Below are 106,103 nucleotides of genomic sequence, written 5' to 3'. Positions count from 1 at the left end.
TTCCTCCCCTCCTATAACTTAATCCCTAACTCACTCACACATTCACTTACTTCCAGGGCGCGCTTTCGGCATAGAGATGGCTGGTGAGTAAATATCTCGACACAATGACTCAAATCATTTAGATGTACGAATGATTCCAGTCACTTAAAGTTTGGTGTGTGGAGACAGCCACCTCGCTAGTCTCTCACAGCCACATTGTGATTGGACGGCGGCACTTCGGGGTGACACCTCTCTGGGAAGGAGCAGTGAATGATGCTGCTGCAGACTGAGACATTATTATTATTATTATTATTATTATTATTATTTATTTATATGGCACCACAAGTGTTCCACAGCTTCTTACAAAGTACATAAACAAATTGTTGACAAGCGACTTACAGAACAATACAATACAGGACAAGGACATGGATAATATATATTGCTACATTAGCAACCATAACACCCAGACAAGAAACAGAGCATAAGCAACCAAGTGTTAGATGCCCTAGTGGTGAGTAAGATGCAGATGAAACTAAAGTAGAGAGAAGCACAAGAGGGCAGAGGGCCCTGCTCGTAAGAGCTTACATTCTTAAAGAATGTACTTTAGAGCCGACCCACTTGCAGAGGTCTAAGTCCAGGGCCGGCTCCAGGAGGAGTCAAGCTCCTATTCCTGTGCAAGAATGGGACGGCACCCGTTATGTGAGGGGTGGGTGCGGTGCAATGCCTGCTGCCATGCAGGTGTACGTCTGTTACTTACCTTGCGTCGCACCCTCTCACCTTCAGGCCGTGTGTTGAACAGACGGTCCTGGAACCTCCAAATAGAACACGGACACGATGACCTAGGAGGAAGGAGACGAGGTGAGTACCATCCTTCCTCACGTCGACCGACGGGCCCTACCGAACCGGGGGATAAATTCAGGTTTTAAGTGAAGATCATCATTGGCACTTTTGGACTCAGATCCCGAATTTTCACCTATCGGTACTCACGCACCAGGTGAAGATCCGTCCTTGCACCGGGTTGCAAGGTTCACCGTCCGCCCAGAAGGAAGGAGAGATAGATAGTGACAAACAAACAGGAAGAGACAGTACACACAGAAATTTCTCACCGTGTCCACTCTTGCTCTTCGTCCGCTCACTCGCCTACAGGTCCCTGTAAGGAGATACACAACACAGCCGTGCAGGGCCTAAACCTATGTCAAGCAACTACACATACTAAAATGGCATCACCCTCAACCTACAGTGTGTGTAGTGCGACAGATATAACAACAACTAAACTTTTGCCCTGCACGGAACACCAAACAGACTAAATACACAAGATCAAAACACAGTGCTGTCCCTTTAAATGTCTGCTACCTATCCAGAGCTGGCCAGCTCCTCTTCTCGGTGACTGGGGAAACCACTACCTCATGGGTGGAAGCCGTACAGCTCTCCACCACTGCTCACACCTCTAATCATCTATGCGGGGGCTACCTAATTGGCTCAGGGCCCTGGACCTAACGCCCAGGGTCTTACCAGCGGCTCAGGGCTTATGCCTGCCTACTGCAGGGTACTCAAGGGACTTGGGCCTACTGCCCAGAGTCCCGCTCTATTTTGCAGCTCAGGCCTAGTGGCCTGCCTAACGGTGGGCTCTGGTAGTGGCCTGAACCTAATGCCCAGACCACTTTTTATGGGGGCTCAGGCCTATTTGCCTGCCTATCTGTGGGCTCTGGTAGTGGTCTGAGCCTAATGCCCAGACCACTTTATATGGTGGGTGGCTCGGGCAGTTGCCCGCCTACTTTATTATATAGTGACCTGGGCCTAGTACCCAGGCCACTTACACCTACTAATGGGGCAATCCTTTCATGGGGCCTAATGCCCGCTACTGTCCCCCGGGCCTTGTGCCCGACTAATTGCCCACGGGCCTAGTGCCCGACAATACTCCACGGGCCTAGCGCCCGACAATCCTGGCGGTCTAGGGAGGGGGGTATATGGTGGGCCTCACGGAGGGCCTACCTGCTACGTTGGAAGAGGCTGCGGGGGGAGCTTCGTGACGCTCTTTTACTTTCCTCCCCCACAGTCCTCTCTGGTCCTCTGCCGCATTCTTCGGTCGCTGGCCCGTCCTGGCCAGAGGCGCCGCCTCTTCTTCCTTTCTTCCAGCCGGCACCACCTGTCTTCTTCTTCTTTGTTGACAGCGGCGTCTTCTGGCCTCTTCCGCGGCTGCCGCCCCTGTTGCCGCGCCGATCTTCCGCTCTTCGGGAGGTCTTCTCTCCTCCCTCTCCGCCGCCGAACTGAACTTTCCCGCTCGGCGCCGTCTAATACAAGACGGCGCGAGTGGGTGGGGCTATGACGCGGCGAGCCGCGATTGGCTCGTCGCGTCCGCCTCTGATTGGCTGCTGGCCCGCGAGCCAGGTTTGGCTCGCGGCCAGAGCCAAATGCCCGCAGTGCCCAACGCCTGACCGGCGCTGGGAGCAGGTACTCTCTCCCAGCGCCGGCTACCCGCCGCTTCTTGGCTGCCGGGCGCCAAGCTCCGCTGAGCTTGCGCCCGGAGCGAAGCTTCTCCCGGCGCCACTTTACCGCCGGCACTGGTGAAAGGGACCAGGCGGTCCCTTCACCAGGTGCCCGCGGTGTCTGCACCGACGCTAGGGACGTTACTGTCCCAGCGCCGGCAACGGATGTGTCCCGCAGAGGACACATCCCTCCTGCCTGCCCCTGCACCTCGGCTGATGCTGGGATCAAACACGTGATCCCAGCACAGCCTTCCACAGTTACTCTTCTCGCTTGGCAAAGCTGTGCGCCATCGATAAAGGGGCATGGCCTACTTTCCATAGGCAATGCATCAAAGATGATGTTAATTGGAGGAATACCTGTATGGCACGCCTCCCGTTTCATGTCAGGCTGGGGACAAGCCCAGTTTTCTATCAGCAGCTGGGCTGCCCCAGCTGTCTACCAGCACTGAATGGATGCCACACGCATGCCCTTAAAATTATAATACGCAGAACTGTAATCTCAGCACGGGAGTGGCTCAGGGGGCCCTATGTAAGCCCTCAGATAAACAGCACAGTAATAGTTGCTGCACCACCTATCCTTTCAAAGTGTTTTGGGACCGTTTGTCCCTTTCACGGTGGTGATGAGAACTGGATTCACTTTAAATAGCCGCGCAGCCAGTCCCTTCCGCTACCGGTTTGAAGAGATCCAAAAGTTGCGGTGTGGGAAGAGACTGTAGTCTAGCGTATTCCCTGATGTGTCATATGCTCTGTCATGTACACCTAATGGTGGTCCTTCTGATCTGAAGTGAGTTGTAGTCTTTCCTTCTTTATATCTTTTCCGAACGTGGCCGGAAGTGATGTCTTCGGGCGGGCCGAATGCAGGGAAACTTTGTCTCTGAATATATTGTTCCTAGGCTTGCGATTTTGTTGTGGAAATGAAGGTAAACACCAGCACAATTTTTAATTTAGCATCACTGTACTACAAACAAAAAATCCAATGTTATTTACCAATACTTACCCCTCCAGCGAGGACCCACAAAGTCCTCCTCCTCTTCAAGGTCCTCCGTTGGGCTGCTGGCAACCAAACGCTGGTAGCAACAGGGTCTTTTGTAATACGCATGCGCAACACGGGGACCCAGCAGTGGCTGGAAGGCTTTGCTGAAGCCAGAAGGGCCGTGACTGGTGCCCATTGCCGTCTATTGGGACTTCAGTGCTCTCACCATCTTTGATTACCGCTGTTTGTTAAATGCTGAAAAGAAGTCATACCCCTAGCGAGCGCTAAAGGAAATATACTATGTTGATAAATGGGGGCCTGAAAGTGTCTTTATTGTAGTTGCCAGAATACTGTTTATGATGGAGGATATTCTCTCATTAGGAAAAGTGATACAAGTCTCAGACTTTTGCTATACTGAATATATATTGGCCAGGCTGAGAACTTAGGTAACGGACTACAAGTCTCAGACTTTTGCTATACTGAATATACTGAATATATATTGGCCAGGCTGAGAACTTAGGTAACGGACTACAAGTCTCAGACTTTTGCTATACTGAATATACTGAATATATATTGGCCAGGCTGAGAACTTAGGTAACGGACTACAAGTCTCAGACTTTTGCTATACTGAATATATTGAATTTATATTGGCCAGGCTGAGAACTTAGGCAACGGACTACACGTCTCAGACTCTTGCTGATAAGCAATGTTATTTAGCATAACACTGCATAGTATATTAGTTTGATGTTTTTAGTTTCATTGTTAGTTAGCTCATTGAGCCTGTTATTAGCCTAGTGGTATGTGCTGTGTGTTTGTTTAACTCAATTTATTGCTAGCTATATTAGTGGGAGGGTGCTGGGCTTGTAAGCCATCAGTAATTTAACATGCCAGGTCTCCTACATATTGGTCATTAGTAGGCTGGAATAGAATGGCTGGAATTGCCCCATTCAGAAGTGCATTTTAAGATTAATACTGGCGTTACACCAGCATTGAACCAAAGTGGAACAGAAGGGAAACAACCCATCTACACTACTAAAAACCTAATCTAGATTTGGAGGAAAACCATCAACAAAGGTGATTTTAAAATCTCACTGCTATAAACTCCTGCTGACTGCATAACCTGGACTTTCAACACTGAACTTTGGTTGCTATAAAAACTCTGGCCATCACTTCTTACTATTTGTGCTGTCTCTGTGCTTAACTGATAATCTTACTGAAAACTGTTAATATCAGCTTAACTCTGTAATAATGTATTTTTACATTAGCACTTTGGTCTAGTCTTACATGATCTAGCTACTGCTACTCTCTACTCTAATATTCAAATTCTGCACCCATCTTATCTCCACTTTTTCTAAACTCTATAATTTATTTTTGTTGTGCTGACACTTTACCTCATCCTTACCATGACCATGTTGTCTCCTCCCTTCACTCAGTTTCTAACTAATCTTTTGTTCTGCCCTCTGACTCCACCTCTATCCTTTCCCCCTTCTCTCCTCCACCTCCTCCTATCTCCCCTTCTCTCTCTTCCTTCCTCCCCCTCTTCTCCCATTACTCCATTTTCTTTCTCTTATACCCCCCAAGGATCCTACTACCCCACTGGTAATCTTTCCTCCCTTACTTATCTCCCTGTCACTTTGCCCCACTTTCATTCACGTCTCCTTAACTTCCCTCCCTGCCCACTTCCTACAGGGTTCCCTCCTAGCACAGGAGCACGCATGATCCTTACATTCTATTCATCTCGGTCTCCCAAAGTATTCTCATCTCCACGCTATTGCAACCCTGATAATCTCATTCACATCTCTCCTATCAACTCTGTCACTCTATCCTGTGCCCTCTGGAATGCCAGATCAGTCTGTAACAAACTGGCCCCCACCCATGATCTTTTCATCCCCAACTCCCTGAATCTCCTGGCCATTACTGAAACCTGGATTTTACCCTCTGACACCACTTATCCTGCAGCTCTCTTTTATGGGGGCCTTACCTTCTCCCACACCCCCAGGCCTGGGGGTCGCCATGGTGGTGGTGTTGGGGTCCTTCGATCACCTGGTTACTCATACCAACATATACCATCAGAACCATCCATTACATTCTCCACATTTGAAGTTCATGCTATACGCCTCTTCCAACCAGTACACCTCAGAGTAGCTGTCATCTACCGTCCCCCTGGCCCTCCCTCCAAGTTCCTTGACAACTTTGCTTCCAGGCTCACTCACTTTCTCTCCTCAGACCTTACCTCTATTATCCTCGGTGACTTCAATATTCCTATTGATATCCCCACAGAATCTGCTGCCTCCAAACTACTCACCCTCACTTCCTCATTTGGACTCTCCCAATGGACCTCCTCACCCTCCCATGCGAGTGGGCATTTGCTTGATCTGGTATTCACTCACCGTTGTGATATTTCTGCTTACTCCAATTCCCCATTCCCCCTCTCTGACCATCACCTCCTCTCTTTTAACCTATCCCTCTCTCCTTCCCCTCCACTACCTCCGAAAGCCACCATCACTAAGCGTAACATTGAAGCCATCGACACTGCTTTATTTTCTTCCCTACTTGACTCACTTCTCTCCCCTATCCTCTCTTTCTCCTGCGCTGAACAAGCTGCTTCCCTATACAATGCCTCCCTTACTTCTGCTCTTGACTCTGTTGCTCCGGCGATCACTACTCACCCTCGCAAATCCACACCTCAACCCTGGCATTCCAAATGCACCAGATACCTGCAAAAATGTTCACGAACCGCCGAGCGACAGTGGAGAAGATCACCCTCTCAGGCAGATTTTCTCCATTTCAAATTCATGCTGTCATCCTACAGTGCTGCCCTTTCCCTCTCTAAACAGTCATATTTCAAGAATCTCATCTCCTCCCTGTCCTCAAATCCCCAGCGTCTCTTTTCCACCTTCAACTCCCTCCTCTGCCCACCCCCTCCTCGTCTCCCCTCCTTGCTCTCTGCCACTGACTTTGCTACCTAGTTCACATCTAAAATTGATTCCATACGTCAAGACATCATATCCAACCAGTCCCCCAGCTCTCCACCTCCTCATTTCCCGGATCACCGCTCCCCATCCATTTTACAGACTCTGCCATCCTTCTCCCCTGTGACTGGAGAGGAAGTTAAGGCCCTTATCCAGTCCTCCCCCCCTTCCACCTCTCCCCTCGACCCTATCCCCTCCCACCTCCTCCGCTACCTCTCTCCTTCTGCCTGCTCCCATCTTGCCTATCTCCTTAATCTCTCCCTCTCATCTGGCACTGTTCCTTCTGCATTCAAGCATGCCCGTGTTTCCCCCATTCTTAAAAAATCTAACCTTGATCCTAACATTCTCTCTAACTACCGTCCAATCTCTCTCCTCCCTTTTGCCTCCAAACTCCTTGAGCGTATTGTTTACAACCGCCTCACCACATTTTTTTCCTCCCACTCCCTCATTGACCCTTTTCAGTCTGGCTTCCGTTCTCTCCACTCCACTGAAACTGCCCTCACAAAAGTCAGCAATGACCTCCTTGCTGGCAAATCCAAGGGCCACTACTCACTGCTCATTCTCCTTTATCTCTCTGCTGCTTTTGACACTGTGGAACACCCTCTACTGCTGCATATCCTTCACTCCCTTGGTCTACGTGACACTGCTCTCTCCTGGCTGTCCTCCTACCTCTCTGACCATTCCTTCTCTGTTTCCTCTCATAGCGACTCCTCCCCCCACAGCCTCTTACAGTAGGTGTTCCCCAAGGTTCTGTTCTTGGACCTCTCCTATTCTCTCTCTATACATCTTATCTATGTAAACTCATCAGCTCTTTTGACCTCCATTATCATCTCTATACTGATGATACTCAGATCTACCTTTCCTCACCTGATCTTTCCCCCTCTCTACTGACTTGTATATCCAACTGTCTCTCTGCTATCTCTTCCTGGATGTCCCAGCGATTTCTCAAACTTAATATGTCTAAGACTGAGCTGATAGTCTTCCCACCCTCCCACATAACATCATGTCCCACTATTTCTTTATTAATAGATGGCATTACTATTTCATCTAGCCCCAAAGTGCGTTGTCTTGGAGACATCTTGGACTCTTCCCTCTCCTTCAAACCACACATTCAGAACCTCTCGCAGTCCTGTCGTTTCCATCTCAAGAATATTTCCAAGATCAGCCCCTTTCTCACCCAGGATGCTACCAAAACCCTTGTACATTCACTGGTCATGTCCAGACTGGACTACTGTAACCTTCTCCTAGCTGGCCTCCCCAAATCCCATCTCTCTCCTCTCCAGTCTGTGCTCAATGCTGCTGCTCGGCTCATCTTCCTCTCCAAACGCTCTACATCTGCCTCCACTCTTTTGCAAGCCCTCCACTGGCTCCCATTCCCTTTCAGAAACCAATTCAAGTCTCTTACACTCACTTACAAAGCCCTCACCCATTCCTCTCCCATTTACATCTCTGATTTCATCTCCCTTCACTCTTCTGTCCGCCCTCTTCGTTCACTTAATACACGCCGCCTTTCATGCCAATTGATTATTTCTTCCCACTCCCACCTCCAAGACTTTGCCCATGCTGCTCCTCACCTTTGGAACTCCCTCCCTCTCCCTATCAGACTCTGCACCTCTCTACCATCTTTCAAACAAGCTCTTAAGACCCACTACTTCATTAAAGCCTTCCAGCTCGCATCCTAACTTGCTGCTACATCTTCCTTTCTCCCGGCCCACCCCATTCTGTGTCACTCCTGTTTGTCTTCCCCTCCCTTAAAGAATGTAAGCTCTTTCGAGCAGGGCCCTCTACCCTCTTCTGCTTCTCCCTACTGTAATTTAATTTATCTCTTACTAGCCACTAGGGCAACTAACACTTGGCTGCTTATGCGGGCGTTAATGTCACTAATATAGCAATGTTTATCCATGTCCTGTATTGCATTGTATTGTAAGTCAATGGTTACTTTTTTGTCTATGTACTTTGTAAGGCGCTGCGGAACACTTGTGGCACCATGTAAATAAATGATGATGATAATGATGATGGAGTTAATCCATTTTCTTCTCCTTTGTGTAAATCATATGGGGCATTCTAACTTCTTCTGCATAACAAACAGTGCATTGTGAGTGCCTTCAACATTCTGTGCAGCACAGGTAGATTTCTACTCTCACCTGCTGGTGCTGGGTCCCGCTATTTATTTAAGTTCACCCCACTCTGTTTGTTTCAAGTGCAAATTTTGTGGTCCATGGCTATTTAACCCTTGCAAAACTACAGCTACTTATTCAAATCAATACAATCTGTATTTGTGCCCACATTGCCAGCTTATTTCATGCTTTCCAGCCTATTTCATGCCCAAAACCCTTTTGGCCCTGGCAAAATACAAGTGGGTCACGAGAAAGTGACCTCATGCTAACGGTTGGTAGTGTCAAACTTGGGGCCCAAGGCTATTTAACCCTTGCATCACTACAGCTACAATACTTGTTCAAAATGGTATAATGTGGTTCCTGTGCCCACTTTGCCAGCCTATTACATGCCCAAAGCCTAGCTGTACCAGGCAAAATACAAGTTTGTTGCCCAAGGCTATTTAACCATTGCACAACTACAGCTACTTATTCACATATATAGGTATTGTGCCCACTTTACCACCCTATTTCATGCCTAAAACATTGTTAGGCCAGCCCAATTGCATTAAGGTTATATGTATGTGACCTCGTCACTCCCGCACGACTCCCCTCCCGGGCCGCACGCCGGTGTTTAAATATCCCACCGCACGTCATCCTCTTGTTGATGACACGGCGGGTCCTCATTGGCCCTCCGCGTCGCTTGGTCATGCAGCGCCACACCAAGTGGGCGCGCCCGGTGACGCGGGGTCCGGCTTTGGCCGGCGTCCTTGTGGGAGGCGGGGCGCTCTGCCCTGGACCTCTCACAAGGGTAAGGGGGAGTCAGCACTAGGCACCCCCTCAGGGGACTTAGGTTTAGGCGGTGGGAAAGGGGGGTTAGGTTTAGGCACTTAGAGGGGGGATTAGGGTTAGGCACTAGGGAGAAGGTTAGGGTAAGGCACCGCTAATGAAGGGTTAGGGTTAGGGGGTCGAAATAGGTTAGTATATACTTACCTTTAACGATCGGGATTTCCTCCTCTGCCGAGATGCCGCTGTCGGGATTCCAACTGCCGGGCATGGGTCTGGCGGTAAATCATACCGATTCCCTTTGCCAGCCTATTTCGTACCCAAAGCCTTATTGGGCCAGGCAAAATACAAGTGGGTCACGAGAAAGTGACCTCATGCTATTGGATGGTAGTGTCAAACTTGGAGCCAAAGGCGATTTAACCCTTGCATCACTACAGCTACAATACTTGTTCAAAATGGTATAATGTGGTTCCTGTGCCCACTTTGCCAGCCTATTACATGCCCAAAGCCTAGCTGTACCAGGCAAAATACAAGTTTGTTGCCCAAGGCTATTTAACCATTGCACAACTACAGCTACTTATTCACATATATAGGTATTGTGCCCACTTTACCACCCTATTTCATGCCTAAAACATTGTTAGGCCAGCCCAATTGCATTAAGGTTATATGTATGTGACCTTCCTCTGTGAACTCCAAGTGTCAAATTTTGTTGCCCACGGCTATTTAACCCTCACACAACTACAGCTACTTATTCATGTGTATAATATCTGGTTTCCATGCCCACTTTACCACCCTATTTCATGCCTAAAACCTTATTGGACAAAGCCAATTGCATGAGGGTTATATGTAAGTGACCGCCCTCTGTGGTTTCCAAGTGTCATATTTGTTGCCCAAGGCTATTTAACCCTTGCACAACTATAGCTACTTATTATTTTTATTATTATCATCATTTATTTATATGGCGCCACAAGTGTTCCGTAGCACCTTACAAACTATATAGACAAATAAGTAACCAGTGACTTACATTACAATACAATACATTACAATACAGGATATGGATAATAAACATTGCTATATTAGCGACCTTTACGCCCACATAAGCAGCCAAGTGTCAGTTGCCCTAGTGGGGAGTAAGATAAATTAAATGACAGTAGGGAGAAGCACAAGAGGGTAGAGGGCCCTGCTTGAAAGAGCTTACATTCTTAAAGGGAGGGGTACACAAACAGAAGTGACACAGAATGGGGTAGGCGGGGAGAAAGGAAGATGTAGCAGCAAGTTAGAATGAGAGCTGGAAGGCTTTAATGAAGTAGTGGGTCTTGAGAGCTTGTTTCAAAGATTGTAGAGAGGTGCAGAGTCTGATGGGGAGAGGGAGGGAATTCCAAAGGTGGGAGCAGCACGGGTAAAATCTTGGAGGCGGGAGTGGGAGGAAGTAATCAATTGGCATGAAAGGCGGCGCGTATTAAGTGAACAAAGAGGGCGTACAGAAGAGTGAAGGGAGATGAGATCAGAGATGTAAATGGGAGAGGAAGGGGTGAGCGCTTTGTAAGTGAGTGTGAGAACCCTGAATTGTTTTCTGAAAGGGAATGGGAGCCAGTGGAGGGCTTGCAAAAGAGGGGAGGCAGATGTAGTAGAGCGTTTGGAGAGGAAGATGAGCCGAGCAGCAGCATTGAGCACAGACTGGAGAGGAGAGAGATGGGATTTGGGGAGGCCAGCTAGGAGAAGGTTACAGTAGTCCAATCTGGACATGACCAGTGAATGTATGAGGGTTTTGGTAGCATCCTTGCTGAGAAAGGGGCTGATCTTGGAAATATTCTTGAGATGGAAACGACAGGACTGCGAGAGGTTCTGAATGTGTGGTTTGAAGGAGAGGGAAGAGTCCAAGATGTCTCCAAGACAACGTACTTTGGGACTAGATGAGATAGTTATGCCATCTATTAATAAAGAAATAGTGGGACATGATGTTATGTGGGAGGGTGGGAAGACTATCAGCTCAGTCTTAGACATATTAAGTTTGAGAAATCGCTGGGACATCCAGGAAGAGATAGCAGAGAGACAGTTGGATATACAAGTCAGTAGAGAGGGGGAAAGATCAGGTGAGGAAAGGTAGATCTGAGTATCATCAGCATAGAGATGATAATGGAGGTCAAAAGAGCTGATGAGTTTACCTAGATAAGATGTATAGAGAGAGAATAGGAGAGATCCAAGAACAGAACCTTGGGGAACACCTACTGTAAGAGGCTGTGGCGTGGAGGAGTCGTCGTGAGAGGAAAAAGAGAAGGAACGGTCAGAGAGGTAGGAGGACAGCCAGGAGAGAGCAGTGTCACGTAGACCAAGGGAGTGAAGGATATGCAGCAGTAGAGGGTGGTCCACAGTGTGAAAAGCAGCAGAGAGGTCAAGGAGAATGAGCAGGGAGTAGTGGCCCTTGGATTTGGCAGCAAGGAGGTCGTTGCTGACATCTGTGAAGGCGGTTTCAGTGGAGTGGAGAGAATGGAAGCCAGACTGAAAAGGGTCAAGGAGGGAGTGGGAGGAAAGAAATGTGGTGAGGCTGTTGTAAACAATACGCTCAAGGAGTTTGGAGGCAAAAGGGAGGAGAGAGATTGGTCGGTAGTTAGAGAGAATGTTAGGATCAAGGTTAGGTTTATTTAAGAATGGGGGAGACAAAGGCATGCTTAAATGCAGAAGGAACAGTGCCAGAAGATAGGGAGAGATTAAGGAGGTGGGCAAGATGTTAGCAGGCAGAAGGAGAGAGGTAGCGGAGGAGGGGAGAGGTGGAAGGGGGGGAGGACTGGATAAGGGCCTTAACTTCCTCTCCAGTCACAGGGGAGAAGGATATCAGAGTCGGTTAAATGGATGGAGAGGGGTGATCCAGGAAAGGAGGAGGTGGGGAGCTGGGGGACTGGTCGGATATGATGCCCTGACGTATAGAATCATTTTAGATGTGAAATAGGTAGCAAAGTCAGTGGCAGAGAGCAAGGAGGGGAGACAAGGAGGGGGTGGGCAGAGGAGGGAGTTAAAGGTGGAAAAGAGACACTGGTGATAATAGGACAGGGAGGAGATGAGATTCTTGAAATATGACTGTTTAGAGTGAATATAGTGATTGTGCCCACTTTACCACCATATTTCATACCCAAAAACTTGTTGGGCAAGGTCAATTGCAAGTGGCTCATATGTAAGTGACCACCCTGTGTGGATGTCACGTGTCAAAGCGGTGCCCAAGGCTATTTAACCCTTGTACAACTACAGATACTTATTCAATTATAGAAAATCTGGGACCTTTGCCCACTTTACCACTTATTTCATGCCAAAAACCTTAACCTCAATTTACCACCCTAGTTCATGCCCAAAACCTTGTTGGGCTTGGCCAATTGCAAATGGGTCATATGTAAGTGACCCCACTGTGTGAGTTCCAAGTGTCACATTTGTTGACCAAGGCTACAGTATTTGACCATTGCACAACACAGCTACTTATTCAAATGTGTTAATTGGTGACTGTGCCCACTTTACCACCCTATTTAATCTCCAAAACCTTATTGAGCAAGGCCAATTACAAGTGCGTCACATGTAAGTGACCCCCGTCTGTGGATTCCGAATGTCAAATTTGTTGCTCAAGGCTCTTTAACCCTTGCACAACTACAGCTACTTATTCAACTGTATTAATTGGTGCCTGTGCCAACTTTAATGCCCTATTTCATGTCCAAAATCTTGTTGGGCAAGGCCAATTGCAAGTGGGTCATATGTAAGTGAATCCCCTCTGTGGATTCCAAGTGTAGAATTTGTTGCCTATTGGCTATTTAACCCTTGCAGAACTACAGCTACTTATTCAAATGTATAACATCTGGTGACTGTGCCCACTTTACCACCCAATTTCATGCCCAAAACCTTGTTGGGCAAGGCCAATTGCAAATGGGTCATATGTATATTAACCCCCTATGTGGATTCCACGTGTCAAATTTTTTGCCCAAGGCTCTTTAACCCTTGCATAACTACAGCTACTTATTCAACTGTATTAATTGGTGCCTGTGCCAACTTTAATGCCCTATTTCATGTCCAAAATCTTGTTGGGCAAGGCCAATTGCAAGTGGGTCATATGTAAGTGCCCCCCCTTTGTGGATTTCGAGTGTCAAATTTGTTGCCCAAGGCTCTTTAACCCTTGCATAACTACAGCTACTTATTCAACTGTATTAATTGGTGCCTGTGCCAACTTTAATGCCCTATTTCATGTCCAAAATCTTGTTGGGCAAGGCCAATTGCAAGTGGGTCATATGTAAGTGCCCCCCCTTTGTGGATTTCGAGTGTCAAATTTGTTGGCCAAGGCTATTTAGCCCTTACACAACTACAGCTTCTTATTCAATTAAAGAAAATATGGTCCCTGTACCCACTTTACCACCATATTTCTTGCCCAAAAACTTGTTGGGCAAGGTCAATTGCAAGTGGCTCATATGTAAGTGACCACCCGGTGTGGATGTCATGTGTCAAACCGGTGCCCAAGGCTATTTAACCCTTGCACAACTTCAGCTACTTATTCAAATATATAAATTAGTCATTGTGCCCACTTTATCACCCTATTTCATGCCTAAAACCTTGTTGGGCAAGGCCAATTGCATGAGGGTTAAATGTAAAAGAACTTTCTGTCTGGATTCCAAAGGTCAAATTTGTTGCCCAAGGCTATTTAACCCTCGCACAACTACAGCTACTTATTCAAATGTATTAATTGGTGCCTGTGCCCACTTTACCACCCTATTTAATCTACAAAACCTTATTGGTAAAACCAATTGAAAGTGGGTCATATGTAAGTGAATCCCCTCTGTGGATTCCAAGTGTAAAATTTGTTGCCCAAAGCTATTTAACCCTTGCACAACTACAGCTTCTTATTCAACTGTATTAATTGGTGCCTGTGCCAACTTTAATTCCCTATTTAATGTCCAAAATCTTGTTGGGCAAGGCCAATTGCAAGTGGGTCATATGTAAGTGACCCCCCTCTTTGGATTCCAAGTGTAAAATTTATTGCCCATTGGCTATTTAACCCTTGCACAACTACAGCTACTTATTCAAATTTATAAAATCTGGTGACTGTGCCCACTTTACCACCCTATTTCATGCCCAAAACCTTGTTGGGCAAGGTCAATTGCAAGTGGGTCATATGTAAATGAATGCTCTCTGTGGATTCCAAGTGTAAAATTTGTTGTCCAAGGCTCTTTAACCCTTGCACAACTAAAGCTACTTATTCAAATGTTTAAATTGGTGCCTGTGCCAAATTTAATGCCCTATTTAATGTCCAAAACCTTGTTGGGCAAGGCCAATTGCAAGTGGGTCATATGTAAGTTACCCCCCTTTGTGGATTTCAATTATCAAATTTGTTGCATAAGGCTATTTAACCCTTGCACAACTACAGCTTCTGATTCAACTGTATTAATTGGTGCCTGTGCCAACTTTAATTCCCTATTTAATGTCCAAAATCTTGTTGGGCAAGGCCAATTGCAAGTGGGTCATATGTAAGTGAATCCTCTCTGTGGATACCAAGTGTAAAATGTGGTTCCCAAGGCTATTTAACCCTTGCACAACTACAGCTTCTTATTCAAATGTATTAATTGGTGCCTGTGCCCACTTTACCACCCTATTTAATCTACAAAACCTTATTGGTAAAACCAATTGAAAGTGGGTCATATGTAAGTGAATCCCCTCTGTGGATTCCAAGTGTAGAATTTGTTGCCCATTGGCTATTTAACCCTTGCAGAACTACAGCTACTTATTCAAATGTATAACATCTGGTGACTGTGCCCACTTTACCACCCAATTTCATGCCCAAAACCTTGTTGGGCAAGGCCAATTGCAAATGGGTCATATGTATATTAACCCCCTATGTGGATTCCACGTGTCAAATTTTTTGCCCAAGGCTCTTTAACCCTTGCATAACTACAGCTACTTATTCAACTGTATTAATTGGTGCCTGTGCCAACTTTAATGCCCTATTTCATGTCCAAAATCTTGTTGGGCAAGGCCAATTGCAAGTGGGTCATATGTAAGTGCCCCCCCTTTGTGGATTTCGAGTGTCAAATTTGTTGGCCAAGGCTATTTAGCCCTTGCACAACTACAGCTTCTTATTCAATTAAAGAAAATATGGTCCTTGTACCCACTTTACCACCATATTTCTTGCCCAAAAACTTGTTGGGCAAGGTCAATTGCAAGTGGCTCATATGTAAGTGACCACCCGGTGTGGATGTCATGTGTCAAACCGGTGCCCAAGGCAATTTAACCCTTGCACAACTTCAGCTACTTATTCAAATATATAAATTAGTCATTGTGCCCACTTTATCACCCTATTTCATGCCTAAAACCTTGTTGGGCAAGGCCAATTGCATGAGGGTTAAATGTAAAAGAACTTTCTGTCTGGATTCCAAAGGTCAAATTTGTTGCCCAAGGCTATTTAACCCTCGCACAACTACAGCTACTTATTCAAAAGTATAAATTGGTGTCTGTGCCCACTTTAATACCCTATTTCAAGCCAAAAACTTTGTTGGGGAAAGCCAATTGCATTTGAATTACATGTAATTGACGCCCCTCTTGGGATTTCAAGTGTCAAATTTGTTGCCCAAGGCTATTTAACCCTCTCACAACTACAGCTACTTATTCAAATGAATAAAATATGGTGCTGATGCCCAATTTACCACCTTAGTTCATGCCCAAAACATTTTTGGGCTTGGCCAATTGCAAGTGGGACATATGTAAGTGACTTCCTTGTGTGGATTCCAAGTGTCAAATTTGTTGCACAAGGCTCTTTACCCTTTGCACAACTACAGCTACTTATTCAAATGTATTATTTGGTGTTTGTGCCCAATGTAATGCCCTATTTCATGTCCAAAACCTTGTTGGGCAAGGTCAATATAAATATTGCGTGCCTCCCCTCACCCTCCAAGTCACTAAAATGTGCCTTATGGAATGCACGCTCTGTCTGCAACAAACTAACATCCATCCATGACCTCTTTATTTCAACTAACCTCAACCTTCTGGCGATAACAGAAACATGGCTCACGCAATCAGACACTGTCTCCCCTGCTGCACTTTCTTATGGTAACCTACACTTCTCACACACCTCCAGGCCTGGTAATTGTAAAGGAGGTGGGGTAGGACTATTACTCTCCCAATCTTTTACATACACAGTTCTCCCACAGGTACCTTCACTCACATTTACATCATTTGAAGTACATTGAATCAGGACTTTCACCCCTTTCTCTCTGCGAGTTGCTGTTATCTATCGCCCACCTGGGCCACCTCAACAATTTCTGGAACATTTTTCTGCCTGGCTCCCTCACTTCCTATCCTCTGACATCTCCACCATCATTATGGGTGATTTCAATATCCCCATTGACAGTCCACAATCTCCTCATGCCTCCAAACTACTCTCTCTAACCTCCTCTCTTGGCCTCTCCCAATGGACTGACTCCGCTACTCATAAGGAGGGCCACTGCCTTGATCTTGTATTCACCCGACTATGCTCAGTCTCTGATTTCACTAATGCTCTTCTCCCTCTCTCAGATCACAACCTTATCACCTGCACACTCTCCTCAATTACATCAACCTCAACGTCAGTGAAATCAACCACACCTCCTAAAACCCGCAGAAATATTAATGCTATTAACTTTCATCAACTATCTACCTCTCTACAACAACAACTCTCACCAATTTCTACATTCACTTCTCCAGAGACTGCTGCATCACACTTAAACCAGATTCTAGAAAAAGCCCTTGATGAAGTAGCTCCAGCTACCCATCACACACCACGTAAACTTAGACGTCAACCGTGGCATTCTAACTTTACAAGGCATCTACAAAAACTCTCACGTAAAGTAGAACGTCAGTGGCGAAAGTCTCATACTCCAAGTGACTTCCTCACATATAAGACTATCTACAACTCTTATCGTACTGCTCTGGACACTGCCAAACAATCATATTTCCAATCTCTTATCTCTGCTCAAGCCTCTAACCCCAAGCGACTTTTTAATACATTTAAACTGCTTCTTACCCCTCCCTCACCCAAACCACCTGCTACTATCTGTGCACAAGATTTGGCATCCTATTTTAGGGACAAGATTGATGAGATACGAAATGAAATGGTATGCTCTTCCTCAGCTAGTGACCTGCTCAATTCGCTACCTGTATCCTCTGGCACATTCTCTTCATTTGATCTCACAAATGAAGATGAAGTATCTTCCCTCTTCTCATCCTCCTACTCTATTACCTCTTCTCTAGATCCTATACCCTCACAAATCAGTAAAGCTCTGTCTCCTGTGCTTATCCCAACCCTAACTAAAATCTGTAATCTCTCTCTCTCTACTGGCATCTTTCCATCACTGTTCAAGCATGCAGTGATTACTCCTATTCTGAAAAAACAAAACTCTGACCCCAACACTCTCTCAAATTACCGTCCTATCTCCCAGCTCCCATGCCCCTCCAAGCTACTTGAGAGACTTGTCTACACTCGCCTCACACACTTTCTTAACTCACACAACCTATTGGACCCACTTCAGTCTGGCTTCCGTTCCCAACACTCCACAGAGACAGCACTGACTAAGGTAGTAAATGATCTGGTCACTGCCAAGGCTAAAGGCCATTACTCACTCCTAATTCTTCTAGATCTCTCTGCTGCTTTTGACACTGTTGACCACTCTCTTCTCATACAAACACTACAATCCCTGGGTTTTAAGAACACTGCTCTTTCTTGGTTCTCTTCCTACCTATCTGATCGCTCTTTCACTGTTCGTTTTTCTGACTCTGCCTCCTCTTCGCTACCTCTATCAGTTGGAGTACCTCAAGGCTCTGTGTTAGGGCCTCTATTATTCTCAATCTATACCTCCTCTCTTGGCAAACTAATCAGCTCTTTTGGATTTCAGTACCATCTGTATGCGGATGATACTCAAATCTACCTATCTTCCCCAGATTTATCACCAACTGTACTAGTCCGTGTCACTGAATGTCTTTCTGCAATTTCATCTTGGATGTCATCTCGCCACCTGAAACTTAATATTTCTAAAACAGAATTAATTATATTTCCACCAGCCAACAACAGTTACCAACATGATCTCTCTATCACAGTTGATAAGTCGACAATCCACCCTGCCCCACAAGCTCGCTGCCTTGGTGTCATCCTTGACTCTGAACTGTCCTTTGTTCCCCACATTCAATCTGTCTCTAAATCATGTTACATACATCTAAAAAACATATCCAAAATGCGACCATATCTCACACAAGACACTGCAAAAACTCTAATTCATGCACTTATTATTTCCCGCATTGACTATTGCAATAGTCTCCTTACTGGTCTTCCCAAAAACAGGCTATCGCCATTACAATCAATTATGAATGCAGCTGCAAGGCTTATCTTCCTTGCCAAACGTTCATTGTCTGCTGCCCCGCTCTGTCAGTCCCTCCATTGGTTGCCGGTTTTCTACCGTATTCAATACAAAATACTCTTACTTACACATAAGGCTATTAACCAAACCACACCAACATACATCTCTTCACTCATCTCAAAATATCGCCCTACCCGACCTCTCCGCTCAGCACAAGATCTGCGTCTCTCATCCCCATGCATTACTTGCTCCCAGTCACGGTTACAGGACTTTCTTAGGGCTGCACCCACTCTATGGAATGCCTTACCACGCAAAATACGACTTTCCTCTAGTCTCCAATCCTTCAAGCGATCCCTGAAAACTCACCTCTTCAGGCAAGCTTATCAGATCCCAGAACCGCCCTCACAACCTTCATAGTTACCATATCTAATTACATCCCCTTTTACAGTCCACACATATCCTCACACATTGTCTTTCTCTCACATCCTCATGACATTTGGCCGACATTCCTGTGTGACTGGATCATGCAGCCAACCAAGAAACTGTGCATTTTTTACTGGACCAAGATGCAATATATAGCACCTATCCTTGTGTATCAATGCCTATTTCCCTATTTTATTTCATCCCTCAGGTATGTGATATTTCATCTCTCATCCTGCCTACTGCATATATACTCTGCATAGACCTTCATGCAATCATGTGCAGTTTTTAAATGAATGTGATATTTCATCTCTTGCATAGAATTGTTTTTACATGTATAGTCTATATTGTTCAGTGAAGCATAGTTTATGGTATATATCTGGCCTGGCTTTTGCTCCAACTCAGATCAAGTTATCTCCTTTGATCAGCAGAGCAATTGAGTCAGTTGTAGCCTGTCTTAATCAAGGATACCACTCCTTTATATTCAGTCTAGGGGCAGCTGGGGCTGTTTGCAGCTGGGGTTAAAAGCACCAAGTGTTAAAGGCACAAAGCGTGATTACATAACAGTTAATCAAACAGTTGAACAAACATTGACCAACATCTAAGGTAATTTCAGATTAAGAAACTGATTGCTTTAAAATTTGACTAAAAATAACAAACCTAAAACTCACCATGTACTACACATTTCTTTTTATCAACTCTCTCCTTTGTATTTTCTCTAAGGATATAACATCCCTAACTCTCCCTGCTTCTCCCCTCTCTGGGCACACTGCCGCCCTATTGAGTCACTCACCTCCTCTAAAAACTAATGAGATTTCTTTTCATCAAAAATTGACAATTACAGCCTCATTGTGTCACTATAAAAAACTTTTACACACCTACAACTATATCTACTTCTCCATCCTTCTGCTTTTATTATCTGGTGACATATCACCAAATCCAGGCCCCTCACACATACAGCGGATTACTATGGAATATATATCCTGCAAACCTCACATGTCTCCCATCACCCTCCAAATCAATAAATGTGCCTTATAGAATTCACACTTGATCACAACTTATTATTTTACATCTGAACATCTCTTTACAATAACTGCTTTCACCAATTTCGACATTTACCTGAGACTGCTGGTTCACACGTTAACCACACTCTCTAAATAGCCCCACATGAAGTGGCTTCTGCCACCCGTCAGACTTCACGTAAACTGATATAACAGCCATGGCTCTCCACAAACACCTACAAAAACTGCCTCTTAAAGTAGAATGTCAGTGGCATAAATCTTAATTCAAATGACTTCCACACATACTCTAAAATAGGAATCCAGCCATCTGTCATCCTAACCCTCTGTCCCACGCTCACTGTCTACCACATCTGTGTCACCCCTGTCTGTCTGCCCATCCCCTTTAGAATGTAAGCTCTCACGAGCAGGGCCCTCTATCCTCTTGTGCTTATCCTTTCTTTACTTATACTATCTGCTCTATACTCAAAAGCACCTAACCCGTGACTTTTGCCATCCTGCTTCTGTTGCAGCAGTGTTTATATACCATGTACTTGTCTTGTAGTGTCTTAAACTGTATGACACTGTTTTCTTGTTCTGTTCAACTGTTTATGTACTATGTTTCTGTACTATGTAAGGCGCTGCGGAACCCTTGTGGCGCCATATAAATAAAGGTTAATAATAATAATAATAATAATAATATAGATTGTAAGCTTGCGAGCAGGGCCTTCCTACCTATATATCTGTCTGTTATTACCCAGTTTTGTTCTATCAATGTTGACAATTGTAAAGCGCAACGGAATATGCTGCGGTATATAAGAAACTGTAAATAAATAAATAAATAAATAAATTAGTTGGTCATATGTAAGTGACCCCCTTCTGTGGAATCCAAATGTCAAATTTGTTGCCCAAGACTCTTTAACTCTTGCAACACTACAGCCATTTATTCAAAATGGTAAAATCCGGTGCCTGTGCCCAATTTGCTAGCCTATTTCATGCCTAAAACCTTGTTGGGCCAGGCAAAAAACAAATGGGTCAAGAGAAAGTGACCTCATGCTATTGGTTGGTAGTGTCAAATTTGGTGCCCAAAGCTATTTAACCCTTGCATCACTACAGCTACTTATTAAAAATGGTAAAATATGGTGCCTGTGCCTACTTTGCCAACCTATTTCATGCCCAAAACCTTTTTTTGGCCATGCAAAATAAAAGTGGGTCAAATGTAGTTGACCCCCCTTCTGTTTATTTAAAATTTAATTTTTGTGGTCCAAGGCTATTTAACCCTTGCAAAACTGCAGCTGCACTACATAATCAAATCAATACAATATGTGCCTATGCCCACTTTGCCAGCCTATTCAATGCCCAAAACCTTGTTGGGCCAGGCAAAATACAAGTGTGTCACAAGTAAGTGACCTCCCTCTGTTATAGTTTTACCACCTCTCTCTTGTCATACCTCATTCCCCTGCCTGTTCACCTTTACCTGACTCTACTTCATCCCTCCATTCCTCTCACCCCTCTTATTCACCTGCCTAATTCCGATATCCCCTCTCTTTAACAGCGTTAGTAGTTTTTACTCCCCGTCCCCAGGTACCTACCTCATTTCCTTCATCAATTTTACCTCTCCCTCTTTCCTCCCCTCCTATAACTTAATCCCTAACTCACTCACACATTCACTTACTTCCAGGGCGCGCTTTCGGCATAGAGATGGCTGGTGAGTAAATATCTCGACACAATGACTCAAATCATTTAGATGTACGAATGATTCCAGTCACTTAAAGTTTGGTGTGTGGAGACAGCCACCTCGCTAGTCTCTCACAGCCACATTGTGATTGGACGGCGGCACTTCGGGGTGACACCTCTCTGGGAAGGAGCAGTGAATGATGCTGCTGCAGACTGAGACATTATTATTATTATTATTATTATTATTATTATTATTATTATTATTATTATTATTATTATTATTATTTATTTATATGGCACCACAAGTGTTCCACAGCTTCTTACAAAGTACATAAACAAATTGTTGACAAGCGACTTACAGAACAATACAATACAGGACAAGGACATGGATAATATATATTGCTACATTAGCGACCATAACACCCAGACAAGAAACAGAGCATAAGCAACCAAGTGTTAGATGCCCTAGTGGTGAGTAAGATGCAGATGAAACTAAAGTAGAGAGAAGCACAAGAGGGCAGAGGGCCCTGCTCGTAAGAGCTTACATTCTTAAAGAATGTACTTTAGAGCCGACCCACTTGCAGAGGTCTAAGTCCAGGGCCGGCTCCAGGAGGAGTCAAGCTCCTATTCCTGTGCAAGAATGGGACGGCACCCGTTATGTGAGGGGTGGGTGCGGTGCAATGCCTGCTGCCGTGCAGGTGTACGTCTGTTACTTACCTTGCGTCGCACCCTCTCACCTTCAGGCCGTGTGTTGAACAGACGGTCCTGGAACCTCCAAATAGAACACGGACACGATGACCTAGGAGGAAGGAGACGAGGTGAGTACCATCCTTCCTCACGTCGACCGACGCGCCCTACCGAACCGGGGGATAAATTCAGGTTTTAAGTGAAGATCATCATTGTCACTTTTGGCCTCAGATCCCGAATTTTCACCTATCGGTACTCACGCACCAGGTGAAGATCCGTCCTTGCACCGGGTTGCAAGGTTCACCGTCCGCCCAGAAGGAAGGAGAGATAGATAGTGACAAACAAACAGGGAGAGACAGTACACACAGAAATTTCTCACCGTGTCCACTCTTGCTCTTCGTCCGCTCACTCGCCTACAGGTCCCTGTAAGGAGATACACAACACAGCCGTGCAGGGCCTAAACCTATGTCAAGCAACTACACATACTAAAATGGCATCACCCTCAACCTACAGTGTGTGTAGTGCGACAGATATAACAACAACTAAACTTTTGCCCTGCACGGAACACCAAACAGACTAAATACACAAGATCAAAACACAGTGCTGTCCCTTTAAATGTCTGCTACCTATCCAGAGCTGGCCAGCTCCTCTTCTCGGTGACTGGGGAAACCACTACCTCATGGGTGGAAGCCGTACAGCTCTCCACCACTGCTCACACCTCTAATCATCTATGCGGGGGCTACCTAATTGGCTCAGGGCCCTGGACCTAACGCCCAGGGTCTTACCAGCGGCTCAGGGTTTATGCCTGCCTACTGCAGGGTACTCAAGGGACTTGGGCCTACTGCCCAGAGTCCCGCTCTATTTTGCAGCTCAGGCCTAGTGGCCTGCCTAATGGTGGGCTCTGGTAGTGGCCTGAGCCTAATGCCCAGACCACTTTTTATGGGGCTCAGGCCTATTTGCCTGCCTATCTGTGGGCTCTGGTAGTGGTCTGAGCCTAATGCCCAGACCACTTTATATGGTGGGTGGCTCGGGCAGTTGCCCGCCTACTTTATTATATAGTGACCTGGGCCTAGTACCCAGGCCACTTACACCTACTAATGGGGCAATCCTTTCATGGGGCCTAATGCCCGCTACTGTCCCCCGGGCCTTGTGCCCGACTAATTGCCCACGGGCCTAGTGCCCGACAATACTCCACGGGCCTAGCGCCCGACAATCCTGGCGGTCTAGGGAGGGGGGTATATGGTGGGCCTCACGGAGGGCCTACCTGCTACGTTGGAAGAGGCTGCGGGGGGAGCTTCGTGACGCTCTTTTACTTTCCTCCCCCACAGTCCTCTCCGGTCCTCAGCCGCATTCTTCGGCCGCTGGCCCGTCCTGGCCAGCGGCGCCGCCTCTTCTTCCTTTCTTCCAGCCGGCACCACCTGTCTTCTTCTTCTTTGTTGACAGCGGCGTCTTCTGGCCTCTTCCGCGGCCGCCGCCCCTGTTGCCGCGCCGATCTTCCGCTCTTCGGGAGGTCTTCTCTCCTCCCTCTCTGCCGCCGAACTGAACTTTCCCGCTCGGCGCCGTCTAATACAAGACGGCGCGAGTGGGTGGGGCTATGACGCAGCGAGCCGCGATTGGCTCGTCGCGTCCGCCTCTGATTGGCTGCTGGCCCGCGAGCCAGGTTTGGCTCGCGGCCAGAGCCAAATGCCCGCAGCGCCCAACGCCTGACCGGCGCTGGGAGCAGGTACTCTCTCCCAGCGCCGGCTACCCGCCGCTTCTTGGCTGCCGGGCGCCAAGCTCCGCTGAGCTTGCGCCCGGAGCGAAGCTTCTCCCGGCGCCACTTTACCGCCGGCACTGGTGAAAGGGACCAGGCGGTCCCTTCACCAGGTGCCCGCGGTGTCTGCACCGACGCTAGGGACATTACTGTCCCAGCGCCGGCAACGGATGTGTCCCGCAGAGGACACATCCCTCCTGCCTGCCCCTGCACCTCGGCTGATGCTGGGATCAAACACGTGATCCCAGCACAGCCTTCCACAGTTACTCTTCTCGCTTGGCAAAGCTGTGCACCATCGATAAAGGGGCATGGCCTACTTTCCATAGGCAATGCATCAAAGATGATGTTAATTGGAGGAATACCTGTATGGCACGCCTCCCGTTTCATGTCAGGCTGGGGACAAGCCCAGTTTTCTGTCAGCAGCTGGGCTGCCCCAGCCGTCTACCAGCACTGAATGGATGCCACACGCATGCCCTTAAAATTATAATACGCAGAACTGTAATCTCAGCACGGGAGTGGCTCAGGGGGCCCTATGTAAGCCCTCAGATAAACAGCACAGTAATAGTTGCTGCACCACCTATCCTTTCAAAGTGTTTTGGGACCGTTTGTCCCTTTCACGGTGGTGATGAGAACTGGATTCACTTTAAATAGCCGCGCAGCCAGTCCCTTCCGGTACCGGTTTGAAGAGATCCAAAAGTTGCGGTGTGGGAAGAGACTGTAGCTTAGCGTATTCCCTGATGTGTCATATGCTCTGTCATGTACACCTAATGGTGGTCCCTCTGATCTGAAGTGAGTTGTAGTCTTTCCTTCTTTATATCTTTTCCGAACGTGGCCGGAAGTGATGTCTTCGGGCGGGCCGAATGCAGGGAAACTTTGTCTCTGAATATATTGTTCCTAGGCTTGCGATTTTGTTGTGGAAATGAAGGTAAACATCAGCACAATTTTTAATTTAGCATCACTGTGCTACAAACAAAAAATCCAATGTTATTTACCAATACTTACCCCTCCAGCGAGGACCCACAAAGTCCTCCTCCTCTTCAAGGTCCTCCGTTGGGCTGCTGGCAACCAAACGCTGGTAGCAACAGGGTCTTTTGTAATACGCATGCGCAACACGGGGACCCAGCAGTGGCTGGAAGGCTTTGCTGAAGCCAGAAGGGCCGTGACTGGTGCCCATTGCCGTCTATTGGGACTTCAGTGCTCTCACCATCTTTGATTACCGCTGTTTGTTAAATGCTGAAAAGAAGTCATACCCCTAGCGAGCGCTAAAGGAAATATACTATGTTGATAAATGGGGGCCTGAAAGTGTCTTTATTGTAGTTGCCAGAATACTGTTTATGATGGAGGATATTCTCTCATTAGGAAAAGTGATACAAGTCTCAGACTTTTGCTATACTGAATATATATTGGCCAGGCTGAGAACTTAGGTAACGGACTACAAGTCTCAGACTTTTGCTATACTGAATATACTGAATATATATTGGCCAGGCTGAGAACTTAGGTAACGGACTACAAGTCTCAGACTTTTGCTATACTGAATATACTGAATATATATTGGCCAGGCTGAGAACTTAGGTAACGGACTACAAGTCTCAGACTCTTGCTGATAAGCAATGTTATTTAGCATAACACTGCATAGTATATTAGTTTGATGTTTTTAGTTTCATTGTTAGTTAGCTCATTGAGCCTGTTATTAGCCTAGTGGTATGTGCTGTGTGTTTGTTTAACTCAATTTATTGCTAGCTATATTAGTGGGAGGGTGCTGGGCTTGTAAGCCATCAGTAATTTAACATGCCAGGTCTCCTACATATTGGTCATTAGTAGGCTGGAATAGAATGGCTGGAATTGCCCCATTCAGAAGTGCATTTTAAGATTAATACTGGCGTTACACCAGCATTGAACCAAAGTGGAACAGAAGGGAAACAACCGATCTACACTACTAAAAACCTAATCTAGATTTGGAGGAAAACCATCAACAAAGGTGATTTTAAAATCTCACTGCTATAAACTCCTGCTGACTGCATAACCTGGACTTTCAACACTGAACTCTGGTTGCTATAAAAACTCTGGCCATCACTTCTTACTATTTGTGCTGTCTCTGTGCTTAACTGATAATCTTACTGAAAACTGTTAATATCAGCTTAACTCTGTAATAATGTATTTTTACATTAGCACTTTGGTCTAGTCTTACATGATCTAGCTACTGCTACTCTCTACTCTAATATTCAAATTCTGCACCCATCTTATCTCCACTTTTTCTAAACTCTATAATTTTTTTTTGTTGTGCTGACACTTTACCTCATCCTTACCATGACCATGTTGTCTCCTCCCTTCACTCAGTTTCTAACTAATCTTTTGTTCTGCCCTCTGACTCCACCTCTATCCTTTCCCCCTTCTCTCCTCCACCTCCTCCTATCTCCCCTTCTCTCTCTTCCTTCCTCCCCCTCTTCTCCCATTACTCCATTTTCTTTCTCTTATACCCCCCAAGGATCCTACTACCCCACTGGTAATCTTTCCTCCCTTACTTATCTCCCTGTCACTTTGCCCCACTTTCATTCACGTCTCCTTAACTTCCCTCCCTGCCCACTTCCTACAGGGTCCCCTCCTAGCACAGGAGCACGCATGATCCTTACATTCTATTCATCTCGGTCTCCCAAAGTATTCTCATCTCCACGCTATTGCAACCCTGATAATCTCATTCACATCTCTCCTATCAACTCTGTCACTCTATCCTGTGCCCTCTGGAATGCCAGATCAGTCTATAACAAACTGGCCCCCACCCATGATCTTTTCATCTCCAACTCCCTGAATCTCCTGGCCATTACTGAAACCTGGATTTTACCCTCTGACACCACTTCTCCTGCAGCTCTCTTTTATGGGGGCCTCACCTTCTCCCACACCCCCAGGCCTGGGGGTCGCCATGGTGGTGGTGTTGGGGTCCTTCGATCACCTGGTTACTCATACCAACATATACCATCAGAACCATCCATTACATTCTCCACATTTGAAGTTCATGCTATACGCCTCTTCCAACCAGTACACCTCAGAGTAGCTGTCATCTACCGTCCCCCTGGCCCTCCCTCCAAGTTCCTTGACAACTTTGCTTCCAGGCTCACTCACTTTCTCTCCTCAGACCTTACCTCTATTATCCTCGGTGACTTCAATATTCCTATTGATATCCCCACAGAATCTGCTGCCTCCAAACTACTCACCCTCACTTCCTCATTTGGACTCTCCCAATGGACCTCCTCACCCTCCCATGCGAGTGGGCATTTGCTTGATCTGGTATTCACTCACCGTTGTGATATTTCTGCTTACTCCAATTCCCCATTCCCCCTCTCTGACCATCACCTCCTCTCTTTTAACCTATCCCTCTCTCCTTCCCCTCCACTACCTCCGAAAGCCACCATCACTAAGCGTAACATTGAAGCCATCGACACTGCTTTCTTTTCTTCCCTACTTGACTCACTTCTCTCCCCTATCCTCTCTTTCTCCTGCGCTGAACAAGCTGCTTCCCTATACAATGCCTCCCTTACTTCTGCTCTTGACTCTGTTGCTCCGGCGATCACTACTCACCCTCGCAAATCCACACCTCAACCCTGGCATTCCAAATGCACCAGATACCTGCAAAAATGTTCACGAACCGCCGAGCGACAGTGGAGAAGATCACCCTCTCAGGCAGATTTTCTCCATTTCAAATTCATGCTGTCATCCTACAGTGCTGCCCTTTCCCTCTCTAAACAGTCATATTTCAAGAATCTCATCTCCTCCCTGTCCTCAAATCCCCAGCGTCTCTTTTCCACCTTCAACTCCCTCCTCTGCCCACCCCCTCCTCGTCTCCCCTCCTTGCTCTCTGCCACTGACTTTGCTACCTAGTTCACATCTAAAATTGATTCCATACGTCAAGACATCATATTCAACCAGTCCCCCAGCTCTCCACCTCCTCATTTCCCGGATCACCGCTCCCCATCCATTTTACAGACTCTGCCATCCTTCTCCCCTGTGACTGGAGAGGAAGTTAAGGCCCTTATCCAGTCCTCCCCCCCTTCCACCTCTCCCCTCGACCCTATCCCCTCCCACCTCCTCCGCTACCTCTCTCCTTCTGCCTGCTCCCATCTTGCCTATCTCCTTAATCTCTCCCTCTCATCTGGCACTGTTCCTTCTGCATTCAAGCATGCCCGTGTTTCCCCCATTCTTAAAAAATCTAACCTTGATCCTAACATTCTCTCTAACTACCGTCCAATCTCTCTCCTCCCTTTTGCCTCCAAACTCCTTGAGCGTATTGTTTACAACCGCCTCACCACATTTTTTTCCTCCCACTCCCTCCTTGACCCTTTTCAGTCTGGCTTCCGTTCTCTCCACTCCACTGAAACTGCCCTCACAAAAGTCAGCAATGACCTCCTTGCTGGCAAATCCAAGGGCCACTACTCACTGCTCATTCTCCTTTATCTCTCTGCTGCTTTTGACACTGTGGAACACCCTCTACTGCTGCATATCCTTCACTCCCTTGGTCTACGTGACACTGCTCTCTCCTGGCTGTCCTCCTACCTCTCTGACCATTCCTTCTCTGTTTCCTCTCATAGTGACTCCTCCCCCCACAGCCTCTTACAGTAGGTGTTCCCCAAGGTTCTGTTCTTGGACCTCTCCTATTCTCTCTCTATACATCTTATCTAGGTAAACTCATCAGCTCTTTTGACCTCCATTATCATCTCTATGCTGATGATACTCAGATCTACCTTTCCTCACCTGATCTTTCCCCCTCTCTACTGACTTGTATATCCAACTGTCTCTCTGCTATCTCTTCCTGGATGTCCCAGCGATTTCTCAAACTTAATATGTCTAAGACTGAGCTGATAGTCTTCCCACCCTCCCACATAACACCATGTCCCACTATTTTTTTATTAATAGATGGCATTACTATTTCATCTAGCCCCAAAGTGCGTTGTCTTGGAGACATCTTGGACTCTTCCCTCTCCTTCAAACCACACATTCAGAACCTCTCGCAGTCCTGTCGTTTCCATCTCAAGAATATTTCCAAGATCAGCCCCTTTCTCACCCAGGATGCTACCAAAACCCTTGTACATTCACTGGTCATATCCAGACTGGACTACTGTAACCTTCTCCTAGCTGGCCTCCCCAAATCCCATCTCTCTCCTCTCCAGTCTGTGCTCAATGCTGCTGCTCGGCTCATCTTCCTCTCCAAACGCTCTACATCTGCCTCCACTCTTTTGCAAGCCCTCCACTGGCTCCCATTCCCTTTCAGAACCCAATTCAAGTCTCTTACACTCACTTACAAAGCCCTCACCCGTTCCTCTCCCATTTACATCTCTGATTTCATCTCCCTTCACTCTTCTGTCCGCCCTCTTCGTTCACTTAATACACGCCGCCTTTCATGCCAGTTGATTATTTCTTCCCACTCCCGCCTCCAAGACTTTGCCCATGCTGCTCCTCACCTTTGGAACTCCCTCCCTCTCCCTATCAGACTCTGCACCTCTCTACCATCTTTCAAACAAGCTCTTAAGACCCACTACTTCATTAAAGCCTTCCAGCTCTCATCCTAACTTGCTGCTACATCTTCCTTTCTCCCGGCCCACCCCATTCTGTGTCACTCCTGTTTGTCTTCCCCTCCCTTAAAGAATGTAAGCTCTTTCGAGCAGGGCCCTCTACCCTCTTCTGCTTCTCCCTACTGTAATTTAATTTATCTCTTACTAGCCACTAGGGCAACTAAACACTTGGCTGCTTATGCGGGCGTTAATGTCACTAATATAGCAATGTTTATCCATGTCCTGTATTGCATTGTATTGTAAGTCAATGGTTACTTTTTTGTCTATGTACTTTGTAAGGCGCTGCGGAACACTTGTGGCACCATGTAAATAAATGATGATGATGATGATGATGATGGAGTTAATCCATTTTCTTCTCCTTTGTGTAAATCATATGGGGCATTCTAACTTCTTCTGCATAACAAACAGTGCATTGTGAGTGCCTTCAACATTCTGTGCAGCACAGGTAGATTTCTACTCTCACCTGCTGGTGCTGGGTCCCGCTATTTATTTAAGTTCACCCCACTCTGTTTGTTTCAAGTGCAAATTTTGTGGTCCATGGCTATTTAACCCTTGCAAAACTACAGCTACTTATTCAAATCAATACAATCTGTATTTGTGCCCACATTGCCAGCTTATTTCATGCTTTCCAGCCTATTTCATGCCCAAAACCCTTTTGGCCCTGGCAAAATACAAGTGGGTCACGAGAAAGTGACCTCATGCTAACGGTTGGTAGTGTCAAACTTGGGGCCCAAGGCTATTTAACCCTTGCATCACTACAGCTACAATACTTGTTCAAAATGGTATAATGTGGTTCCTGTGCCCACTTTGCCAGCCTATTACATGCCCAAAGCCTAGCTGTACCAGGCAAAATACAAGTTTGTTGCCCAAGGCTATTTAACCATTGCACAACTACAGCTACTTATTCACATATATAGGTATTGTGCCCACTTTACCACCCTATTTCATGCCTAAAACATTGTTAGGCCAGCCCAATTGCATTAAGGTTATATGTATGTGACCTCGTCACTCCCGCACGACTCCCCTCCCGGGCCGCACGCCGGTGTTTAAATATCCCACCGCACGTCATCCTCTTGTTGATGACACGGCGGGTCCTCATTGGCCCTCCGCGTCGCTTGGTCATGCAGCGCCACACCAAGTGGGCGCGCCCGGTGACGCGGGGTCCGGCTTTGGCCGGCGTCCTTGTGGGAGGCGGGGCGCTCTGCCCTGGACCTCTCACAAGGGTAAGGGGGAGTCAGCACTAGGCACCCCCTCAGGGGACTTAGGTTTAGGCGGTGGGAAAGGGGGGTTAGGTTTAGGCACTTAGAGGGGGGATTAGGGTTAGGCACTAGGGAGAAGGTTAGGGTAAGGCACCGCTAATGAAGGGTTAGGGTTAGGGGGTCGAAATAGGTTAGTATATACTTACCTTTAACGATCGGGATTTCCTCCTCTGCCGAGATGCCGCTGTCGGGATTCCAACTGCCGGGCATGGGTCTGGCGGTAAATCATACCGATTCCCTTTGCCAGCCTATTTCGTACCCAAAGCCTTATTGGGCCAGGCAAAATACAAGTGGGTCACGAGAAAGTGACCTCATGCTATTGGATGGTAGTGTCAAACTTGGAGCCAAAGGCGATTTAACCCTTGCATCACTACAGCTACAATACTTGTTCAAAATGGTATAATGTGGTTCCTGTGCCCACTTTGCCAGCCTATTACATGCCCAAAGCCTAGCTGTACCAGGCAAAATACAAGTTTGTTGCCCAAGGCTATTTAACCATTGCACAACTACAGCTACTTATTCACATATATAGGTATTGTGCCCACTTTACCACCCTATTTCATGCCTAAAACATTGTTAGGCCAGCCCAATTGCATTAAGGTTATATGTATGTGACCTTCCTCTGTGAACTCCAAGTGTCAAATTTTGTTGCCCACGGCTATTTAACCCTCACACAACTACAGCTACTTATTCATGTGTATAATATCTGGTTTCCATGCCCACTTTACCACCCTATTTCATGCCTAAAACCTTATTGGACAAAGCCAATTGCATGAGGGTTATATGTAAGTGACCGCCCTCTGTGGTTTCCAAGTGTCATATTTGTTGCCCAAGGCTATTTAACCCTTGCACAACTATAGCTACTTATTATTTTTATTATTATCATCATTTATTTATATGGCGCCACAAGTGTTCCGTAGCACCTTACAAACTATATAGACAAATAAGTAACCAGTGACTTACATTACAATACAATACATTACAATACAGGATATGGATAATAAACATTGCTATATTAGCGACCTTTACGCCCACATAAGCAGCCAAGTGTCAGTTGCCCTAGTGGGGAGTAAGATAAATTAAATGACAGTAGGGAGAAGCACAAGAGGGTAGAGGGCCCTGCTCGAAAGAGCTTACATTCTTAAAGGGAGGGGTACACAAACAGAAGTGACACAGAATGGGGTAGGCGGGGAGAAAGGAAGATGTAGCAGCAAGTTAGAATGAGAGCTGGAAGGCTTTAATGAAGTAGTGGGTCTTGAGAGCTTGTTTCAAAGATTGTAGAGAGGTGCAGAGTCTGATGGGGAGAGGGAGGGAATTCCAAAGGTGGGAGCAGCACGGGTAAAATCTTGGAGGCGGGAGTGGGAGGAAGAATCAATTGGCATGATAGGCGGCGCGTATTAAGTGAACAAAGAGGGCATACAGAAGAGTGAAGGGAGATGAGATCAGAGATGTAAATGGGAGAGGAAGGGGTGAGCGCTTTGTAAGTGAGTGTGAGAACCCTGAATTGTTTTCTGAAAGGGAATGGGAGCCAGTGGAGGGCTTGCAAAAGAGGGGAGGCAGATGTAGTAGAGCGTTTGGAGAGGAAGATGAGCCGAGCAGCAGCATTGAGCACAGACTGGAGAGGAGAGAGATGGGATTTGGGGAGGCCAGCTAGGAGAAGGTTACAGTAGTCCAATCTGGACATGACCAGTGAATGTACCAGGGTTTTGGTAGCATCCTTGCTGAGAAAGGGGCTGATCTTGGAAATAGTCTTGAGATGGAAACGACAGGACTGCGAGAGGTTCTGAATGTGTGGTTTGAAGGAGAGGGAAGAGTCCAAGATGTCTCCAAGACAACGTACTTTGGGACTAGATGAGATAGTTATGCCATCTATTAATAAAGAAATAGTGGGAAATGATGTTATGTGGGAGGGTGGGAAGACTATCAGCTCAGTCTTAGACATATTAAGTTTGAGAAATCGCTGGGACATCCAGGAAGAGATAGCAGAGAGACAGTTGGATATACAAGTCAGTAGAGAGGGGGAAAGATCAGGTGAGGAAAGGTAGATCTGAGTATCATCAGCATAGAGATGATAATGGAGGTCAAAAGAGCTGATGAGTTTACCTAGATAAGATGTATAGAGAGAGAATAGGAGAGATCCAAGAACAGAACCTTGGGGAACACCTACTGTAAGAGGCTGTGGCGTGGAGGAGTCGTCGTGAGAGGAAAAAGAGAAGGAACGGTCAGAGAGGTAGGAGGACAGCCAGGAGAGAGCAGTGTCACGTAGACCAAGGGAGTGAAGGATATGCAGCAGTAGAGGGTGGTCCACAGTGTGAAAAGCAGCAGAGAGGTCAAGGAGAATGAGCAGGGAGTAGTAGCCCTTGGATTTGGCAGCAAGGAGGTCGTTGCTGACATCTGTGAAGGCGGTTTCAGTGGAGTGGAGAGAACGGAAGCCAGACTGAAAAGGGTCAAGGAGGGAGTGGGAGGAAAGAAATGTGGTGAGGCTGTTGTAAACAATACGCTCAAGGAGTTTGGAGGCAAAAGGGAGGAGAGAGATTGGTCGGTAGTTAGAGAGAATGTTAGGATCAAGGTTAGGTTTATTTAAGAATGGGGGAGACAAGGGCATGCTTAAATGCAGAAGGAACAGTGCCAGAAGATAGGGAGAGATTAAGGAGGTGGGCAAGATGTTAGCAGGCAGAAGGAGAGAGGTAGCGGAGGAGGGGAGAGGTGGAAGGGGGGGAGGACTGGATAAGGGCCTTAACTTCCTCTCCAGTCACAGGGGAGAAGGATGTCAGAGTCGGTTAAATGGATGGAGAGGGGTGATCCAGGAAAGGAGGAGGTGGGGAGCTGGGGGACTGGTCGGATATGATGCCCTGACGTATAGAATCATTTTAGATGTGAAATAGGTAGCAAAGTCAGTGGCAGAGAGCAAGGAGGGGAGACAAGGAGGGGGTGGGCAGAGGAGGGAGTTAAAGGTGGAAAAGAGACACTGGTGATAATAGGACAGGGAGGAGATGAGATTCTTGAAATATGACTGTTTAGAGTGAATATAGTGATTGTGCCCACTTTACCACCCTATTTCATACCCAAAAACTTGTTGGGCAAGGTCAATTGCAAGTGGCTCATATGTAAGTGACCACCCTGTGTGGATGTCACGTGTCAAAGCGGTGCCCAAGGCTATTTAACCCTTGTACAACTACAGATACTTATTCAATTATAGAAAATCTGGGACCTTTGCCCACTTTACCACTTATTTCATGCCAAAAACCTTAACCTCAATTTACCACCCTAGTTCATGCCCAAAACCTTGTTGGGCTTGGCCAATTGCAAATGGGTCATATGTAAGTGACCCCACTGTGTGAGTTCCAAGTGTCACATTTGTTGACCAAGGCTACAGTATTTGACCATTGCACAACACAGCTACTTATTCAAATGTGTTAATTGGTGACTGTGCCCACTTTACCACCCTATTTAATCTCCAAAACCTTATTGAGCAAGGCCAATTGCAAGTGCGTCACATGTAAGTGACCCCCGTCTGTGGATTCCGAATGTCAAATTTGTTGCTCAAGGCTCTTTAACCCTTGCACAACTACAGCTACTTATTCAAAAATAGAAAATCTAGTCCCTGTGCCCACTTTACACCTAATTTCATGCCCAAAAACTTGTTGGGCAAGGCAAATTGCAAGTTGGTCATATGTAAGTGACCCCCCCTCTGTGGATTCCAAGTGTCAAATTTGTTGCTCAAGGCAATTTAACCCTTGCACAACTTCAGCTACTTATTCAAATATATAAATTAGTCAATGTGCCCACTTTACCAACCTATTTCATGCCTAAAACCTTGTTGGGCAAGGCCAATTGCATGAGGGTTAAATGTAAAAGACCTTTCTGTCTGGATTCCAAGGGTCAAATTTGTTGCCCAAGGCTATTTAACCCTCACACAACTACAGCAACTTAGTCAAATTTATAAATTGGTGTCTGTGCCCACTTTAATGCCCTATTTCAAGCCCAAAACTTTGTTGGTGAAAGCCAATTGCATTTTAAATAAATGTAATTGACGCCCCTCTGTGGATTTCAAGTGTCAAATTTGTTTCCCAAGGCTATTTAACCCTCACACAACTACAGCTACTTATTCAAATGAATAAAATATGGTGCTGATGCCCAATTTACCACCCTAGTTCATGCCAAAACCTTGTTGGGCAAGGCCAATTGAAAGTGGGTCATTTGCAAGTGACCTTCCTCTGTGGATTCCAAGTGTCAAATTTGTTGCCCAAGGCTCTTTAAACCTTGCACAACTACTTATATCAATATTTAAATTGGTGCCTGTGCCCACTTTACCACCTAATTGCATGCCCAAAAAGCTTGTTGGGCAAGGCCATATGTAAGTGACCCCACTGTGTGAGTTCCAAGTATCAAATTTGTTGCCCAAGGCTATTTAACCCTTGCACAACTATAGCTACTTAAGCTGGCCGTCCACTATACAATTTTTTGTCAGTTTCTGTCCAATCTGGCTGGTTGGAATAAAAACTTAGTAATGTATGGGAGCAAATGCCAGTCGATCATATGGTTTTAAGCACTAAAACAATCCATCCACGGACAGTAACATCACAGTTGTTTTTAAGAAGATGGTAAGAGAGACAGGAAACTGGTAGAGGTTTGGCTACGGGGGATGAGCTCGCTCTGACCAGAGGGCCTGATTCAGAGCCGGACGCTAATTGCAGCCGCTCGTTCCGAAAAATGGGCTGGCTATTTAAATTAAGTGCTCGCTCTTTGCAGTCTGTTGACGCCTCTATGTCTGAACGAGCGAACGAAACATGCGCTCACTATTTTGGAAAAAACGCCCCCTGGCCGCTGGCATCATACGTCATCTCCGCTATTTATTTGATTAATCAAGTACATCGAAAGGCGTATGAACTGCTCGCAGTGCTTGTGGTTGGATTTTCCTACCGCAATCATGCGAGCAGTTCAGGCTAAAAAACAACCAAGTGACGTGGTCGATGACACTGGCATTAGCTATTTTGCGAGCACACGATTTTCGACCACACTGACTGGTTCGTGCATGCGTACTAAAACCCATACGCATGCGCAGATGTGCGAACATCGCTCGGAGCGAATGAGCGGCCGCTTACGAGCGGCTCTGAATCAGGTCCAGTGTACCTAGGAGATCTGTGTGATTTAGGAACATGGTGCAATTACAACAAAAACTCAGTAAAACAGGAGTCAGACAATACAGCCTAGGTCACTGTATATTAGCCCAGGTCACAGCAATAGTTATAGCCCAATTAGAGAGAAGGTGGGTGGCTCTTAGAAGAGCCTTTGTGTTCATGTGGGAGGTAGAAGGAAAGCAGATCACTTGGCGCTGGTGTACTTAGTGACGGCCTTGGTGCCCTCGGACACGGCGTGCTTGGCCAGCTCTCCCGGCAGTAGCAGGCGTACAGCGGTCTGGATCTCCCGGGAGGTGATGGTGGAGCGCTTGTTGTAATGAGCCAGACGGGAAGCTTCCCCTGCAATGCGCTCAAAGATATCATTCACAAAGGAGTTCATGATGCCCATAGCCTTGGAGGAGATGCCGGTATCTGGGTGCACTTGCTTCAGCACCTTGTACACGTAAATGGCGTAACTCTCCTTCCGGGTCTTCCTACGCTTCTTCCCATCTTTCTTCTGGGTCTTAGTCACCGCTTTTTTTGAGCCTTTCTTGGGCGCTGGCGCAGACTTGGCTGGATCAGGCATTATCGATATGACAGGTTTTCACACACAGAAAAAAAAACATGTAACTTAAATCTCCCAGACCTGCTTCATTTATAGTCAGCTCATGCAAATAAGGCTTTACCCGTGCTGAATGCACTATTGGGTAGACGTGTCATGTGATGTACTCCGCCTCAAAAACCCATTATTCATTTGCCGATTGGTTCGTGCATGAACATGTATTGCATTGGTTGCTTTTTAAGCAGACCAATCACAGAGCAGGTTGTAGGTCCCATCTGAGTGTATATATAACAAGCAGGTCAAGATCGCAAACTTGTTTCAGCCAGATTTATTATATTGTATCTTTGTGAGTCGGACTCAAGAATGTCTGGAAGAGGGAAACAAGGCGGCAAGACCCGGGCTAAGGCAAAGACCCGCTCATCTCGAGCTGGGCTCCAGTTTCCAGTCGGTCGCGTTCACCGTCTGCTGAGGAAGGGAAACTATGCAGAGCGTGTTGGAGCCGGGGCACCGGTGTACCTGGCCGCAGTTCTCGAGTACTTGACGGCTGAGATTCTGGAGCTTGCCGGAAATGCCGCCCGTGACAACAAGAAGACCCGCATTATCCCCCGCCACCTGCAGTTGGCTGTGCGTAATGATGAGGAGCTAAACAAGCTGCTCGGTGGGGTGACTATCGCTCAGGGAGGCGTCCTGCCCAACATCCAGGCTGTACTACTACCCAAGAAGACCGAGAGCCACAAGGCAGCTAAAAGCAAGTAAAGTTGCTTTTAGATACATGTCCCCATAACACAAAGGCTCTTTTCAGAGCCACCCACCCCGTCCCTAAAGAGCTGATTCATGGCTTCAAATATACCAGTGCGAGTAAACGAGCCCGATTTAGCGGTAGAGCCATTGTGCGCCTTCTAGAATTAGAAAACTTGTAATAGTGCAGACACCTAAAGGGGAAGTTTACAGCTCTGTGTATAGAACGTGGGGATGGCTCTGTAAAGGACTGTACAGGGAAACCCAACATTCTGATATAAACATTAAAGGTTTTTAACTTGATTTGCAACGACTACTTGTGACTTGTTAGCCTAGTTCCCTTTGCCAACGCTGGATAGATGAGACTTCAGCCTTTAACGATGGCAGCGACAGGCTGGCAGGAAGGAGCGGGGTACTACAGAGTGTGGCAACTAAATAAGGAGACTGGTCATGTAGCCTCCACCGCGGGGGTAAACGGAGCTGAGATTTTAACAACGTTCTGCCACTTAAATTAATATGTAGTTTATGCTTCAGCTCTTTTAGAAAGATTTGGTGGCTCTGAAAAGAGCCTTTGTGTTTTTTGTGTGTATAGGAGTGCCGAGTACTATCTATGCCCTCTCCCCTCGGATCCTGCGGGCCAGCTGGATGTCTTTGGGCATGATGGTCACCCGCTTGGCGTGGATGGCGCACAGGTTGGTATCCTCGAAGAGCCCGACCAGATAAGCCTCGCTGGCCTCTTGTAGGGCCATGACAGCAGAGCTCTGGAAGCGCAGGTCGGTCTTGAAGTCCTGGGCAATCTCTCTCACCAGACGCTGGAAGGGTAGCTTACGGATCAGCAGCTCAGTGGATTTCTGGTAGCGACGGATCTCTCGGAGGGCAACAGTCCCTGGTCGGTAGCGATGAGGCTTCTTCACACCGCCGGTAGCTGGGGCGCTCTTCCGCGCAGCCTTGGTTGCCAGCTGCTTGCGGGGAGCTTTCCCTCCTGTAGATTTGCGGGCGGTTTGCTTGGTTCTGGCCATCGTGCTATACGCTAGTACTGTTGGAAGTAGAATGAATATGACTAAAATAGCCGGCAACAACTCTATTTATGCGCTGTGATTTAATCAATTTAGAGCGCCCTTGATCCTGATTGGCTGAGAGAAATTCTTGGCGGGCTTTTTCAAAGTTACAACGACTTTGTTTCCTCATCAGTTGATTATGTACAGAATGTAAGATTACACGCCAGCGCGGAAATTACAATAAATGGTGTTTTTCGTTTGTTTTTGTTTCCTTCTATTCCAGCCAGAATAAACAACGAGAAACATACGGACGGTGATACACTACAATTGTGGACTCTGTTCGGGTGTAAAGTCTCTTGAAATAAATGACATAATCACATACAGTACTGAATAGCTGCCCTGAGCGGGAACAGTTTTGTGTTTAAACAATATGATACCTTCAAGCTACACTCCGGGAGATCATAGTATATACTGTAACTGCAGTAAAAGCAGCCTAGCTCAATGTATCAGCAAAATTCACAATATAATTATAACCATTTTACTAATAAAGCATTAGGAATACATTTATATTATGGTAGGTATCAGTTGTCAATTTGTCATATTGTAAATAGCATTTGAACTGAGTATACTCAGAAGTTTTGCATGCAGTGGATACAATACGATACTAATGAGAAACAGTTGCTTTTGTTACAATCCTATGAAACATTAGTGGATACAATCTGTGGCACATTAGTCCACAAGTTAAACTTCATAAATCGGAGAAACTACAGGAAGAAATACAGGGCTACCTCTGGATAATATATAAGGGTTCACAAAATACTGTACTCGGTGGAAATACAATTCAGAACCATTGTACTAAAGCTTTAGTATAGAAAATAAAACCCTTTTTATGGCTATAATAATCCCTGAATTTTTCTATCTGCACATTCAATATTCTTATTTATTATTTTTCGGCTGTTCTATTTCTACTGTCCATGACTCCTGAACATGCAAATACTTAGTTATTACTGAGATATAATTAGTAATAGGGAATAAAATATCATATGATATGAGAAAAAAGGAGACAAGAGAAATGGTTATCCAACATATGATATAACTTAAACATGCGACCAAAGGAAAATACATTCGTTTATATTGTTTCCATTATTTTCCCCATCAAGTTAGTTAGTACCCAGTAGAAGAATACATAGCATAATAATCATCACATCAAATCCAGTTATCAGATCTCCCCCATCCTCCTGTTACTACAACATCTCCCCCCACACTCATCCATTTCTAAGCTCCTATCCTTCCTCTTTGGGGTAACACAGGCTGATCTGTCCCAGATGCTCTGCACCGGCGGAGATGTGTCATTATCATTTGACGTCCATAACTCGAAGCTACAAAGCGCACCCGGTAGTTTGCTTAATGGTTCAGGGTCTATAGAACCTAGCATGGATCTGGGTCACTCAGTCACCACGCATGAGAAGGATGGTTTGCGGCCGGCCACCCACTCTAGGAATTCTGGAGACAGTTTTAGCAGATAATGAGCCAGGAACTCATGTCACTTCTTTGCCTGTTCTGTTGATCTTCCATCCATCAGGTCACAATTGCCTCTGCTAGGTGCCATATACCCAAATCGAGCTATAACCACCTTATTGATAGCTCAGAATCTTACACCAACGACTCTGAGGTGACAGATACATTGTATATGTTAATATGCTCATACAGGTCACTTGATGCAATACTGGGTGAGTAGGGATGTTAGGCCGGATTACAACATTAGTATTTATTTGGACCCGTCATTCGCTGGCTCGCTATCTGCTGTGCAGGGCTGTCTTTCCCTCTTCCTTCTACACTCTCCCATCATTCCGCTTTGTATTTGTCCAGTCTACCGTCTGTTCTTCTTGTCTCCCCATATTGCTCCCATCTCTCCCTTTTCAAATCATAAAGTAATGGGATCAGGCCGCCATCATTCTTTTTACAGACACATTTATCTTATTAAATACACAGAAATGACAAGCAACGTGGATCACTAGAGGAACATTTTGGTAAAATGCCCCCAGCATTCTCCACATCCCGGAGAATCCCAGGCAAGATTAATCTGTAGCTGACTGTGCTATCTGTCCTTATCATGAAGAGCCCACACATCACATTTCTGTCTTTCAATATGTGCCCTGCTCTGTACAGATTGTGCCGCAGAGCACCTTCATTATCTCCAGGGCCAGGAGGAGAGAAAAAAGCCCCGATGGAACATTTTAGCAGCAGAAAAAAGGAGAAATGTGATACATGCCGGGCAGGTGCAGCCTGGTGTGGGTGAGCTGCCAGTGGCTATTCCTGTTTTCCTTCGCAACATCAAAGCCAGCATTGACCATAAAGGGCCAGGAGAGACCATGGAGCACAAGTGTGGTGCAGATAGCCAGCTCGTTTCTCTTCTCATGCCGTATAAATGACTATTTTTCTGCGCTAGGGAAACACAAGTTGACACCAGAATGTCCCTTACACAAAGACATTGAAGGGTTTACACGGCTACATATTCTGCCAATGGGAACACAGAACGCCCCACGCTCAGCAGCCAATCACAGCACAGCCAGATGGGTATATAAGCAAAATCATAGTTGTATTATTGTTATTAGTTGTTATACTCAGAAGTATTCCGTAAAATGGCAGGAACTGCACCAGCCGCCGCCGTCCCTGCTCCATCAGAGGACGCAGCCAAAAAGAAAAGACAGACCAAGAAAGCTGCGGGAGGATCATCCAAGAGCCCAAAGTCTTCTGGTCCCAGTGTCTCAGAGCTGATCGTGAGAGCCGTGGCTGCCTCTAAAGAGCGCAGTGGGGTTTCTCTTTCCGCCTTGAAGAAGGCTCTGGCTGCCGGAGGCTATGATGTGGAGAAGAATAACAGCCGCGTCAAACTGGGCGTGAAAGCTCTGGTGACCAAAGAAATCCTCACCCAGGTGAAAGGCACCGGCGCTTCCGGCTCCTTCAAGCTCAATAAGAAGCAGGTTGAAAGCAAGAAGCCCGCCCAAAAATCTCTGAAGCCCAAGAAGCCTGCGGCAAAGAAAGTGGCCAAATCCCCGAAGAAGCCCAAGAAAGCTCCGAGTGCAGCCAAGAGCCCGAAGAAGGTCAAGAAACCAGCAAAGGCGGCTGCTGCCAAAAGCCCAAAGAAGCCTAAAGGCGTAAAGCCTAAGAAGGCTGCCAAGAGCCCGGCCAAGAAGGCAGCGAAGCCCAAAACTGCCAAGAGTCCGGCTAAGAAAGCAGTGAAGCCCAAAGCTGCCAAGAGTCCTGCAAAGAAGGCAGCTAAGCCCAAGAAAGCTGCGACAAAGAAGTAATGGATTAATCGCCGCATCCTCGCTTCCTTATTATCACACCAAAGGCTCTTTTCAGAGCCACCCACCCTCTCGTGGCAGAGCTGTAGGCAGATGACGGCCTGGAAGGGGCGCCCTGTACAATTGAGTCATTAGATACAGTAAAATAGAAATGAAATCTCCTGGGCTTACTGAGCAGCAGTCACTGCCTTAAGCTTGTGATTTCTGTGTGGTAACGCAGTGTTCTAGAATAGAGCTGATGCTGCAGCAGGACAGCTGGGGAAAGGTATATCGGATGCGCTGGTTTCTACTTTTAGCCGACTACTCGGAGCTAAAGACTAGTGCTGGGAAAAGCAGCAGCGCGCCATCTGCACAACATTCCCTTATACTTTTATCTAATATTATTTACTAATTTCCTCAAGGGAACCTAACACATTTATTAAGTTTCTTATATAGCGCAGCATATTCCGTTGCGCTTTACAATTGTAAACATTAATCTCCACCGAAGTGACGCCCAGCTGCTTAGTGTTATGATCGCTTATGCAGCAATGTCTGTAAACCATGTCCTTGTCTAGCAAGTCACTGGTTTCTTGTTCACTAATTTGTTTATGCACGGTGAAAGGTGATGCGGAACACTTGTGGCGCCATATAAATATGATCATATATAAATGAACAAACTGCAGGTTAGCCGAAAAGCAACAGGATTCTTTATTTGTAGCAAATAAGTTATTCTGTTCATTATAGATCAGGCGTTGACGATGCTGCTTACCGTGGAAAAAAAAATAAATCAAATAAAAGCAGTATGTTCATCCAGCTCATTTCAGGAGTGTTGTAGGTGGCCCTTAAAAGGGCCTTTGTGTTTCTGAAAACGAGATCAGCCAGAGCTAGTTAACCTCCAAAACCATACAGAGTGCGGCCCTGGCGCTTGAGAGCATAGACCACATCCATAGCGGTCACAGTCTTCCTCTTGGCGTGCTCGGTGTAGGTGACGGCGTCCCGGATCACGTTCTCCAGGAACACTTTCAGCACCCCGCGGGTCTCCTCATAAATGAGACCAGAAATGCGCTTCACGCCCCCTCTCCGGGCTAGACGGCGGATAGCAGGCTTGGTGATGCCCTGAATGTTATCCCGCAGCACCTTCCTGTGGCGCTTGGCTCCTCCTTTCCCGAGTCCTTTACCGCCTTTGCCTCTTCCTGACATCTTGAAACCTGTTCAAATCTGTAACAAAAAAGAAACCGTATAAGCAGCACAGCTTCCAGCTGCCCTTTATTAAGTCAATGTGCGGACCTGATGGAAGCCTTACATTTTTGAGAGGAGGAGCGATCTGTATCCCTCCCTTTCTTTTCTAAAGACAGGACTTAGCTCTCTGTGAAACTACTTACTACCATTACAATGCAGTCTCTGAAAATCAGCCGCAGAGTAACTTTAATTGTATCATTTCAGCTGCCTGAGACTGTAATGGATAGTGTTGCAAGTTCTTTTTAACTATGAATACTATTTCAAATTCAGAAACATGTAGCTTTTTCTATTGTCTTTGAAACTCAGCAGCTGTCCCACAATTATCCTACAAATTCCGCTGCCAGTGAAAACAGCACTCAAGATAAAATTATCATTGTAAGTCTATTATAGCAATATAGTGATTTCTAGTCTACAGTACGATGTGGATAATGTGCGGTTATTCTTTTATCCAGATTCTTATCAACAAAGGTTGTGATCACAACCGTCTGTTCTTCTTGTCTCCCCATATTGCTCCCATCTCTCCCTTTTCAAATCATAAAGTAATGGGATCAGGCCGCCATCATTCTTTTTACAGACACATTTATCTTATTAAATACACAGAAATGACAAGCAACGTGGATCACTAGAGGAACATTTTGGTAAAATGCCCCCAGCATTCTCCACATCCCGGAGAATCCCAGGCAAGATTAATCTGTAGCTGACTGTGCTATCTGTCCTTATCATGAAGAGCCCACACATCACATTTCTGTCTTTCAATATGTGCCCTGCTCTGTACAGATTGTGCCGCAGAGCACCTTCATTATCTCCAGGGCCAGAAGGAGAGAAAAAAGCCCCGATGGAACATTTTAGCAGCAGAAAAAAGGAGAAATGTGATACATGCCGGGCATGTGCAGCCTGGTGTGGGTGAGCTGCCAGTGGCTATTCCTGTTTTCCTTCGCAACATCAAAGCCAGCATTGACCATAAAGGGCCAGGAGAGACCATGGAGCACAAGTGTGGTGCAGATAGCCAGCTCGTTTCTCTTCTCATGCCGTATAAATGACTATTTTTCTGCGCTAGGGAAACACAAGTTGACACCAGAATGTCCCTTACACACAGACATTGAAGGGTTTACACGGCTACATATTCTGCCAATGGGAACACAGAACGCCCCACGCTCAGCAGCCAATCACAGCACAGCCAGATGGGTATATAAGCAAAATCATAGTTGTATTATTGTTATTAGTTGTTATACTCAGAAGCATTCCGTAAAATGGCAGAAACTGCACCAGCTGCCGCCGTCCCTGCTCCATCAGAGGACGCAGCCAAAAAGAAAAGACAGACGAAGAAAGCTGCAGGAGGATCATCCAAGAAGAGCCCCAAGTCTTCTGGTCCCAGTGTCTCCGAGCTGATTGTGAGAGCCGTGGCTGCCTCTAAAGAGCGCAGTGGGGTTTCTCTTTCCGCCTTGAAGAAGGCTCTGGCTGCCGGAGGCTATGATGTGGAGAAGAATAACAGCCGCGTCAAACTGGGCGTGAAAGCTTTGGTGACCAAAGGAATCCTCACCCAGGTGAAAGGCACCGGCGCTTCCGGCTCCTTCAAGCTCAATAAGAAGCAGGTTGAAAGCAAGAAGCCCGCCCAGAAATCTCTGAAGCCCAAGAAGCCTGCGGCAAAGAAAGTGGCCAAATCCCCGAAGAAGCCCAAGAAAGCTCCGAGTGCAGCCAAGAGCCCGAAGAAGGTCAAGAAACCAGCAAAGGCGGCTGCTGCCAAAAGCCCACAGAAGCCTAAGAAGGCTGCCAAGAGCCCGGCCAAGAAGGCAGCGAAGCCCAAAACTGCCAAGAGTCCGGCTAAGAAAGCAGTGAAGCCCAAAGCTGCCAAGAGTCCTGCAAAGAAGGCAGCTAAGCCCAAGAAAGCTGCGACAAAGAAGTAATGGATCAATCGCCGCAGCCTCGCTTCCTTATTATCACACCAAAGGCTCTTTTCAGAGCCACCCACCCTCTCGTGGCAGAGCTGTAGGCAGATGACGGTCTGGAAGGGGCGCCCTGTACAATTGAGTCATTAGATACAGTAAAATAGAAATGAAATCTCCTGGGCTTACTGAGCAGCAGTCACTACCTTAAGCTTGTGATTTCTGTGTGGTAACGCAGTGTTCTAGAATAGAGCTGATGCTGCAGCAGGACAGCTGGGGAAAGGTATATCGAATGCGCTGGTTTCTACTTTTAGCCGACTACTCGGAGCTAAAGACTAGTGCTGGGGAAAGCAGCAGCGCGCCATCTGCACAACATTCCCTTATACTTTTATCTAATATTATTTACTACCCTCAAGGGCACCTAACACATTTATTTATTACGTTTCTTATATAGCGCAGCATATTCCGTTGCCCTTTACAATTGTAAACATTAATCTCCACCGAAGTGACGCCCAGCTGCTTAGTGTTATGATCGTTTATGCAGCAATGTCTGTAAACCATGTCCTTGTCTAGGAAGTCACTGGTTTCTTGTTCACTAATTTGTTTATGCACTGTGAAAGGTGATGCGGAACACTTGTGGCGCCATATACATATGATCATATATAAATGAACAAACTGCAGGTTAGCCGAAAAGCAACAGGATTCTTTATTTGTAGCAAATAAGTTATTCTGTTCATTATAGATCATGCGTTGATGATGCTGCTTACCGTGGAAAAAAATAAATCAAACAAAAGCAGTATGTTCATCAAGCTCATTTCAGGAGTGTTGTAGGTGGCCCTTAAAAGGGCCTTTGTGTTTCTGAAAACGAGATCAGCCGGACCTAGTTAACCTCCAAAACCATACAGAGTGCGGCCCTGGCGCTTGAGAGCATAGACCACATCCATAGCGGTCACAGTCTTCCTCTTGGCGTGCTCGGTGTAGGTGACGGCGTCCCGGATCACGTTCTCCAGGAACACTTTCAGCACCCCGCGGGTCTCCTCATAAATGAGACCAGAAATGCGCTTCACGCCCCCTCTCCGGGCTAGACGGCGGATGGCAGGCTTTGTGATGCCCTGGATGTTATCCCGCAGCACCTTCCTGTGGCGCTTGGCTCCTCCTTTCCCGAGTCCTTTACCGCCTTTGCCTCTTCCTGACATCTTGAAACCTGTTCAAATCAGTAACAAAAACGAAACCGTATAAGCAGCACAGCTGCCAGCTGCCCTTTATTAAGACAAAGGGCGGACCTGATTGAAGCCTTCAATTTTTGAGAGGAGGAGCCATCTGTATCCCTCCCTTTCTTTTCTAAAGACAGGACATAGCTCTCTTTGAAACTACTTACTACCATTACATTGCAGTCTCTGAAAATCAGCCGCAGAGTAACATTAATTGTATCATTTCAGCTGCCTGAGACTGTAATGGATAGTGTTGCAAGTTCTTTTTTACTATGAATACTATTTCAAATTCTGAAACATGTAGCTTTTTCTATTGTCTTTCAAACTCAGCAGCTGTCCCACAATTATCCTACAAATTCCGCTGCCAGTGAAAACAGCACTCATGATAAAATTATCATTGTAAGTCTATTATAGCAATATAGTGATTTCTAGTCTACAGCACGATGTGGATAATGTGCGGTTATTCTTTTATCCAGATTCTTATCAACAAAGGTTGTGATCACATATTTGTGCTCGTTTAAATAGCACTTGTAATTTTTATCACACATAGCGATAGCTCTAATCTACATTAAATGTAATTAATCTTGGTGGGTATGTGTATGAAAACATTTGCTGTTATGTACCTAATTTAGGTTTCTTTCTCCAAGCCTGACCCACTCTTCCATGTAATTAGTGCTTTATATTATAGTCATTTCCAATAGACGGTCATTCACTGTCTCACAGGTAGCATGTATCAATATCATGCACAATTTTGCCGGTACCTCACTAGTTACTATGCAGCTTTACTCCAAAATGATTAGTAAATTAATGTTATCAGTATAGATCTGGTATTATATTGTTGGAGTCAGACCTATGGTGCTTGTATTATACCATCTCTCTATTTTATCTCACAGACACGATGCCACTGACGTGTCCTGTGAGTTGTTCGGATGTTGCCTGCATCCAAGTGTGCTACAAGCGAAGCACAGGATCACCTTATATAATCACTGTAATAGATATATCTAAGGCCGGCTGTCTTTCTGTACTCCCTACGTTAACAATCATGGAAAATGCAGATCAGGGCGTACTTTATTATCTAAATAAGGGATGGTTTTTATTCTGGATACATTTTAGCTCTTCAAAAATAGTTTCCCCTGAAAGAAACTATTTTTTTTGCAACCAGCAGAGTGCAAAGAAAACTATGCATGTAAGAGATTCAGGCTATACAGCCTCGGTTTCTGCGATTCAGCCAAGTATATAAGTAGGGTCACAGCACAAACCATGATAGTTACAGCCCGTTAAGAGAGGAGGTGGGTGGCTCTTAGAAGAGCCTGTGTTCATGTGGGAGGGAGAAGGAAAGCAGATCACTTGGCGCTGGTGTACTTGGTGACGGCCTTGGTGCCCTCGGACACGGCGTGTTTAGCCAGCTCTCCCGGCAGCAGCAGGCGTACAGCGGTCTGGATCTCCCGGGAGGTGATGGTGGAGCGCTTGTTGTAATGAGCCAGGCGGGAAGCTTCCCCTGCAATGCGCTCAAAGATATCATTCACAAAGGAGTTCATGATGCCCATAGCCTTGGAGGAGATGCCGGTATCTGGGTGCACCTGCTTCAGCACTTTGTACACGTAAATGGCGTAACTCTCCTTCCTGGTCTTCCTACGTTTCTTCCCATCTTTCTTCTGGGTCTTAGTCACCGCTTTCTTTGAGCCATTCTTGGGCGCTGGCGCAGACTTCGCAGGCTCAGGCATTTCGAAGCAACAGACAAAATCTCTTTCGACAATGTAGAAAATGTGTTGCTGACACGGCCCAGATCTGCTCCATTTATAGTCAGTCCATGCAAATGAGGCTTTAGCCCTTCAGGATGTACTATTGGGTAGACGGTTTTGTTTTTTTTCAAATGTCGAACGGCAACATAACTCCACCCTCTAAATGCTGATTGGTTTGTGCATGACCCTAAACTGCATTGGACATTGTGTAAAGGGGACCAATCACAGAGCAAGCACTGGATTTCCTGTTTGGAATATAAGGAGTATGGCTGGCTTATAATTCATTTAGATTTTATTTGCGCTTGTAAATCGATCATGTCTGGAAGAGGGAAACAGGGCGGCAAGACCCGGGCTAAGGCAAAGACTCGTTCTTCTCGGGCCGGTCTCCAGTTTCCTGTTGGCCGCGTTCACCGGCTGTTGAGGAAGGGAAACTATGCACAGCGTGTGGGAGCCGGGGCACCAGTCTACCTGGCCGCAGTACTCGAATACCTGACGGCTGAGATACTGGAGCTTGCAGGCAACGCTGCCCGCGACAACAAGAAGACCCGCATTATCCCCCGCCACCTCCAGCTCGCCGTACGCAATGATGAGGAGCTAAACAAACTACTCGGTGGAGTGACCATCGCTCAGGGAGGGGTCCTGCCCAACATCCAGGCCGTGCTACTGCCTAAGAAGACGGAGAGTCACAAGTCGGCCAAGAGCAAGTAATGTAATCCTGGCAACTTCCACTACAAAACCGATGTCTCTGTAATAGAACAAAGGCTCTTTTAAGAGCCACCCACGTCTTCCTACGAGAGCCTAGAACACGGCCATTGTTTCTTATTGTAGTGACGCCTGGCTGCTCAGCAGCGCTTTGTTTTACCCCATCCCCAACGTTCCATCCAGATTGGGGATAGCAGCTGTGCAGAGGAGGCTCTGCTCTATACACACGTCCATTAAAGACTACTGCTGCTAAAACGCTCCCTCATGTATAGAAGCTCTGATCTGTTATGGCACAAGTCTAGTAATAGTCCTTTTTTCTTTACCATCACCTCTTCTCACAAAAGACCTTTATCTACTGTATCTTATATCTGGTAGGCTGATTTATATACATGCTCATAGTGTAAGTGCATACGGATTTCAATTTAATAAAGTTGCTAGTGTAAAATGAATTGCGCTCGGTTTCCCTTTTTTTTTTTTCCATGAACGTGAGAAGATTAATTTAACATGATGGAATTGTGGTGTAACCACTGAAAGGAAATAAAATATTGACGGGCTTTCTGGCAAGTTAAAATCAAGTAAATACAATACCATTAGGGTTGTTGCTGACCTCACAATTGAGATTATTTAAAGACAACCTCACATTTCCAAATAGTTTGTACAGAAGGGGTCTGGAATCTGGCGCACCTATCATTTTTATGATCCACAGTGTAGTATATAATATTTGTTTTCTTTGACTATCAAAATATCGCGGAGAGTGAGTCCAAAGGGAAAAACAATCCCTGTGCTGTGGAACTTTCAAGCTCTAATGTAATATATCCTCCATCATGGGGGGTTGTTTTCATGCAAGTGACTGCGGGTTTTGTTGGTGCACCGCATTTTATTTTCCCCCCATAAAGAGGCTCCTGTCGCCATCCAAAACAGCGACAGGCTGCCAGGAAGGAGAGGGGGAAGACAGTTAATGCGCTTTGAGCTCCGACTTTTAATGGGAGTTTTGTACTTTCTTACCCACCTAGTTGGAGAGCGGAGTTGAGGATTACCTAGTATCCTGTTGCTCAAACTAATATGTAGTTTATGCTTCAGCTCGCTTAGAAAGATGTGGTGGCTCTGAAAAGAGCCTTTGTGGTTTTTTTGTGTGTATAGGAGTGCCGAGTACCACCTATGCCCTCTCCCCTCGGATCCTGCGGGCCAGCTGGATGTCTTTGGGCATGATGGTCACCCTCTTGGCGTGGATGGCGCACAGGTTGGTGTCCTCGAAGAGCCCGACCAGATAAGCCTCGCTGGCCTCTTGTAGGGCCATGACAGCAGAGCTCTGGAAGCGCAGGTCGGTCTTGAAATCCTGGGCGATCTCTCTCACCAGTCGCTGGAAGGGCAGCTTACGGATCAGCAGCTCAGTGGATTTCTGGTAGCGACGGATCTCTCGGAGAGCAACAGTCCCGGGTCGGTAGCGGTGAGGCTTCTTCACGCCGCCGGTAGCTGGGGCGCTCTTCCGGGCAGCCTTGGTTGCCAGCTGCTTACGGGGAGCTTTCCCTCCTGTAGATTTGCGGGCGGTCTGCTTTGTCCTGGCCATTATTCCTCCAAAGTGACTAAATACACAGACAGTGACACAACAGCGTTTAGCAAACCTATATATAAAGAGTGCTTCACGCTGATTGGATAGAAGTAGTCCTGCCCTCTCCACCGATTGGCTTTAAAAAATAAAAATAAAACCGCTTTTTCAAAAATCCCGCCGTTTAAACGTCCAGCCTACTTTTCCAGATTCTGGAAGTGAATGCAGGAAGGGTTGCTGAGTTTTTGCTCACCATTGTACAAACTACACATCCCAGCCTAAAGGTGTTCTGTTAGGGCATGTTACATCTGTGGCAGCCTGGCATGTGAAGGTCACCATCAGTTATAATGCCATAAATTGCCTATTCCTAGTACAAGCGAGTGAACGTTTCTTCTTGGTATCAAGCAGAAGTGATAAAAAAAATAAATCCCCCTTAAAAACTCCACTTCTTGGAAAAAATGCTGATGACACTTACCCTAGGTAGATATATTTAAATGTATATTGAAATTGATACATAAGGAGTCCCATACATTTCAATTACCCTCATTACAGTCGGCAATAGTAATGTGATTGGGAGGCGGACTGCAATAGTATGTATTCCCGGAATACATACTGTAGTCTGTAGCAGTCAGCTTTACATTATCAGAGGTGCAAGACCTATTGGAGCACTGTAAGAAGTTATAGCCGGCAGCTAACTCAGGTCGCCCCATCACCCATAGTCTAGGTCCCGGACCTAACCCCACGCACCAACCAGAGGCGACTCTCGCACAGCGTTTACAGGGCTATATTCCAGCCTACCTACCACTCTCCTCAAATACGCTGGACATAAGGAAATCTTTTCACATCCAGACAAATATCATAATAGATTATTTTGGGGTGTCTCTGGGAATGAACATGCATTTGTAATGACCATTAGAATAATATGTTGTTCTTCCCCCCGGGGCTTTAGCAAAACTTTTCAGAGACTTCCTCCGCAGGGTAACTTTAGCCACCAGATATTTTCGGGGGTGGCTGGGGCAATAGCCATCTCCGAGAAGCAGTTACCCAATCTATTATCAGCCTCATCAAATGCCACCCCACCGTGGGAACCGGATGAATGGGCTGTATAGCCCTGTCTCACTCTTGTATTTTTCCAGCAGGAGTCCGAGTCACCGCTCTAGGAACGTGTCTGTGTGGGTAAGAAAGCCTAAACAGTCTTCTACCAAACCAGGAGCAGCGTTAGTTTGGCTTCTGATTGTCGCTAGACGACTGAAAACAATCTGGCTATTTTAATAATTGTCAGATAGACTGACTGACTCATTTACTAATATGTCTTCAAAACACTCAATATCTCTATTCCTTTGTGCAGTGTGTTGTAATTCCAGTGTGGTTTAGTGGTTCTATCTTCTGATACATATGATACTGTTACAATAAAGGCTAAGGCTTCCATAGCCCATATTGTAACTGTATAAAGCACGTTCATTGCTACATTTACATTCAGTTGCAAACATGACATACCACCAATGTTATTCACATTTACTGCTCTAGAAGATAAAACTCTGTCTTAAACCAGTGTAATGCTCTGACATTTGACAAATTACTTTTAAAGGAGGGTAATGTCTGAAAATGGATCTTAATGCTGATTTAAATGTATGCAATGTGTAATTCTTTACACAAAATAGAGCAGGAGCCCTTCCCAGGCAGAAAGGGGTTTGTCAATACTTTTCTTTTAAAAGGGATTTCCTACAGTTAACGTTTAAAGAAGCACTGACCATTGCGGTTGTTTCTTTATAAACAGTGTAATTATCAGTCTAGAACTAGTCAGCCACATACACTGATTTGTGCCATCATAGAAACAGAGGCCGTAATAATCTAACATAGGGACACCCATAGGACAATGCTTTAATGTACTCACTCGATACATTTACAAGACCGACAGAGAGTGACTACGTGCAGATTTCACCTATAAGCTGTCGTTTCCCCATAATTTACTAGTAACGATCTAAATATAAACCAGCAAACAGGCTTATATTAGGACTCTGTATAAGGTCTGGCGTCAGCCAGGACAAGATACATATAATAGTACAAGGGAATAATTATAGCGCTCTCATAGAAGAAATAGGCGGCCCTGAAAAGGGCCTTTGTGTGGGTGATAGTATTCAATGTACATCAGTGTTCAGCCCCCGAATCCATAGAGAGTGCGGCCCTGGCGTTTCAGAGCGTACACCACATTCATAGCGGTGACTGTTTTCCTCTTGGCGTGTTCGGTGTAGGTGACGGCGTCCCGGATAACGTTCTCCAGGAAGACCTTCAGCACCCCGCGGGTCTCCTCATAAATGAGACCAGAAATGCGCTTCACGCCTCCTCTCCGGGCGAGACGGCGAATGGCAGGCTTGGTGATGCCCTGGATGTTATCCCGCAGCACTTTCCTGTGGCGCTTGGCTCCTCCTTTTCCGAGCCCCTTTCAGCCTTTGCCTCTGCCTCTGCCAGACATGTTGCTTTTTAATCACTTGTATTGTATCACTCGCTGTAAAGAGAACAATACTGTTACAATTACAGCAAAGTCCTCCTCTTATACAGTGCGAGCGGACCAAATGGGAAACCTCTGGTCTATGAGGGAGGAGTCCTCCAAGGCGTCACATCCTGCTGCTTGTGACGCTCCTAATATAGGGACAATATCAGTTTCGGGATTCCTACCAATGCAGTTATTGATATTTTACTTTATACAAGAACTCATCCTCCATTCAGACTGAACTGAGACGGTGTATGTGTCTAATGAGTTATGTGTCTCTATTAGATGGTGATTATGACATTACTGTTCCTATGCACTGGCGTGTTCTGCCCCTTCCCAAACTGTCTCTCCCGCCCTCTCTCATTTTGAAATCTCACTTTTCTGGGTCTTTTGTAGTCTTACCTGTGATCTCCTGCAGTCTCCGCTGGAGACACTAACCTAAATATTGAAACTTCTCATCCCACTTTAGCTGCCCCATACTCATCCTTCTTACCCACCTCTTTCCCCTCACCACTCTCATTATCTGCCTATATTGCTATTCTCCTGCCTCTACACCAGCAGTTATATTTTTACCACCTCTCTCTTTTCATACGTCATTCCCTGCCTGTTCACCTTTACCTGACTCTACTTCATCCCTCCATTCCTCTCACCCCTCATTGAATGATGCTGCTCAGGGCTGCTGCTGCAGACTGATGGTGCATACACACGGTCAGATGTATCAGATGAAGGATTTGAGCAACGATTTGAACGATTTCTGACTGCATTAAAATAAATGGAATCGTCCAAATCTGACTGCAAACACATCAGATTCAGATATCGTTATCTGACAAGCGGGAACGCGCATCGTTCATCGTTGAAGGCTCATGTCAGATTTTCTGTCAGATTTGAATGATTTTTAAAATCGTTATCGTTCAGATCTGACAGGAAATTTGACCGTGTGTATGCACCATGAGACTTTAGAGCCGACCCACTCGCATAGGTCTGAGTCCAGGGCCCTATGCAAGAAAGGGACCGTGCCTGTTACTCTGCTCGCTTGGCAAAGCTGCGCGCCATCGATAAAGGGGCATGGCCTCGTAGGCAACGATTCCTAGATGACGTTACTTGGGGGCATGCCTGTATGGCACGCCTCCCATTTCATGTCAGGCTGGGGACAAGCCCAGTTTTCTGTCAGCAGCTGGGCTGCCCCAGCCATCTACCAGCACTGAATGGATGCCACATGCATGCCCTTAAAATTATAATATGCGGAACTGTAATCTCAGCACGGGAGTGGCTACGGGGGCCCTATGTAAGCCCTCAGAGAAACAGCACAGTAGTAGTTGCTCTATCACCTATCCTTTCAATGCGTTTTGGGACCATTTCTCCCTTTCTCGGTGGTAATGAGAAATTAATTCACTTTAAATAGCCGTGCAGCCAGTCCCTTCCGGTACCGGTTTGAAGATATCCGGTGGGGGAAGAGACTGTAGCTTAGCGTATTCCCTGATGTGTCATACGCTCTGTCATGTACACCTGATGGTGGTCCCTTGGATCTGACATGAGTTGGAGTCTTTTCCTTCTGTATATCTTTTCCGAACGTGGCCGGAAGTGACGTCCTCGGGCGGCCCGGATGCAGGGAAACTTTGTCTCTGAATATATTGTTCCTAGGCTTGCGATTTTGTTGTGGAAACTGAGGCCCCCATTTATCAATGAAGGTAAACACCAGCACAATTTTTAATTTAGGAACACTGTGATACAAACAAAAAAATTCACTGTTATTTACCAATACTTACCCCTCCAGCGAGGACCCGCGAAGTCCTCCTCCTCTGCGATGTCCTCCGCTGGGCTGCTGGCAACCTCACGCTGGTAGCGACAGGGTGACTCAGCAGTGGCTGGAAGGCTTTGCTGAAGCCAGAAGGGCCGCGACTGGTGCCCATTGACGTCAATTGGGACTTCAGTGTTCTCGCCATCTTTGATTACCGCTGTTTGTTAAATGCAGAAAAGAAGTCATAACCCCTAGCGAGCGCTAAAGGAAATATACTATGTTGATAAATGGGGGCCTGAAAGTGTCTTTATTGTAGTTGCCAGAATACTGTTTATGATGGAGGATATTCTCTCATTAGGAAAAGTGATAGAGTTAATCCATTTTCTTCTCCTTTGTGTAAATCATATGGGGCATTCTAACTTCTTCTGCATAAAAAACAGTGCATTGTGAGTGTCTTCAACATTCTGTGCAGCACAGGTAGATTTCTACTCTCACCTGCTGGTGCTGGGTCCCGCTATTTATGTAAGTGCTCCGTTGGTTGCAAGTGTCAAATTTGTGGCCCAAGGGTATTTAACCCATGTAAATCTACAGCTACTTGTTCAAATTAATACAGTCTGTACCTGTGCCCACTTTACCAGCCTATTTCATGCCTGAAACCTTGTTAGGCCAGGCAAAATACTCGAGAGTCACGAGTAAGTGACCTCCTGCTGTTGGTTGGAATTGTCAAATTTGTGGCCCAAGGCTATTTAACCCTTGCAACACTACAGCTACTTATTAAAAAAGATATAATTTGGTGCCTTATGTCCACTTTGCCAGCCTATTTCCTGCCCAAAACCCTTTTGGGCCAAGCAAAATACAAGTGGATCATATGTAAGTGACCCCACTCTGTTTGTTTCAAGTGTCATTTTTGATGTCCAAGGCTATTTAACCCTTGAAACACTACAGCTACTTATTCAAAATGGTATAATTTGGTGCCTCTGCTCACTTTACAAGCCTATTACATGCTCAAAATCTTATTGGGCAAGGCAAAATACAAGAACGTCAGTGGCGAAAGTCTCATACTCCAACTGACTTGCTCACATATAAGACTATCTACAACTCTTATCGTACTGCTCTGGATACTGCCAAACAAACATATTTCCAATCTCTTATCTCTGCTCAAGCCTCTAACCCCAAGCGACTTTTTAATACATTTAAACTGCTTCTTACCCCTCCCTCACCCAAACCACCTGCTACTATCTGTGCACAAAATTTGGCTTCCTATTTTAGGGACAAGATTGATGAGATCCGAAGTGAAATGGTATGCTCTTCCTCATCTAGTGACCTGCTCAATTCCCTACCTGAATCCTATGGCACATTCTCTTCATTTGATCTCACAAATGAAGATGAAGTATCAACACTCGTCTTATCCTCCTACTCTATTACCTCTTCTCTAGATCCTATACTCTCACAAATCAGTAAAGCTCTGTCTCCTGTGCTTATCCCAACCCTATCTAAAATCTGTAATCTCTCTCTCTACTGGCAACTTTCCATCACTGTTCAAGCATGCAATGATTACTCCTATTCTGAAAAAACAAAACTCTGAATCCAACACTCTCTCAAATTACTGTCCTATCTCCCAGCTCCCATGCCCCTCCAAGCTACTTGAGAGACTTGTCTACACCAGCTTCACACACTTTCTTAACTCACACAACTTATTGGTCCCACTTCAGTCCAGCTTCCATTCCCAACACTCCACAGAGACAGCACTGACTAAGGTAGTAAATGATCTGGTCACTGCCAAGGCTAAAGGCCATTACTCACTCCTAATTCTTCTAGATCTCTCTGCTGCTTTTGACACTGTTGACCACTCTCTTCTCATACAAACAATACAATCCCTAGGTCTTAAGGGCACAGCTCTGTCTTGGTTCTCTTCCTACCTATCTGATCGCTCTTTTACTGTTCATTTGCTGATTCTGCCTCCTCTTCGCTACCTCTATCAGTTGGAGTACTGCAAGGCTATGTCTTAGGGCCTCTGTTATTCTCAATCTATACCACTAATCAGCTCTTTTGGATTTCAGTACCATCTGTATGCGGAGGATACTCAAATCTACCTATCTTACCCAGATTTATCACCATCTGTACTCGTCCGTGTAACTGAATGTCTTTCTGCCATTTCATCTTGGATGTCATCTCGCCACCTGAAACGTAATATTTCTAAAACAGAATTAATTATATTTCCACCAGCCAATAACAGTTACCAACCAGATCTCTCTATCACTGTTGATAACTCGACAATCCACCCTGCCCCACAAGCATGCTGCCTAGGTGTCATACTTGACTCTGAACTGTCCTTTGTTCCCCACATTCAATCTGTCTCAAAATCATGTTACATACATCTAAAAGACATATCCAAAATTCGACCATATCTCATACAAAACGCTGCAAAAACTCTAATCCATGCACTTATTATTTCCCGCATTGACTATTGCAATGGCCTTCTTACTGGTCTTCCCAAAAACAGGCTATCGCCATTACAATCAATTATGAATGCAGCAGCATGGCTTATCTTCCTTGCCAAACGTTCATCGTTTGCTGCCCTGCTCTGTCAGTCCCTCCATTGGTTGCCGGTTTTCTACTGTATTCAAAACAAAATAATCTTACTTACACATAAAGCTATTAACCAAACCACACCAACATACATTTCTTCACTCATCTAAAAATATCTCCCTACCCGACCTCTCCGCTCAGCACAAGATGTGCTCTCTCATCCCCACGCATTACTTGCTCCCACTCACTCACGGTTACAGGACTTTCTTCAGGCTGCACCCACTCTATGGAATGCCATACCATGCACAATACGACTTTCCTCTAGTCTCCAATCCTTCAAGCGATCCCTGAAAACTCACCTCTTCAGGCAAGCTTATCAAATCCCAGAACCGCCCACATGACCTTCATAGCTTCCATATCTAATTACATCCCCTTTCGCAGTCCACACAAAACCTCACACATCCTCTTTCTCTCACATCCTCATGACATTTGGCCGACATTCCGGTGTGAATGGATCATGCAGCCCACCAAGAAACTGTGCATTCTGGCTGGACCAAAATGCAATATATAGCACCTATCCTTGTGTATCAATGCCTATTTCCCTATAGATTGTAAGCTTGCGAGCAGGGCCTTCCTACCTTTATATTGGTCTGTTATTACCCAGTTTTGTTCTATTAATGTTTGCAATTGTAAAGCACAACGGAATATGCTGCTCTATATAAGAAACTGTTAATAAATAAAATAAAATAATGTAAGTGACCCCCCTTTTGTAGGTTGCAAAGTTCAAATTTGTGGCCCAAGGCTATTCAACCCTTGCAAAACTATAGCTACTTTTTCAAATCAAAATAATCTCTACCTGTGCCCAAATTAAGCAGCCTGCTGTATTTCATGCACAAACCTTTTTTGGGCCAGGCAAAATACAAGTGGTTTATGTGTTACTGACCTCCTCTGTTGGTTTTAAGTGTCAAATTAGTGTCCCAATGCTATTTAACCCTTGCATCACTACAAATACTTATTCAAAATAGTATAATGGGGTACCTGTGCCCACTTTGCAAGCCTTTTTCATGCCCAAAACCTAGTTGTATCGGGTAAAATACAAGTGGATCACGAGTAAGTCACCTCCTACTGTTGGTTGGAAGTGTCAAATTAGTGACCCAAGGTTTTTTAACCCTTGCAACACTACAGCCATTTATCCAAAATGGAAAATTATGGTGCCTGTGCCCACTTTGCCAGCCTATTTCATGCCTAAAACCTTGTTGGGCCAGGCAAAATACAATTGAGTCATGTGTAAGTGACCCCCTCTGTTGGTTTCAAGTGTCAAATTAGTGGCCCAAGGCTATTGAACCCTTGCAAAACTACAGCTACACTACATAATCAAATCAATACAATCTGTGCCCACTTTGCCAGCCTATTCAATGTCCAAAACCTTGTTGGGCCAGTCAAAATACAAGTGTGTCACAAGTAAGTGACCTCCCTCTGTTGGTTGCAAAGGTCAAAATTGTGGCCCAAGTCTGTTTAACCCTTGCAAAACTACAGTTACTTATTGAAATCAATACATTCTGTACCTGTGCCTAAATTTGGCAGCCTATTTCATGCCCAAAACCTAATTGGGCCAGGCAAAATATTAGTGGTTCATATGTAGGTGTTGGTATCTGTTGATTGAGTGGTTCATATGTAGGTGTTGGTATCTGTTGATTGAGTGGTTCATATGTAGGTGTTGGTATCTATTGGTTGAGTGGTTCATATGTAGGTGTTGGTATCTGTTGATTGAGTGGTTCATATGTAGGTGTTGGTATCTGTTGGTATCAAATGTCATATTAATGGCTCAAGATATTTAATCCTTGAAACAGTACTGCTATTTATTCAAAATGGTAAAATATGGTGCCTTTGCCTACTTCGACAGCCTATTTGATGGCCAAAACATTTGTTGCCCATGCAAAATACAAGTGGGTCATATGTAAGTGACCCCCATCTGTTTGATACAAGTTTAATTTTTGTGGTCCAAGGGTATTTAACCCTTGCAAAACTACAATAACTTATTCAAATCAATACAATATGTGCCTATGCCCACTTTGCCAGCCTATTAAATGCCCAAATCCTTTTTGGGCCAGACAGTATACAAATTGGTCATATGCAAGTGACCCCCCTTGCTGATTTTTTAAGTGTAATTGTTGTGGTCCAAGACAATATAACCCTTGAAACACTACAGCTACTTATTCAAAATGGTATAATTTGGTGCCTGTTCCTAATTTGCCAGCCTATTACATGCCCAAAACCTTTTTTGGGCCAGGCAAAATACAAGCGGGTCATATTTAAGTGACCCCCCTCTGTTTGTTTCAAGTGTAATTTTTGTGGGCCAAAGCTATTTAAACATTGCAAAACTACAGCTTATTAAGATCAATACAAGCTGTACCTGAGCCCACTTTGCCAGCCTTTTTCATGCCCAAAACTTTGATGGGTCAGGCAAAATGTAGGTCATATGTATGTGACAACCCTTTGTTTGTTTTAAGGGTAATTTTTGTGGACCAATGCTATTTAACCCTTGCAAAACTACAGCTACTTATACAAATCAATACAATCTGTACTTGTGCCCACTTTACCAGCCTACAGTATTTCATGCCCAAAGCCTTGTTGGGCCAGGCAAAATACAAGTGGCTCATGAGAAAGTGACCTCATGCTGTTGGTTGGTAGTGTCAAATTTGACAAAGTGACCAAGGCTATTTAACTCTTGCACAACACAGCTTATTATTCAAATGTATAAATTGTCTGTGCCCACTTTAATGCCTTATTTCATGCCCAAAACCTTGTTGGGCATGGCCAATTGCAAGTGGGTCATATGTAAGTGAATCCCCTCTCTGGATTCCAAGTGTAGAATTTGTTGCCCATTGGCTATTTAACCCTTGCAGAACTACAGCTACTTATTCAAATGTATAAAATCTGGTGACTGTGCCCACTTTACCAACCTATTTCATGCCCAAAACCTTGTTGAGCAAGGTCAATTGCAAGTGCGTCATATGTAAGTGAATCCCCTCTGTGGATTCCAAGTGTAAAATTTGTTGCCCAAAGCTATTTAACCCTTGCACAACTACAGCTTCTTATTCAACTGTATTAATTGGTGCCTGTGCCAACTTTAATTCCCTATTTAATGTCCAAAATCTTGTTGGGCAAGGCCAATTGCAAGTGGGTCATATGTAAGTGACCCCCCTCTTTGGATTCCAAGTGTAAAATTTATTGCCCATTGGCTATTTAACCCTTGCACAACTACAGCTACTTATTCAAATTTATAAAATCTGGTGACTGTGCCCACTTTACCACCCTATTTCATGCCCAAAACCTTGTTGGGCAAGGTCAATTGCAAGTGGGTCATATGTAAATGAATGCTCTCTGTGGATTCCAAGTGTAAAATTTGTTGTCCAAGGCTCTTTAACCCTTGCACAACTAAAGCTACTTATTCAAATGTTTAAATTGGTGCCTGTGCCAAATTTAATGCCCTATTTAATGTCCAAAACCTTGTTGGGCAAGGCCAATTGCACGTGGGTCATATGTAAGTTACCCCCCTTTGTGGATTTCAATTATCAAATTTGTTGCATAAGGCTATTTAACCCTTGCACAACTACAGCTTCTGATTCAACTGTATTAATTGGTGCCTGTGCCAACTTTAATTCCCTATTTAATGTCCAAAATCTTGTTGGGCAAGGCCAATTGCAAGTGGGTCATATGTAAGTGAATCCTCTCTGTGGATACCAAGTGTAAAATGTGGTTCCCAAGGCTATTTAACCCTTGCACAACTACAGCTACTAATTCAAATGTATTAATTGGTGCCTGTGCCCACTTTACCACCCTATTTAATCTACAAAACCTTATTGGTAAAACCAATTGAAAGTGGGTCATATGTAAGTGACCCCCATCTGTGGATTCCACGTGTCAAATTTGTTGCCCAAGGCTCTTTAACCCTTGCACAACTACAGCTACTTATTCAACTGTATTAATTGGTGCCTGTGCCAACTTTAATGCCCTATTTCATGTCCAAAATCTTGTTGGGCAAGGCCAATTGCAAGTGGGTCATATGTAAGTGAATCCCCTCTGTGGATTCCAAGTGTAGAATTTGTTGCCTATTGGCTATTTAACCCTTGCAGAACTACAGCTACTTATTCAAATGTATAACATCTGGTGACTGTGCCCACTTTACCACCCAATTTCATGCCCAAAACCTTGTTGGGCAAGGCCAATTGCAAATGGGTCATATGTATATTAACCCCCTATGTGGATTCCACGTGTCAAATTTTTTGCCCAAGGCTCTTTAACCCTTGCATAACTACAGCTACTTATTCAACTGTATTAATTGGTGCCTGTGCCAACTTTAATGCCCTATTTCATGTCCAAAATCTTGTTGGGCAAGGCCAATTGCAAGTGGGTCATATGTAAGTGCCCCCCCTTTGTGGATTTCGAGTGTCAAATTTGTTGGCCAAGGCTATTTAACCCTTGCATAACTACAGCTACTTATTCAACTGTATTAATTGGTGCCTGTGCCAACTTTAATGCCCTATTTCATGTCCAAAATCTTGTTGGGCAAGGCCAATTGCAAGTGGGTCATATGTAAGTGCCCCCCCTTTGTGGATTTCGAGTGTCAAATTTGTTGGCCAAGGCTATTTAGCCCTTGCACAACTACAGCTTCTTATTCAATTAAAGAAAATATGGTCCCTGTACCCACTTTACCACCATATTTCTTGCCCAAAAACTTGTTGGGCAAGGTCAATTGCAAGTGGCTCATATGTAAGTGACCACCCGGTGTGGATGTCATGTGTCAAACCGGTGCCCAAGGCTATTTAACCCTTGCACAACTTCAGCTACTTATTCAAATATATAAATTAGTCATTGTGCCCACTTTATCACCCTATTTCATGCCTAAAACCTTGTTGGGCAAGGCCAATTGCATGAGGGTTAAATGTAAAAGAACTTTCTGTCTGGATTCCAAAGGTCAAATTTGTTGCCCAAGGCTATTTAACCCTCGCACAACTACAGCTACTTATTCAAAAGTATTAATTGGTGTCTGTGTCCACTTTAATACCCTATTTCAAGCCAAAAACTTTGTTGGGGAAAGCCAATTGCATTTGAATTACATGTAATTGACGCCCCTCTTGGGATTTCAAGTGTCAAATTTGTTGCCCAAGGCTATTTAACCCTCTCACAACTACAGCTACTTATTCAAATGAATAAAATATGGTGCTGATGCCCAATTTACCACCTTAGTTCATGCCCAAAACATTTTTGGGCTTGGCCAATTGCAAGTGGGACATATGTAAGTAACTTCCTTGTGTGGATTCCAAGTGTCAAATTTGTTGCACAAGGCTCTTTACCCTTTGCACAACTACAGCTACTTATTCAAATGTATTATTTGGTGTTTGTGCCCAATGTAATGCCCTATTTCATGTCCAAAACCTTGTTGGGCAAGGTCAATATAAATATTGCGTGCCTCCCCTCACCCTCCAAGTCACTAAAATGTGCCTTATGGAATGCACGCTCTGTCTGCAACAAACTAACATCCATCCATGACCTCTTTATTTCAACTAACCTCAACCTTCTGGCGATAACAGAAACATGGCTCGCGCAATCAGACACTGTCTCCCCTGCTGCACTTTCTTATGGTAACCTACACTTCTCACACACCTCCAGGCCTGGTAATTGTAAAGGAGGTGGGGTAGGACTATTACTCTCCCAATCTTTTACATACACAGTTCTCCCACAGGTACCTTCACTCACATTTACATCATTTGAAGTACATTGAATCAGGACTTTCACCCCTTTCTCTCTGCGAGTTGCTGTTATCTATCGCCCACCTGGGCCACCTCAACAATTTCTGGAACATTTTTCTGCCTGGCTCCCTCACTTCCTATCCTCTGACATCTCCACCATCATTATGGGTGATTTCAATATCCCCATTGACAGTCCACAATCTCCTCATGCCTCCAAACTACTCTCTCTAACCTCCTCTCTTGGCCTCTCCCAATGGACTGACTCCGCTACTCATAAGGAGGGCCACTGCCTTGATCTTGTATTCACCCGACTATGCTCAGTCTCTGATTTCACTAATGCTCTTCTCCCTCTCTCAGATCACAACCTTATCACCTGCACACTCTCCTCAATTACATCAACCTCAACGTCAGTGAAATCAACCACACCTCCTAAAACCCGCAGAAATATTAATGCTATTAACTTTCATCAACTATCTACCTCTCTACAACAACAACTCTCACCAATTTCTACATTCACTTCTCCAGAGACTGCTGCATCACACTTAAACCAGATTCTAGAAAAAGCCCTTGATGAAGTAGCTCCAGCTACCCATCACACACCACGTAAACTTAGACGTCAACCGTGGCACTCTAACTTTACAAGGCATCTACAAAAACTCTCACGTAAAGTAGAACGTCAGTGGCGAAAGTCTCATACTCCAAGTGACTTCCTCACATATAAGACTATCTACAACTCTTATCGTACTGCTCTGGACACTGCCAAACAATCATATTTCCAATCTCTTATCTCTGCTCAAGCCTCTAACCCCAAGCGACTTTTTAATACATTTAAACTGCTTCTTACCCCTCCCTCACCCAAACCACCTGCTACTATCTGTGCACAAGATTTGGCATCCTATTTTAGGGACAAGATTGATGAGATACGAAATGAAATGGTATGCTCTTCCTCAGCTAGTGACCTGCTCAATTCGCTACCTGTATCCTCTGGCATATTCTCTTCATTTGATCTCACAAATGAAGATGAAGTATCTTCCCTCTTCTCATCCCCCTACTCTATTACCTCTTCTCTAGATCCTATACCCTCACAAATCAGTAAAGCTCTGTCTCCTGTGCTTATCCCAACCCTAACTAAAATCTGTAATCTCTCTCTCTCTACTGGCATCTTTCCATCACTGTTCAAGCATGCAGTGATTACTCCTATTCTGAAAAAACAAAACTCTGACCCCAACACTCTCTCAAATTACCGTCCTATCTCCCAGCTCCCATGCCCCTCCAAGCTACTTGAGAGACTTGTCTACACTCGCCTCACACACTTTCTTAACTCACACAACCTATTGGACCCACTTCAGTCTGGCTTCCGTTCCCAACACTCCACAGAGACAGCACTGACTAAGGTAGTAAATGATCTGGTCACTGCCAAGGCTAAAGGCCATTACTCACTCCTAATTCTTCTAGATCTCTCTGCTGCTTTTGACACTGTTGACCACTCTCTTCTCATACAAACACTACAATCCCTGGGTTTTAAGAACACTGCTCTTTCTTGGTTCTCTTCCTACCTATCTGATCGCTCTTTCACTGTTCGTTTTTCTGACTCTGCCTCCTCTTCGCTACCTCTATCAGTTGGAGTACCTCAAGGCTCTGTGTTAGGGCCTCTGTTATTCTCAATCTATACCTCCTCTCTTGGCAAACTAATCAGCTCTTTTGGATTTCAGTACCATCTGTATGCGGATGATACTCAAATCTACCTATCTTCCCCAGATTTATCACCAACTGTACTAGTCCGTGTCACTGAATGTCTTTCTGCAATTTCATCTTGGATGTCATCTCGCCACCTGAAACTTAATATTTCTAAAACAGAATTAATTATATTTCCACCAGCCAACAACAGTTACCAACATGATCTCTCTATCACAGTTGATAAGTCGACAATCCACCCTGCCCCACAAGCTCGCTGCCTTGGTGTCATCCTTGACTCTGAACTGTCCTTTGTTCCCCACATTCAATCTGTCTCTAAATCATGTTACATACATCTAAAAAACATATCCAAAATGCGACCATATCTCACACAAGACACTGCAAAAACTCTAATTCATGCACTTATTATTTCCCGCCTTGACTATTGCAATAGTCTCCTTACTGGTCTTCCCAAAAACAGGCTATCGCCATTACAATCAATTATGAATGCAGCTGCAAGGCTTATCTTCCTTGCCAAACGTTCATTGTCTGCTGCCCCGCTCTGTCAGTCCCTCCATTGGTTGCCGGTTTTCTACCGTATTCAATACAAAATACTCTTACTTACACATAAGGCTATTAACCAAACCACACCAACATACATCTCTTCACTCATCTCAAAATATCGCCCTACCCGACCTCTCCGCTCAGCACAAGATCTGCGTCTCTCATCCCCATGCATTACTTGCTCCCAGTCACGGTTACAGGACTTTCTTAGGGCTGCACCCACTCTATGGAATGCCTTACCACGCAAAATACGACTTTCCTCTAGTCTCCAATCCTTCAAGCGATCCCTGAAAACTCACCTCTTCAGGCAAGCTTATCAGATCCCAGAACCGCCCTCACAACCTTCATAGTTACCATATCTAATTACATCCCCTTTTACAGTCCACACATATCCTCACACATTGTCTTTCTCTCACATCCTCATGACATTTGGCCGACATTCCTGTGTGACTGGATCATGCAGCCAACCAAGAAACTGTGCATTTTTTACTGGACCAAGATGCAATATATAGCACCTATCCTTGTGTATCAATGCCTATTTCCCTATTTTATTTCATCCCTCAGGTATGTGATATTTCATCTCTCATCCTGCCTACTGCATATATACTCTGCATAGACCTTCATGCAATCATGTGCAGTTTTTAAATGAATGTGATATTTCATCTCTTGCATAGAATTGTTTTTACATGTATAGTCTATATTGTTCAGTGAAGCATAGTTTATGGTATATATCTGGCCTGGCTTTTGCTCCAACTCAGATCAAGTTATCTCCTTTGATCAGCAGAGCAATTGAGTCAGTTGTAGCCTGTCTTAATCAAGGATACCACTCCTTTATATTCAGTCTAGGGGCAGCTGGGGCTGTTTGCAGCTGGGGTTAAAAGCACCAAGTGTTAAAGGCACAAAGCGTGATTACATAACAGTTAATCAAACAGTTGAACAAACATTGACCAACATCTAAGGTAATTTCAGATTAAGAAACTGATTGCTTTAAAATTTGACTAAAAATAACAAACCTAAAACTCACCATGTACTACACATTTCTTTTTATCAACTCTCTCCTTTGTATTTTCTCTAAGGATATAACATCCCTAACTCTCCCTGCTTCTCCCCTCTCTGGGCACACTGCCGCCCTATTGAGTCACTCACCTCCTCTAAAAACTAATGAGATTTCTTTTCATCAAAAATTGACAATTACAGCCTCATTGTGTCACTATAAAAAACTTTTACACACCTACAACTATATCTACTTCTCCATCCTTCTGCTTTTATTATCTGGTGACATATCACCAAATCCAGGCCCCTCACACATACAGCGGATTACTATGGAATATATATCCTGCAAACCTCACATGTCTCCCATCACCCTCCAAATCAATAAATGTGCCTTATAGAATTCACACTTGATCACAACTTATTATTTTACATCTGAACATCTCTTTACAATAACTGCTTTCACCAATTTCGACATTTACCTGAGACTGCTGGTTCACACGTTAACCACACTCTCTAAATAGCCCCACATGAAGTGGCTTCTGCCACCCGTCAGACTTCACGTAAACTGATATAACAGCCATGGCTCTCCACAAACACCTACAAAAACTGCCTCTTAAAGTAGAATGTCAGTGGCATAAATCTTAATTCAAATGACTTCCACACATACTCTAAAATAGGAATCCAGCCATCTGTCATCCTAACCCTCTGTCCCACGCTCACTGTCTACCACATCTGTGTCACCCCTGTCTGTCTGCCCATCCCCTTTAGAATGTAAGCTCTCATGAGCAGGGCCCTCTATCCTCTTGTGCTTATCCTTTCTTTACTTATACTATCTGCTCTATACTCAAAAGCACCTAACCCGTGACTTTTGCCATCCTGCTTCTGTTGCAGCAGTGTTTATATACCATGTACTTGTCTTGTAGTGTCTTAAACTGTATGACACTGTTTTCTTGTTCTGTTCAACTGTTTATGTACTATGTTTCTGTACTATGTAAGGCGCTGCGGAACCCTTGTGGCGCCATATAAATAAAGGTTAATAATAATAATAATAATAATATAGATTGTAAGCTTGCGAGCAGGGCCTTCCTACCTATATATCTGTCTGTTATTACCCAGTTTTGTTCTATCAATGTTGACAATTGTAAAGCGCAACGGAATATGCTGCGGTATATAAGAAACTGTAAATAAATAAATAAATAAATTAGTTGGTCATATGTAAGTGACCCCCTTCTGTGGAATCCAAATGTCAAATTTGTTGCCCAAGACTCTTTAACTCTTGCAACACTACAGCCATTTATTCAAAATGGTAAAATCCGGTGCCTGTGCCCAATTTGCTAGCCTATTTCATGCCTAAAACCTTGTTGGGCCAGGCAAAATACAAATGGGTCAAGAGAAAGTGACCTCATGCTATTGGTTGGTAGTGTCAAATTTGGTGCCCAAAGCTATTTAACCCTTGCATCACTACAGCTACTTATTAAAAATGGTAAAATATGGTGCCTGTGCCTACTTTGCCAACCTATTTCATGCCCAAAACCTTTTTTTGGCCATGCAAAATAAAAGTGGGTCAAATGTAGTTGACCCCCCTTCTGTTTATTTAAAATGTAATTTTTGTGGTCCAAGGCTATTTAACCCTTGCAAAACTGCAGCTGCACTACATAATCAAATCAATACAATATGTGCCTATGCCCACTTTGCCAGCCTATTCAATGCCCAAAACCTTGTTGGGCCAGGCAAAATACAAGTGTGTCACAAGTAAGTGACCTCCCTCTGTTATAGTTTTACCACCTCTCTCTTGTCATACCTCATTCCCCTGCCTGTTCACCTTTACCTGACTCTACTTCATCCCTCCATTCCTCTCACCCCTCTTATTCACCTGCCTAATTCCGATATCCCCTCTCTTTAACAGCGTTAGTAGTTTTTACTCCCCGTCCCCAGGTACCTACCTCATTTCCTTCATCAATTTTACCTCTCCCTCTTTCCTCCCCTCCTATAACTTAATCCCTAACTCACTCACACATTCACTTACTTCCAGGGCGCGCTTTCGGCATAGAGATGGCTGGTGAGTAAATATCTCGACACAATGACTCAAATCATTTAGATGTACGAATGATTCCAGTCACTTAAAGTTTGGTGTGTGGAGACAGCCACCTCGCTAGTCTCTCACAGCCACATTGTGATTGGACGGCGGCACTTCGGGGTGACACCTCTCTGGGAAGGAGCAGTGAATGATGCTGCTGCAGACTGAGACATTATTATTATTATTATTATTATTATTATTATTATTATTATTATTATTATTTATTTATATGGCACCACAAGTGTTCCACAGCTTCTTACAAAGTACATAAACAAATTGTTGACAAGCGACTTACAGAACAATACAATACAGGACAAGGACATGGATAATATATATTGCTACATTAGCGACCATAACACCCAGACAAGAAACAGAGCATAAGCAACCAAGTGTTAGATGCCCTAGTGGTGAGTAAGATGCAGATGAAACTAAAGTAGAGAGAAGCACAAGAGGGCAGAGGGCCCTGCTCGTAAGAGCTTACATTCTTAAAGAATGTACTTTAGAGCCGACCCACTTGCAGAGGTCTAAGTCCAGGGCCGGCTCCAGGAGGAGTCAAGCTCCTATTCCTGTGCAAGAATGGGACGGCACCCGTTATGTGAGGGGTGGGTGCGGTGCAATGCCTGCTGCCGTGCAGGTGTATGTCTGTTACTTACCTTGCGTCGCACCCTCTCACCTTCAGGCCGTGTGTTGAACAGACGGTCCTGGAACCTCCAAATAGAACACGGACACGATGACCTAGGAGGAAGGAGACGAGGTGAGTACCATCCTTCCTCACATCGACCGACGCGCCCTACCGAACCGGGGGATAAATTCAGGTTTTAAGTGAAGATCATCATTGTCACTTTTGGCCTCAGATCCCGAATTTTCACCTATCGGTACTCACGCACCAGGTGAAGATCCGTCCTTGCACCGGGTTGCAAGGTTCACCGTCCGCCCAGAAGGAAGGAGAGATAGATAGTGACAAACAAACAGGGAGAGACAGTACACACAGAAATTTCTCACCGTGTCCACTCTTGCTCTTCGTCCGCTCACTCGCCTACAGGTCCCTGTAAGGAGATACACAACACAGCCGTGCAGGGCCTAAACCTATGTCAAGCAACTACACATACTAAAATGGCATCACCCTCAACCTACAGTGTGTGTAGTGCGACAGATATAACAACAACTAAACTTTTGCCCTGCACGGAACACCAAACAGACTAAATACACAAGATCAAAACACAGTGCTGTCCCTTTAAATGTCTGCTACCTATCCAGAGCTGGCCAGCTCCTCTTCTCGGTGACTGGGGAAACCACTACCTCATGGGTGGAAGCCGTACAGCTCTCCACCACTGCTCACACCTCTAATCATCTATGCGGGGGCTACCTAATTGGCTCAGGGCCCTGGACCTAACGCCCAGGGTCTTACCAGCGGCTCAGGGTTTATGCCTGCCTACTGCAGGGTACTCAAGGGACTTGGGCCTACTGCCCAGAGTCCCGCTCTATTTTGCAGCTCAAGCCTAGTGGCCTGCCTAACGGTGGGCTCTGGTAGTGGCCTGAGCCTAATGCCCAGACCACTTTTTATGGGGCTCAGGCCTATTTGCCTGCCTATCTGTGGGCTCTGGTAGTGGTCTGAGCCTAATGCCCAGACCACTTTATATGGTGGGTGGCTCGGGCAGTTGCCCGCCTACTTTATTATATAGTGACCTGGGCCTAGTACCCAGGCCACTTACACCTACTAATGGGGCAATCCTTTCATGGGGCCTAATGCCCGCTACTGTCCCCCGGGCCTTGTGCCCGACTAATTGCCCACGGGCCTAGTGCCCGACAATACTCCACGGGCCTAGCGCCCGACAATCCTGGCGGTCTAGGGAGGGGGGTATATGGTGGGCCTCACGGAGGGCCTACCTGCTACGTTGGAAGAGGCTGCGGGGGGAGCTTCGTGACGCTCTTTTACTTTCCTCCCCCACAGTCCTCTCCGGTCCTCAGCCGCATTCTTCGGCCGCTGGCCCGTCCTGGCCAGCGGCGGCGCCTCTTCTTCCTTTCTTCCAGCCGGCACCACCTGTCTTCTTCTTCTTTGCCGACAGCGGCGTCTTCTGGCCTCTTCCGCGGCCGCCGCCCCTGTTGCCGCGCCGATCTTCCGCTCTTCGGGAGGTCTTCTCTCCTCCCTCTCCGCCGCCGAACTGAACTTTCCCGCTCGGCGCCGTCTAATACAAGACGGCGCGAGTGGGTGGGGCTATGACGCGGCGAGCCGCGATTGGCTCGTCGCGTCCGCCTCTGATTGGCTGCTGGCCCGCGAGCCAGGTTTGGCTCGCGGCCAGAGCCAAATGCCCGCAGCGCCCAACGCCTGACCGGCGCTGGGAGCAGGTACTCTCTCCCAGCGCCGGCTACCCGCCGCTTCTTGGCTGCCGGGCGCCAAGCTCCGCTGAGCTTGCGCCTGGAGCGAAGCTTCTCCCGGCGCCACTTTACCGCCGGCACTGGTGAAAGGGACCAGGCGGTCCCTTCACCAGGTGCCCGCGGTGTCTGCACCGACGCTAGGGACATTACTGTCCCAGCGCCGGCAACGGATGTGTCCCGCAGAGGACACATCCCTCCTGCCTGCCCCTGCACCTCAGCTGATGCTGGGATCAAACACGTGATCCCAGCACAGCCTTCCACAGTTACTCTTCTCGCTTGGCAAAGCTGTGCGCCATCGATAAAGGGGCATGGCCTACTTTCCATAGGCAATGCATCAAAGATGATGTTAATTGGAGGAATACCTGTATGGCACGCCTCCCGTTTCATGTCAGGCTGGGGACAAGCCCAGTTTTCTGTCAGCAGCTGGGCTGCCCCAGCCGTCTACCAGCACTGAATGGATGCCACACGCATGCCCTTAAAATTATAATACGCAGAACTGTAATCTCAGCACGGGAGTGGCTCAGGGGGCCCTATGTAAGCCCTCAGATAAACAGCACAGTAATAGTTGCTGCACCACCTATCCTTTCAAAGTGTTTTGGGACCGTTTGTCCCTTTCACGGTGGTGATGAGAACTGGATTCACTTTAAATAGCCGCGCAGCCAGTCCCTTCCGGTACCGGTTTGAAGAGATCCAAAAGTTGCGGTGTGGGAAGAGACTGTAGCTTAGCGTATTCCCTGATGTGTCATATGCTCTGTCATGTACACCTAATGGTGGTCCCTCTGATCTGAAGTGAGTTGTAGTCTTTCCTTCTTTATATCTTTTCCGAACGTGGCCGGAAGTGATGTCTTCGGGCGGGCCGAATGCAGGGAAACTTTGTCTCTGAATATATTGTTCCTAGGCTTGCGATTTTGTTGTGGAAATGAAGGTAAACATCAGCACAATTTTTAATTTAGCATCACTGTGCTACAAACAAAAAATCCAATGTTATTTACCAATACTTACCCCTCCAGCGAGGACCCACAAAGTCCTCCTCCTCTTCAAGGTCCTCCGTTGGGCTGCTGGCAACCAAACGCTGGTAGCAACAGGGTCTTTTGTAATACGCATGCGCAACACGGGGACCCAGCAGTGGCTGGAAGGCTTTGCTGAAGCCAGAAGGGCCGTGACTGGTGCCCATTGCCGTCTATTGGGACTTCAGTGCTCTCACCATCTTTGATTACCGCTGTTTGTTAAATGCTGAAAAGAAGTCATACCCCTAGCGAGCGCTAAAGGAAATATACTATGTTGATAAATGGGGGCCTGAAAGTGTCTTTATTGTAGTTGCCAGAATACTGTTTATGATGGAGGATATTCTCTCATTAGGAAAAGTGATACAAGTCTCAGACTTTTGCTATACTGAATATATATTGGCCAGGCTGAGAACTTAGGTAACGGACTACAAGTCTCAGACTTTTGCTATACTGAATATACTGAATATATATTGGCCAGGCTGAGAACTTAGGTAACGGACTACAAGTCTCAGACTTTTGCTATACTGAATATACTGAATATATATTGGCCAGGCTGAGAACTTAGGTAACGGACTACAAGTCTCAGACTCTTGCTGATAAGCAATGTTATTTAGCATAACACTGCATAGTATATTAGTTTGATGTTTTTAGTTTCATTGTTAGTTAGCTCATTGAGCCTGTTATAGCCTAGTGGTATGTGCTGTGTGTTTGTTTAACTCAATTTATTGCTAGCTATATTAGTGGGAGGGTGCTGGGCTTGTAAGCCATCAGTAATTTAACATGCCAGGTCTCCTACATATTGGTCATTAGTAGGCTGGAATAGAATGGCTGGAATTGCCCCATTCAGAAGTGCATTTTAAGATTAATACTGGCGTTACACCAGCATTGAACCAAAGTGGAACAGAAGGGAAACAACCCATCTACACTACTAAAAACCTAATCTAGATTTGGAGGAAAACCATCAACAAAGGTGATTTTAAAATCTCACTGCTATAAACTCCTGCTGACTGCATAACCTGGACTTTCAACACTGAACTCTGGTTGCTATAAAAACTCTGGCCATCACTTCTTACTATTTGTGCTGTCTCTGTGCTTAACTGATAATCTTACTGAAAACTGTTAATATCAGCTTAACTCTGTAATAATGTATTTTTACATTAGCACTTTGGTCTAGTCTTACATGATCTAGCTACTGCTACTCTCTACTCTAATATTCAAATTCTGCACCCATCTTATCTCCACTTTTTCTAAACTCTATAATTTATTTTTGTTGTGCTGACACTTTACCTCATCCTTACCATGACCATGTTGTCTCCTCCCTTCACTCAGTTTCTAACTAATCTTTTGTTCTGCCCTCTGACTCCACCTCTATCCTTTCCCCCTTCTCTCCTCCACCTCCTCCTATCTCCCCTTCTCTCTCTTCCTTCCTCCCCCTTTTCTCCCATTACTCCATTTTCTTTCTCTTATACCCCCCAAGGATCCTACTACCCCACTGGTAATCTTTCCTCCCTTACTTATCTCCCTGTCACTTTGCCCCACTTTCATTCACGTCTCCTTAACTTCCCTCCCTGCCCACTTCCTACAGGGTCCCCTCCTAGCACAGGAGCACGCATGATCCTTACATTCTATTCATCTCGGTCTCCCAAAGTATTCTCATCTCCACGCTATTGCAACCCTGATAATCTCATTCACATCTCTCCTATCAACTCTGTCACTCTATCCTGTGCCCTCTGGAATGCCAGATCAGTCTGTAACAAACTGGCCCCCACCCATGATCTTTTCATCTCCAACTCCCTGAATCTCCTGGCCATTACTGAAACCTGGATTTTACCCTCTGACACCACTTCTCCTGCAGCTCTCTTTTATGGGGGCCTCACCTTCTCCCACACCCCCAGGCCTGGGGGTCGCCATGGTGGTGGTGTTGGGGTCCTTCGATCACCTGGTTACTCATACCAACATATACCATCAGAACCATCCATTACATTCTCCACATTTGAAGTTCATGCTATACGCCTCTTCCAACCAGTACACCTCAGAGTAGCTGTCATCTACCGTCCCCCTGGCCCTCCCTCCAAGTTCCTTGACAACTTTGCTTCCAGGCTCACTCACTTTCTCTCCTCAGACCTTACCTCTATTATCCTCGGTGACTTCAATATTCCTATTGATATCCCCACAGAATCTGCTGCCTCCAAACTACTCACCCTCACTTCCTCATTTGGACTCTCCCAATGGACCTCCTCACCCTCCCATGCGAGTGGGCATTTGCTTGATCTGGTATTCACTCACCGTTGTGATATTTCTGCTTACTCCAATTCCCCATTCCCCCTCTCTGACCATCACCTCCTCTCTTTTAACCTATCCCTCTCTCCTTCCCCTCCACTACCTCCGAAAGCCACCATCACTAAGCGTAACATTGAAGCCATCGACACTGCTTTCTTTTCTTCCCTACTTGACTCACTTCTCTCCCCTATCCTCTCTTTCTCCTGCGCTGAACAAGCTGCTTCCCTATACAATGCCTCCCTTACTTCTGCTCTTGACTCATTTGCTCCGGCGATCACTACTCACCCTCGCAAATCCACACCTCAACCCTGGCATTCCAAATGCACCAGATACCTGCAAAAATGTTCACGAACTGCCGAGCGACAGTGGAGAAGATCACCCTCTCAGGCAGATTTTCTCCATTTCAAATTCATGCTGTCATCCTACAGTGCTGCCCTTTCCCTCTCTAAACAGTCATATTTCAAGAATCTCATCTCCTCCCTGTCCTCAAATCCCCAGCGTCTCTTTTCCACCTTCAACTCCCTCCTCTGCCCACCCCCTCCTCGTCTCCCCTCCTTGCTCTCTGCCACTAACTTTGCTACCTAGTTCACATCTAAAATTGATTCCATACCTCAAGACATCATATCCAACCAGTCCCCCAGCTCTCCACCTCCTCATTTCCCGGATCACCGCTCCCCATCCATTTTACAGACTCTGCCATCCTTCTCCCCTGTGACTGGAGAGGAAGTTAAGGCCCTTATCCAGTCCTCCCCCCCTTCCACCTCTCCCCTCGACCCTATCCCCTCCCACCTCCTCCGCTACCTCTCTCCTTCTGCCTGCTCCCATCTTGCCTATCTCCTTAATCTCTCCCTCTCATCTGGCACTGTTCCTTCTGCATTCAAGCATGCCCGTGTTTCCCCCATTCTTAAAAAATCTAACCTTGATCCTAAAATTCTCTCTAACTACCATCCAATCTCTCTCCTCCCTTTTGCCTCCAAACTCCTTGAGCGTATTGTTTACAACCGCCTCACCACATTTTTTTCCTCCCACTCCCTCCTTGACCCTTTTCAGTCTGGCTTCAGTTCTCTCCACTCCACTGAAACTGCCCTCACAAAAGTCAGCAATGACCTCCTTGCTGGCAAATCCAAGGGCCACTACTCACTGCTCATTCTCCTTTATCTCTCTGCTGCTTTTGACACTGTGGAACACCCTCTACTGCTGCATATCCTTCACTCCCTTGGTCTACGTGACACTGCTCTCTCCTGGCTGTCCTCCTACCTCTCTGACCATTCCTTCTCTGTTTCCTCTCATAGCGACTCCTCCCCCCCACAGCCTCTTACAGTAGGTGTTCCCCAAGGTTCTGTTCTTGGACCTCTCCTATTCTCTCTCTATACATCTTATCTAGGTAAACTCATCAGCTCTTTTGACCTCCATTATCATCTCTATGCTGATGATACTCAGATCTACCTTTCCTCACCTGATCTTTCCCCCTCTCTACTGACTTGTATATCCAACTGTCTCTCTGCTATCTCTTCCTGGATGTCCCAGCGATTTCTCAAACTTAATATGTCTAAGACTGAGCTGATAGTCTTCCCACCCTCCCACATAACATCATGTCCCACTATTTCTTTATTAATAGATGGCATTACTATTTCATCTAGCCCCAAAGTGCGTTGTCTTGGAGACATCTTGGACTCTTCCCTCTCCTTCAAACCACACATTCAGAACCTCTCGCAGTCCTGTCGTTTCCATCTCAAGAATATTTCCAAGATCAGCCCCTTTCTCACCCAGGATGCTACCAAAACCCTTGTACATTCACTGGTCATGTCCAGACTGGACTACTGTAACCTTCTCCTAGCTGGCCTCCCCAAATCCCATCTCTCTCCTCTCCAGTCTGTGCTCAATGCTGCTGCTCGGCTCATCTTCCTCTCCAAACGCTCTACATCTGCCTCCACTCTTTTGCAAGCCCTCCACTGGCTCCCATTCCCTTTCAGAACCCAATTCAAGTCTCTTACACTCACTTACAAAGCCCTCACCCGTTCCTCTCCCATTTACATCTCTGATTTCATCTCCCTTCACTCTTCTGTCCGCCCTCTTCGTTCACTTAATACACGCCGCCTTTCATGCCAATTGATTATTTCTTCCCACTCCCGCCTCCAAGACTTTGCCCATGCTGCTCCTCACCTTTGGAACTCCCTCCCTCTCCCTATCAGACTCTGCACCTCTCTACCATCTTTCAAACAAGCTCTTAAGACCCACTACTTCATTAAAGCCTTCCAGCTCTCATCCTAACTTGCTGCTACATCTTCCTTTCTCCCGGCCCACCCCATTCTGTGTCACTCCTGTTTGTCTTCCCCTCCCTTAAAGAATGTAAGCTCTTTCGAGCAGGGCCCTCTACCCTCTTCTGCTTCTCCCTACTGTAATTTAATTTATCTGTTACTAGCCACTAGGGCAACTAACACTTGGCTGCTTATGTGGGCGTTAATGTCACTAATATAGCAATGTTTATCCATGTCCTGTATTGCATTGTATTGTAAGTCAATGGTTACTTTTTTGTCTATGTACTTTGTAAGGCGCTGCGGAACACTTGTGGCACCATGTAAATAAATGATGATGATGATGATGATGATGGAGTTAATCCATTTTCTTCTCCTTTGTGTAAATCATATGGGGCATTCTAACTTCTTCTGCATAACAAACAGTGCATTGTGAGTGCCTTCAACATTCTGTGCAGCACAAGTAGATTTCTACTCTCACCTGCTGGTGCTGGGTCCCGCTATTTATTTAAGTTCACCCCACTCTGTTTGTTTCAAGTGCAAATTTTGTGGTCCATGGCTATTTAACCCTTGCAAAACTACAGCTACTTATTCAAATCAATACAATCTGTATTTGTGCCCACATTGCCAGCTTATTTCATGCTTTCCAGCCTATTTCATGCCCAAAACCCTTTTGGCCCTGGCAAAATACATGCGGGTCATATGTAAGTGATCTCCCTCTGTATGTTTCAAGTGTAATTTTTGTGGCTCGAGGCTATTTAACCCTTTAAAAACTACAGCTACTTATTCAAATCAATACAATCTGTACGTGTGCTCACTTTTTGCCAGGTATTCAGTCGGGAAGCCGGCGGACCTAATCCCGATAGCCGGCTTCCTGACTGTCATATCCCGGCAAGGGTCTAAAGGCAGGCGTCGATATGCCGACGCCTGTCATTAGACATACACTCGGAGCCCGACGCCCGGCATCCCGATCGAAGGGACGCTGAGCGCGGATAGCCACAGGGGGGGAGAGTTAGGTTTAGGGTTCCCGGGGGGGGACTTAGGGTTAAACACCCCCCCTGGGAGTTTAGGTGTAGGCTATGGGAAGGGGGAGTCAGCATTAGGCACCCCCTCAGGGGACTTAGGTTTAGGCGGCGGGGAAGGGTGGTTAGGTTTAGGCACTTAGAGAGGGGATTAGGGTTAGGCACTGGGGGGAAGGTTAGGGTAAGGCACCGCGAAGGAAGGGTTATGGGGGTCGAAATAGGTTAGTATATACTTACCTTTAATGATCGGGATTTCCTTTTCTGCCGAGATGCCGCTGTCAGGATTCCAACTGCCGGGCATGGGTCCAGCGGTAAATCATACCGATACCCTTTGCCAGCCTATTTCATACCCAAAGCCTTATTGGGCCATGCAAAATACAAGTGGGTCACGAGAAAGTGACCTCATGCTACTGGTTGGTAGTGTCAAACTTGGGGCCCAAGGCTATTTAACCCTTGCATCACTACAGCTACAATACTTGTTCAAAATGGTATAATGTGGTTCCTGTGCCCACTTTGCCAGCCTATTACATGCCCAAAGCCTAGCTGTACCAGGCAAAATACAAGTTTGTTTCCCAAGGCTATTTAACCATTGCACAACTACAGCTACTTATTCACATATATAGGTATTGTGCCCACTTTACCACCCTATTTCATGCCTAAAACATTGTTAGGCCAGCCCAATTGCATTAAGGTTATATGTATGTGACCTTCCTCTGTGAACTCCAAGTGTCAAATTTTGTTGCCCACGGCTATTTAACCCTCACACAACTACAGCTACTTATTCATGTGTATAATATCTGGTTTCCATGCCCACTTTACCACCCTATTTCATGCCTAAAACCTTATTGGACAAAGCCAATTGCATGAGGGTTATATGTAAGTGACCGCCCTCTGTGGTTTCCAAGTGTCATATTTGTTGCCCAAGGCTATTTAACCCTTGCACAACTATAGCTACTTATTATTTTTATTATTATCATCATTTATTTATATGGCGCCACAAGTGTTCCGTAGCACCTTACAAACTATATAGACAAATAAGTAACCAGTGACTTACATTACAATACAATACATTACAATACAGGACATGGATAATAAACATTGCTATATTAGCGAACTTTACGCCCACATAAGCAGCCAAGTGTCAGTTGCCCTAGTGGGGAGTAAGATAAATTAAATGACAGTAGGGAGAAGCACAAGAGGGTAGAGGGCCCTGCTCGAAAGAGCTTACATTCTTAAAGGGAGGGGTACACAAACAGAAGTGACACAGAATGGGGTAGGCGGGGAGAAAGGAAGATGTTGCAGCAAGTTAGAATGAGAGCTGGAAGGCTTTAATGAAGTAGTGGGTCTTGAGAGCTTATTTCAAAGATTGTAGAGAGGTGCAGAGTCTGATGGGGAGAGGGAGGGAATTCCAAAGGTGGGAGCAGCACGGGTAAAATCTTGGAGGCGGGAGAGGGAGGAAGTAATCAATTGGCATGATAGGCGGCGCGTATTAAGTGAACAAAGAGGGCATACAGAAGAGTGAAGGGAGATGAGATCAGAGATGTAAATGGGAGAGGAAGGGGTGAGCGCTTTGTAAGTGAGTGTGAGAACCCTGAATTGTTTTCTGAAAGGGAATGGGAGCCAGTGGAGGGCTTGCAAAAGAGGGGAGGCAGATGTAGTAGAGCGTTTGGAGAGGAAGATGAGCCGAGCAGCAGCATTGAGCACAGACTGGAGAGGAGAGAGATGGGATTTGGGGAGGCCAGCTAGGAGAAGGTTACAGTAGTCCAATCTGGACATGACCAGTGAATGTACGAGGGTTTTGGTAGCATCCTTGCTGAGAAAGGGGCTGATCTTGGAAATAGTCTTGAGATGGAAACGACAGGACTGCGAGAGGTTCTGAATGTGTGGTTTGAAGGAGAGGGAAGAGTCCAAGATGTCTCCAAGACAACGTACTTTGGGACTAGATGAGATAGTTATGCCATCTATTAATAAAGAAATAGTGGGACATGATGTTATGTGGGAGGGTGGGAAGACTATCAGCTCAGTCTTAGACATATTAAGTTTGAGAAATCGCTGGGACATCCAGGAAGAGATAGCAGAGAGACAGTTGGATATACAAGTCAGTAGAGAGGGGGAAAGATCAGGTGAGGAAAGGTAGATCTGAGTATCATCAGCATAGAGATGATAATGGAGGTCAAAAGAGCTGATGAGTTTACCTAGATAAGATGTATAGAGAGAGAATAGGAGAGATCCAAGAACAGAACCTTGGGGAACACCTACTGTAAGAGGCTGTGGCGTGGAGGAGTCGTCGTGAGAGGAAAAAGAGAAGGAACGGTCAGAGAGGTAGGAGGACAGCCAGGAGAGAGCAGTGTCACGTAGACCAAGGGAGTGAAGGATATGCAGCAGTAGAGGGTGGTCCACAGTGTGAAAAGCAGCAGAGAGGTCAAGGAGAATGAGCAGGGAGTAGTGGCCCTTGGATTTGGCAGCAAGGAGGTCGTTGCTGACATCTGTGAAGGCGGTTTCAGTGGAGTGGAGAGAACGGAAGCCAGACTGAAAAGGGTCAAGGAGGGAGTGGGAGGAAAGAAATGTGGTGAGGCTGTTGTAAACAATACGCTCAAGGAGTTTGGAGGCAAAAGGGAGGAGAGAGATTGGTCGGTAGTTAGAGAGAATGTTAGGATCAAGGTTAGGTTTATTTAAGAATGGGGGAGACAAGGGCATGCTTAAATGCAGAAGGAACAGTGCCAGAAGATAGGGAGATATTAAGGAGGTGGGCAAGATGTTAGCAGGCAGAAGGAGAGAGGTAGCGGAGGAGGGGAGAGGTGGAAGGGGGGGAGGACTGGATAAGGGCCTTAACTTCCTCTCCAGTCACAGGGGAGAAGGATGTCAGAGTCGGTTAAATGGATGGAGAGGGGTGATCCAGGAAAGGAGGAGGTGGGGAGCTGGGGGACTGGTCGGATATGATGCCCTGACGTATAGAATCATTTTAGATGTGAAATAGGTAGCAAAGTCAGTGGCAGAGAGCAAGGAGGGGAGACAAGGAGGGGGTGGGCAGAGGAGGGAGTTAAAGGTGGAAAAGAGACACTGGTGATAATAGGACAGGGAGGAGATGAGATTCTTGAAATATGACTGTTTAGAGTGAATATAGTGATTGTGCCCACTTTACCACCCTATTTCATACCCAAAAACTTGTTGGGCAAGGTCAATTGCAAGTGGCTCATATGTAAGTGACCACCCTGTGTGGAAGTCACGTGTCAAAGCGGTGCCCAAGGCTATTTAACCCTTGTACAACTACAGATACTTATTCAATTATAGAAAATCTGGGACCTATGCCCACTTTACCACTTATTTCATGCCAAAAACCTTAACCTCAATTTACCACCCTAGTTCATGCCCAAAACCTTGTTGGGCTTGGCCAATTGCAAATGGGTCATATGTAAGTGACCCCACTGTGTGAGTTCCAAGTGTCACATTTGTTGACCAAGGCTACAGTATTTGACCATTGCACAACACAGCTACTTATTCAAATGTGTTAATTGGTGACTGTGCCCACTTTACCACCCTATTTAATCTCCAAAACCTTATTGAGCAAGGCCAATTGCAAGTGCGTCACATGTAAGTGACCCCCGTCTGTGGATTCCGAATGTCAAATTTGTTGCTCAAGGCTCTTTAACCCTTGCACAACTACAGCTACTTATTCAAAAATAGAAAATCTAGTCCCTGTGCCCACTTTACACCTAATTTCATGCCCAAAAACTTGTTGGGCAAGGCAAATTGCAAGTTGGTCATATGTAAGTGACCCCCCCTCTGTGGATTCCAAGTGTCAAATTTGTTGCTCAAGGCAATTTAACCCTTGCACAACTTCAGCTACTTATTCAAATATATAAATTAGTCAATGTGCCCACTTTACCAACCTATTTCATGCCTAAAACCTTGTTGGGCAAGGCCAATTGCATGAGGGTTAAATGTAAAAGACCTTTCTGTCTGGATTCCAAGGGTCAAATTTGTTGCCCAAGGCTATTTAACCCTCACACAACTACAGCAACTTAGTCAAATTTATAAATTGGTGTCTGTGCCCACTTTAATGCCCTATTTCAAGCCCAAAACTTTGTTGGTGAAAGCCAATTGCATTTTAAATAAATGTAATTGACGCCCCTCTGTGGATTTCAAGTGTCAAATTTGTTTCCCAAGGCTATTTAACCCTCACACAACTACAGCTACTTATTCAAATGAATAAAATATGGTGCTGATGCCCAATTTACCACCCTAGTTCATGCCAAAACCTTGTTGGGCAAGGCCAATTGAAAGTGGGTCATTTGCAAGTGACCTTCCTCTGTGGATTCCAAGTGTCAAATTTGTTGCCCAAGGCTCTTTAAACCTTGCACAACTACTTATATCAATATTTAAATTGGTGCCTGTGCCCACTTTACCACCTAATTGCATGCCCAAAAAGCTTGTTGGGCAAGGCCATATGTAAGTGACCCCACTGTGTGAGTTCCAAGTATCAAATTTGTTGCCCAAGGCTATTTAACCCTTGCACAACTATAGCTACTTAAGCTGGCCATCCACTATACAATTTTTTGTCAGATTCTGTCCAATCTGGCTGGTTGGAATAAAAACTTAGTAATGTATGGGAGCAAATGCCAGTCGATCATATGGTTTTAAGCACTAAAACAATCCATCCACGGACAGTAACATCACAGTTGTTTTTAAGAAGATGGTAAGAGAGACAGGAAACTGGTAGAGGTTTGGCTACGGGGGATGAGCTCGCTCTGACCAGAGGGCCTGATTCAGAGCCGGACGCTAATTGCAGCCGCTCGTTCCGAAAAATGGGCTGGCTATTTAAATTAAGTGCTCGCTCTTTGCAGTCTGTTGACGCCTCTATGTCTGAACGAGCGAACGAAACATGCGCTCACTATTTTGGAAAAAACGCCCCCTGGCCGCTGGCATCATACGTCATCTCCGCTATTTATTTGATTAATCAAGTACATCGAAAGGCGTATGAACTGCTCGCAGTGCTTGTGGTTGGATTTTCCTACCGCAATCATGCGAGCAGTTCAGGCTAAAAAACAACCAAGTGACGTGGTCGATGACACTGGCATTAGCTATTTTGCGAGCACACGATTTTCGACCACACTGACTGGTTCGTGCATGCGTACTAAAACCCATACGCATGCGCAGATGTGCGAACATCGCTCGGAGCGAATGAGCGGCCGCTTACGAGCGGCTCTGAATCAGGTCCAGTGTACCTAGGAGATCTGTGTGATTTAGGAACATGGTGCAATTACAACAAAAACTCAGTAAAACAGGAGTCAGACAATACAGCCTAGGTCACTGTATATTAGCCCAGGTCACAGCAATAGTTATAGCCCAATTAGAGAGAAGGTGGGTGGCTCTTAGAAGAGCCTTTGTGTTCATGTGGGAGGGAGAAGGAAAGCAGATCACTTGGCGCTGGTGTACTTGGTGACGGCCTTGGTGCCCTCGGACACGGCGTGCTTGGCCAGCTCTCCCGGCAGTAGCAGGCGTACAGCGGTCTGGATCTCCCGGGAGGTGATGGTGGAGCGCTTGTTGTAATGAGCCAGACGGGAAGCTTCCCCTGCAATGCGCTCAAAGATATCATTCACAAAGGAGTTCATGATGCCCATAGCCTTGGAGGAGATGCCGGTATCTGGGTGCACCTGCTTCAGCACCTTGTACACGTAAATGGCGTAACTCTCCTTCCGGGTCTTCCTACGCTTCTTCCCATCTTTCTTCTGGGTCTTAGTCACCGCTTTTTTTGAGCCTTTCTTGGGCGCTGGCGCAGACTTGGCTGGGTCAGGCATTATCGATATGACAGGTTTTCACACACAGAAAAAAAAACATGTAACTGAAATCTCCCAGACCTGCTTCATTTATAGTCAGCTCATGCAAATAAGGCTTTACCCGTGCTGAATGCACTATTGGGTAGACGTGTCATGTGATGTACTCCGCCTCAAAAACCCATTATTCATTTGCCGATTGGTTCGTGCATGAACATGTATTGCATTGGTTGCTTTTTAAGCAGACCAATCACAGAGCAGGTTGTAGGTCCCATCTGAGTGTATATATAACAAGCAGGTCAAGATCGCAAACTTGTTTCAGCCAGATTTATTATATTGTATCTTTGTGAGTCGGACTCAAGAATGTCTGGAAGAGGGAAACAAGGCGGCAAGACCCGGGCTAAGGCAAAGACCCGCTCATCTCGAGCTGGGCTCCAGTTTCCAGTCGGTCGCGTTCACCGTCTGCTGAGGAAGGGAAACTATGCAGAGCGTGTTGGAGCCGGGGCACCGGTGTACCTCGCCGCAGTTCTCGAGTACTTGACGGCTGAGATTCTGGAGCTTGCCGGAAATGCCGCCCGTGACAACAAGAAGACCCGCATTATCCCCCGCCACCTGCAGTTGGCTGTGCGTAATGATGAGGAGCTAAACAAGCTGCTCGGTGGGGTGACTATCGCTCAGGGAGGCGTCCTGCCCAACATCCAGGCTGTACTACTACCCAAGAAGACCGAGAGCCACAAGGCAGCTAAAAGCAAGTAAAGTTGCTTTTAGATACATGTCCCCATAACACAAAGGCTCTTTTCAGAGCCACCCACCCCGTCCCTAAAGAGCTGATTCTTGGCTTCAAATATACCAGTGCGAGTAAACGAGCCCGATTTAGCGGGAGAGCCATTGTGCGCCTTCTAGAATTAGAGAACTTGTAATAGTGCAGACACCTAAAGGGGAAGTTTATAGCTCTGTGTATAGAACGTGGGGATGGCTCTGTAAAGGACTGTACAGGGAAACCCAACATTCTGATATAAACATTAAAGGTTTTTAACTTGATTTGCAACGACTACTTGTGACTTGTTAGCCTAGTTCCCTTTGCCAACGCTGGATAGATGAGACTTCAGCCATTGACGATGGCAGCGACAGGCTGGCAGGAAGGAGCGGGGTACTACAGAGTGTGGGCTGTGTGGCAACTAAATAAGGAGACTGGTCATGTAGCCTCCACCGCGGGGGTAAACGGAGCTGAGGTTTTAACAACGTTCTGCCACTTAAATTAATATGTAGTTTATACTTCAGCTCTTTTAGAAAGATTTGGTGGCTCTAAAAAGAGCCGTTGTGTGTATAGGAGTGCCGAGTACCATCTATGCCCTCTCCCCTCGGATCCTGCGGGCCAGCTGGATGTCTTTGGGCATGATGGTCACCCTCTTGGCGTGGATGGCGCACAGGTTGGTGTCCTCGAAGAGCCCGACCAGATAAGCCTCGCTGGCCTCTTGTAGGGCCATGACAGCAGAGCTCTGGAAGCGCAGGTCGGTCTTGAAATCCTGGGCGATCTCTCTCACCAGACGCTGGAAGGGCAGCTTACGGATCAGCAGCTCGGTGGATTTCTGGTAGCGGCGGATCTCTCGGAGGGCAACAGTCCCTGGTCGGTAGCGATGAGGCTTCTTCACACCGCCAGTAGCTGGGGCGCTCTTCCGCGCAGCCTTGGTTGCCAGCTGCTTGCGGGGAGCTTTCCCTCCTGTAGATTTGCGGGCGGTTTGCTTGGTTCTGGCCATCGTGCTATACGCTAGTACTGTTGGAAGTAGAATGAATATGACTAAAATAGTCGGCAACAACTCTATTTATGCGCTGTGATTTAATCAATTTAGAGCGCCCTTCTTCCTGATTGGCTGAGGGAAAATTTTGGCGGGCTCTTTCAAAGTTACAACGACTTTGTTTCCTCATCAGTTGATTATGTACAGAATGTAAGATTACACGCCAGCGCGGAAATTACAATAAATGGTGTTTTTCGTTTGTTTTTTTTTCAATTCCAGTCTTTGTAATTTAACCGGGAACCATTTCCTTCTATTCCAGCAAGAATAAACAACGAGAAACATACGGACGGAGATACACTACAATTGTGGACTCTGTTCGGGTGTAAAGTCTCTTGAAATAAATGACATAATCACATACAGTACTGAATAGCTGCCCTGAGCGGGAACAGTTTTGTGTTTAAACAATATGATACCTTCAAGCTACACTCCGGGAGATCATAGTATATACTGTAACTGCAGTAAAAGCAGCCTAGCTCAATGTATCAGCAAAATTCACAATATAATTATAACCATTTTACTAATAAAGCATTAGGAATACATTTATATTATGGTAGGTATCAGTTGTCAATTTGTCATATTGTAAATAGTATTTGAACTGAGTATACTCAGAAGTTTTGCATGCAGTGGATACAATACGATACTAATGAGAAACAGTTGCTTTTGTTACAATCCTATGAAACATTAGTGGATACAATCTGTGGCACATTAGTCCACAAGTTAAACTTCATAAATCGGAGAAACTACAGGAAGAAATACAGGGCTACCTCTGGATAATATATAAGGGTTCACAAAATACTGTACTCGGTGGAAATACAATTCAGAACCATTGTACTAAAGCTTTAGTATAGAAAATAAAACCCTTTTTATGGCTATAATAATCCCTGAATTTTTCTATCTGCACATTCAATATTCTTATTTATTATTTTTCGGTTGTTCTTTTTCTACTGTCCATGACTCCTGAACATGCAAATACTTAGTTATTACTGAGATATAATTAGTAATAGGGAATAAAATATCATATGATATGAGAAAAAAGGAGACAAGAGAAATGGTTATCCAACATATGATATAACTTAAACATGCGACCAAAGGAAAATACATTCGTTTATGTTGTTTCCATTATTTTCCCCATCAAGTTAGTTAGTACCCAGTAGAAGAATACATAGCATAATAATCATCACATCAAATCCAGTTATCAGATCTCCCCCATCCTCCTGTTACTACAACATCTCCCCCCACACTCATCCATTTCTAAGCTCCTATCCTTCCTCTTTGGGGTAACACAGGCTGCTCTGTCCCAGATGCTCTGCACCGGCGGAGATGTGTCTATCATTTGACGTCCATAACTCGAAGCTACAAACCGCACCCGGTAGTTTGCTTAATGGTTCAGGGTCTATAGAACCTAGCATGGATCTGGGTCACTCAGTCACCACGCATGAGAAGGATGGTTTGCGGCCGGCCACCCACTCTAGGAATTCTGGAGACAGTTTTAGCAGATAATGAGCCAGGAACTCATGTCACTTCTTTGCCTGTTCTGTTGATCTTCCATCCATCAGGTCACAATTGCCTCTGCTAGGTGCCATATACCCAAATCGAGCTATAACCACCTTATTGATAGCTCAGAATCTTACACCAACGACTCTGAGGTGACAGATACATTGTATATGTTAATATGCTCATACAGGTCACTTGATGCAATACTGGGTGAGTAGGGATGTTAGGCCGGGTTACAACATTAGTATTTATTTGGACCCGTCATTCGCTGGCTCGCTATCTGCTGTGCAGGGCTGTCTTTCCCTCTTCCTTCTACACTCTCCCATCATTCCGCTTTGTATTTGTCCAGTCTACCGTCTGTTCTTCTTGTCTCCCCATATTGCTCCCATCTCTCCCTTTTCAAATCATAAAGTAATGGGATCAGGCCGCCATCATTCTTTTTACAGACACATTTATCTTATTAAATACACAGAAATGACAAGCAACGTGGATCACTAGAGGAACATTTTGGTAAAATGCCCCCAGCATTCTCCACATCCCGGAGAATCCCAGGCAAGATTAATCTGTAGCTGACTGTGCTATCTGTCCTTATCATGAAGAGCACACACATCACATTTCTGTCTTTCAATATGTGCCCTGCTCTGTAAAGATTGTGCCGCAGAGCACCTTCATTATCTCCAGGGCCAGAAGGAGAGAAAAAAGCCCCGATGGAACATTTTAGCAGCAGAAAAAAGGAGAAATGTGATACATGCCGGGCATGTGCAGCCTGGTGTGGGTGAGCTGCCAGTGGCTATTCCTGTTTTCCTTCGCAACGTCAAAACCAGCATTGACCATAAAGGGCCAGGAGAGACCATGGAGCACAAGTGTGGTGCTCGTTTCTCTTCTCATGCCGTATAAATGACTATTTTTCTGCGCTAGGGAAACACAAGTTGACACCAGAATGTCCCTTACACAAAGACATTGAAGGGTTTACACGGCTACATATTCTGCCAATGGGAACACAGAACGCCCCACGCTCAGCAGCCAATCGCAGCACAGCCAGATGGGTATATAAGCGAAATCATAGTTGTATTATTATTATTATTAGTTGTTATACTCAGAAGCATTCTGTAGAATGGCAGAAACTGCACCAGCTACCGCCCTCCCTGCTCCATCAGAGGACGCAGCCAAAAAGAAAAGACAGACGAAGAAAGCTGCAGGAGGATCATCCAAGAAGAGCCCCAAGTCTTCTGGTCCCAGTGTCTCCGAGCTGATCGTGAGAGCCGTGGCTGCCTCTCAAGAGCGCAGTGGGGTTTCTCTTTCCGCCTTGAAGAAGGCTCTGGCTGCCGGAGGCTATGATGTGGAGAAGAATAACAGCCGCGTCAAACTGGGCGTGAAAGCTTTGGTGACCAAAGGAATCCTCACCCAGGTGAAAGGCACCGGCGCTTCCGGCTCCTTCAAGCTCAATAAGAAGCAGGTTGAAAGCAAGAAGCCCGCCCAGAAATCTCTGAAGGCCAAGAAGCCTGCGGCAAAGAAAGTCGCCAAATCCCCGAAGAAGCCCAAGAAAGCTCCGAGTGCAGCCAAGAGCCCGAAGAAGGTCAAGAAACCAGCAAAGGCGGCTGCTGCCAAAAGCCCAAAGAAGCCTAAAGGCGTCAAGCCTAAGAAGGCTGCCAAGAGCCCCGCCAAGAAGGCAGCGAAGCCCAAAACTGCCAAGAGTCCGGCTAAGAAAGCAGTGAAGCCCAAAGCTGCCAAGAGTCCTGCAAAGAAGGCAGCTAAGCCCAAGAAAGCTGCGGCAAAGAAGTAATGGATCAATCGCCGCAGCCTCGCTTCCTTATTATCACACCAAAGGCTCTTTTCAGAGCCACCCACCCTCTCGTGGCAGAGCTGTAGGCAGATGACGGCCTGGAAGGGGCGCCCTGTACAATTGAGTCATTAGATACAGTAAAATAGAAATGAAATCTCCTGGGCTTACTGAGCAGCAGTCACTACCTTAAGCTTGTGATTTCTGTGTGGTAACGCAGTGTTCTAGAATAGAGCTGATGCTGCAGCAGGACAGCTGGGGAAAGGTATATCGGATGCGCTGGTTTCTACTTTTAGCCGACTACTCGGAGCTAAAGACTAGTGCTGGGGAAAGCAGCAGCGCGCCATCTGCACAACATTCCCTTATACTTTTATCTAATATTATTTACTACCCTCAAGGGCACCGAACACATTTATTTATTAAGTTTCTTATATAGCGCAGCATATTCCGTTGCGCTTTACAATTGTAAACATTAATCTCCACCGAAGTGACGCCCAGCTGCTTAGTGTTATGATCGCTTATTCAGCAATGTCTGTAAACCATGTCCTTGTCTAGCAAGTCACTGGTTTCTTGTTCACTAATTTGTTTATGCACTGTGAAAGGTGATGCGGAACACTTGTGGCGTCATATAAATATGATCATATATAAATTAACAAACTGCAGGTTAGCTGAAAAGCAACAGGATTCTTTTTTTATTGTAGCAAATAAGTTATTCTGTTCATTATAGATCAGGCGTTGATGATGCTGCTTACCGTGGGGAAAAAAATCAAACAAAAGCAGTATGTTCATCAAGCTCATTTCAGGAGTGTTGTAGGTGGCCCTTAAAAGGGCCTTTTTGTTTCTGAAAACGAGATCAGCCGGAGCTAGTTAACCTCCAAAACCATACAGAGTGCGGCCCTGGCGCTTGAGAGCATAGACCACATCCATAGCGGTCACAGTCTTCCTCTTGGCGTGCTCGGTGTAGGTGACGGCGTCGCGGATCACGTTCTCCAGGAACACTTTCAGCACCCCGCGGGTCTCCTCATAAATGAGACCAGAAATGCGCTTCACGCCGCCTCTCCGGGCTAGACGGCGGATAGCAGGCTTGGTGATGCCCTGGATGTTATCCCGCAGCACCTTCCTGTGGCGCTTGGCTCCTCCTTTCCCGAGTCCTTTACCGCCTTTGCCTCTTCCTGACATCTTGAAACCTGTTCAAATCAGTTACAAAAAAGAAACCGTATAAGCAGCACAGCTGCCCTTTATTAAGACAAAGGGCGGACCTGATGGAAGCCTTAAATTTTTGCGAGGAGGAGCCATCTGTATCCCTCCCTTTCATTTCTAAAGACAGGACATAGCTCTTTTTGAAACTACTTACTACCATTACAATGCAGTCTCTGAAAATCAGCCGCAGAGTAACTTTAATTGTATCATTTCAGCTGCCTGAGACTGTAATGGATAGTGTTGCAAGTTCTTTTTTACTATGAATACTATTTCAAATTTAGAAACATGTAGCTTTTTCTATTGTCTTTGAAACTCAGCAGCAGTCCCACAATTATCCTACAAATTCCGCTGCCAGTGAAAACAGCACTCATGATAAAATTATCATTGTAAGTCTATTATAGCAATATAGTGATTTCTAGTCTACAGCACGATGTGGATAATGTGCGGATATTCTTTTATCCAGATTCTTATCAACAAAGGTTGTGATCACATATTTGTGCTCGTTTAAATAGCACTTGTAATTTTTATCACACATAGCGATAGCTCTAATCTACATTAAATGTAATTAATCTTGGTGGGTATGTGTATGAAAACATTTGCTGTTATGTACCTAATTTAGGTTTCTTTTTCCAAGCCTGACCTACTCTTCCATGTAATTAGTGCTTTATATTATAGTCATTTCCAATAGACGGTCATTCACTGTCTCACTGGTAGCATGTATCATCATACACAATTTTGCCGGCACCTCACTAGTTACTATGCAGCTTTACTCCAAAATGATTAGTAAATTAATGTTATCGGTATAGATCTGGTATTATATTGTTGGAGTCAGACCTATGGTGCTTGTATTATACCATCTCCCTATTTTGTCTCACAGACACGATGCCACTGACGTGTCCTGTGAGTTGTTCGGATGTTGCCTGCATCCAAGTGTGCTACAAGCTAAGCACAGGATCACCTTATATAATCACTGTAATTGATATATTTAAGGCCGGCTGTCTTTCTGTACTCCCTACGTTAACTCATGGAAAATGCAGATCAGGGCGTACTTTATTATCTTAAAGGATGGTTTTTATTCTGGATACATTTTAGCTCTTCAAAAATAGTTTCCTCTGAAAGAAACTTTTTTTGTAACCAGCAGAGTGCAAAGAAAACTATGCATGTAAGAGATTCAGGCTATACAGCCTCGGTTACTGCGATTCAGCCAAGTATAGAAGTAGGGACAGCACAAACCATGATAGTTACAGCCCGTTAAGAGAGGAGGTGGGTGGCTCTTAGAAGAGCCTTTGTGTTCATGTGGGAGGGAGAAGGAAAGCAGATCACTTGGCGCTGGTGTACTTGGTGACGGCCTTAGTGCCCTCGGACACGGCGTGCTTAGCCAGCTCTCCCGGCAGTAGCAGGCGTACGGCGGTCTGGATCTCCCGGGAGGTGATGGTGGAGCGCTTGTTGTAGTGAGCCAGGCGGGAAGCTTCCCCAGCAATGCGCTCAAAGATATCATTCACAAAGGAGTTCATGATGCCCATAGCCTTGGAGGAGATGCCGGTATCTGGGTGCACCTGCTTCAGCACCTTGTAGACATAAATGGCGTAACTCTCCTTCCTGGTCTTCCTACGCTTCTTCCCATCTTTCTTCTGGGTCTTAGCCACGGCTTTCTTTGAGCCTTTCTTGGGCGCTGGCGCAGACTTCGCAGGCTCAGGCATTTCGAAGCAACAGACAAAATCTCTTTCGACAATGCAGAAAATGTGTTGCTGACATGGCCCAGTTCTGCTCCATTTATAGTCAGTCCATGCAAATGAGGCTTTAGCCCTTCTGGATGTACTATTGGGTAGACTTTTCTTTTTCAAATGTCGAACGGCAACATAACTCCACCCTATAAATGCTGATTGGTTTGTGCATGACCCTAAGCTGCATTGGACATTGTGTAAAGGGGACCAATCACAGAGTAAGCACTGGATTTCCTGTTTAGAATATAAGGAGTATGGCTGTCTTATAATTCATTTAGATTTTATTTGCGCTTGTAAATCGATCATGTCTGGAAGAGGGAAACAGGGCGGCAAGACCCGGGCTAAGGCAAAGACTCGTTCTTCTCGGGCCGGTCTCCAGTTTCCTGTTGGCCGCGTTCACCGGCTGTTGAGGAAGGGAAACTATGCACAGCGTGTGGGAGCCGGGGCACCAGTCTACCTGGCTGCAGTACTCGAATACCTGACGGCTGAGATACTGGAGCTTGCAGGCAACGCTGCCCGCGACAACAAGAAGACCCGCATCATCCCCCGCCACCTCCAGCTCGCCGTACGCAATGATGAGGAGCTAAACAAACTACTCGGTGGAGTGACCATCGCTCAGGGAGGGGTCCTGCCCAACATCCAGGCCGTGCTACTGCCTAAGAAGACGGAGAGTCACAAGTCGGCCAAGAGCAAGTAATGTAATCCTGGCAACTTCCACTACAAAACCGATGTCTCTGTAATAGAACAAAGGCTCTTTTAAGAGCCACCCACGTCTTCCTACGAGAGCCTAGAACACGGCCATTGTTTCTTATTGTAGTGACGCCTGGCTGCTCAGCAGCGCTTTGTTTTACCCCATCCCCAACATTCCATCCAGGTTGGGGATAGCAGCTGTGCAGAGGAGGCTCTGCTCTATACACACGTCCATTAAAGACTACTGCTGCTAAAACGCTCCCTCATGTATAGAAGCTCTGATCTGTTATGGCACAAGTCTAGTAATAGTCTTTTTTTTCTTTACCATCACCTCTTCTCACAAAAGACCTTTATCTACTGTATCTTATATCTGGTAGGCGGATTTATATACATGCTCATAGTGTAAGTGCATACGGATTTCAAATTAATAAAGTTGCTAGTGTAAAATAAATTGCACTCGGTTTCCCTTTTTTTATTTTTTTGTCATGAACGTGAGAAGATTAATTTAACATGATGGAATTGTGGTGTAACCACTGAAAGGAAATATAGACGGGCTTTCTGGCAAGTTAAAATCAAGTAAATACAATACCACTAGGGTTGTTGCTGACCTCACAATTGAGATTATTTAAAGACAACCTCACATTTCCAAATAGTTTGTACAGAAGGGGTCTGGAATCTGGCGCACCTATAATTTGTATGATCCACAGTGTAGTATATAATATTTGTTTTCTTTGACTATCAAAATATCGCGGAGAGTGAGTCCAAAGGGAAAAACAATCCCTGTGCTGTGGAACAGGGATGGGGGGTTATTTTCATGCAAGTGACTGCGGGTTTTGTTGGTGCACAGCATTTTATTTCCCCCCCATAAAGAGGCTCCTGTCGCCATCCAAAACAGCGACAGGCTGCCAGAAAGGAGACGGGGGAAGACAGAAATTGCGCTTTGAGCTCCGACTTTAAATGGGAGTTTTGTACTTTCTTACCGACCGAGTTGGAGAGCGGAGTTGAGGATTACCTAGTATCCTGTTGCTCAAACTAATATGTAGTTTATGCTTCAGCTCGCTTAGAAAGATGTGGTGGCTCTGAAAAGAGCCTTTGTGGTTTTTTTGTGTGTATAGGAGTGCCGAGTACCACCTATGCCCTCTCCCCTCGGATCCTGCGGGCCAGCTGGATGTCTTTGGGCATGATGGTCACCCTCTTGGCGTGGATGGCGCACAGGTTGGTGTCCTCGAAGAGCCCGACCAGATAAGCCTCGCTGGCCTCTTGTAGGGCCATGACAGCAGAACTCTGGAAGCGCAGGTCGGTCTTGAAATCCTGGGCGATCTCTCTCACCAGTCGCTGGAAGGGCAGCTTACGGATCAGCAGCTCAGTGGATTTCTGGTAGCGACGGATCTCTCGGAGAGCAACAGTCCCGGGTCGGTAGCGGTGAGGCTTCTTCACGCCGCCGGTAGCTGGGGCGCTCTTCCGGGCAGCCTTGGTTGCCAGCTGCTTACGGGGAGCTTTCCCTCCTGTAGATTTGCGGGCGGTCTGCTTAGTCCTGGCCATTATTCCTCCAAAGTGACTAAATACACAGACAGTGACACAACAGCGTTTAGCAAACCTATATATAAAGAGTGCTTCACGCTGATTGGATAGAAGTAGTCCTGCCCTCTCCACCGATTGGCTTTAAAAAATAAAAATAAAACCGCTTTTTCAAAAATCCCGCCGTTTAAACGTCCAGCCTACTTTTCCAGATTCTGGAAGTGAATGCAGGAAGGCGTTGCTGAGTTTTTGCTCACCATTGTACAAACTACACATCCCAGCCTAAAGGTGTTCTGTTAGGGCATGTTACATCTGTGGCAGCCTGGCATGTGAAGGTCACCATCAGTTATAATGCCATAAATTGCCTATTCCTAGTACAAGCGAGTGAACGTTTCTTCTTGGTATCAAGCAGAAGTGATAAAAAAAATAAATCCCCCTTAAAAACTCCACTTCTTGGAAAAAATGCTGATGACACTTACCCTAGGTAGATATATTTAAATGTATATTGAAATTGATACATAAGGAGTCCCATACATTTCAATTACCCTCATTACAGTCGGCAATAGTAATGTGATTGGGAGGCGGACTGCAATAGTATGTATTCCCGGAATACATACTGTAGTCTGTAGCAGTCAGCTTTACATTATCAGAGGTGCAAGACCTATTGGAGCACTGTAAGAAGTTATAGCCGGCAGCTAACTCAGGTCGCCCCATCACCCATAGTCTAGGTCCCGGACCTAACCCCACGCACCAACCAGAGGCGACTCTCGCACAGCGTTTACAGGGCTATATTCCAGCCTACCTACCACTCTCCTCAAATACGCTGGACATAAGGAAATCTTTTCACATCCAGACAAATATCATAATAGATTATTTTGGGGTGTCTCTGGGAATGAACATGCATTTGTAATGACCATTAGAATAATATGTTGTTCTTCCCCCCGGGGCTTTAGCAAAACTTTTCAGAGACTTCCTCCGCAGGGTAACTTTAGCCACCAGATATTTTCGGGGGTGGCTGGGGCAATAGCCATCTCCGAGAAGCAGTTACCCAATCTATTATCAGCCTCATCAAATGCCACCCCACCGTGGGAACCGGATGAATGGGCTGTATAGCCCTGTCTCACTCTTGTATTTTTCCAGCAGGAGTCCGAGTCACCGCTCTAGGAACGTGTCTGTGTGGGTAAGAAAGCCTAAACAGTCTTCTACCAAACCAGGAGCAGCGTTAGTTTGGCTTCTGATTGTCGCTAGACGACTGAAAACAATCTGGCTATTTTAATAATTGTCAGATAGACTGACTGACTCATTTACTAATATGTCTTCAAAACACTCAATATCTCTATTCCTTTGTGCAGTGTGTTGTAATTCCAGTGTGGTTTAGTGGTTCTATCTTCTGATACATATGATACTGTTACAATAAAGGCTAAGGCTTCCATAGCCCATATTGTAACTGTATAAAGCACGTTCATTGCTACATTTACATTCAGTTGCAAACATGACATACCACCAATGTTATTCACATTTACTGCTCTAGAAGATAAAACTCTGTCTTAAACCAGTGTAATGCTCTGACATTTGACAAATTACTTTTAAAGGAGGGTATGTCTGAAAATGGATCTTAATGCTGATTTAAATGTATGCAATGTGTAATTCTTTACACAAAATAGAGCAGGAGCCCTTCCCAGGCAGAAAGGGGTTTGTCAATACTTTTCTTTTAAAAGGGATTTCCTACAGTTAACGTTTAAAGAAGCACTGACCATTGCGGTTGTTTCTTTATAAACAGTGTAATTATCAGTCTAGAACTAGTCAGCCACATACACTGATTTGTGCCATCATAGAAACAGAGGCCGTAATAATCTAACATAGGGACACCCATAGGACAATGCTTTAATGTACTCACTCGATACATTTACAAGACCGACAGAGAGTGACTACGTGCAGATTTCACCTATAAGCTGTCGTTTCCCCATAATTTACTAGTAACGATCTAAATATAAACCAGCAAACAGGCTTATATTAGGACTCTGTATAAGGTCTGGCGTCAGCCAGGACAAGATACATATAATAGTACAAGGGAATAATTATAGCGCTCTCATAGAAGAAATAGGCGGCCCTGAAAAGGGCCTTTGTGTGGGTGATAGTATTCAATGTACATCAGTGTTCAGCCCCCGAATCCATAGAGAGTGCGGCCCTGGCGTTTCAGAGCGTACACCACATTCATAGCAGTGACTGTTTTCCTCTTGGCGTGTTCGGTGTAGGTGACGGCGTCCCGGATAACGTTCTCCAGGAAGACCTTCAGCACCCCGCGGGTCTCCTCATAAATGAGACCAGAAATGCGCTTCACGCCTCCTCTCCGGGCGAGACGGCGAATGGCAGGCTTGGTGATGCCCTGGATGTTATCCCGCAGCACTTTCCTGTGGCGCTTGGCTCCTCCTTTTCCGAGCCCCTTTCAGCCTTTGCCTCTGCCAGACATGTTGCTTTTTAATCACTTGTATTGTATCACTCGCTGTAAAGAGAACAATACTGTTACAATTACAGCAAAGTCCTCCTCTTATACAGTGCGAGCGGACCAAATGGGAAACCTCTGGTCTATGAGGGAGGAGTCCTCCAAGGCGTCACATCCTGCTGCTTGTGACGCTCCTAATATAGGGACAATATCAGTTTCGGGATTCCTACCAATGCAGTTATTGATATTTTACTTTATACAAGAACTCATCCTCCAATCAGACTGAACTGAGACGGTGTATGTGTCTAATGAGTTATGTGTCTCTATTAGATGGTGATTATGACATTACTGTTCCTATGCACTGGCGTGTTCTGACCCTTCCCAAACTGTCTCTCCCGCCCTCTCTCATTTTGAAATCTCACTTTTCTGGGTCTTTTGTAGTCTTACCTGTGATCTCCTGCAGTCTCCGCTGGAGACACTAACCTAAATATTGAAACTTCTCATCCCACTTTAGCTGCCCCATACTCATCCTTCTTACCCACCTCATTCCCCTCACCACTCTCATTATCTGCCTATATTGCTATTCTCCTGCCTCTACACCAGCAGTTATATTTTTACCACCTCTCTCTTTTCATACGTCATTCCCTGCCTGTTCACCTTTACCTGACTCTACTTCATCCCTCCATTCCTCTCACCCCTCATTGAATGATGCTGCTCAGGGCTGCTGCTGCAGACTGATGGTGCATACACACGGTCAGATGTATCAGATGAAGGATTTGAGCAACAATTTGAACGATTCTACGAACAGTTTGAACGATTTCTGACTGCATTAAAATAAATGGAATCGTCCAAATCTGACTGCAAACACATCAGATTCAGATATCGTTATCTGACAAGCGGGAACGCGCATCGTTCATCGTTGAAGGCTCATGTCAGATTTTCTGTCAGATTTGAATGATTTTTAAAATCGTTATCGTTCAGATCTGACAGGAAATTTGACCGTGTGTATGCACCATGAGACTTTAGAGCCGACCCACTCGCATAGGTCTGAGTCCAGGGCCCTATGCAAGAAAGGGACCGTGCCTGTTACTCTGCTCGCTTGGCAAAGCTGCGCGCCATCGATAAAGGGGCATGGCCTCGTAGGCAACGATTCCTAGATGACGTTACTTGGGGGCATGCCTGTATGGCACGCCTCCCATTTCATGTCAGGCTGGGGACAAGCCCAGTTTTCTGTCAGCAGCTGGGCTGCCCCAGCCATCTACCAGCACTGAATGGATGCCACATGCATGCCCTTAAAATTATAATATGCGGAACTGTAATCTCAGCACGGGAGTGGCTCCGGGGGCCCTATGTAAGCCCTCAGAGAAACAGCACAGTAGTAGTTGCTCTATCACCTATCCTTTCAATGCGTTTTGGGACCATTTCTCCCTTTCTCGGTGGTAATGAGAAATTAATTCACTTTAAATAGCCGTGCAGCCAGTCCCTTCCGGTACCGGTTTGAAGATATCCGGTGGGGGAAGAGACTGTAGCTTAGCGTATTCCCTGATGTGTCATACGCTCTGTCATGTACACCTGATGGTGGTCCCTCGGATCTGACATGAGTTGGAGTCTTTTCCTTCTGTATATCTTTTCCAAACGTGGCCGGAAGTGACGTCCTCGGGCGGCCCGGATGCAGGGAAACTTTGTCTCTGAATATATTGTTCCTAGGCTTGCGATTTTGTTGTGGAAACTGAGGCCCCCATTTATCAATGAAGGTAAACACCAGCACAATTTTTAATTTAGGAACACTGTGATACAAACAAAAAAATTCACTGTTATTTACCAATACTTACCCCTCCAGCGAGGACCCGCGAAGTCCTCCTCCTCTGCGATGTCCTCCGCTGGGCTGCTGGCAACCTCACGCTGGTAGCGACAGGGTGACTCAGCAGTGGCTGGAAGGCTTTGCTGAAGCCAGAAGGGCCGCGACTGGTGCCCATTGACGTCAATTGGGACTTCAGTGTTCTCGCCATCTTTGATTACCGCTGTTTGTTAAATGCAGAAAAGAAGTCATAACCCCTAGCGAGCGCTAAAGGAAATATACTATGTTGATAAATGGGGGCCTGAAAGTGTCTTTATTGTAGTTGCCAGAATACTGTTTATGATGGAGGATATTCTCTCATTAGGAAAAGTGATAGAGTTAATCCATTTTCTTCTCCTTTGTGTAAATCATATGGGGCATTCTAACTTCTTCTGCATAAAAAACAGTGCATTGTGAGTGTCTTCAACATTCTGTGCAGCACAGGTAGATTTCTACTCTCACCTGCTGGTGCTGGGTCCCGCTATTTATGTAAGTGCTCCGTTGGTTGCAAGTGTCAAATTTGTGGCCCAAGGGTATTTAACCCATGTAAATCTACAGCTACTTGTTCAAATTAATACAGTCTGTACCTGTGCCCACTTTACCAGCCTATTTCATGCCTGAAACCTTGTTAGGCCAGGCAAAATACTCGAGAGTCACGAGTAAGTGACCTCCTGCTGTTGGTTGGAATTGTCAAATTTGTGGCCCAAGGCTATTTAACCCTTGCAACACTACAGCTACTTATTAAAAAAGATATAATTTGGTGCCTTATGTCCACTTTGCCAGCCTATTTCCTGCCCAAAACCCTTTTGGGCCAAGCAAAATACAAGTGGATCATATGTAAGTGACCCCACTCTGTTTGTTTCAAGTGTCATTTTTGATGTCCAAGGCTATTTAACCCTTGAAACACTACAGCTACTTATTCAAAATGGTATAATTTGGTGCCTCTGCTCACTTTACAAGCCTATTACATGCTCAAAATCTTATTGGGCAAGGCAAAATACAAGAACGTCAGTGGCGAAAGTCTCATACTCCAACTGACTTGCTCACATATAAGACTATCTACAACTCTTATCGTACTGCTCTGGATACTGCCAAACAAACATATTTCCAATCTCTTATCTCTGCTCAAGCCTCTAACCCCAAGTGACTTTTTAATACATTTAAACTGCTTCTTACCCCTCCCTCACCCAAACCACCTGCTACTATCTGTGCACAAGATTTGGCTTCCTATTTTAAGGACAAGATTGATGAGATCCGAAGTGAAATGGTATGCTCTTCCTCATCTAGTGACCTGCTCAATTCCCTACCTGAATCCTATGGCACATTCTCTTCATTTGATCTCACAAATGAAGATGAAGTATCAACACTCGTCTGATCCTCCTACTCTATTACCTCTTCTCTAGATCCTATACTCTCACAAATCAGTAAAGCTCTGTCTCCTGTGCTTATCCCAACCCTATCTAAAATCTGTAATCTCTCTCTCTACTGGCAACTTTCCATCACTGTTCAAGCATGCAATGATTACTCCTATTCTGAAAAAACAAAACTCTGAATCCAACACTCTCTCAAATTACTGTCCTATCTCCCAGCTCCCATGCCCCTCCAAGCTACTTGAGAGACTTGTCTACACCAGCTTCACACACTTTCTTAACTCACACAACTTATTGGTCCCACTTCAGTCCAGCTTCCATTCCCAACACTCCACAGAGACAGCACTGACTAAGGTAGTAAATGATCTGGTCACTGCCAAGGCTAAAGGCCATTACTCACTCCCAGGGCCGGATTGATGGCCACATGGGCCTGGAGCTGAAAATGACCAAAGGGCCTATTATGAGAAGCAGAGGAGGCGTGACCAGTGCTGTGTGGGTGTGGCCAGTGTCATGTGGGCGTGTACCCCCTATACTCTCTGCTCCAATGTCTCCCTAAATATGTAAAATAAAAAAAATCCTTAATTTTGTGAGGTAAATAGAAATACAATTTTACTACTTATGATTTATGGCTGACCGTGTGGAGACCAGATGGAGAGACATCATGTTGTCATGACAATGGGCCTATGGAGCTGGAGCTCCATCCGCCCCATTGTTAATCTGGCCCTGCTCACTCCTAATTCTTCTAGATCTCTCTGCTGCTTTTGACACTGTTGACCACTCTCTTCTCATACAAACACTACAATCCCTAGGTCTTAAGGGCACAGCTCTGTCTTGGTTCTCTTCCTACCTATCTGATCGCTCTTTTACTGTTCATTTGCTGATTCTGCCTCCTCTTCGCTACCTCTATCAGTTGGAGTACTGCAAGGCTATGTTTTAGGGCCTCTGTTATTCTCAATCTATACCACTAATCAGCTCTTTTGGATTTCAGTACCATCTGTATGCGGAGGATACTCAAATCTACCTATCTTACCCAGATTTATCACCATCTGTACTCGTCCGTGTAACTGAATGTCTTTCTGCCATTTCATCTTGGATGTCATCTCGCCACCTGAAACGTAATATTTCTAAAACAGAATTAATTATATTTCCACCAGCCAATAACAGTTACCAACCAGATCTCTCTATCACTGTTGATAACTCGACAATCCACCCTGCCCCACAAGCTTGCTGCCTTGGTGTCATACTTGACTCTGAACTGTCCTTTGTTCCCCACATTCAATCTGTCTCAAAATCATGTTACATACATCTAAAAGACATATCCAAAATTCGACCATATCTCATACAAAACGCTGCAAAAACTCTAATCCATGCACTTATTATTTCCCGCATTGACTATTGCAATGGCCTTCTTACTGGTCTTCCCAAAAACAGGCTATCGCCATTACAATCAATTATGAATGCAGCAGCATGGCTTATCTTCCTTGCCAAACGTTCATCGTCTGCTGCCCTGCTCTGTCAGTCCCTCCATTGGTTGCCGGTTTTCTACTGTATTCAAAACAAAATAATCTTACTTACACATAAAGCTATTAACCAAACCACACCAACATACATTTCTTCACTCATCTAAAAATATCTCCCTACCCGACCTCTCCGCTCAGCACAAGATGTGCTCTCTCATCCCCACGCATTACTTGCTCCCACTCACTCACGGTTACAGGACTTTCTTCAGGCTGCACCCACTCTATGGAATGCCATACCATGCACAATACGACTTTCCTCTAGTCTCCAATCCTTCAAGCGATCCCTGAAAACTCACCTCTTCAGGCAAGCTTATCAAATCCCAGAACCGCCCACATGACCTTCATAGCTTCCATATCTAATTACATCCCCTTTCGCAGTCCACACAAAACGTCACACATCCTCTTTCTCTCACATCCTCATGACATTTGGCCGACATTCCGGTGTGAATGGATCATGCAGCCCACCAAGAAACTGTGCATTCTGGCTGGACCAAAATGCAATATATAGCACCTATCCTTGTGTATCAATGCCTATTTCCCTATAGATTGTAAGCTTGCGAGCAGGGCCTTCCTACCTTTATATTGGTCTGTTATTACCCAGTTTTGGTCTATTAATGTTTGCAATTGTAAAGCACAACGGAATATGCTGCTCTATATAAGAAACTGTTAATAAATAAATAAAATAAAATAATGTAAGTGACCCCCCTTTTGTAGGTTGCAAAGTTCAAATTTGTGGCCCAAGGCTATTCAACCCTTGCAAAACTATAGCTACTTTTTCAAATCAAAATAATCTCTACCTGTGCCCAAATTAAGCAGCCTGCTGTATTTCATGCACAAACCTTTTTTGGGCCAGGCAAAATACAAGTGGTTTATGTGTTACTGACCTCCTCTGTTGGTTTTAAGTGTCAAATTAGTGTCCCAATGCTATTTAACCCTTGCATCACTACAAATACTTATTCAAAATAGTATAATGGGGTACCTGTGCCCACTTTGCAAGCCTTTTTCATGCCCAAAACCTAGTTGTATCGGGTAAAATACAAGTGGATCACGAGTAAGTCACCTCCTACTGTTGGTTGGAAGTGTCAAATTAGTGACCCAAGGTTTTTTAACCCTTGCAACACTACAGCCATTTATCCAAAATGGAAAATTATGGTGCCTGTGCCCACTTTGCCAGCCTATTTCATGCCTAAAACCTTGTTGGGCCAGGCAAAATACAATTGAGTCATGTGTAAGTGACCCCCTCTGTTGGTTTCAAGTGTCAAATTAGTGGCCCAAGGCTATTGAACCCTTGCAAAACTACAGCTACACTACATAATCAAATCAATACAATCTGTGCCCACTTTGTCAGCCTATTCAATGTCCAAAACCTTGTTGGGCCAGGCAAAATACAAGTGTGTCACAAGTAAGTGACCTCCCTCTGTTGGTTGCAAAGGTCAAAATTGTGGCCCAAGTCTGTTTAACCCTTGCAAAACTACAGTTACTTATTGAAATCAATACATTCTGTACCTGTGCCTAAATTTGGCAGCCTATTTCATGCCCAAAACCTAATTGGGCCAGGCAAAATATTAGTGGTTCATATGTAGGTGTTGGTATCTGTTGATTGAGTGGTTCATATGTAGGTGTTGGTATCTGTTGATTGAGTGGTTCATATGTAGGTGTTGGTATCTATTGGTTGAGTGGTTCATATGTAGGTGTTGGTATCTGTTGATTGAGTGGTTCATATGTAGGTGTTGGTATCTGTTGGTATCAAATGTCATATTAATGGCTCAAGATATTTAATCCTTGAAACAGTACTGCTATTTATTCAAAATGGTAAAATATGGTGCCTTTGCCTACTTCGACAGCCTATTTGATGGCCAAAACATTTGTTGCCCATGCAAAATACAAGTGGGTCATATGTAAGTGACCCCCATCTGTTTGATACAAGTTTAATTTTTGTGGTCCAAGGCTATTTAACCCTTGCAAAACTACAATAACTTATTCAAATCAATACAATATGTGCCTATGCCCACTTTGCCAGCCTATTAAATGCCCAAATCCTTTTTGGGCCAGACAGTATACAAATTGGTCATATGCAAGTGACCCCCCTCGCTGATTTTTTAAGTGTAATTGTTGTGGTCCAAGACAATATAACAATTGAAACACTACAGCTACTTATTCAAAATGGTATAATTTGGTGCCTGTTCCTAATTTGCCAGCCTATTACATGCCCAAAACCTTTTTTGGGCCAGGCAAAATACAAGCGGGTCATATTTAAGTGACCCCCCTCTGTTTGTTTCAAGTGTAATTTTTGTGGGCCAAAGCTATTTAAACATTGCAAAACTACAGCTTATTAAGATCAATACAAGCTGTACCTGAGCCCACTTTGCCAGCCTTTTTCATGCCCAAAACTTTGATGGGTCAGGCAAAATGTAGGTCATATGTATGTGACAACCCTTTGTTTGTTTTAAGGGTAATTTTTGTGGACCAATGCTATTTAACCCTTGCAAAACTACAGCTACTTATACAAATCAATACAATCTGTACTTGTGCCCACTTTACCAGCCTACAGTATTTCATGCCCAAAGCCTTGTTGGGCCAGGCAAAATACAAGTGGCTCATGAGAAAGTGACCTCATGCTGTTGGTTGGTAGTGTCAAATTTGACAAAGTGACCAAGGCTATTTAACTCTTGCACAACACAGCTTATTATTCAAATGTATAAATTGTCTGTGCCCACTTTAATGCCTTATTTCATGCCCAAAACCTTGTTGGGCATGGCCAATTGCAAGTGGGTCATATGTAAGTGAATCCCCTCTCTGGATTCCAAGTGTAGAATTTGTTGCCCATTGGCTATTTAACCCTTGCAGAACTACAGCTACTTATTCAAATGTATAAAATCTGGTGACTGTGCCCACTTTACCAACCTATTTCATGCCCAAAACCTTGTTGAGCAAGGTCAATTGCAAGTGCGTCATATGTAAGTGAATCCCCTCTGTGGATTCCAAGTGTAAAATTTGTTGCCCAAAGCTATTTAACCCTTGCACAACTACAGCTTCTTATTCAACTGTATTAATTGGTGCCTGTGCCAACTTTAATTCCCTATTTAATGTCCAAAATCTTGTTGGGCAAGGCCAATTGCAAGTGGGTCATATGTAAGTGACCCCCCTCTTTGGATTCCAAGTGTAAAATTTATTGCCCATTGGCTATTTAACCCTTGCACAACTACAGCTACTTATTCAAATTTATAAAATCTGGTGACTGTGCCCACTTTACCACCCTATTTCATGCCCAAAACCTTGTTGGGCAAGGTCAATTGCAAGTGGGTCATATGTAAATGAATGCTCTCTGTGGATTCCAAGTGTAAAATTTGTTGTCCAAGGCTCTTTAACCCTTGCACAACTAAAGCTACTTATTCAAATGTTTAAATTGGTGCCTGTGCCAAATTTAATGCCCTATTTAATGTCCAAAACCTTGTTGGGCAAGGCCAATTGCACATGGGTCATATGTAAGTTACCCCCCTTTGTGGATTTCAATTATCAAATTTGTTGCATAAGGCTATTTAACCCTTGCACAACTACAGCTTCTGATTCAACTGTATTAATTGGTGCCTGTGCCAACTTTAATTCCCTATTTAATGTCCAAAATCTTGTTGGGCAAGGCCAATTGCAAGTGGGTCATATGTAAGTGAATCCTCTCTGTGGATACCAAGTGTAAAATGTGGTTCCCAAGGCTATTTAACCCTTGCACAACTACAGCTTCTTATTCAAATGTATTAATTGGTGCCTGTGCCCACTTTACCACCCTATTTAATCTACAAAACCTTATTGGTAAAACCAATTGAAAGTGGGTCATATGTAAGTGAATCCCCTCTGTGGATTCCAAGTGTAGAATTTGTTGCCTATTGGCTATTTAACCCTTGCAGAACTACAGCTACTTATTCAAATGTATAACATCTGGTGACTGTGCCCACTTTACCACCCAATTTCATGCCCAAAACCTTGTTGGGCAAGGCCAATTGCAAATGGGTCATATGTATATTAACCCCCTATGTGGATTCCACGTGTCAAATTTTTTGCCCAAGGCTCTTTAACCCTTGCATAACTACAGCTACTTATTCAACTGTATTAATTGGTGCCTGTGCCAACTTTAATGCCCTATTTCATGTCCAAAATCTTGTTGGGCAAGGCCAATTGCAAGTGGGTCATATGTAAGTGCCCCCCCTTTGTGGATTTCGAGTGTCAAATTTGTTGGCCAAGGCTATTTAGCCCTTGCACAACTACAGCTTCTTATTCAATTAAAGAAAATATGGTCCCTGTACCCACTTTACCACCATATTTCTTGCCCAAAAACTTGTTGGGCAAGGTCAATTGCAAGTGGCTCATATGTAAGTGACCACCCGGTGTGGATGTCATGTGTCAAACCGGTGCCCAAGGCTATTTAACCCTTGCACAACTTCAGCTACTTATTCAAATATATAAATTAGTCATTGTGCCCACTTTATCACCCTATTTCATGCCTAAAACCTTGTTGGGCAAGGCCAATTGCATGAGGGTTAAATGTAAAAGAACTTTCTGTCTGGATTCCAAAGGTCAAATTTGTTGCCCAAGGCTATTTAACCCTCGCACAACTACAGCTACTTATTCAAAAGTATAAATTGGTGTCTGTGTCCACTTTAATACCCTATTTCAAGCCAAAAACTTTGTTGGGGAAAGCCAATTGCATTTGAATTACATGTAATTGACGCCCCTCTTGGGATTTCAAGTGTCAAATTTGTTGCCCAAGGCTATTTAACCCTCTCACAACTACAGCTACTTATTCAAATGAATAAAATATGGTGCTGATGCCCAATTTACCACCTTAGTTCATGCCCAAAACATTTTTGGGCTTGGCCAATTGCAAGTGGGACATATGTAAGTGACTTCCTTGTGTGGATTCCAAGTGTCAAATTTGTTGCACAAGGCTCTTTACCCTTTGCACAACTACAGCTACTTATTCAAATGTATTATTTGGTGTTTGTGCCCAATGTAATGCCCTATTTCATGTCCAAAACCTTGTTGGGCAAGGTCAATATAAATATTGCGTGCCTCCCCTCACCCTCCAAGTCACTAAAATGTGCCTTATGGAATGCACGCTCTGTCTGCAACAAACTAACATCCATCCATGACCTCTTTATTTCAACTAACCTCAACCTTCTGGCGATAACAGAAACATGGCTCACGCAATCAGACACTGTCTCCCCTGCTGCACTTTCTTATGGTAACCTACACTTCTCACACACCTCCAGGCCTGGTAATTGTAAAGGAGGTGGGGTAGGACTATTACTCTCCCAATCTTTTACATACACAGTTCTCCCACAGGTACCTTCACTCACATTTACATCATTTGAAGTACATTGAATCAGGACTTTCACCCCTTTCTCTCTGCGAGTTGCTGTTATCTATCGCCCACCTGGGCCACCTCAACAATTTCTGGAACATTTTTCTGCCTGGCTCCCTCACTTCCTATCCTCTGACATCTCCACCATCATTATGGGTGATTTCAATATCCCCATTGACAGTCCACAATCTCCTCATGCCTCCAAACTACTCTCTCTAACCTCCTCTCTTGGCCTCTCCCAATGGACTGACTCCGCTACTCATAAGGAGGGCCACTGCCTTGATCTTGTATTCACCCGACTATGCTCAGTCTCTGATTTCACTAATGCTCTTCTCCCTCTCTCAGATCACAACCTTATCACCTGCACACTCTCCTCAATTACATCAACCTCAACGTCAGTGAAATCAACCACACCTCCTAAAACCCGCAGAAATATTAATGCTATTAACTTTCATCAACTATCTACCTCTCTACAACAACAACTCTCACCAATTTCTACATTCACTTCTCCAGAGACTGCTGCATCACACTTAAACCAGATTCTAGAAAAAGCCCTTGATGAAGTAGCTCCAGCTACCCATCACACACCACGTAAACTTAGACGTCAACCGTGGCACTCTAACTTTACAAGGCATCTACAAAAACTCTCACGTAAAGTAGAACGTCAGTGGCGAAAGTCTCATACTCCAAGTGACTTCCTCACATATAAGACTATCTACAACTCTTATCGTACTGCTCTGGACACTGCCAAACAATCATATTTCCAATCTCTTATCTCTGCTCAAGCCTCTAACCCCAAGCGACTTTTTAATACATTTAAACTGCT

At 45.3% G+C, this 106,103-nt stretch overlaps 17 protein-coding genes and 1 pseudogene across 17 annotated transcripts; 7 read left to right on the top strand and 11 right to left on the bottom strand.

Annotated features, from left to right (window-relative positions):
* Window positions 1–36,287: 36,287 nt before the first annotated feature.
* On the bottom strand, window positions 36,288–36,702 carry LOC148515463 (histone H2B 1.1-like). Its single transcript, XM_088479936.1, has one exon. It carries the CDS (start codon window positions 36,695–36,697, stop codon window positions 36,317–36,319), a length of 381 nt encoding a protein of 126 aa, XP_088336062.1. The 5' UTR covers window positions 36,698–36,702; the 3' UTR covers window positions 36,288–36,316.
* A 298-nt stretch (window positions 36,703–37,000) lies between these two features.
* Window positions 37,001–37,605, top strand: LOC148515462 (histone H2A type 1-like). Its single transcript, XM_088479935.1, has one exon. The coding sequence runs from the start codon at window positions 37,037–37,039 to the stop codon at window positions 37,427–37,429; it is 393 nt and encodes a 130-aa protein (XP_088336061.1). The 5' UTR covers window positions 37,001–37,036; the 3' UTR covers window positions 37,430–37,605.
* A 414-nt stretch (window positions 37,606–38,019) lies between these two features.
* LOC148515461 (histone H3) lies at window positions 38,020–38,430 on the bottom strand. The gene has a single exon (XM_088479882.1). It carries the CDS (start codon window positions 38,428–38,430, stop codon window positions 38,020–38,022), a length of 411 nt encoding a protein of 136 aa, XP_088336008.1.
* A 2,608-nt stretch (window positions 38,431–41,038) lies between these two features.
* LOC148515460 (histone H1.5-like) lies at window positions 41,039–41,775 on the top strand. Its single transcript, XM_088479934.1, has one exon. The coding sequence runs from the start codon at window positions 41,052–41,054 to the stop codon at window positions 41,715–41,717; it is 666 nt and encodes a 221-aa protein (XP_088336060.1). The 5' UTR covers window positions 41,039–41,051; the 3' UTR covers window positions 41,718–41,775.
* Window positions 41,776–42,550: 775 nt separating this feature from the next.
* Window positions 42,551–42,915, bottom strand: LOC148515459 (histone H4). Its single transcript, XM_088479933.1, has one exon. The coding sequence runs from the start codon at window positions 42,891–42,893 to the stop codon at window positions 42,582–42,584; it is 312 nt and encodes a 103-aa protein (XP_088336059.1). The 5' UTR covers window positions 42,894–42,915; the 3' UTR covers window positions 42,551–42,581.
* A 1,252-nt stretch (window positions 42,916–44,167) lies between these two features.
* Window positions 44,168–44,958, top strand: LOC148515458 (histone H1.5-like). Its single transcript, XM_088479932.1, has one exon. It carries the CDS (start codon window positions 44,183–44,185, stop codon window positions 44,834–44,836), a length of 654 nt encoding a protein of 217 aa, XP_088336058.1. The 5' UTR covers window positions 44,168–44,182; the 3' UTR covers window positions 44,837–44,958.
* A 741-nt stretch (window positions 44,959–45,699) lies between these two features.
* LOC148515457 (histone H4) lies at window positions 45,700–46,011 on the bottom strand. Its single transcript, XM_088479881.1, has one exon. The coding sequence runs from the start codon at window positions 46,009–46,011 to the stop codon at window positions 45,700–45,702; it is 312 nt and encodes a 103-aa protein (XP_088336007.1).
* Window positions 46,012–47,316: 1,305 nt separating this feature from the next.
* Window positions 47,317–47,774, bottom strand: LOC148515456 (histone H2B 1.1-like). The gene has a single exon (XM_088479931.1). The coding sequence runs from the start codon at window positions 47,748–47,750 to the stop codon at window positions 47,370–47,372; it is 381 nt and encodes a 126-aa protein (XP_088336057.1). The 5' UTR covers window positions 47,751–47,774; the 3' UTR covers window positions 47,317–47,369.
* Window positions 47,775–48,046: 272 nt separating this feature from the next.
* LOC148515455 (histone H2A type 1-like) lies at window positions 48,047–48,549 on the top strand. The gene has a single exon (XM_088479930.1). It carries the CDS (start codon window positions 48,084–48,086, stop codon window positions 48,474–48,476), a length of 393 nt encoding a protein of 130 aa, XP_088336056.1. The 5' UTR covers window positions 48,047–48,083; the 3' UTR covers window positions 48,477–48,549.
* Window positions 48,550–49,566: 1,017 nt separating this feature from the next.
* Window positions 49,567–50,053, bottom strand: LOC148515454 (histone H3). The gene has a single exon (XM_088479929.1). The coding sequence runs from the start codon at window positions 50,035–50,037 to the stop codon at window positions 49,627–49,629; it is 411 nt and encodes a 136-aa protein (XP_088336055.1). The 5' UTR covers window positions 50,038–50,053; the 3' UTR covers window positions 49,567–49,626.
* A 32,122-nt stretch (window positions 50,054–82,175) lies between these two features.
* LOC148515453 (histone H2B 1.1-like) lies at window positions 82,176–82,589 on the bottom strand. The gene has a single exon (XM_088479928.1). The coding sequence runs from the start codon at window positions 82,571–82,573 to the stop codon at window positions 82,193–82,195; it is 381 nt and encodes a 126-aa protein (XP_088336054.1). The 5' UTR covers window positions 82,574–82,589; the 3' UTR covers window positions 82,176–82,192.
* Window positions 82,590–82,876: 287 nt separating this feature from the next.
* Window positions 82,877–83,372, top strand: LOC148515452 (histone H2A type 1-like). Its single transcript, XM_088479927.1, has one exon. It carries the CDS (start codon window positions 82,913–82,915, stop codon window positions 83,303–83,305), a length of 393 nt encoding a protein of 130 aa, XP_088336053.1. The 5' UTR covers window positions 82,877–82,912; the 3' UTR covers window positions 83,306–83,372.
* Window positions 83,373–83,895: 523 nt separating this feature from the next.
* On the bottom strand, window positions 83,896–84,315 carry LOC148515451 (histone H3). The gene has a single exon (XM_088479926.1). The coding sequence runs from the start codon at window positions 84,304–84,306 to the stop codon at window positions 83,896–83,898; it is 411 nt and encodes a 136-aa protein (XP_088336052.1). The 5' UTR covers window positions 84,307–84,315.
* A 2,624-nt stretch (window positions 84,316–86,939) lies between these two features.
* On the top strand, window positions 86,940–87,660 carry LOC148515450 (histone H1 pseudogene; annotated as a pseudogene).
* Window positions 87,661–88,462: 802 nt separating this feature from the next.
* Window positions 88,463–88,803, bottom strand: LOC148515449 (histone H4). Its single transcript, XM_088479925.1, has one exon. The coding sequence runs from the start codon at window positions 88,796–88,798 to the stop codon at window positions 88,487–88,489; it is 312 nt and encodes a 103-aa protein (XP_088336051.1). The 5' UTR covers window positions 88,799–88,803; the 3' UTR covers window positions 88,463–88,486.
* Window positions 88,804–90,108: 1,305 nt separating this feature from the next.
* LOC148515448 (histone H2B 1.1-like) lies at window positions 90,109–90,548 on the bottom strand. The gene has a single exon (XM_088479924.1). The coding sequence runs from the start codon at window positions 90,517–90,519 to the stop codon at window positions 90,139–90,141; it is 381 nt and encodes a 126-aa protein (XP_088336050.1). The 5' UTR covers window positions 90,520–90,548; the 3' UTR covers window positions 90,109–90,138.
* A 268-nt stretch (window positions 90,549–90,816) lies between these two features.
* On the top strand, window positions 90,817–91,313 carry LOC148515447 (histone H2A type 1-like). The gene has a single exon (XM_088479923.1). The coding sequence runs from the start codon at window positions 90,848–90,850 to the stop codon at window positions 91,238–91,240; it is 393 nt and encodes a 130-aa protein (XP_088336049.1). The 5' UTR covers window positions 90,817–90,847; the 3' UTR covers window positions 91,241–91,313.
* Window positions 91,314–92,304: 991 nt separating this feature from the next.
* Window positions 92,305–92,790, bottom strand: LOC148515446 (histone H3). Its single transcript, XM_088479922.1, has one exon. The coding sequence runs from the start codon at window positions 92,773–92,775 to the stop codon at window positions 92,365–92,367; it is 411 nt and encodes a 136-aa protein (XP_088336048.1). The 5' UTR covers window positions 92,776–92,790; the 3' UTR covers window positions 92,305–92,364.
* Window positions 92,791–106,103: the final 13,313 nt, after the last annotated feature.

Source organism: Taudactylus pleione, unplaced genomic scaffold, assembly GCF_031769625.1.
Source record: "Taudactylus pleione unplaced genomic scaffold, aTauple2 ptg000248l, whole genome shotgun sequence".
In the NCBI taxonomy this organism is placed as follows: Eukaryota; Metazoa; Chordata; class Amphibia; order Anura; family Myobatrachidae; genus Taudactylus; species Taudactylus pleione.
The sequence above is the reverse complement of the archived record's forward strand: the minus strand, read 5'-3'. Positions and strand labels throughout refer to the sequence as shown.

Excerpts from the sequence above, each read along its gene's own strand:
- LOC148515447 (XM_088479923.1), top strand. The coding sequence starts at position 90,848 with ATGTCTGGAAGAGGGAAACAGGGCGGCAAGACCCGGGCTAAGGCAAAG.
- LOC148515458 (XM_088479932.1), top strand. The coding sequence starts at position 44,183 with ATGGCAGAAACTGCACCAGCTGCCGCCGTCCCTGCTCCATCAGAGGAC.
- LOC148515455 (XM_088479930.1), top strand. The coding sequence starts at position 48,084 with ATGTCTGGAAGAGGGAAACAGGGCGGCAAGACCCGGGCTAAGGCAAAG.
- LOC148515461 (XM_088479882.1), bottom strand. The coding sequence starts at position 38,430 with ATGGCCAGAACCAAGCAAACCGCCCGCAAATCTACAGGAGGGAAAGCT.
- LOC148515448 (XM_088479924.1), bottom strand. The coding sequence starts at position 90,519 with ATGCCTGAGCCTGCGAAGTCTGCGCCAGCGCCCAAGAAAGGCTCAAAG.
- LOC148515452 (XM_088479927.1), top strand. The coding sequence starts at position 82,913 with ATGTCTGGAAGAGGGAAACAAGGCGGCAAGACCCGGGCTAAGGCAAAG.
- LOC148515457 (XM_088479881.1), bottom strand. The coding sequence starts at position 46,011 with ATGTCAGGAAGAGGCAAAGGCGGTAAAGGACTCGGGAAAGGAGGAGCC.
- LOC148515451 (XM_088479926.1), bottom strand. The coding sequence starts at position 84,306 with ATGGCCAGAACCAAGCAAACCGCCCGCAAATCTACAGGAGGGAAAGCT.
- LOC148515460 (XM_088479934.1), top strand. The coding sequence starts at position 41,052 with ATGGCAGGAACTGCACCAGCCGCCGCCGTCCCTGCTCCATCAGAGGAC.
- LOC148515454 (XM_088479929.1), bottom strand. The coding sequence starts at position 50,037 with ATGGCCAGGACAAAGCAGACCGCCCGCAAATCTACAGGAGGGAAAGCT.
- LOC148515449 (XM_088479925.1), bottom strand. The coding sequence starts at position 88,798 with ATGTCAGGAAGAGGCAAAGGCGGTAAAGGACTCGGGAAAGGAGGAGCC.
- LOC148515453 (XM_088479928.1), bottom strand. The coding sequence starts at position 82,573 with ATGCCTGACCCAGCCAAGTCTGCGCCAGCGCCCAAGAAAGGCTCAAAA.
- LOC148515459 (XM_088479933.1), bottom strand. The coding sequence starts at position 42,893 with ATGTCAGGAAGAGGCAAAGGCGGTAAAGGACTCGGGAAAGGAGGAGCC.
- LOC148515446 (XM_088479922.1), bottom strand. The coding sequence starts at position 92,775 with ATGGCCAGGACTAAGCAGACCGCCCGCAAATCTACAGGAGGGAAAGCT.
- LOC148515456 (XM_088479931.1), bottom strand. The coding sequence starts at position 47,750 with ATGCCTGAGCCTGCGAAGTCTGCGCCAGCGCCCAAGAATGGCTCAAAG.
- LOC148515463 (XM_088479936.1), bottom strand. The coding sequence starts at position 36,697 with ATGCCTGATCCAGCCAAGTCTGCGCCAGCGCCCAAGAAAGGCTCAAAA.
- LOC148515462 (XM_088479935.1), top strand. The coding sequence starts at position 37,037 with ATGTCTGGAAGAGGGAAACAAGGCGGCAAGACCCGGGCTAAGGCAAAG.